We start from the raw sequence: 144,179 nt of genomic DNA on the forward strand, positions 1-144,179 counted from the left end.
AATTTACATGAGGTATGGATAATTTATTTAGGAGGCGCGATAGCTCAGTTGGTAGAGCATTGGTCTCGTAAAATCCGGTGACCCGGGTTCGAAACCACTTAAGTCGATTCCTCTAATCTTTGGTAAGGTATTAATCCTCATTACCAGGTCCCTCGGAGAGGATCTAAAGCCGTCGGCCGTCTGGTTGCTTACTTACAAGCCTTTATGCTTTCTTAGCAGTCAGGTAAAATAACCACCAAAAGCCAGCCAATAACCAATATTTGTTAGCTGTACATTTCGACACCGACACTTCTGCTGTGTTAAAGGAGGAACTTTTGCAGGAGTTAAAGTTTGAATTATAATTTCAAACCCAATTTATTACGAACATTGTTTGTGATATTGGCTATTCAAAATGGAATTTAATTCAAATTTTAAGGTTAGATTAGCTTGTGTTTATAGCTCATTGTCATATTCTAAAAGATATGATAATGATGATTTCACAAAAAGGGTATTTGTCGCAATTTGCATAATAGATTTACCTGTAAACCTACGCAAATTAAACAGGGAACGAATATGGAGAAAAAAAAACAGATTTTAGATTTATGGGCAATAATGTTCATTGAAAATATACATACATGTATTTGTTCTTTTGCTCTATAGCGATCGAGAAATTATAATTTATATTTTCAGTGAGTAATTTTCATTTTTGTTTCTTGTCGTCAGCACACAAGTCGGGCTAAAGCGAATTCATTTCGTTTAGTCGTCTGAGCTGGTCCTAGACCTAATCCATTTATCCGATCTAGGACTCAGTCCTGGTAAAATTAAATAAAACAACTGGTAGCAAATCGTCAGATTTCAGTCCACAAATCCGATTGAAGACACTCCGCACTTCATAATAGAACAAAGAAAGAAAAACTAAGTTCGGTATCAATAGCCGTCCAAAATCTTCAAATCTCATTATTTCTAAACAAGATCAAGTCTAAAGCTCTAACAATGCCTACATTTTGTGGGTTTTCACAAAGCAAGCTTTCTATTTTGTACCATAACGGCAAGCTAATAAGGTTCATCATCATTACAGGGGCTACCAGAGCGCTTTGGAACTTACGCTAAGACCTGGCATTTTAAGAAGAGATTTTCCTTTCAAGTTTGGCGCACGCTGCCATAAGGTGCTAGGTGGTTTTGTTGTTTCCTTGTATAAGTTGTAAGCCATCTTTCTTTAAGACAGGTAAATGAAAGCGAAAAGATTTACTTTTATTTTCGTTATATTGATTATCATTATATGCGCGAGCAGCGACGCTGATTTTGTCGTAAACCTTAAATTTGGCTTGCAAAGGATTGGTGAAATTATAAGCCCCCACAAAAAGCTGAAACGAGCTGGAAAAAGATCGATATCATCCATCGTTCAACAATACACTCTTCCCTTCAACTTTGAGGCACATGTAATTTGTAAGTGGCTTTTAAAATATATTATTGAATAACTGAAGAGCTTTATTAAAAAGAAATGATAGGGTAGGTAGAGAAATTGTTGGCTTGCTCCTTTGGCCTAAATTTAATTAAAAAAGTGATGAGTAAATAGATTGTTAGCCCTAAAGTATACTACTTAAGGTCAATTGGTCAGCTAAAACTCATATTTTCTGAAGTCATAAGTTTTCCCTTCTTATCTATATTTCGCACGCCTCTGAACTACTTATCATATAGTTTCTCCACACACCTCCAGAGTTTCCCTTTTCTTATCTAAGAAATCCTGATTGATTAACAAAAAGGGAACTTTTCATTCACAACAATTCCACTAATCATGTACCTCGAAGAAACACATTATTCCATTAAATCCCTTTAGACATTTTCCTACACGTCATTAAAAAAACTCTTCCTTTCCACGACTAAAGGTGCCCTTCAAACATTCTTCTTTTAGAGTATAAGACATAAAATGTCGTCTTTTCTGCTTTAAAAATGCCCCAATATGGCAAATTGGAGGTTTATATCTCATGGCCCAATATGAGCAAGGCGGTAGGGTGAAAGAGAGAGAGAGAGAGAGAGAGAGAGAGAGAGAAAGAGAGAGAGGGGATATATATATAGAGAGAGAGGGAGAGAGAGAGAAAGAGAGAGAGGGGGAGAGCGAGGGAGAGTTGCAATAAATAACATTCAATTTGATTCATTTTCCATTTGTCAAGTTTCAATACTTGTGAATTCCTAATGTAACTTGGTGAATGGCCAGGTTTTCTTGCTCAATTCAAACTCAGACTATCAAAGTATAACTCATTCTCTGATTGGCAAGACATAGATCTACAATGGCCACATTCGACCCAGGTGAGGTAAATGGGTACCTGGCATGAATTAATTCCTTGAAATGCTGGAGCGCTGTAATGGCAGCTAGGCTAAAGCCGGGGTAATAATAAATGTGCCTCGGAATAGAATTATCTAGATAGACGGCGCTTTAGAAATGCCTATTATTAGTATTTTTTATTATTGACTTTATATTTGTGTATCCCCACTTACGCTACCTAAAAATTTTTGACAGAAAGAGAGAGAGAGAGAGAGAGAGAGAGAGGGTGGGGGGGGGGGGCTACTGGCTATATCCCCCTCCGAAAGGAAGTTGAGTATACCAATCCTTTTATTTTCTTTCCTTTCATCTCTTTTCTTTTTTAAATGATGCTTCTTTTCTTCGAGTCAGTTAAAGGATTTGTACGACTTCACTTGGAATTGAAGAATGAGGAATTGATGCCTTTTGATTCTTTGATAAAGAGAGGGCGTTTTATCCACTTTTCAACGACAGGTCTATATCCCTAAATCTGATTGAAAGGAACGGGTGGGTTTGTTATGAAATTGTTTGAGCAGATTACATCTTCTGTTGAGAGAAGGCTGGGAGTACCCTTTCTGAGATTTTAAGAATAGTTTTGCGATGTGTCATCGTTATATCTGGAATTATATCCTAAATAATTGACGTGAATTCAAATGTTTTTGAAAAGTTCTCTTTTTTTTTTTTACACCATTTCCCCTCAGGAAGCGGTCGCTACTGTTTAAAGAGGGAGAGAGGGAGGGGGCTCTATAGTATGGAGAAGTGCAAAAAGAATATAATATAGAATATAAGGACAAAACACGTTATTTCTATACTATTTTAAATGCATGTACAAATCTCAATTTTTAGAAAAGTATACACCCGTTTTCATCTCTCACATGAAACTATGACGAAGCAAGGGGTTGTTACCTTCTTCACCATCGCCCCCCCCCCCCCAACAAAATAAATAAACATTCATTCGACAAATTTAACAATTTAACTTGTCGGATGTTTACCATTTTACCATCTTAACTGGGGCTCTCCATCCCCCTACAAAAAATAATAATAAAAATAAAATGAAAAGATTGCCCCGCTAAAGTGCCTTTTGGCTTACTCGCATGACGTAAAGGACTCATACCTACGCTGTGTGATCTATCCTTACAAAAAATGGCAAATCATCAGTTTCTGCTCGATTACATTACCATCGGAACGAGACTTCAAAAGATGCAAAAACCTATCGATCCTATTCAAATAATGTATTGTCTGCACATACGCCTTGTGCCCCCCCCCCCAAAAAAAAAAGGAAATTAAAATGCTGCTGCACGAAAATGCCTTTAACCTTGCTCGCATGCCTTTAAGTATTCTATCTTTCCCCTTCCTCGCTCTTTACACAGTAGCAACCGCACCCTGAGGGGAAATGTTGTAAAAGATTTAAGATCTAATGCTCGCATGCCCTTAAGTATTCTATGTAATCTATCTTTACAAACACACTTTGAGTTTAAATCTTCATCATCATCATTTTCTACTCGACTAGATCGATAGCCATCGGGACAATACTAAAGAGATGTGTAACGCCTTTCGGCGCATGCCTTTAATCTTGATTAAACTTGAAAGATTATCCTATCTTTAACACTATGCACGTGGCTTTAAGACTAATGGATTCGTCGGATTAGTATACGGATAAGCGGCTAATCTATCAAACCTGCGCGGCCAGATTTTGTTCTTCAAAGGTAGATTTTGGTTTGGATTTGGATAACGTTAACGTTAAGACTTTGATTTTGGCCGCCCCTTTCCGAATTTTTTCATTTGCACCACCATACATAGATTGCAAACGGGAGCACGTCAATGGATAAGTAACTTTCAGGGATTATTCTCGGCAATCTGATAATTCGTATAATACCTGTCCCCATTTCATTAAAGAAAAAGATAGAGAACAAACGGAGACAAGGGAGAAGAAGTGAAGGATAGATGGAAAGGGTGGGGAAGAGAAGCTACCCTGCAATTTTTTTCTTCCAAACAGATTATCCATTCTTTAGCACATTAAAAGTTCATTGCAATTTAGTCATTATAAGCAGAAATGTTAATCTTTACTAAAACTTTCCATTTAGAATCTTAAATAAAAGTGAACAAAATAAATAATAGAGTTGATACATTACATTTCCTCACACTTAACAGAGTGTCTAATTTGCGATTCTAGGGCATGAGCAAAGAGCATTGATATCATGATGATTTATATCATATTTTGATAATAGACTCATGATTTGAACTACTCATAGGTAGAAAAGCTGCAATTTCTAGCATTTTAGGATCCTAATACAAGGACTGCACAGGTAGTGTGAAGAAAAATGGGCACAAAACAATTTACCGATAGCATGAGCACAGTCACTCTCTCTGTAAGCACAGACGGGAAGGGGGGGGGGGGGGTCGAAGGGGCAGCCCCCTGCTTGCATAACATGTAAAATTATAATGTTATCTAATGTATCCAAGGAAGCCTCGTCAGCAACAGTCATGTTCTCCCTGAAAGTCCTGCAATCATTATTATCCCAGCAATTGCCAGGTACCCATTTACACATGGATGGAGAGTGGCAGATGTAGATCAGTGTCTTGCTAAAGGACATTATTCCCGGGCTATGATTCGAACCCTCAACCCTTTGATTGAGTTACAAGTGAATGAACTACGATACCACGACCCCTCACAAATCACTGACATTTGCTATATCATCAGGAAACCAGTAATTCTTTACTGGGGGGGGGGGGGGCGGAGAATAGAAGATCAGAACGAGGGCACACGCCCCTCTTATAGTAGTGTCGAGATAGATAATCCCTATAAATTATTTCCTTATGTAAAAGCTTTCGATGGACAGATTACAACAGAATGATTTTAATTCACTTGACGATCTGTCATTTGCGTATAGGCCTATATATTTGAGACGATAATAAGGACTGTATTGGTAGAGAAATGTGTCCGATTCCACCACATGAGAGAGAAAAAAAACTGTCAGCGTCTGAGGAAAATATTGCAAGCCACGTAATCATTGTATTTGCAAATTGATAGATATTCAAAAGATAGAAATACATCTGTAATTATTCGTTGTTTATTACTTTCGCTATTTGTGTTTACAATCTAAAAAGAAAATGTTGGATCACCTTTTAAAAGAGCAATCAATTTAGTCTGACTTTTTGAAAATGTGATCCATCCTCAGCCATTTTAAACTATAACGTAACGTTTTAGTTTTAAGGAATATGCATAAAGACATCGAATAAACAATGAACCCATTCTATTCACCATTTTCTCCCTTTTTAAAATAAATTATAATCATCTTCCCACTTTTATCACCTAAATGATATCCTGCATGTATGAAGTACGTGTTAAAACAATAAACCGACATGATGAAGGGTATGCTGTTCAAGCGTATTCATTTCGAAGGTTCTTCTGTAAGATGAACTTATGGATGGATATCACTTAGTGGATCACTGTCTTGTAACAAAGGCCCTACAGGGGTTAATTTGTACTACAAGTCCAACTTGGATAACACGCCAACTGGTACAAGCATTGAATTCTTACCGCAAGAGGTTTAGAGAGAAAACGAAAGGAAAATGTATACCATCTTACAAGGTGCACAATCTGATAACGGAAAAGAACCGAATTACAGAGTGTACAAGGACAGATTAAAGGCTTTCAATGAAAATAGGAACATTCCCTTGCAGGAGAATTAAAAAGGGACAAAGAGAATTCAAGAATAGAAGGAGATGTGAGTTTTGTTAAGGAACAAGAGGGGATTACCAGGGGTGCAAAGACAACTCTGGAGGGGTGTTAGATACCAATCGGCTACCAAGGTAGAGATGGTGACGTGATCAATTATTGATTGGCGTCGATTCAAGAAATGGGTCATTGAATATACCTGGTGTCAGAACTCTGATTATATATCTGAGCATGATTTAGGTAAACTGGTTAAAAGGCTAAGTGTAAATTAATTTAATGGTTGAATTTATTGCCCCCGGTAATTTCAGTGTTAACTTTATCTCTCTGAGGCTCTGTGTCTCCCTGTGTCTCTGCCTCTCTGTCTCTCCCTCTCTATGTTTTGGTAAGATACACTCAACTGCAGCAAGATTGGGGGGGGGGGGGGGCGATATATTGTTATGATTGATTTTAAGTTGATATATATATATATATATATATATGTTAATTTGTTTCAAATGGAAATCAATAAAATCCCTGTGGAGGGAAAAATATGGGAGAAAAAAATTAAGATGATGTTTACCTGGTGTCAGAACTCTGATTATATATCTGAGCATGATTTAGGTAAACTGGTTAAAAGGCTAAGTGTAAATTAATTTAATGGTTGAATTTATTGCCCCCCGGTAATTTCAGTGTTAACTTTATCTCTCTGAGGCTCTGTGTCTCCCTGTGTCTCTGCCTCTCTGTCTCTCCCTCTCTATGTTTTGGTAAGATACACTCAACTGCAGCAAGATTGGGGGGGGGGGGGGCGATATATTGTTATGATTGATTTTAAGTTGATATATATATATATATATATATATATATATATATGTTAATTTGTTTCAAATGGAAATCAATAAAATCCCTGTGGAGGGAAAAATATGGGAGAAAAAAATTAAGATGATGTTTATCTTGTTTGCCCTGGGCGGTATTTAAAGAATATGTTTTTTTTATGTTAAGATTTTCTACAAATGCAACAAACGAATTTAAAGACTAAAGAAACCAATTCAATTTTGATGACACATCGCTAAACTATGCCCCCTCCATTCGCGACAAGGATGCCCCTTCCTTTTGAGCTATTAAGAGACATCACATGAATTACTGTGCAGTTGTAAAGTACTGTGTAATCTGATAATCTTATCTACTTAGGTGATTTAATAATGAATTCACCACTTCACCTCAATCAGATTCTAAAAAGACAAATCTGCTTCAAAGCGGATAAACACGCGTGCGCTCAAAACCATAAATCAAAGAAAAGTAAATTCCTAGTTTCTCGAGCTTAACCAAAAAGTTCAGTCCACTTTCATCGGCACGAACTAGAATAATGCTATCCAAAAGTAAGAACATTCCGCAACTTTTCAAAAAAAGATTTACATTCTTTGAGTGGTACATTTCCTTAAACAATCTGCATATTTTCATAAAAAAGTCAGATTTTGTTGGATTTGTATCTTGGATGAAAGCCCCTTCCCTATCAATCGTTATCCTCTTTCTGGTATGCGCGTGGGGGAAATACTTTCGCCTAAGTTCCTAAGAAGTTTATTTTAAAGAGATAAGAAGTGGCGTGCGACGAGGAAAGAGAGGGGGAAACATGAACGACTAAAGGAGGGGGAAATCACGAAACAACGTCCCTAGATTCTTGGAATCCATACGAATGACAAACACTGATTAGAGGCTTGTGTTCAATCGCTTTCATCTGCTAGAAAGAAAGAAAAATCTCCCAATATAATAATTATAATGTATACAAAAGGGAAAAATGCGTTCCCTATATTTCAACAAGTTTTATTATCATTATTATTATTATTGCATATTTCTCCCTTTTTCGGTCTCCTTATGCTGTTATAGGTGATTAAATGTTATGAAAAACATTTAAATATTTCCTTATCCAGTATCATGATTGTCCATGCAAAAAGGATAAAGGTTGTGGATTCGATATACGTCTTTTTCCTTTTTAACTTAAATTTCCAAACGATCCGTTATAATTTATTTTCTCGGTACGTCATGAAACAGAAAATTAAAGGAATAATTTAACATTTTTTGTCAGTGTGTTCTGCAATCAACAATCTCCATTATCCCTGAAAATTATTTGAATTTATTTAGCTTCTTCATTGATCTATTTTCTATCATTAATTACTTATTTATCATTAATTACTTATTTATCATTAATTTCTTATTTATACCTTGTTAATTTGTACAAGAAAGGAAATAACGAAAATAGTAAAATCTAAAATCTCTGTTCTTTGTCATCGCAATCATCTTGTCAAGAGATGGCGACATTTGCGCCGAAGGAACAGCAATTTTTCCAAATGGTGTACTTATATAAAGTGAACCTTTTCAAGATGGAGAGAACAAAACAAACACTGAAGAAGGGAGAGTGAGAAAACGTGTTTGTGTCTGTGTATTAAAGAGAGAGAGAGATAGAGAATGAGAGAGAGAATGAGAGAGAGAGAGAGAATGAGAGAGAGAGAGAGAGAGAAAAGAGAGAGAGAGAGAGAGAGAGAGAGAAAGAGAGAGAGAGAAATGGGGTGGCGAGAGACAGAAAGAGAGTAACTGAAGATAGAGAGAAAAAATTGCAGAGAAGTAGATGGTAAAAAAGAGACAGAGTATGAAGACATGGAAAGGGGGAGAGAGCTTGAGCTATATAACAAAATAGGGGAGAGAGAGAGAGATCGAGAACAATAAAGAACAGAAGAATAGAGTCACAGAAATGTTGCAGGAAGAAGAGCTAAAGAGACTGAGAGAGGGAAAGAGAGAGAGAGAGAGAGAGAGAGAGAGAGAGAGAGAGCGAGGAAGAAAAACGAGAGAAAACCTGTCTTTCAAAACGATTCCCCCACTCTCGTTATTTGCTTTTTATACAATGATGTTAGTGTTACAATAAATCTGTTTAACTATGATGCTTTTCTTCCTTTGACCATTGACTGAAGAAAGAAAATCACCTTAAAAATCGAGACAAGAACAATTAAAAAACAGATTATCAGTGTTCCAATTCAGATAAACAACCGATTACAAGTTAATGCCCAGGATAATTCATTTGATCTGCAAACTAGAACAAAACAGATAAACAGATTGCGTTGGAAACCTATCTCATAGAGTGCAAAAGCATTAAGAGATTAACATGGTTTCAATTGTCCGACTCAATAATGTAGCTGTGGGACTATAAAGACTAAAAGAAAATAGGAGTTGTCTAAAGTATGCTTTGATGCGTTGGAATGAGGAAATGTGTGATCTGCTTTATTCAATACTGATGATTTGATTTAAAGATGGAAAGACAGAGAGAGAGAGAGAGAGAGAGAGAGAAGAAAGAGGAGGTAGAAGAAGAAGAAGAAGAGGAGGAAGATAAAGGAGAACAAAAGAAAAGAAGGGAAGGATGATAAGAACAAGGAGAACAAGAAAAAGAATGTAAGATTTAGAAAGTTTTCTGTCATGACGTCGGTTCAGATTAACCATAATTTCATTTGGTCGTAAGAGGGCGTTTGTAGTTCGCCAGCCTAAAAGTCACGAAATTTGAAATGTTTTGTGGACAGTGATTCCATCAGTAATCCCCGACAATCGAGACAAGCCCAATGTTGTAAGTACTATAAAGCTGTTATTTGTATAAATCAATCTTTAATTGTTTGTATGAGGCCAAAAATGGCACAAGATATAAATCTAGTTTTCTGTAATTTTAAGATGAAAAGTACGTTAAAATGTTGTCTGTGCATGTAGCACCACATATAGACAAACGTAGGATGACGTGTGTGAATGCACAATTTGTGCATATATCAGTTTGTGTTGAGGATAATCTAGATTTGTGTGTAATGAGTGATGATAATTGACATGAAACAAAGAGTATGAATTGTTTTCCTTGGTTATAAAGAATGTCAAGGGTGTAGAAGCAAATAGGAATTTAGTTCAGGAACCAAGTAAAGAGTGTAAGATAGAGGCAGGAAATAAAGCTGGTCGAGGGTTTATTTGCGTATGACGTTAACCTACAAGATAGTCTAGAGAGGTATGATTTGTAAGGGTTATATTTGTAAACAAAGGTAGAATTTGAGACAGTTCATTAGAATAAGATAAATGAGGCAGTTATACAGTTTGTGTTTGCACAAGTGAGCTTTACTCACATAGTTTATTCTTGAAGGTTTTCTTTACTCAGTTATGCATATTAAGGTCATTTATGGCAAGCTAGATGTGCGATACAATAGATGTTTGTTTATTCATGTGAATTTGTACACATGCTTATGATTGCTTGTTTGTTTATTGATATTACAGATGAACTGCATTTTATGCACGTATCTCAACTTGGATGTCGTCGTCCTTTCTTTAAGCCTACTGTTGGGGTCACTTCAGCAGAATTTAACGTCACACAAAGTTCATAACAGCTTTAGCATTCGTCACCATGAGTCAAGTAGGTGTTGATGATGTCAATCCAGAGGATTCTGCAAGTCAGGTTGGGAAGAGTTCCACCACGTCATCTGGACTTAGGACCAGGGCCAAGAGGGCTGCAATAGCAGCAGAATTAGCAGTTCTTCAGGAAGAACAAGAGATAGAACTCGAAGAAATACGCCTTAAGCAAAGGAAGGCTAAGTTACTCTTACGTGCCAAGCTCAGCGCAGCAGAGGCAGAAGAAGACGTGTATGAGCAACACAGGAGTGGCAGTAAGGTGTCGAGTATAGGGAATAGGAGTTCCAGTCAGCAGAATGTCAAGCAGGTGCATGAAAGTGCAGAGCATGCTACGGAACATCATCATCATGTCAGCAATCATGATGTCAAGGAACCTGCGCTCCTACAAGAGACTATTCCTTTTCCAGCTCAGCAAATGGCTTCATCTCCCATTTCAGGTCAAGCTTATCAACCACGAGACGACCGAGAATTTTATCTGCAGACCCAAGTTCAGCAACAACGATGGTTGGAAGCTATCAGTCTGGCTAATGTAGAGATGATGAAGTTTGATGGGAGTCCTTTGCACTTCCATGAATTTATGATGTCGTTCGACAACTTAATTGGTCGATCTTCACTCGATAGTGGGACAAAACTTATGAAGTTATATCATTGCTGTGAAGGAGAAGTTAAGGGCATCATACAGTGCTGTATGGTCATGGAACCACTGTATGGGTACCAACGAGCCAGAGAGCTGTTGGTGGAACGCTTTGGCAGCAAGTACAAGATAGGAGAAGCCTGGATCAAACGTATAACCACTGGTCCAATCTGCCATGCGAATGACCGGAAGGGGCTGCAGAAGTTTGCAGATGAGTTGAAGATCAGCATGGAAACTCTTCGAGCAATGGATCTACTGCAGGAAATTAGTAGTCAGAGAGAGTTGCTGAAGGTGGCTGAGAGACTTCCATATTACCTTAAAGGTAGATGGTTAAAGTTGGTGAGAGACATCAGACAGCAGGAGCGTTCTCCCGATATCTCGGACATGGCAAGGTTTGTCTCCAACGCTGCTGAGGAAGCCAATGATCCTGTCTTTGGAGATCTGACAGCAACAACAAAAAGAGTTGAAACTTCAAACCCAGCTTTCAACAAGAAGAGTACAAGAAGTAACTACATGTACGCTACAGAGGTAACAGAAGTAGCAGTCAACCTGAAGTGCCTGAAGTGTAGGCAAGAACATTCCTTGTTTGGGTGCGACAGTTTTAAATCCATGGCACCCGAGATGAGATTTCAGTTTGCTCAGGACAACAGACTATGTTTCAACTGCCTGCAATCTGGCCACACCAGTAGGTTTTGCAGATTGAATAGAAGATGCTCAGTACAAGGATGCCAGAGGAAACACACAAAATTTCTCCATTTTGCACAGGATGCATCTTCATCTGCAGGAAGGATGACAACGACACAGGCTCCAGTTGAAACCCAGAACAACGAAGTCCATCAAGTCCAGAATGGGTTCGTTAAGAAGTGTGTCACAGGGGCCGGAAGGTGTGTGCTTCCCATTGTTCCAGTGAGGGTTAGAGCTCAAGGAGAGAATGTATTTGTGAATACATATGCACTGTTGGATTCTGGTTCAACCAGTACATTTTGTACAGCCACTTTGGCCAGAGAACTCAATGCTACTGGAAGGAAGCAAAGTTTAAGCCTGACAACACTGGAGAAGCGTAATAGCCCCATAGAGACCTCAGTGATTAGTCTGATTGCAGACACGGGACCAGATACAGACTGTGTGAAGCTACCCTGTGTGTATACCAGAGACGCCATTAATATCAGAGACACACACATTGCCAATGTGGATGACATTTCAGGATATCATCACTTAGAAGGAATCAACCTCCCGATCATTGAACGACATGAAGTTGGACTGTTGATAGGGCAGGATTCACCTGAAGCCTTGATACCTATCGAGGTGAGACGAGGACAGCATGGCCCTTATGCTGTTAGGACCAAATTGGGTTGGTCAGTGAGTGGACCTGTAGGTTCCAGTTCAGATGGTGTACCCAAAGCTACATCTAGCTTCATTGACAGTAATGATAGACTGGAGGAACAAGTCAGCCAATTCTGGAAGATCGAAGCTACAGATGTGCTTAAGAAAGACAAGGCAGTGTCAGTCAATGACAAGAAGGTAATGGAAATATGGGAGAGGGACATCCAGCGGGAAGGTGCACATTTCCAACTACCGGTGCCCTTCAGAAGGAGACCACCTAACTTGCCTGATAACAAGTGGAGTGCAGAACAGCGTTTGAAATCGTTGGCAAGGAGATTGCAAAGAGATCAAGCAATGTATGTGAAATACAAACAGGGCATAGAGGATCTCCTCAGGAAAGGCTATGCAGAGGAAGTTAGTGAGGAGACTAGGCAACCCAAGGACACCCCTGTTTGGTATTTGCCCCACCATCCAGTCTTGAATCCCCAAAAACCAGACAAGATGCGAATCGTGTTCGATTGTGCGGCCAAGCACCAAGGGGTATCTTTGAATGATGCAGTGTTACAGGGGCCGGACCTTATCAACAATTTGATGGGAGTTTTGCTTAGATTCCGCCAGCAACCAGTAGCACTCATGTCAGATATAGAGGCAATGTTCCACCAAGTGAGGGTACCTCCAGAAGATCGAGACGTGTTGAGATTCTTGTGGTGGAAGGACGGAGACTTCAACAAGGAACCGCTGGTCTACCGGATGTGCGTCCACCTCTTCGGAGGTACGTGGAGCCCAAGTGTGTGCAGCCATGCACTTCGTCAGACAGCAAGAAACGGTGATGGTAATGGTAAAGTGGAAGCATCTAAGGCCATTCTCGAGAACTTCTATGTGGACGACTGCCTGGTGTCAGTTGAGAATGAAGAAACAGCGGTGAAACTTGCTGCGGACTTGATGGTCTTGCTCAGTGAAGGAGGCTTCAGATTAACCAAATGGGTCAGTAACAACCCATTTGTCCTGCAATCCATACCAGAAGAAGAGAGAGCTAAAGATGTGAGGGGTCTGGATCTCAATCATGATGCTCTTCCAGTCGAGAGAGCACTTGGAATCAGCTGGGATGTAGAAACTGATTGTTTGCTGTACAAATTTAGACCCAAGGACAAACCCCAAACCAGGAGGGGTATCTTGAGTGTTGTATCTTCCATCTACGACCCTCTCGGTTACGCCAGTCCTTTCATCCTAAAGGCTAAGATGATCTTGCAGGAACTAACCAGACTTAAACTTGCATGGGATGAGGAGATTCCAAGCAAGGAAATAGAGAGATGGAATGAATGGTTACAGGAACTACCCAAGATGACTGAATTCCAGGTCAACAGATGCATCAAACCACACGACTTTGGCAAGGTAGCAGAGTATAAGCTACATCACTTTGCAGATGCTTCAGAGAAAGCCTATGGAGTCGTTTCCTACCTGCGGATGAAGGATGTTGAGGGTCAGGTGCACTGCAGCATACTATTTGCAAGGTCACGTCTTGCACCCCTGAAGAGGATGACAATCCCACGGCTTGAACTGATGGCGGCTACACTCTCTGTCACTATAGACAGTATGATACAACGGGAATTGGATCTGCCGCTCCAAGAGTCAGTGTTTTGGACTGACAGTTCAATAGTACTTCATTATGTGAAGAATGAGGATAAACGTTTCCATACGTTTGTAGCAAACAGAATTACAACCATTCATGAGGGATCTGAACCAAGGCAGTGGCGACATGTTAACACTGATGTCAATCCAGCCGATGATGCCTCGCGTGGACTGACAGCTGAGGAATTGACTGGACGATGGAAAGAAGGGCCAAAATTTTTGTGGTCAGAAGAATGCGATTGGCCTAAAAGCTTGACAGTGAATGAGTCTAGCTTAGAGCATGACCCAGAGGTAAAGCAAGACAAGACTGGAGTGTTTGCTGCAGCCGAATCTGAAGTCAAGGCGACAGATAGACTCCTTGAAAGTTACTCGTCCTGGTTCCGGCTGAAGAAAGGTATTGCATGGATCCTGAAGGTCAAGGAGTGCTTGAGAAGAAAGGCACGCAAAGATATGAATTTACTGGATATGAAGCAGCCAGTAACAGTTGATGAGATGACTGTAGCTGAAGAAGCAATTGTCAGATACGTTCAGCAACAGACCTATGCTGAGGAGTACAGAGTCTTACAGCAAAATAAGACTGCACAACGGTCACCCACTCGAATAGCAAAATCCAGCCCACTATCTAAATTGAGCGTGAAACTCACAGACGAAGGATTGATATGTGTTGGAGGAAGACTACACAATGCACCACTAGAAGAGCAGACAAAACACCCAGTGATTTTGCCTTCCAAGCATCATGTAGTACAGCTTTTGGTGAGACATTACCACATTATGTGTGGTCACTCAGGGAAGGAGTATGTGCTATCCCTACTCAGACAACGATTTTGGATAATCAGAGGGAGGTTAGCAGTTCGTCATGTACTACACAAGTGTTTCACATGTAAACGTCAACGTGCAAAACCAGTGGAACAGAAGATGGCAGATTTGCCGGCAGATAGAGTGGTACCAGAAAAACCTCCATTCAGTAACGTGGGAGTTGACTGCTTTGGCCCATACATGGTGAGACAAGGAAGGAGCTCTGTGAAGAGATATGGATGTATATTCACTTGTCTGGTTATAAGAGCAATACACATAGAGGTACTGCATTCATTGGAGACGGATTCATTTCTGAATGCCCTTCAGAGATTTATTTCACGCAGAGGACAACCAGAGATTATCAGATCCGACAATGGTACAAATTTCATAGGTGCTGAACGTGAACTGAGGGAGGGATTGAAACGATGGAACCAGGAGAAGATCCACGATAATCTCCTTCAACAAGGAATTGATTGGAAATTCAATCCACCGAGAGCATCCCATATGGGTGGATCATGGGAAAGACAAATCAGAACTACGAGAAAGGTCTTGAATGCAGTCATGAAGCAGCAGGTTCTGAATGATGAGGGCTTAACGACTCTTATGTGTCTAGTAGAGGCAATTATCAATGGGCGTCCACTCACCATAACATCTGATGACGCAAGGGATGCAGAGCCTCTCACACCAAATCATCTGCTGCTCCTGAGGTCAAAAAATGCTCTACCACCTGATGTGTTCCAGAAACATGATCTGTATGGACGTCGACGCTGGCGGCAGATTCAATACCTGGCAGACTTATTTTGGCGCAGGTGGGTGAAGGAATACCTACCTTCCTTACAACAGCGGCAGAAGTGGCTGAAAGAGACGAGAAATCTGGAGGAAGGTGACATCGTGCTGATTATCGACAATCTGCCGAGGAACAAGTGGTTGACGGGAAGAGTAATCGAAACCTATCCTGGGAAGGACAAGCTCGTCCGATCGGTGAAGCTGAAACATAGCACCGGTATCCTAGTCAGGCCTGTGCAGAAACTATGTCTTTTGGAAGAAGCAGATAGCGTATTGGTGAACCACAGCGACTAATTGGAGCATTCATTTCTTATGTGAGATAATTATATTGATGCACGGTGAATTAAACGTGCGAGGTGAGAGCCTAGCGCCGCCTCTTGTGAATTTTGTGTCGCAATTTTCCTGATCCGTGACGAGCGTAAGATCCTGATCATCATGTTTCAGTTTTGGAAGAAGCAAAGAGCGTAAATTGGTGAACCGTGGAGAGCGATCTCAATTTAAATGGATCCACAGCGAAGAACGACTAAATTGGAGCATTAGTTTCTTATGTGAGATAATTATATTTGATGCACGATGAATTAAACGTGCGAGGTGAGAGCCTAGCGCCGCCTCTTGTGAATTTTTTATGTCGCGATTATCCTGATCCGTGACAAGCGAAAGATCCTGATCATCATATTCAAGTTAGACTGACGTCGACGCAAGACAGAACTCGTTTACAGCAACAAACTTGTTTAAGCGCAAGAAATTGATAAAAACAGTCCTCAGACTTTATACAAGACTATTTGCGGTAACATTGTGCCCTTGAGGTAAATCGGGCACGTTATATTTGAGGACAGTGGACTCTACTCTTGAAGAGTAATAAACATTTCAGCCTTGTTATAAACTATGTCATATTATGTTTATTAGTCAATACTTGAAGAAAGACTATAATGGACTTCAGAATACATGTATTCATTTCAGTATTGAACTGAGACTATTGCTGAAAGATTTTTTTTTGTTTTTTTTTGTTCGAACGATATTCATACGTAATTTCTTACATGTTTTTTCCTAAGAGCAGGAGTTAAATATTTGACCACTACAAATGAGAATCATTTGTCATGATAACATGTTATTTGGTCAATGCATGAGCATACAAATATGTAGTGTCTAGTTCAAGTTGAAACTGTAAAGAACCGAATTGTGTTGATATTTGATGCATAGACCCAAAAGAGGATATTTGATATGAAGGGGATAGTTGAACTAAAGTTTTGTATACCGGAAGTAAATTGACAATTTACTCAAGATTGCGAATGATGAGAAAGTTTAATCACAGAAGCACCATTTTCTGAATTTGAAAATCATTTTTTGTGTGTAACCCTGTTGTACTATAGTGGTGGGCTACTGAATTTTGCTTGAAAACTCACAAAAAAGGGGGTTTAGTTTCAAGAATCGAGTACTGAAATACACAGTTCTGAGTAGTTAGCAGCTCTAGTGCATAGAGGTACATGTAGAATCATTATGTTTGAGCTGATATATTTCGTATTTTCCTTTGGTAATTCACTAGATAACTCAAAGTGTGTAAGGAATGTCAAGGACTTTAACAATCCTTGTTATTGTTATTTGCTACAGAGTGTCAACAATTGTGTTGAGATTTAGTTAATGTGTACTCTATTAAGGCAACTGATCGTTTTGCCCAATGTTACTTTAATTGACCTGTCGGTATACATTTTTAGACGACAAGTGTTTGTTGTGTATAGGCTATAAATTCACCCTAAAGGCATTTACTGTAATGTACTACATTGTGTAAATGAAATTAATGGAATGTGCTATGCAGAGTTGAGTGTAAATTCTGAATGTTTAGTTGTGTTTTATTAACAGAAAAGTTAGACAATTTGAATGGAAGTTGAAGTTATTTGGATAAATGCTTTGCTGTGGCTACGCATTTAAGGGGCCGGGATGTAAGATTTAGAAAGTTTTCTGTCATGACGTCGGTTCAGATTAACCATAATTTCATTTGGTCGTAAGAGGGCGTTTGTAGTTCGCCAGCCTAAAAGTCACGAAATTTGAAATGTTTTGTGGACAGTGATTCCATCAGTAATCCCCGACAATCGAGACAAGCCCAATGTTGTAAGTACTATAAAGCTGTTATTTGTATAAATCAATCTTTAATTGTTTGTATGAGGCCAAAAATGGCACAAGATATAAATCTAGTTTTCTGTAATTTTAAGATGAAAAGTACGTTAAAATGTTGTCTGTGCATGTAGCACCACATATAGACAAACGTAGGATAACGTGTGTGAATGCACAATTTGTGCATATATCAGTTTGTGTTGAGGATAATCTAGATTTGTGTGTAATGAGTGATGATAATTGACATGAAACAAAGAGTATGAATTGTTTTCCTTGGTTATAAAGAATGTCAAGGGTGTAGAAGCAAATAGGAATTTAGTTCAGGAACCAAGTAAAGAGTGTAAGATAGAGGCAGGAAATAAAGCTGGTCGAGGGTTTATTTGCGTATGACGTTAACCTACAAGATAGAGAGGTATGATTTGTAAGGGTTATATTTGTAAACAAAGGTAGAATTTGAGACAGTTCATTAGAATAAGATAAATGAGGCAGTTATACAGTTTGTGTTTGCACAAGTGAGCTTTACTCACATAGTTTATTCTTGAAGGTTTTCTTTACTCAGTTATGCATATTAAGGTCATTTATGGCAAGCTAGATGTGCGATACAATAGATGTTTGTTTATTCATGTGAATTTGTACACATGCTTATGATTGCTTGTTTGTTTATTGATATTACAGATGAACTGCATTTTATGCACGTATCTCAACTTGGATGTCGTCGTCCTTTCTTTAAGCCTACTGTTGGGGTCACTTCAGCAGAATTTAACGTCACAAAGAAGAAGAATGAAGAGGAGAATAAGAGAGATTTAGGAAGAGAAAGTAAAGATAATTTAAGGAGGATAAAGTCGGAGAGCAGAGAGAGAAGGAAGGAAGTGAGGAAGAGAGAGAAAGAGAGAGAGAGAGAGAGAGAGAGAGAGAGGGGGGGGGGGGGGGGGGGAGGGAGATGATAGAAAAATGAAAGAGGCGGGAAACATGTTAAAATCAGTTATGAATTAACGTCAGTTTCTGTAAATAAGTCTTGTCCAGAATTACTTAGGTTCCTTGAGATGTGCATTGCAACACGGAACTGGTGATGTCTGTCATTGATGTCATACTGTTAATATGTTAATGTGTGCAAAAGTGTGGTAGAACAGTTAATGTAGCAAAAGGTAATACACATCACAGTTAGCCTAAATCAACATAACATCGCTAAAACACAATTTTCCTGTTTTAACTCAGAAGGATGCAGTTTATTGCATTTACAACCAAAAAAAGATCAATATACACTCCAGTTTCCTACTCTTTTGCTTTCTCTCTTGCTAACAGTCTCGTACATGTATGACATGAAAGAAAGGCAACACACATATTGTATAGTTTATAATGCAGAATACATTCCTGCATTTTAATGTCATTTTGAACAAGATCTTGTCAGCTGAGAGCCAGAAGGGCATTATTATTTATTAAAATACATTATGAGTTAACACCCTTCTCGCTCTCAAAGGAGGATATACACAGTTCGCTATAGAAAAAAGTATAGAGTTCTGCTCGGAGTACAAGAAAAAATACAATTGTCCTACTTATTAATATAGCTGTGGGACTACACGAATATAGGTGTTGTTTTTTACCTTATTTCTTGTATATTTATGTGAGGTTCACTATATACATGTATGGACAGTGATCAAGCCTATGTGAATCTGTATGTGAGAGGAATGCTACAAGTTAGCCTTAGGATAAACAGCCTCTAATAACAGGGGAAGATTTTATCAAGCAAACATAGAAGATTGACTAAGTGAACACATCCTTCTATTCAAAGCACATTTGGAATAATTAACCATCTTATTACTAGCCCCTTCACTAATATAATTTCATTTCAAATGTACTCAAAATGATTAATATGTCTACCCTTAATGCCTCAGTCACACCTTTGTGTATTTGGCTTGCATATTGCTTTGTAAATTTTATGGCAAGACGTTTTAACATTTATTCCTATTTCTTGATATCAAGAAATGATTTTCTGTTGGAAAGCAAAGGTAATTCTAGATATCAAGAAATAGGAATAAATGTTAAAATGGCTTGCCATAAATATGCAGCAATACGCAAGCCAAATACGCAAAGGTGTGACTGAGGATTTAGAACTACAGATTGCAATGATTCATGCATGAACAAGAGAGGGCCCCTTAGGTACAGTAGAAAAGGAATTCCCCTTTCCCTTGTATCATCGATGCTTTATTGCGCACATGTAATGCAACTGTTCTAATCATTACCATGAGATGACAAACATTCATTCATACACAATTTGAAAGTTGATTTCCACAATTGTACTGTCACACATATCTGTAAGGCACGCTAGATAATGATAGATATTGAATATACCAGTAAAGAAAATATACATCTTCTAGTTTTGAATAGCTCATATTTTTCATATTACATATGAACAATGTCTCTATTGCTTCCAAAATTGCTTTGAAAATCACTGTACCAGCTTTTGCTGAGCTTCTGTGATAACCAAGAAGAGAACCACTTCCTGTTTACTCCACCTAAACCTGGGTGCAGAGAGGCAAATGTGGATTAATGTCGTGTCTGAATGACATTAGTGCAAAGAAATTAAAATTGTGAGAATATGACCTTTCCTATACATTCCATAATAGATTAATTCATGTAAGACTATGTCTGGTTAATGAAATAATATGAATAATTCATTAATTTTCAAGACACAAAATTGTCTGATTTAACAGAATTTCACAAAGCCAAAGCTGCCCATTACAAAGCAGACAAAGACTGCTTTTTCATATCATTTTTTGTTCCTTCTATGATCTGCACAATAGCACACAGAATTGTGTTGTTAGAATGTTAGCCACATGCATAACATACATTTATGTGCATATTTTTTATTAGTCACACACACATATCAAAGTAATTAAATATCATTTTGTGTAAGTAGCCCTGTAAACTACGAGAAAAAAGTTTCCAGTAATGATTAAAGATAACCTTGAGTTCTTGTAAAAAAAATATTTTAACAAAATTCTCACAGAATCAAACGAAACTTACACTGTATGTTCAAGATTACACATAAATGTCATTTGCTGAACAATTTTGGTAGAAAATGTATACTGGCTGAGTAATGAGCATAGAAAGATAAGGAAATTAAGGTGAGTAGCCCCAACATCATTTGTGTAGTCCCATATACATCTTTCTGTGTAAAGTGCCTGTTACTTTACCAAGACTTTATCTTAAACCCTTGGACTACTGAATTCTCTCAGACCTATAGAGAAGCCTGTCAGTTCCAGGAGCCAATTGGGTTAATATTTGGTTAAGAAAAACCTTCATGTTTGATCATAGAAAGCAACTTTGTATTCCCTGCTCTTTCAATGAGACGGTTGTACCGAACGTGTGCATGCTGAATGAACTAATGTACTATGACTAGATTGACACGTCAAGAGTTACCGGTACTTAAAGTGTATGACTTGGTAACATTGTCTCAGATTCTGAAACAAAATCCTGGATGTACCTCATGCTGCAATCATAAGAATAAACTTTTAGGTCAATCAGGAATCCAATTACTTTTACAAGCCGATCGCCCGTCTGATTATCAAGATATTTATGATTGGAAATCAAAATTTCATTTTTTGTTTTCCTAACGGTTTTTATTACACTACAGTCTATTGGGGAAAATGAGTATGGTTAAACCGGGTCACTCAAAAGATTTTTAATTTTTGAGGCACTTTTCTTAGGTCTTCAATATTATAACATATCACAGACACTGATAACATGTAGGGCCAAGCATCTCAGATTTAACATTGTTAAACAATGCCTTTAAACAAAATTGTCTTTCTTAAGGACGATACTGTATTGGAGGTTGTCGATCACCAGATGGAGAGGGATGTATACACAAGTTTGAATATACTTTAAGTCACAGTTTATTCCTGTGGATATTGACAAGATTTAGAACAACTTGATAGCCTCTCTTCAACACGATACCCTGGTTGTATTCTTATCAAGGTCAACTATGTCCAATTTGAGCAGCTTGAGTAAAGCACGGTATTGAGTGATCACGCTTCTGTGTCTCTATGAGGCTCGTCCAAGCTGTCCAAGGTCACTTTGAGAAATCAAAAGCGGTTGCATATAACACATAACACCATGAAGAAATATGAGAGGGATTTAAATACAATGTATCCTCGGAATCTGTACTCCCCCTGGAAATTGTCAAGATTTAGTACAAATTGTCTTCTTTGACATGATACCATGGTTGATGGTGGTCGTCGATCACCATTTTCAGGAGGATTTATACAAGAGATTGAATATACTTTATCATCACAAAGTACTACCCCTATGAAACCTGTCAAGATCTAGTACAACATAATTGTCTTCTTTGACACGATACTGTAGTCGATGGTGGTCGTTGATCACCAGCATGGGTTACCAAACCTCTTGATGAGACCGTCTTGATCAGCAAGGTCCTTCTGTACTTTCTTACGCATGTAGAAGATGGGACAGTCACGACTGTGAGAGGTAAAAGAACACAAAATCATTTCTCAATCATACTTAAAATGTAAATTATGTCATAAATCAGGCAATACAGGTCATACTCAAAGAATAATTAATAAATGGGATAACTGACAACGCTTCATCATCATCAATCATCATTTTGTCTACAGTTAACAACTAAATTATTCATAACCCTCGTAATTTTGATGTTTTTTCTTCTTCCGTATCTCAAGAATGAAAGGTGAACTTGCTGAATCAGATCCTTTGTTGAATACTTTAAGATGAAAGCTTTGATTTTGTCACATTCTCAAGAAACATAAATCGGTTCAAATAAATTTTCACATACATAAAAACTTACCAAATTTGGTAAGGGTATAAATAATTTAATAACTGTATAAACTTCAAATTATAAATACAATCATAGTCAGATTAGCATTTGTGCACATAAGTAAAAGGGCTTTAATGTTGGTTTTTACACATAGTATGTAAATAAAAATGTAAAAGTCCCAAACTGTTATGTTTAAAACATTAAATCATATTCCCTTGCAGTGTAAGAATACTCTTTGGAATATAGGAATTGGGTGCCACAGGTAAGGTCTTACTATGAACTATATAGGAAAATAAAACTTCTTACAATTCTTAAAGAGCAGGGGCGTACGCAGGATTTTTTCGAGGGGGGGGGGGGGGGTTTAAAATTTGAAAATCACGTTGAAAATTTTGCAACGACTCAGCCAGCCGCTGAATAAGCGAGTGGGGGGGGGGGGGGGGGGGTGTAAGAGCAAATTTTTTTTTGTCCAGAAAATTTGGCCGACCCTCCCCCCCCCCCCCCCCCCTGCATACGCACCTGGCTTGTCCACAGTCAAACATAAAATAATCCTGTTCATTTTTTAATCAAGAATTTTATTGACAGGAACAAGTGAGCATCATAACACTTATATCAATGAAATTCACATGACTTTAATGATGAAACATATATCTACACAACTTTGAAAATGCAATATAACTGAATTCTATTTGTGGGCAGGTCCAAGCTATTTGGATTGTGACGTACGGGACATTTAGAGACTTTAAACAAGAAATAACAACAGATGAAATTATTTATATGGCTACAGGGTCCCGTACGTCACGCAGCACATTAATTACATTTTAAATTAATTAAAAAATTGGTCAGAACTAAAACTTTCTACGAATGAACTAGCCCATAATAGCCACAGACTCATACCAAAAGATAGCCATATAAATAATTTCATCTGTTGTTATTTCTTGTTTAAAGTCTCTAAATGTCCCGTACGTCACAATCCAAATAGCTTGGACCTGCCCTTGTATGAAGTTTTGAATTCTTATTTATATCATGTTAAAGTACCGATAACCTCAATTTTGTAACCTTGATTTTTTTTTTAAACACGCTTTTGAATTAGAACTGAATAAAGAACATGAAATGAAAAAACAACAATTGTCCAAGAAAGATATAATTGTTGCCAATTTGATCTACAAATGTCAATGATACGTTAACAAAGATCACACAGAGAGATAATAGCCCTTACCTGGTACATAGGATGTCTTCATGGAGACTGCCCTGGCATCGTTGACACTGGGTCCAGAGACGTCCAAACTTCTCCTCTAAAGCGGCTAGCTGGCTGATCTATGAACAGGACAGTATAGAAAGATAGAATGAATCCGACTGAGGACGTGAACCATATAAAGCCTGTGTTCCCTGTGGCGATGTAGAGTTGCCAATTTGAGGGTCTACTCATAAAAAATGCACTCCCCCTGGTTTGGATGCTGCAGCAGTTTTGATGTGTAACTGCCTGGTTTCAACCTCAATTATTAAAATAATTGTAAAACTTTTGAGGGTAAGTCCACTCTGATATTATCTGGATTTTTAATTAAAGCAGAAATATGTGAAACTTGTGAAAGTTTGAGCAATATCTGATTAAAAATAGGCAAGTTATGAATTTTTGAAGTTGTCATCAGTGTTTTCACCCAAACTTTCAGATTATCTTTAATTGTACATCTTTCATTGAGGTCACTACCTTGGCACTGTTTTCTCTCATCTGAACAATGTTACCAAGTCCCTTTAAAGCCCCACTGTTCTACTTGTAGCTACTTGCTCCCTCTATATAGAAAACAATGCCTAATCAGGGACCATGCATTGGTCCCCCATGATCCTCTTTGTCTTATGTTAATTGAGAGTTGAGTTGATTAGATAGCCATCTGTCATTGACCACGCTGTGTGGTCTAATCCCTCCCGGCCAAACTAGAACAGCCAGCCTTTAAGATCACAGTGAACCTGCAAGAAATCTTACCTCTTTCTGGTAGATGGACGATTCGTTGGGTTTGCAGAACTTGCAGAGAGCGACCCCATCCTTGTCCATCCCCATCTTACATCCCAGGCACTTGCTCCTCACCTTTGCGAACGCCATGAGACCGCCGATCTTGGAGGTTACCTGTGTCTTAGCTCGGGTGTGGTCCCCCTCTGTAAAGATCGGGTGATAATGAAAGATTAAATAATGGTCCAGGATATAAATGGTGGATCTCCAAAATAATCATCATTATTTCAACGTCACTATTGCTATCATCATCATCATTATTATCATCATCATCATCATCATCATCCTCATCATCATCCTCATCATCATCCTCATCATCGTCATCACCATCACCACCTCTGTAAAGGTTGGATGATAATGAGAGAGAGAAGGTAATGCAAAGTTTTGGTATGGGGTCATGAATTTGGTTATAGTGAAAGCATATGCGATTTTACAATATTCAATTGGCGAACGCCATGAGACCACCAATCTTGGAGGTTACCTGTGTCTTAGCTCGGGTGTGGTCCCCCTCTGTATTAGAAGATTGGATAGATATGAGAGAGATTAAAGAGTGTAATGATCGTGGATATAAATGTTGGATCTCCATAACCATTACCGTTACTACATCGTCACCATTACTATCATCATCATCATTGTCACCGTCATCACCGTCATAATCAACATCATTATCGCCATCATCATTTTCATTACCAGCACCATCATCATCATAACCATTATAGAAAGGTTTTATTGAACAAATTCCATTGGCGCTGTCTTACAACTGAATTGCCATTGGAATATAATTGAAAAGTATGTGTATTTACAAGTTAAAAGTACAATAGTCTTAGAACTATGACATAATATATATTAAAAATATCATATTAAAACTCTATATCAAAATTAAATGAGTATGGAAATAAAGAGGGGATGAATGAGGAATAGGAGCAAGGAGCAAGAATCAACAAAAGGTGAGAAAAGAATTGCCACCATCATCACCATCATCATCAACATCACCACCACCACCATCATCATCATCATCACCACCACCATCATTATCATCATCACCGCCACCACCACCATCACCACCACCACCACCACCACCGCCACCGCCACCACCACCACCTACCCCACTACCACCATCACCACCACCAACACCACCACCATCATCATCACCACCACCATCATCACCACCACCAACACCACCACCACCACCACCACCATCATCATCACCACCACCACCATCATAACCACCACCACCACCACCACCACCACCACCACCACCACCACCGCCACCATCACCACCATCATCATCTATTGATGAACTCACTCAGTAACACTTGTTCTACTTTGTTTTCCCCTACGACAGGCTCGAAGATCCGAAGCAGAGGCCCTTTCAGCTGATTCTCCAGGTAGTACGTGGTGTCAATTGGAATGTTGTTCTCAAGTACATAGATGGGATCCTTAGATGGATGAAAAAAAACAATATGATTTTGAACTCTCTAGTTACAGAAACCCATAGAAGTTGATGATGATGCATTCCATGGTATTTCATCACAATATCAGATATATCTAGACTTAATGGCCTGAAATCACAAAGGAGGTTTAAATTTAACCATTTAACCCATAGTTTTAACCCTCATTTACCTAATTAGCGCAAAATAAGCATGAAACAGTCAGATGTCCAATATTAGACGCGCGCAAGGCAAGCTCATTCTGCGCTAAATTTTAAACCATGGGTTATATTTATGAGGGTTTAAACCATGGGTTAAGCTAAACCTCCTTTGTGAATTTGGGCCAGTGGTGCTGGTTTTAACTCATTTTATATTCATAAAATATATAAGAGCATGTAGCAGAGAGAGTCAAATATTCTGTCTGTCTAATTGCAGATGAAATGCTGCAATCTTAATTCTAATTTTCAATTGTAAAAATATGCCTTGAATTAATTTACTCTTCAAGGCAATACAACACAATATTACCTTTCCATAAATAATATGAAATGTCAAGAAAAGGGTAGAATTTAATTCCATTTCTGTAACATCATCAAAGATAGTCCCTGCCATCTTGCAAGTCTTCTCCCTGTTTGGCCTGCGCTATACCTTACTCTGGACAAACACCCCCTCCCCTGGACAACTCCACCTTTGGATGAATATCCCCTGGACAAAAGTCCCTTACAAGCTTAAATGTAGTAAGACCCTTTTGAAGACTTGTGAAAACTCCATTAAATTTGGCAAGTATTTAAAATAGATTCTTCAGACATCGTGTGTACAATTTTACAATTATAGGTTCTGAAACTTTTTTTATAAGAAAGGAAAATCCAGGCTGCTTTCATACAGCTGCAGAGAGAGTTATTCTTAAAACAACAAATATAATAGGCTAACTCATTTTGGATTATATACAAATATTTCTTGAGTTTAGCAGATAAATATCAATAAGAAAATTATTTAAAAAAATAAAAATAAAAGTAAGTTACAATTTTTTTTCTTTTGGTGGGAGGTTCATAATAATAGACCTTTTAGATATACCACTGGATTCACGAAACTTCAGATTCTTAGACATGCAACAGGGACAAACCATCTTTGAAGCATGTGGTTATACAGAAATCTATTTATCCTAGAAATTAATTTCCACTTTGTCTACGGTGACATGTACCTCTGACTTTTCATATGCTGCAGCTCCTTTTGCCTTTGCGATGATGACGTAAGGAACACGGTCTCCTAGGGTTGGGGCACTTCCTGGGTCCCTCTTCTTCATCCTGTTTAAAAGCAAGCACATTTCATACTGGTCAAATAAATGCATTCATAATTTGACCCTACCGCTGGATGTTCACAGTTTATTGGTTTCAAAGCTACAATGGACTATTGGACTTTCCAGTTCTTGACTCAGATGCCAACCTCTTAACCCCGACTGAGTATCTCCAAAAATCAGATTTTGGAGAGAAAAATCAGATTTTCACGAAAACTTGACACTACCACTGGCCTGTCGGCCCCAGGTAAAAAGTTAGCTCTTTCATAAAAATTTGAGAAAATTGTAAAGCAAAGTTTTTGTTGGGGCTGCAGGGTTTTACTTGTTCATGTTTCAATGCGATTCCGCTGTTTTTATGGGTTTAAAAAAAGTTTGAGTACTGCCGCTGCACCAATGTTCTATGGCAAGACATTGATTTACATTTGCCACACTCAACCCAGGTGATGTAAATGGGTACCTGGCTAGAAATAATTCCTTGGAATGCTAGAGCGCCCTCACCACCTTCATCACTACCATCGCCACAACCACCACCACCCACACCACCACCACCACCGCCATCATCACCACCATCCTTCTCCTCCTCCTGATCTCCATCATCATGGTCACCACAACCATCACCACCACCACCACCATCATCATCATCATCACCACCATCACCACCACCATCATCATCATCATCATCATCATAGTCACCACCACTACCACCAGCACCACCACCACCAGCACCACCTCCACCACCACCACCACCACCACCACCACCACCACCACCACTACCACCACCACCCCCATCATCACAACCACCACCACCATCATCACCACCACCACCACCACCCCCATCATCACCACCACCACCACCACCACCTCCATCACCACTCGCCACCACCATCACCATCATCATCACCAGCATACCTTGCGGCTAGTTCAACATGAGCCTGTCTTCCAGCGTACTCCTCCCCTGTCTTAGTCAGCTCCTTGGTGATCACAAGCTGTGAGATGTCGATGCGGTTACATAGGAGATCAGAGATCGTCTGCTTGGTGTGGTCCAACGCTCCCGTCGGATCTCTACGAGAAAAAGTTAAAATAATTGATAAATTAAAAGCTCTTTTAAAGGGATTGGGTAACTTTGCCTCAGATTATGAAAAAAATCCTGGATTTAGCTCATGCCGCAATCATAATTATAAACCTTTAGGTCATACATGAATCCCATCACTTTACAAGCCAATCGCCTGTCTGTTTATCAAGATATCTATGATTGAAATTATACATTTCTGAATTTGTTTTCCTAACGGTTTCTATAACACTACAGTTATTTGGGAAAAACAGTCACTCAAAGATTTTTCTTTTTAGAGGCCCTTTATGATCATTTTGAATCGCAATTTTTTTAGGGCTTCAATATTACACCATATCACAGACACTGATTACATGTAGGGCCATGCATCTCAGATTTAACATTGTTAAACGTGCCTTTAAACTTGCCATGTCTGCTTAGCACAGAAAGGTGTGGCTGTAACCAAATACTTATTTTAAAGGTAGTCTCAGACCTTTGAAAACTATTCCCTGTCTTTCTCTATATCCGTCTGTCTCTGTCTCTCCATCTCTGTCTCTCTCCGTCTCTTTCTCTCTCTCTTACTCTCTCTACGACTCTTTATAGCTGGAAGCATGTACAGTCCATAAACTTAATGGTCGGTGTATAATAAAACCAAAGAGGATTAAAACCACGACCTCTGACCTTTCAATGAGGATCTTCTGAAGGACGTTATTCAAGACGTTGGACACGAGAGGGCAGCTGTCTCTGCGGACCGTCTCGATTCCCTTGCAGTCCATCTTGTCGTAGGTGTCTGGTTTGGTGAAGTAGAGACCTGCATAGCGCTTCTTGTTAATCAGTAGGTACGGAAAGTAGACCTGAAGAACAATAATTAATAATGATGGTGATAACATTGTGGTTTTGAGGATACATCACCGACTACACATCACAAGGTACAGGGTTCATTCTTATTTAGGGGTGATAGTGAGCACTCCAAAAAAAACACGCCCCCCTTGAGTAAAAAAAAAAAGAGAGGAATCGGGGGGGGGGGGGGGAGGCATACAACAACATTTTGAGTAAGAAAATTGGGGAAAAATTGGGGAAAATCAAGAAAATAAAGGAAAAATCTGGAGAAAAAAAAGGGGACAATTTTTTTCTTCTCCAAAATCAGGAAACCCATTCAAATTGGGTAATTATCAAGTCTGCTTATTGTGCAATCTATCTATCCGAGGCACGCAAGGAAAAATATAGATGATGCAAGAGTTTGAATTACTGTCATACTCCCATGCATTGCTATATAAAAAAAAAATTACTTTAAAAATGTTTTCACTTGGATTTGAAACCTTCTAATGGTGTTGTAGCTCTCAACCTAAAAAGTCATCCGTTTCATAGAAAGAATTACCATGTGCTTTGTAGATTTCCAAAAATTGAGTTTCATTGAAGAAGTTATAATGAAGTACTGTATGCTATACCCAAGGTGAGCTACAAATAGAAGGGAAAAAGTATACCGGTAGTCAAACCTGTCTACAGTGACCACCTGTCTACAAAGACCACATTTGTTGTTTCCCTTGGGTGGTCGCTATAGACAGGTTTGCCTGTATTAACAGGTTCATACGATCATGTTAATGGACATAAAAAGAAAATAAAAGGAGTCAAATTATCTGAAGAAAATAATAACAGCGGCAGAGAATGTTTACCTTTTCAAACTCTAGTTTGATGGGCGGTGGGAACTCGTCTGAGATCCATGCGGCAGCCTCTTTACCTAGCTCCATACTCTCTGCTACGGTCTTGACACCAAACTTCACCATTACCGAGTCAGTGTCTCCATAGATAACCTGTCAAGTCAAATCATATATCATTGTTTATTGTCCATGTATATGGAGTAATCTCATTTACAACATAATTACAATAACAATTTTCCGCTTTTATATAGCGCTTAATACATCAATGATATCTCTAAATGCTTAACAGATATATTATTACCCCGGTCATCAGATTCAAGCTTGCTCGTAAACAATGTATGCACATTCTCCACACCCTGGGGAGCATTCCAGTCAGGTGTAATTGTACAGAAGCTCACAATGCTGAGCAAACTACATTAACTTTCGCATCCTACCAGGTATCAATCAGATATGATTATTTACGTCTGAGGACCGACCTTTAAACGTCACCATCCGAAAGACGCGAATCAGTTTCAAACCGAGGTTACCAGAGCTGACCAAGTGAAACTGCCGCTGGACCAACTCACATCTACCTACCTTTGAAGTAGTCTTGTACCCGTTCTCCACTGTGTATCTAGTCTCCACCAGCTGTCTCGTCTTATCGATCATCATCCTCCCGAAGGCCGTCGTGCTCTGCGAGATCTCCAGACATGGCAGCTTGCCGACCTGCGCTCCGGTGAAACCGTAGACGGAGTTGGCGCTGACCTTGAGCGCCAACTGACGGCCATCCAACACTCTCTTGCGCAGTGGGTCGGTTTCTTTCTTCAGATCAGCCTTGGCTCTGTAAATAAGAAACATATCAAGGCGATGTTTCATTAACTCTTTCTTAGATTAATATCTTGCCAAAGGACATTAGTGGCTTGGCGGTACTGGAACCACAGACCATGTAATTCACAGTCCAGTGACGTATCCACTCGACTACGACACCTCTACATAGATAGGCCAATAGACCAAAGGAAAAATTACATCACACCGAACTGCTACAATTTCAATTTGTCTTTTACTTTGCTGTCATTCAGTTTGATGTCATTCCATTTGATGTTATTCAGTTTGATGTCATTCAGTTTGATGTCATTCGGTTTGATGTCATTTAGTTTGGTGTCATTCAGTTTGGCGTCATTCAGTTTGATGTCATTCAGTTTGATGTCATTCAATTTGGTGTCATTCAGTTGGATGTCATTCAGTTTGATGTCATTCAGTTTGGTGTCATTCAGTTTGATATCATTCAGTTTGATGTCATTCAGTTTGGTGTCATTCAGCAGTTTGATGTCATTCAGGTTGGTGTCATTCAGTTTGATGTCATTCAGTTTGGTGTCATTCAGTTGTAATGGCGGTGGCAGCTCAGCTATTGGCAGCTCAGCTATTAGAAGCCAAGATAATATATTTGGAGCTCTGCATATTCTTTCCACATTGTGCTCTCCTCACAATAATGACATAATCCTTACCTTTTTCTAGCTGTCAGTAGGTCTTCAAGAATCTCTGGCAGGATGCCTCGCCTTATCGACTTCTTGACGAAGTAGTTCCCTGTTGGCGTCTTGATGTACTGATCAGGTGCAAGGCTGTAACAGAAAAAAAATAACATTACAAAATAAATCAAAAGAGTTTAATTCTTTGCATGCTTTGAGTGATAAATGGAACAAGCAATGGATTACCAAATTCAACAATGTGTACACACTCTAAACAATGTGATAATCTGGGGTTTCAGTCCATGGCAATAAATTCAAAAGTCAAGGGAAGCAAGGTAGCAATGAAAGAAAGAACCTTATGGATTATGTCCCCTTAAAAAAAATAAACCCTACTAATTAATCAATCAATAAACAAAACTAGAAACAAAACAACTAATAGCAGATCAATCACCTATTGCCCAAAAAATTATTCAACTGCCAATCAAGAAACCAGCCAAAACATACATATTCATCCATCCATAGAAAATGATTTTGTCATTTCATTGATGTATGAGAAATAAATGTTTGTCTTAAGACATTAATTTGATTAGGATATCAAATGTAAAAGAAATCCATCCTCCTCATATCAATCTATCAATCAATCAATCTGTTAATCAATCAATCAGTCCATCAATCAATCAATCAATATGTCAATCAATCAATCTGTCAATCAATCAATCTGTCAATCAATCAATCAGTCCATCAATCAATCAATAATATATATACTTATTTCTCTTTCAAAGATGGTGATAAGAGTGTTGTATAGAGAGCAATCAATCAATCCATTAGTCAATTAATCAATCCATTAATCATCCATCAATCCATTAATCAATCAATCAATCCATTAATCATCCATCAATCCATTAATCAATCCATTAATCAATCAATCAATCCATTAGTCAATTAATCAATCCATTAATCATCCATCAATCCATTAATCAATCAATCAATCCATTAATCAATTAATCAATCCATTAATCATCCATCAATCCATTAATCAATCCATTAATCAATCAATCAATCCATTAGTCAATTAATCAATCCATTAATCATCCATCAATCCATTAATCAATCCATTAATCATCCAATCAATCAATCCATTAGTCAATTAATCAATCCATTATTCAACCAATCAATCAATCCATTAATCAATTAATCAATCCATTAATCATCCATCAATCCATTAATCAATCAATCAATCCATTAGTCAATTAATCAATCCATTAATCATCCATCAATACATTAATCAATCCATTAATCATCCATCAATACATTAATCAATTAATCAATCCATTAATCATCCATCAATCCATTAATCAATCCATTAATCATTTAATCATTTCATTAACTCTTTGCCCGCCACGTACACAATCCCCCCTGTGCCACATTGTTTTTAGGGTGCCACCTTAGGAGGGGTTCTGCATGGACTATGCTTATTCAACTCGCAATAACTTTTGATTGGTGTACTGTAATGAAAAACTTTGTGTAGCAATATTGTATAGAAATCAATAGTCTTGCCAATGGTATCATTTTTGTAATGTATATTATCATAAATTTTGAGATTATCAACTATACATTTTGTATCCAAGTTTTCGTTTAGTATCTAATACTTTGTTATGGAGGTTTATGTCCTGAGTTAGTTCATTGAAAAGATGTATTCATGAGCTTTCACTACATACCAAATTCATGTGTTGAAGGTCACAATGAGCCTGGTAATTTAGGATTGAATAAAGAGTAAGCCGACAATGAACTAATCTCCTATTGAAATTGACCCTGGGTACTTTTGAATAGACTTCCTGTCTCTTGATTGTACTTTGATGACCTTTATTGTGTCTGTAGGTAAGATGGTGTAACATTCTACTTGCAAGGCTGTGCAAGCTATTAGAATTGAAAGAAATGAATAGAAGAACTTATTGATTTTCTACACTAATAAGGCAAGCCATGAACATAATGTATGCTTGAAACATGTACTAAGTTATGAATTATAGAAAGCTGATGTATAATAAATAAGAATAAAATATATTCGTCTACATATGTAGTCTCATATTGACATGTTCATTATAACAAGAGGTAGACAGAGAGAGGGAGAGAGAAAGAAAGAGAATAAGAACGAAGAGACAGGCAGATTGGGAAAGAAATAAGAAGAGACAGGGAGAGATAGAGAGAGAGAGAGAGAAAGAAAGAGATATAATAGTGGGGTAGCTTAGTGAAAAAATCGTGACACGGTGGACAAAAGCATGATTTTTTCACCAAATTATCTTCACGATGTACCTTCTTAAAAAAGGCTATGCTCCAAGAAAATTGATGCTGGAAAGGTGGTGAAAATGACGTCATTATGACATCATCATTTATTCATTACATAATCACAGGAAAACCCCAAAAATAAAGCAACCGTGGTCCTACTTCTATAGTTTTGAAGCAAAAAAGAAATGAAACTTGGTGTATGTGATGACATTGAGGGGTAGATGTGCGAGACATGTTTTTTTGTGTTTGTCGGACAAAGCGTTGCCATGGTAACCACAATTTTACCAAACCTTATAGTGCAAATTACTTCCACAGAATTTAAGCAATTAATGTCAAATTTGGTATCTATAACGATCTATGAGTGTGGTTATAAAAAACACCCTTTGTGACTGTGCGCCACCTAGCGTTGCCATGGTAACCAGATATTTTTGCAAAACTCTTGCTGAGCGAACTACTTCCACAATATTGAAGCAATTGAAATCACATTTAGTGTTCATGACGGCACTGGGGTATAGATGTGCAAGACATACTCTTTTTGTTTTTCGGACAAAGCATTTCCATGGAAACTGTACTCGGATAAAGCGTTGTCCTGGTAAACACATATTTTTGCATTAACATGAAGCATTTAAGCTATTATGATCAAATTTGGTGTGTACGATGATCTATATGTGTAGTTGTGCAAAATGCCCTTTGCGTTTGCACCGGACAAAGCATTGTCATGGTAACCACAAACTTTTTGTAAAAATCTTGTTGAGCGAATTACTTAACTCAAAAAGAACTATGGTTTTTTTTACACACACACACACACACAACACATATACACAAATAATTTTTAACCCAAGTTACATTCTTTATGATCACATGAGTTGGATATACTGGATTAGGGGTATTAATCACCTTCAGTGATATTTCTAGTTTGCTCTGTTTTTAAATCTTCTTGGCATCAGAACTGATGGGTCATTACTATTATGGTACCACTTGGACTACATGTTATATATGGTCATTTTCACGGTAAAGGGTGTAACTTTTCTCAAACAGGGTCAAAATTTCAAAATATGTTTTCATAATCATTTTTACTAAATTATGGATTTTTTTTGGTTCTGGAGCTTAAACTACATGAGAAACCTGGACAAATAATGAAAAACTGTGACAAATATGATAAATTTGAACAAAAACAACATTTTAATTCTATCAACTTAAATGACAACATTTGTTCTCCAAACATAATTCAATTGCGATTTTTCATTTGCTATTCTAATGTACTTGAAGGCTTATAAAGCTTTTTTGGTCAAACTTATTTGGTCTTTAAAAAAATTCAATGCGTTTGTCAAATTCAAGACAAAATATGAATTTGACATTTAATTTGTCAAATTTACCTATCTTCCAAGAGGGGGAGCAAAATAAAAATTATTCTACAAATACCATTCAGTGAGGGCTAACTACAATGCAAATTCCAAAGAAATCGCATTTCAAATGAGGAAGTTGAAAATTTCATATGTGTGTGTTTCGGAGGCTTCAGGTTAACAATCTTGCCTGTTTTGGAGGCTTCAATTATGTTAACATAAAATTTTGTCCATTACTTAGGTAACATATTAAGAAAAATTCAACTTAAACTGTTAATGATATGTTAAATTACTAATATAACACCTAAAACATTTGTTTACAGAGTAAAAATACTTGTTAATATACAGTACGGTACATGTATGTTACAAATTATCTTTACTTAATACAATGAGCTTTTTGTTCAGTACGCAAACATTGCAAAGTCACTTAATAGAATCCATGAGGATTTCAAATCTGTGCTGATCTGGGCTGAAATATATTGTCCAGTATGTAATTTCAAGGGAAACCACTTTTCTCATATCAAAGTTGAAACATTCAGGGAACATTTACATGTATAGGATTAGTTCAAAGTAGTGTTTCGGAGACTTCACACATGTTAACACACTATATTGTCAACTACAAAGGCAATATACAAGGCAAAATTTAAACTTACTTTTGAAGTTTTGATAAAATGTTGAACTGAAAGTAAAGTACTTAAAATAATTGTTCACATAGAAACCATTTATGTTAATTCATAGCAATGTATCATTACCCTTCACTTGCGTCTTTGTCATCATTTATTCTTAGTGCAAAGAATTACATTTCTGCACAGTGGCTTCCACGAACTTGTTTGGTTTGTGTTATAACATTTACCCAGACATTCATATATTTGAAACCAATAGCATGGTAAGCATTTACAGGTTTTTGTCCTAGAACACAATTGTGTTCAACTTCTTATTTCAAAGAAATTTATCTGCCAACATGTCCAGTTCTCATTCTTAAAAATTATAAGCTAGGTAAGCTATGTCGGCTGGGGTCATGGTTAGTAGAGTCATCTTCTGTATTACATCTTTTTAGGCTGATGGGCTTCACAGTCCTCTGTAAATTCATACAGACCATTGCTGTTCCGGCGCATGAATTTGACTTTGACATTATCATCAATCACAGCTTTTACCTAGTAGCAAAATAAGAATATAGCAAATACAAACTTTCATTAAAACACAGAAAAAAAATAGCTTTCAGAATCCATTTCACTTCCTTGAAATATCTCACAGTCCGTTATTTTATTTTATTCACCCTGTTAACTTTGTTTAGTACCACAACACCTGCTCATATACATTTTAGAAAAATCTTTTTGTCTAAGTATTTCTCAAATAAAGAAAGTTGATCCTGTTAAATATTTTCTTAATAATCCGAGATCTAACATGGGTAATACTTACAAGAGCCATGAAAACCACCCCATTTGTAGTCCTGCTGCTAGATGAAGGTGCATCAAAATATATGGCCACATAATCGCTCACATTGATCCTGTAATTGGAGAAGAAAATAGGAAATTAGCGGTTTGTACTGGACAGAACAATGTTAATACATATATCTGAGCTTGGACACTAAAAACAATCATTTTTTTAAATTATTTTAGAAGTACATCTTGAATGCATATTTGCATGTGCATTACATAATATGTTATTATTTATCCATGTGTTGTTTAAGAAATAGTTCAGTAGTCTATATGGGCACCATCACTAAGGATGCTTTTATTGTACATTACACAAATCTTTAAGTACTAATTAATGACAGACTTGTTTTAATCTGTTCAAAATTGTAATATGTACAAGGATTCCATTCATTTTTACTGGTTTACCACTGTGCATAGCCATAGACCTGTACATGTATATGTACACCCATGTATATCAGGAGTCTAATTTAAACATCAGTACTGAGGCAAACCTTATGGGGTCAGGTGACATCCAAATATAAGTTGGTTTATGTTTATGTGCAGGGCTGCATACAACTCATAATTTGTTATAAATATATTTCATAGATTTTTAAATATTTTACAATAATTTGCTCAGACCTGCTAAGCTCCACCCTAAATAAATGCTCCAGATTTCATTCTTCTATCTGTTAATCATTAGTGAGCTAACAAGAGAAATTGTTATGTAACTTTCTCCAACTCAGCACATGCACACAAATACCTCCATGTTACTTTTCTTTTCCTGGTAATGCTACACCACTTCTGACATAGCAACTCATATGTTGGTATTTTATGGTATATTGTAAACAGGTGATCAGCTCTGGTTTAGCAATTATACATACAGATGTACATGTACCACTGTCTCTTGTTAGCTCACTAATGATTTACAGATGATGTCACAAGATGAATGAGATTTGGAGCATTTTTCTAGGCTGCACATCAACAGGAATCAAACTATATTTGGATGTCACCCGATCTTTAAAACCACAAACATTGATTATGATAAAGGTACATGTACAATGTACAATACAGATCGTAACTAGGCGTCACTATATTTTTAGTGACAAATCTAAACTTTAAAAACTTTCACACACCAGTTCCATTACAATAACCCATTAAAAAAAGTACAAGTTAAGTAATTTAAGGACAAAATATACAGTTCTTACCTCTATATTCTTGTGGATAACGGTAAGGAAATGAGAGAACTGTCTGCAGTGTTCATGCCTGTCTGGAAGAGATGCTATCTAGTATCAGATGTTGCTAGCACATGTTGCTGTAACCTTGTCAATATCTTAATGGTCTATTGTCGTGGACAAGATCCGCAGTTCGAGTCCTGCTGCGGCACTAATATCCTTTGGCAAGACATTTATCTACATTTGCCACACTCGACCCAGGTGAGGTAAAACTGGGTACCTGGCAGGAATTAATTCCTTGAAATGCTTAAGCGCTGTAATGGAAGCCATGCTAAAGCCGGGGTTATAATTTCCAAATTTGGAAGCGCAAAGAGACGTTCAATATGTGCTACACAAGAACCGAATGTTATTATTATTATTCCATTGTCTTAAAGGTACTATGTCCCTTTTGCAGCCAACCTCAAATTCTGTGGAACTTTGCATGAATTATGAATATGTCATGTATGTCCTATCTGTGAAATTTAAACGTTAGCAGTGTCCTCATATTCAAATTATGCAAGGAAACCCGTTCACTTGCTAGACTTCACTGTCAGACACTATTGAGTGACTGACTGGCTTTTTTTCTTCTTTGGTAATAACATACATGAAAAGAGTTGTAAAGGGTACATGAGCATTTGTCTACATCAATAACCCACTTCTTGTGATGGCCAAGATTAAACTGATTGAATCTTTGCGCAGCATAAAACGTATGACCATTCGGTACAATTGTCTGAAAATCAAGACTATTACTTTTGGGCTCTATAGCCCTAAAGTCGATTTGACAACTAATAGTCATTATTTTCTCACTTGAAGACATTTTCAAGCCCCACCTTTTTTAGGGAAGTTCTAAATAAGTATTATCTTTCAAATGATTTTGTCATGTCATGTCATGATTTTGTTCGTGATGTATCATTCTATAATGGATCTTTAATAGAGCTTAAATGAAAATATTGTAAGCAACTAAGTATGAATTACTATATCAGGAAAAAGCTTCCCACCAAACAAATGACATTTGAATAAATGAAAACCGCTTGTGTTCTCCCTAGAATGGTGTGACGTGTTTTGTTGAAAGACAGAGCAATTTCATGCTGAAGGCAAGCAAAAGCTAAGTTTGAGGACAAGCAAGGTTATTCATACAGATTTTAGGCAATTGCTTTTATGCTTGATCTTATGCTTGAAGTTGAACCAATGCTTACAAGCAGTTGCTACCTTTTATGTATACGGCCCAATGTACAGTATAAACTTCTTAGAATCAATAAAACATGAACCCGTAACTATACCAGTGTAGATAAATATGCTTGGTCCCCATTTACAGAGACATTCAGAGAGGCATCGGTCCAATTCTGATGTAAAGGCATAAACTTAAAAACCGCATTGCAGTAATGAATTTTCACCCAACTTTAAATTACCCAGGTCTGGCCTATGTGTAAAGTTATGCGGGCTTAAAGTTGATTGGTACACACTTCATCAAATTAGCTCTGATATATGACCATAACACACCCTAATACACCTATAATAATGCACACAAACACTCACTCGAATTAGATTTTGACCAACCTATGCCCCGTTCAAAGTTGTTAAGGTGTGTCTGGTGGTATAGACTAGCAGAGTATGGCACAATTCTACTTATCTTCCCCTTTGTTTTCAAAGTACAATTCATCTTGGAAGAGAAATGAATAGCACCAATTTCATGAAAGGTGATGCAAAGAAAAGAAAAATTATTTCTGACTAGTACTAAAAATCAGTTTTGTTCATCGTCTCTTGAAATTTTATTTTACTTCCTTTCCAACCCTTCATATATTTCATAACACAAATTTGCATGGGTGGGACTGACTCTTGGTTTGTTCTTAGCAAGTGTACATATCATCATTGAAATTACAATATGCCTAAATAGTTAAGAAGATGTTTATTACAGTAAAAACTGATTTACTTACGTTTGTAATGAGGGAAATGTCTGAAATAAATCAACTGGATCCGGAGAAGGATGAAAATAGCTTTCTCTGCAATCCCATTGCTTTCTAATTCTCTGAAACTACAGCTTGCAGTACAAACTCTTGACCAATCAGAAGCCAGCATTCATGGGAGTCAGGGGAATTCCCTGTTATGCTAGTCTATGAATGCAGACACATTGTCACACAGGTGGGACTTTTGAAATTATGTAAATTAAGGCTACTTACTCATGATTCGTGTCAGCAGATTTTTTGGAGCATAGCCTAATTTTGATCCTCATACATATACAAATGTCTGGTGAAAAAATTATGCTTTTGTCCGGCCTGTCATGATCAAAGGTATATTTGTCACTAAGCTACCCCACTATAAGCAGATACAGAAAATGAGAGTGAGAAGATAGAGATAGAGGGGGAGGGGAAGAAGAAAGAGACAGGCAGATAGGGATATAAATAAGAAGAGACACGGAGAGAGAAAGACAGATAGGCAGACAGAGAAAGACAGAGGCAGGTTGAGATAATGAGAGTGAGAACAAGATAGAGAGGCAGAGAGAGGGGAGGAAGAAAGAGACAGGCAGATAGGGAGAGAAATAACAAGAGACAGGGAGAGATAGAGAGAGAGAGAGAGAGAAAGAAAGAGATAAGCAGATACAGAAAGTGAGAGTGAGAAGATAGAGATAGAGGGGGAGGGGAAGAAGAAAGAGATAGGCAGATAGGGATATAAATAAGAAGAGACACGGAGAGAGAAAGACAGATAGGCAGACAGAGAAAGAAAGGCAGAAAGAGAAAGTGAGGATGAGAAGATACAGAGGGGCAGAGAGAAATAAGAAACAAGGAGAGTCTTATCCACTCCTCAGGCTCATCCTCTGCTGAAACCATCGACACATCATCCCTAATTTCCTCTTCAAACTCGCTGTCTGAATCGTGATTGATGTCCACGCCATTATCATGTTCTGTGGGATTACGCAAAAGTGTACGTGTGGGACCAGGCTCATCTTCCTCGTCAGAGTCAGTCTCGCTCTCCTCTGAATCAGAGTCGGCTGTTGGAACAGGGTCCATCACAAGTTCTCGTACCTGATCAGCAGTGAAGAAGTCCCGTCTCCTCCTAATAGGGGCCATCCTAGCTCATCAGAATATTTGCAAAAGCAGTTTCAAAAACTCAATTTTTCTCGGAAAATGTCAATGTAAACAATGTCTGCGAAAGCGGTGCAATGAAGTGTGATGTGTATACAATGCGAAGCACGCGTTACTATTGTGTGTGTGTGAGTACAATAGAATTAAATGCGTTCCGTGTGTATTGTGAATGAAATGTGACTTGAGTCGAAGTTGGCAGCCCGCTCTATGTTCCGCTAGCCGAACGTGGCGGGCAAAGAGTTAATCATCCATCAATCCATTAATCAATCAATCAATCAATCAATCAATCAATCCATTAATCATCCATCAATCCATTAATCATCCATCAATCCATTAATCAATCCATTAATCAATTAATCAATCCATTAATCATCCATCAATCCATTAATCATCCATCAATCCATTAATCAATCCATTAATCAATTAATCAATCCATTAATCATCCATCAATCCATTAATCATCCATCAATCCATTAATCAATCCATTAATCATCCAATCAATCAATCCATTAGTCAATTAATCAATCCATTAATCATCCATCAATCCATCAATCAATCAATCAATCCATTATTCAACCAATCAATCAATCCATTAATCAATTAATCAATCCATTAATCATCCATCAATCCATTAATCAATCAATCAATCCATTATTCAACCAATCAATCAATCCATTAGTCAATCAACCAATCAATCCATTAGTCAACCACCCAATCAATCAATCAATCAATCAATCAATCCATAAGATATATACTTACTTCTCTTTCATAGACGGTGATAAGAGCGTTGTATAGCAGAGGTTATGTGCCTGCATGATGGATGGGTATAGGGAAGAGAAATCCAGCGTAGCGATGGGACAGTCATAGTACCTGTAGAAGATCAAATAGTAAAATAAAAGAGCTTGCATTAAACTTGAAATCGAAACAATATAACATGGTTTAATACCTTGCAAAAAAATAATCTGCAAAACAAAACCTAATACAAGAAAAGAACCATGAAAACAGTTTTTAACAGTTTTAATTAATCAATCAACTCATATCAATGTAATTTAAAATCTCTTCTCCCTCTCCTTCTAGATTCTTACACCTCTGCCTTAATATCATTGTTTTTCTTTCTCTCCTTTATGTCTCATCTCTCCCTTTCTGTCTCTCCCTTCCTCTCTCTCTCTCTCTCTCTCTCTCTCACTCTATGTGCTTCTCTCCTTTTGTGGCTACAATATTTGTATAGATCTGTGAGAAATTTTGTTTTTGTGATTTGACTTTGTAAACTCCATGCAATGCAGCCCTTGGCTTGCCATTCAGATTTTTCAAATTAATACCATTTCAATTCAATTTAAAAGAAAACACACACATCAAGATATTTTTTTTCAATATAGAGCTACCCAGTGGTTTTCTGCAAGCCTGAAAAGGGAGAAAAATATAAATGTGAGCTCAATAAAAAACGTCTCAAACAAAGAAGTGACAAGGCACGATATGAGGCAACAGGCTGTGAAATACCATCCTTGTTTGGAAATGAAACTTTAGGACATAAATGCAATAGAAAGGGACATTTTGTAATGAGACTGCATGATCAGTTACAGATCGACCTATCGTTTTATTTTTATTTTTATTTGTTTCCTTCAAGGACACCTTCTTACCCTCTGATTGGATCCAAGACGTAACCTCCGACAAAGTCATCTCCCGTCTCTACTTTGTGGGCAGGCATCACCAGGTCCTGTTCCTTAGCCTGTAAACAATACACAAAGCGGAGTTTGTGGGACAATATAAATAACCCAATCAGGACACAAAACAGAGTTTGTGGGACAATATAAATGACCCAAATCAGGACACTGAAAGGAGTTTGTGGGACTATATGAAGATGACAAGCAGGACACATAGTAGACAGCAAGGGACTGCTGAACTACAGAGAAAGAAGGTAAATCAATAATCAATGACTATTAATTTGAATTTACTGCAAGATGTATTTTCGTGTTGTTTTTTTCCTCCCTTCTTGTGACTTTTAAAAGCATGTAACCAGCAAAAAGTCAGGGTACTGTTATGTATTAAAAAAAAAACCTGTTTCAATCCTTTTCTGATCGTTTAAATCATGTGTAACACTTCTAGTTTACTCATGTATAATAACATGCACATCATGTCAAACTCCAATTCTGCTTTAAATATCACTATCTTACCTTTCTTAGAAGCTGTGAGACAACCTTGATCTGCTGCCCTCTGGAGAGCAGATAGGTGAGAGGCACGCCCGTCACCCTCGCCATCTCCATGTAGTTGATGACGGACATGAGCTTGTCAAGGAGACGCAGAGGCAGCATGGCATCTTTCAAACAGTAGACGGCCAATCGCCTTCTCGTCTGTTCATTGCCATTCTAAAGAGTAGAGATGACATGGGTTCGTAGGTCAAAGGTTATACATGATAATTACATGTTGTGATTGATAGCAAGTGCAAATAAGTTGCAATTAATATCAACTTTTTATAAGACAGGCCAAGGTTGCCTTTTTACAAAGGTGGTCGCTCAAGCAAGTTTGAATGTATTTTCAAAAAGTTTACAGGGATGCTTTTATTATCTAAACAAAATTAGAAAGTACACTGAATGAGCATTATCAAAGCTAAAATATTGTAGAGGTGTTGTGGTTTAGGAGATAAGTCCCCCGACTGCAGATCACAAGGTACAGGGTTCAAATCCCAGCCTTGCACCAACGTCCTTTGGCAAGACGTTAACCCACATTTGACGTCATAGGCCACTCTCTACCCAGGTGTTAAACGGGTGCCTGGTAGGATGCGAAAGTTACTGTAGTTTGCCCAGCATTGTGAGCGTCTGTAAAATGGCGCCTGGCTAGAAGGCTCCCCAGGGAGTGGAGAATGTTCAAACATTGTGTGCAGGCAAGCCTGAATCCCATGACCGGGGTAATACTATATATGTAAAGTGCTTAGAGACATCGTTGATATATGAAGTGCTATATAAATGCGGAATATTATGATTTTATCATTCTCTACAGAAGTTTGAGCTTTACCTGAAGGTCTGTGATGATGGAATGTTGAACGTCTTCTTTCTGCTCTTGGAGGAAGTGGTAACTGACGGCGTTTAGACGATATGACCTCAGCTTGTAATCCCTCACAACCACCTGAGATGGGATGATGCACCAGTCTTCATTAAGTTTCAACTTTTTACAAAATTTACACACCAATTCAACTTTATAATTTTTTGAATGTTATTGAAATAATATTATGTACATGTAACTCCTTCAGTCGAAATTTTTATAATGATTTGCTTGTTGTAAAAAATAATGTATGATGTCATCCGTGATTTGTATCTGAATAAAGATTTTATAAAAAGAAAAACAACAAAACTTTATAATTTCAATAAAAGTGGTCATTCTGACCAATCTATGAACCCGTTTGTGAGTTTTGGCACTAATATGTACGAATACTACAAAGTTTCCTAAAAATATACACAAGTTAAATGAGCAAAAATGAGCAAAATTAATTACAGTAGTTTTTCACTGTAACATTTTTCATGCAGTACAGATTGCATTATCTCTAAAATCACAATTATTGAATGACAAACATTAATTTCTACAAAAAGGTACACCATTTTCATTACTAGTAAACAAAATCTTCCCTTCTAAAGAAAGAAAATCTAGAAGAATTTGTCAGAAGAATATAACAGTTGAATATAAAGTCGAGTTCTGGTCATGCGATTGCATTGTGAAAGAAATGTTGTGAAATCGATCAGAAAAGGTTGATCATCTAGCATATAAGTATTGGTGGGTAAGAAATTTGGCACAGTCTTGGTAAAGTTACAAGCACTGTCACAGAAAGATGTATATTGGACTACACAAACATGTGGCATAAAAATCTATCCTGATTTCTATGGTGTTACACATGCCATATGTAGAATATTAAGGCATTTGAAGAGCCATGCTTTTCAGGGAATATTTTTTATCAGATGTTCTTCCACACTTGCATAATACAATGAAAATGCTCACAAATTATTTTCACCTCTTCCCAGAACTCAACCTTCTCTTTAAAAGCCCAAATTAAAAGTTGCCAATTTGATCATGCATACCTGAAGAAGATCAAACTGCACACGACCTTCCATGTTGACGGACTTGTTCTCTCGCTTGCCGAGCTGCTTGGACTGGAACGAGACGTCCCTGATCACACTCTTGGTGTTCTTGAGACGTCCGAGGAACGGGAAGCGCGACAGTCTGAGGGCAGCAGCACGGTTGATCAGGTACGGGATATCAAAGTTTTGGATGTTGTAACCCGTCAGGATGTCGGGGTCTATCTCTCGGACAAAGTTGGCCCATGCCTAGGAGGAGAATGTTAAGTTTGGAATAGTTATTTGGTTTTGAAATTAAAGAATTGACACAATTTGAGATCTTTATATTTCTAATAGAGAAATACTTTATAGCAGTTCACTTAATTTCAAGAACATGTTTCAGAGACTTATCTAAAGCTATTTCAGTTTCATCATCATCATCATCAACATCCCTATTACAACTCTCTTCATCACCATTATTGACATTATCATTATCTATACAATCATCATCATCATCACCATCACCACCACCACCACCATCATCATCATCATCATCATCATCATCACCATCATCACCACCATCTACATCATCCCCACCACCATCATCATCATCATCATCAGCATCATCACCACCACTACTAGCACCACCACCACCACCACCACCACCATCACCATCACCATCATCACAATCATTACCTGAAGCATCTCGTGTTCCGTCTTGAAAGACATGACTTGGGAGCCGACAATGGGGGCGCACGTGTTGAGAGTAAAGATGTTTCTAATGAACGGATCTCTCTCTCCCTGCCGAATCACCATGTTGGCAATCTGGATGACGGGATCCTTCTCGGCTTCTGGGAAAATACCTGCAGATGTTGGTGGATACAGATAGTGAAATTACAATTTAACTAGATGGAATTCGACTGCGCGCAGTCGAAAATGATGCCTCCGTCATAGAGCAATTTTACAAACCAAAACAGAAGAAATTTTTCAAATTCAAGTTCAATTGTAATCCATTAACAGGTTCTCAGAATATCGTGATTACAAACAATTTCTCATATACATATATGACCCTTTGAACTTTGACCTCATGATCCTAATATCTACTCAGCTCATTGGCTCTGCAAGATATCCAGAGTTAAATAGTAATCCATCTGTCAGTTCTAATGAGAATGCGTTCACAAGCTATTTTTGCATACATAATGAGCCCATGACCTTGGACCTTATGAACCAAGAATCTACACAGTTCATTGGCTCTGCAAGATACATAAATGATCTAAGTTTGGCAGGAATCCATCAATCTGTTCTAATGATAACGCGATCACAAGCTGTTTTTGCATACATAATGGGCGCTGTGACCTTTGACCTTTGACCTCGTTACCCAAAATCTAATAAGTTCATCGGCTCTGCAAGTAACATACATGACCTAAGTTTGGCAGGAATCCATCAATCGGTTCTTGAGATAACGCGATCACAAGCTGTTTTTGCATACATAATGAGCCCTGTGACCTTTGACCTTTGACCTCGTGACCCCAAAATCTAATCAGTTCATTGGCTCTGCAAGATACATACATGACCAAAGTTTGGCAGGAATCCATCAATCGGTTCTTCAGATAACGCGATCACGAGCCGTTTTGCATACATAATGAGCCCTGTGACCTTTGACCTTTGACCTCGTGACCCCAAAATCTAATCAGTTCATCGACTCTACAAGATACATACATGACCAAAGTTTGGCAGGAATCCATCCATCGGTTCTTCAGATAACGCGATCACGAGCTGTTTTTGCATACATAATGAGCCCTGTGACCTTTGACCTTTGACCTCGTGACCCCAAAATCTAATCAGTTCATCGACTTTGCTAGATACATATATGACCAAAGTTTGGTAGGAATCCATTGATCCGTTCTTCAGATAACGTGATCACGAGAACGGGACGTACGTACAGACGTACGTACAGACGTACGGACGGACGGACGGACGGACGGACGGACGGACAACCCGAAAACATAATGCCTCCGGCTACTTCGTAACGGAGGCATAAAAAAGCTTGAAATCTTAAAGGGCGACAACCATACAGTGAAACCTGTGTATGAAGACCACTCAAGGAAGACAAGTAGTCTTTATAGGCAGGTGGTCTTTCTATACAGGTGGTCGCTAAATCAGGTATGGCTGTAGTTCTCTTCCCACATATAATCTCTCTGGGAGTTAACAATTTCAGTGCTCTACAAATTTTACCTTTGATCAGGCATGATTTTCAATGTGATTATTAACTCTAATCTTCTTAGCTATGGCTACAACTATTCCATGTGAATTACAGAACCGTTGAATAAAGAGAAATTTGACTTCTAAATAAGTACATTAAAGTTTGGTTCATGTTTGGGTAAAATGTGATGGTGGGTATTTCTTTCCAAGTTATAGGTCTCAGACACAAACAAGACACTTAGGAGAAGAAGATGGTGATCAATTAGACAGTCCTTTAAGAATGATATTTCTAAAGGAACCTTTTTCATGAGAAGAAAAACAAATCATAAACATATCAGAGATCAGAATTCAAGTATAAATTCTGGAGATGTGTTAAGAGTAATTTTGATAACTTCCCAAAGAAAATCTCCTCCTTTTATCCCTCTTCATTCTGCCTACCTTTCCGCCCCGCGCACTCGATATCAAAACTCAGAATCCTGAACGGTGCCACTTTCTCCCACTGGCCGTCGGGGGGATGACTGATGAAGCGATCCCAAGCAACGTCGATCTCGATCTGTGACACCGACGTGGGGGCATGACCGGAGGATGAGCGAACGCGGTAGGTTCCTGCAGGTACTTCGATCCAGTTGCAACCAACGACATCTGCGTCGACCATAAACCTGGTAAAATAAGTTTAAAGAGAAGGTTGAGTTCTGGGAAGAGGTGAAACATAATTTGTGAGTGTTATCATTGTTATTATGCAAGTGTGGAAGAACATCAGATAAAACCCTAGAAAGCATGGCTCTTCAAATGCCTTAATATTCTAAATATTGCATGTAGCAGCTTAAAAATTGGAATGGATTTTTATGCCACATGTTTGTTTAGTCCCATGTACATCTTTCTGTGTACAGTGCGTGTAACTTTACCAGGACTGGGCCAAATTTCTTAACATTTTGATGAGTCCAGAACCTTGCAGTACACACCAATACTTAAATGCTAGATGATCAACCTTTAATGGTCGATTCCACACCTTTTCTTTCACAATGCAATCGCATGACCAGAACTCAACTTTATCTTTAAGAAATGCTGCAATGAACTGTTTTTGAAAAAAGCTGTACCTCTATATTAAGACAATAACCCCTACAACATCAACAGCCCTTACTTTAAATTGCCAAAGAAATAGGTAGAATTGTTTTTTTAATTTCTATAATCCAAGTCAGGATAAGTATATTCTCAAGAATTCATTCACTAAAGAAATCATCAGTTCTTTTCATATTTATTTAAAATCATTGTCTACTATTTGTATTGTGATCGTGTTCTCCTATCTTTTTCATATAAAGTACTGTTTGTCCCGTTCTCGTCTATGTTGGCATCCCCCTTCTTTCCCCATTTTGTAGTTACGGTGCGAACTTGTTAATTGAATTACTCATTATTCCTAAGTATCATTTGAGGGGTCCACAATTGTACAAGCATTGCTTTAGCATTGCTTTTCAGTGGACCCCTCTGTTTCCAATAAGTATTCCTAAATTGTTGTAAAATTTTTATTATTGATTTGTAATGGAGACATAAATAAATTGAATTGAATCGAATCATGGAGCAGCCATAGACATTAATCAACATCAGACCTCCATCAAAACATAATTTATGCAGATGGCGTATAATGGAAAATAACCAGTGTGATATATGTAGAGAAACAGAAAACACTTTTCATGTCTTGTTAAAATGTAACAAGGTTAGAGTTTTTTGGAAAATTATTGAAAACTTTTATTATAATTACTTTCATGAACTAATAAAAATTAATGAAAAATCATTAGTTATAGGTTATTTTATTGAAAAAAAGGAAAAATTTGTGATAAACTTCTTGTTAATTTTAGGACAATACATAATATACATCTAATGTTTATTAAACTTCGGTGTGATGGAAAAGAGTACAATAGTAAAAGTCTGTTCATTAATTTCAAATTAAAACTAAGATATGACCTAGCATGAAACACAAAGAAATTTTTCAAGAAATGTTAATGTTATAACTATTTATTTAAATACTTTGTCTTTTTTTTAATTATTTTAAAATGTAAATTGATGTAAATATATATGAAATGTGAAATAAAACACCTCGGTAAGAGGACAAGAAAAAAAAACATCAGGCCTAAAGATGACTTTCTGAAATGGAATTCCCATTACCTGATCTCAAAGTCAATGTTACTCTCATAGGTCTGGTAGCCCCTGTGCGGGTACGGTGGGACCGATAGCCCCGCCTCTAGGAGTCTCCTAGCTGGGGCTATCAGCTTAGGGTATGCCATGGTGATCTTCAGGAAAGGCATCATCTTGTTTCCATGGAAACCATAGATATCTGGAAAGCAAGGAGATTACAAGAAGATGTGATACTTTTTATTGTGTTAGCAGTAATGTTTAATTGAAAAGATTCGATCTTTTTTTTTATCTCTCTCTACAATGGCAGATTAAGAGATATTTTTCTCGAGTTTGATATTATAATAAACTTGGCAAAGTGAGGATTAATGGCTGGCAATGAACATGGTGCTCTCTTGCCACAGGAATAGTTTGTGTAAGTTTATCATCAGCACACACAAGTTCCTGTATTTACCTTATACATGTACATGTAATTACACAACAAGCTGCTTTCATATCTAATTCAATCCACAGAACTGCTGTCTCAAACAGGCTGTGGTGACATACATGTAAAGAAAGAAATCTTCAGAATATGGACAATTTAGGAACAAAGGCATCTTAATAATAATTTCGTTTTTCAAAGAGGCCTCACCAGGCCTCACCAGCTTCAATGCTTTTTAGTGGATCCCCCATTTCCTCAGAAATTAAGAATTTCTCGTAATAATTTTATTAAGTGTATTTGTATAGTTAGCAGAAAAAATGAATTATGAAAAAAATGTAATACCTTTGTTTATTTTTCTGTTGGAAATGAAATAAATATGAATTGAATTAAATTGAATATTCTTCTTCCAAAGGGCCCTGAATTAACATTACCCCAGCAATTGCCTGGTACCCATTTACACCTAGGTAGAGAGTGGCAAACATAGATTAATGTCTTGCCAAAGGACGTTAGTGCCTGGCTGAGATTTGAACCCTCAACCTTTGGATTGAGAGTTAAGTGAATGAACCGCTATACTATGACACCTCCACACAATAAACCTAATAACCCATTTATAAACTGTTATATATCACAAAATTCATTATAAACCACTCTGTGCAAAGATGAACTATCTGAAGCAAAGTACTTACTTTCTTTCTGCATGACATCCACGGCCAAGACAGCCTGGGTCAAGTTGTCCTTGTTTGACCTCATGTCGGCTAGGACAGCATCGTTGACACACATCCTGAACTTGGAGCAGTGCTCGGGGACGAAGTTCTGCGGGGCGGGGATGTAGAAGTAGGGCGTGAACCCGTGGATGTGGCACAGGACACTGTTTCCCGCCTCGGTCACGCCGAACATTCGGATGATCGGCGTCGGGCCTGACGTAGCGCCGGGCATGCCCTGGATGTGAGATCCTGAAGAAATAGAAACAATGAGACTCCATGATAAGGCAGTACACCAAGTTCACGAACACATTAAAATTTATGGCTTTCCAAGTTTAATACATGTAAACATAACTTGTGAAACAGGAAAACTTTGGATGTGTTTCCAATCCATTTCCTTATCTTAGCTCAGTTGGAGCTGAGCGGAGAGTTCGCTACCTGACTAAGACGAGAGCCAGCGTCGAAGTGACGAAATCACCGTAAAACACCGCTATTTATAGTCTCTAAGAGCTGCTTTACGCATGGTGCGTCCGTAATCGCGCTCTGAGCTCTTACGCCCCAAAAGCTTACTGCGCCCTCTACGTTTTCTGCGAGATAACTAATAGTAACAGACTGGTTCGTTACAGTACACTCAGTTCACAAACAGATAACAATTTATGGCTTACCAAGTTTAATACATGCAATTAATAATTTTGTGAAACAGAAAAGGTTTGGATGTGAGTTCCTAATTTTTTTTTATATGGCACTTCATGATGAATCAGAACTATATAGTTCAGACAGATACAGATTAAAATTCATGGCTTTCCAAGTTTCAGCATGTGATATAGTAAACGCTTGTAAAACAAGAAACTTTAACAAATGTTGCAAGGAGTCAAAATTCACAAAAACTCATGCTGGATAATGAGAGAATCATAACATTTTGCTTTCCCCCCTCTATTTTCAAGATTTCTTATCACTTCAATTTACATTTGGGAATGTTTCTGGTTTTCTAGCATTGTTTTCTACTCATTTTAAAATATGGTAGGATGATGATGATGATGATAATGATGATGATGATGATATTGATGATGATATTGATGATGATGATGAAGAAGATGACTATAATGATCATGATGGTGATGATGATGATGGTATTTGTGGTGATGATGGTGATGATGATATTATTGATGATGATTTTAATGATGATGATGATGATGATGATTATGATGATGATGATGATGATGATGATGATGATGATATTGATGATGATGATGATAAAGAAGACGACTATAATGATGATGATGATGGTGATGATGATGGTATTTATGGTGATGATATTAATAATGATAATAATGATGGTGATGATGATGATGATGATGACGATATTGATGATGATGATGTTGATGATGATGATGACGATGATGATAATGATGGTGATGATGACTGCAGGTGTCAATGGTGAATTAATACTCAAGAAACTTGTCACATGGAAATAGTAACACCTACTTACCAATATAATGCTCGAGATCAATTTGCTGGAAAACAATGGAGTCCTTTGAGGGGTCGATAGGAGCCAACGGAGGACGAGGCCATTTAGGATGCTTACTCTGTGATTTAGGATCTATTTGTTGCAGAAAGAAAAGCAAAGAAGATCACATGAATTACTATTACAGTTGAAACTGCTTTAGTGACCACCTGTATAGAAAGACCACCTGTCTTCTAAGACCACATTTTTTTGTTTCCCTTGAAAATGGTTTCTCATTAAAACATGTACTAAAGGAACCTGTACATAAAGACCACCTGTACATAAAGACCACCTGTCTACAAAGGCCACTTTCGTGTTTCCCTTGGGCAGTCGCTATAGACAGGTTTGACTGTAGTACAGTTAAACCTGCTTAAGTGACCACCTGTCTACAAAGACCACATCTTTTCCCTTGAAAATGGTGTCTCATTGAAACATGTACTAAAGAAACCTGTACATAAAGACCTCCTACCTGTAAAGACCATTTTTCTTGTCTCCTGTGTGGTCTTTAAAGACAGGTTTGGCTGTATCTCACTTTGATCTTAATGAATACGATCATCATTAAAAAATCAAAAAATTGCTGTTTCTTCATCACTGTTAAAAGCAAATGCTGTCAAAACCATCAGTCAAACCTTCTAAATTGTTATCTCAAGCAAAATCAAACTAACTTCCTCTTGTCAAAAATCTTCAAAGAATGATGAGTAACCTCGATAGTTACTTTGAATTGTATCAAACAAGCGATTTATTTTGCTCTGCAAGGAAAGTATTATTTGCATGGTGTGATTTTTAGCTACATTTGGTGAGGATGATCAAATTCTAGTTTTAAGCATATCCTGCAAAAATTGAAAGCATTAATTAAGCAATCTAAAAGTGGTATGTTGGTAGTGTTTTCTTTCTGATCTTGAGCTTGTCTTAATACTTTTCATTTCTCTATTTTTTTATCTTGATAAGTTTTATTGGTCAGAAAACACAATGATTCACAAAATGTGTGTTAAATTTTTTTTGCAGAAAAATAAATGAATAGTGATATTGTTTGACATTTACAATCATGTTTTTTCACATTTCAGTGTTAAATAAAAAAACATAGCATGATACTTTTGTATATCTGAGAATAACAAATAACAACTTTCAGCTTTTTGTCTTCTGACATGTATTTACAGTCTGTACTTTTTTTACTTTGTGCACCAAACTTTAATTTCAAGTTAAATCTCCATTGAATAATCTTTTACTTTCTTTTGATTTATTGGTTTTACTATCCTAAGAAAAGAGAAAAAATCTTCACCACTGCTTGGCAACGGCGCTGATCCTTGGTCTGATCCGTTGGTCCCTTGGGACTCGGACTCGATCTGCTCCATCAAGGCCAGCTCTTCCTCAAATACCGACGGGTCCTGGTCCTCAAAGTCCTGGACCCTGGCCCTCTTTGCCTGAGACCCGCGAGGGGTGCCTCCTGGTTTGCGTTTAGAATCCATGGTAATTTCTACAGCATCCTACGGGGAAAGGGTATAGATCAAACAATCAATTAAACTTAAGTGAAATATTTAACCTTTTCATGGATGCTGAGAAAAAATTGTAACAAATCAAGATTTGACTAAAAAAAATATCATGATTTTGGTATCAAACAGAAAATCTCAAGCTTTCTCCTTGCACCAATATCTTATAACATTGGGTGAATGACAGCCAGTGATATAAGTATAAGTATAATAGTTTATTGTCCTTTTCAGGAAATTTGTTTTCCACTGGTTACAGAGTATTGCGATACAGATATATAAAGGGCCCTTGTCTGCGCCAATTTAGTAAAATGAGGCTTAGTGCAATTCGCTGAGATCGGATGAATGTTATGCCCATAGCCATAAGCCCATAGACTTTTAAATAGGGAGGCCAATGCCCGGGCGTAAGGCTTCTACGCCTACGATTTGTGCGCTCGTCGTCCAAGTCAGAAAATTACCAGAAGAAAAAAGGAAAAAAAGAAGAAAAAAAATATCTATGGAATAAAATGTATAACAAATACACAATTACACACTCAACAACATACCTATAATCACGAATCTGTAACGGTCTTTCACCATTTGTTGACGATCTTGCAGATTTTGACGTATTTCCATCCAATAATTGTTTTAGCAGACGAACTTATATGTAGCGCGCACACAACAGCAACGAGAGGGCGCAGAGGTTAGCTCACTAAAAACCTTCTCAATGGCAGAAGGTAGACCCTAAAAATATGGAACCAATTTAATATCAAAGAACTTTTGATAGAGATTAACATATCAGATGTGCACAAATGTCACTTTTAACAACTAGAAAATATAACGAAAAAAGATTATATCTTTTTAATTGCAGATTTTTACAAACTGCACATTCGAAGGTAGATAGAGTACGATGTTTTTGTCAATCTTGCGTTGGTTTGAGCCCCATAGCTAGAGCCATCTCAAATTGAGAAGGAAAATTGTGAACAGAGACCTCATTGTTTCAGCCCCAAATAGAAGTCTTGCGACATCATAATATGAATATTTATGAGCTCCGGTCTCATCGCGCGCAAAACAAATTTGACGTAGTCTCACAAATAGTACCTTTTTCTCAGCACTAGACACCAGTGTCGCGCAGTAATGTATGAGAAGTGTAAAAAAAGACATTTCAGTAAAAAAAAAAAAAGTCTACATGAGCAGTCTATACTCCAATTGAGAAGTGTAATGAATGCTATGATTTGAGCGTGTGTGTTTTAGTGTATGATATCATCATATGGTTAGTGAGAGAGAGAGAGAGAGAGAGAGGGAGAGAAATATCTCCGTAAGTAGTACACGTCTAGTCTATCAATGCGTGCACTCATGTTTGATTCCGTATTGTGATCGCTGCATGCAAGTGCAAGTTGGATTTATCGATCGATGATAATGCAGTGTCAGATCTTTACTCATGAGGAAATAGTAATTGGAATACATCGCAAAACTAAGGTAGGCCTATTTATTTATTTCAATTACTTTCTTAATTTACAATGAGTGGCTTTCGAGCTTTCTCTCCATTATGTTGACCCTCCATGCCATGGCTAGCATGGCTCGATCGCGGCTTGCATGCAATTACCGTACCTGGCCTGCAGTACTGTGTCGGTGTGTGCGACTAATTCAAGGCTAGCCGGTGATGCATGAATGTACTTTCGCGCGAAGTTTTGAACTTGTTGTCCGGGCAATGACCATGATGACACGCCCATTCCCTCGGGCCTGTCTAATTCTCAACGTAATTGAAATTGATTGTTTCAAGGCTCTTACGTACGGCCAGGCGTAGAAGGAACCTCATAGGAACTAGCTGGATATCTCCTATTTTATGGAACTTCTGGAGTCGGCAGATGGGTGAGTTATCTTAGTGAAAGAAAATGCTTTCTTTTAATGTTTGTTTTATTATAAACAAATTAGTAATTAAAAAGTTAGATTTGGGCATTGGCCTCCCTATTTTAAAGTTCTAAGCTATTAAAGCTAAGTTTTTTACGTGTTCTGCTCTCTTTTCATTCTTTCTAATCTTAGTCTCTCTCTCTCTCTCTCTCTTTCCTTGTCCGTTTGTCTTTCTCACTCTGCATCTGACAATGTTGAATGTCTTCATGGTCTTGTGCCCTTGACTCTTGTGAGTTGTGACTTAGACTAACTTGATCTGTCAAGTCAAGTGTCAGTCACTGCACTGCACTGTCTTCTCTGGCGCTGGCTCTCATACTACTACTACTACTAGCTCATTCATTGCATTGGCATTGCATTGTACAATAACAGATGTAGATGATTTGAAAGTTTGCCTGTTCTAACGCCAGCAGATCTCCCATAGGCCTATGCCATATTTGTTTCCATACTGCCGGTCTAGATCAACTTTTTTCATCTTCAAATTTTGTACAAACGCGAAATGCTAATTTCGCAGGACTGATAACTATGATAACATGTTTTTTAACGAGTGGGACCGATTACGAAAAAACGTATGACGTAAACAAAATTTTTACCTAAGTTGACACTTTAAAATCAATCAAATGAATTAAACTATGTCAGATATTATCTCCTCGTGTTTGAAAACAGCCGATGATCACAAAATATGAGAGACCTAACCATACTTACAAAATCACATCAATTTGGAAGCCTTCTTCCCTCTTTCAATGTCGCGCGGAATCTTCGAAATTCGGCGGGACGCGCGTTTCCGTTTTACACCCTGCCCTAGGCTTTTCTCCAATAAAATTTTACAAACCGACTGGTATTCGGAGTCTAGTCGTCCACATCTTGCCTCGGCGCTCTGCACACCACCAGAACTCTGAAAACGTCACGTAGCGCTAGCTAACTCTCTATACTAGTTGATCTTCCTAGTCGTATCATTTATTTTTATCCATTAATACGCAATACTCTAAGAGCGTGAGGATGCGTGATCAGCTCGCAAAATTTAGCCCAGCGATAACAAAACAATAATATATCGGGAAAACCGTCTTGAACAAGAAGACCCTCGCATCCCCAATTGAAATTGTACATAAGCTTTGGCTTCGCTATTCTTGACGTCGATATAAACAAACTTAGACTTCGGATACAGCATGTTTCGTGTAATTTCTTGCCGAAAAGCCTAGGGCAGGGTGTAAAACGGAAACGCGCCGGCGGGACAAGCCACTTCCTGTTTTGGACGCGACGACGGCGATCGGTATAGGCAGCGCAGCGCAGCGCAGCATGAACGATCGGAGAGAGTGTGGGGGTGGGGGGGGGGGGGGGGGGGGAGGGGGGAGGGGGGAGGGGGAGGGGAGGGAGTTCGATGGGCATGGGGATTTGGGGAGGGGGTTGATGGGCATTGGGATGGGGCGGGGGGAGGGCCATTTTTGTATCTCTCCTTTACCTCTCTCATACCAGCCTAATATATATCCCCCCTCCCTTTTGATCTTGTTTCCCCCTCAATAATGAATATAATAATAATATAGTATAGCATAGGCCCTTCCTTTTATCTGTTCCCTAGCTCATAGACCTACATCCTCGATCCTCCTCTTCCTCCTTCGACCTTCGTAATCTTCTTTACTTCAATCATTATTATTATCATCATCGTCATCAGCATCATCTGCATCATTACTCTTTAATATTTTTATTATCATCATATTCTCTTCTGTTGGGCTTTCTTTCACCCGCTTAAATATTCTTAATTATCATTAATATTCCATATCTAATCTGAATAGAAAAAACACAGCATAAATTAAAACAAAACAAACAAACCCACAAAAAGCAATCAGAAGCGACAGTAACTAAATTCAAATAATGATTAGCTTTATTATTTACTTTACATAATAAATGTTCATCACACAAGAATTTTGTACATATCATGCAAACCCTCGTTATCTCAAAATGCAATGAACAGGGAATATACATCATGTACAACACTGGATGAAAAATGAAAGTTTAGTTACATAATCGACGGTCCTATGTAGATACATGTAGATACCCAACACTCTCATCCAAAGACAAATTCAGTCATATTTTGTCCCGAGATTCAAGGAGTACAAAAGCGATCTGGAGCCTCATATTAACGTAAGGCTTAAAAAAAAGTTGTTGTATTGCCATTTGCGACCAACCCCAAAATCTTAAAATTCACGTTTTGCTTTTTATTAAAGTTTTTTTTCTTTTTTTCCCCGTTTTTCAGCCAAAAAATGGTTAATGAATAAAAAAATATGTATTAAAGCATTTAAAACTGAAAAATTATCAGCACAAAGAAAGAAAAAAACAAAACAAAGAAAAAAAGGGGGAAAAAATTGACCGACCTACCCAGGTGCTGGCACCTAAAGGGCAATACAACATCTTTTTTTGTTTTGCCTTGCCTTATAGAGAGAGGCACTTCATTAAAAACTGATGAAAAAAGTTTGAATGAAATGTGTACAACGCTGCAACGATATTTGCCTTCTTAATAGTATTTGTTTGCTTCAAAACTTGATGAATGATCGCATGAATGAGAGAAAGAAGAGGCTGTATATCAAATATATAAAAGGGGCAGGACATCTGAAACATATTTTGAAATATACACCTCAGCATAAAACAGAGATGTACATGAACCAGTAATACTTGTTCTCTTTTCAAAACCACTTGTTTCTTCCCTTTTTCTTCTTGCCTCATTTTGAATATAATACACACATTAATACAGGATGGAACACATACTGTTTAATAAATGAATGCAAAGCACAGAATATTACACAGAAAGATAGCTTGAAAAAGAAAAGGAACCGATCACTCCCCAGAAGGTTTGCCACATTCATAATACAACGATCATACTAATTAAATACATAAATAAATAGATTCAAATTCTCATTTGTCCACAACCATATCTTAGCATGGTATGACGGGAAAATTCTCAAAATCCATCGAAACAAAATCTGAATTAATCCAGAGGACAAAAAGTAATGACACTGGGTTTGAGAAGCAGTATTGAACTAAATATTATTAATAAAGTCAGTAATTATCTAATATTGTATTTGTATCATCTAAATATAATGTACATAAATAAGTAAAACTATAAAAACAAACAAAAAATAAGAAGGAAAAAAGAGGGAAAAAACAAACTCAAATGCAGTTTGAACTTTGAAGATAATGAAATACACAAAAAAGGATTTTTCTTCTTCATAGAATGCTGCCTGACACCTTTCTTTCCAATTAGAAATAAATATGTACATGTAATTAAAAAGAATATTAAAAACAAATGGATGTCTCCATATTTCATCACAGTATTGTAGTGCCATTTTCTTTGTTTTTCTTAGAAACTGAGGCGTTTCCAACTCATTTGATAGCAACAGAGAATTTCATAACCTCCAGTGGTTCTTTTTTTCTTTCTATCTCTCTCTTTTAATGTTTTTGTCCTGGTACTACAGTTCATTGTAAATAAGTCAGAGGATGACAGTCAAGATAATTGATAGTCTTAAAGCTTATCTGCCATAGTTTACAGGAGGGATTAGACCGCCCTACAAGGTCACTGGACAGGTGGTTATCTCATCAACTCAGCTCTCAGTTAACATAAGAAAAAGAGGATCATGGGGGACCAATGGTCACCGATTAGGCATTGTTTGTTGTATAGAGGGCGCAAGTAGCTACACGTAGTGCAGTGAGCCTTTAAGCCAAAATAAAATGCAATGCCTCCCGTCATTACTAAAGTAACTAAGCACTTGGTTCTTTTTCATTCATTTTTCAAACAAATGCTACATTCTGAGTATCACAAGCGATGCTTTAAAAAGTCAAAATGCAAAGTACACTATTCCACAGATTTGAAAAGGTCACTCAACTTAGTTACAAATGAGGACAGAACACTTTTCAATGAAATATAACAATATTAATAGTAAAGAATAGTACATTATACATCTGTAAATTATAAAGATTATGAATGATAGGAAAGCAAAATGAAAAATGTACATGTATTTCACTCACGAGTGAGGCTTAAATAATATCACATGATATGCTAATCTATCATATTGGTAGTAAAGCTTAAGATTCATATTGCTGGCATTTTTAATTTGATTAAAGCCTACCTGAACTAGTTTGTGGTCACTGGCAGGTGGTTATCTCATCAAATCAGCTCTCAATTAACATTAAAAAAGGGGACCATGGGGGTCCAACGGGTTCCGCTTTAATAGGCATTGATTGCTATGCAGAGGGCCCAAGTAGCTACAAGTAGTGCAGTCCTGCTTTAATTTGATTAAATTATTCATGGATGGACTGCAAAATGAAAATCCTAATTGGTCTATTTGCTAGGATGCTTGAAGATAGAATACGATATTGTACAAACATTTAAAAAAAATTATTAATAGATAGATAGAGGCCTCTAAATCAATGTCTTTTGTATTTTTATTTTTTTGGTTTTTGGTTAGGAATGTAGCATTACAACAAAGCAGAAACAAATTCAACTGTTGATGATTGAATACTTGACCTTCTTTTAACCTCTAACCTTCTCCATTTTCACTCTTACATGAAGATATCATACAGTTATAATTTTACATTGTATAAACAATTTCTGAGTTACTCACAAAGACGCAATACCAAAAGTCACTACAAAATATAATAAAATACTAGAATTTAGATAAAAGAAACATGTTGATATATTTACAGGAATCAATTTTTTTTTTACACAAGGTTGTGAAATAATTAAATTTAAACGGGTTGAATTATACCACCACTTCAATTAAGAAGTTTATTTCACTGAAGATTTTTTTATTTCATGCTCCAAGGCATTAATCCTCATTACCAAATCCCTCGGATAGGACTTAAAGCAAGTCCCCTAGTAGACCGAAAGCTTCAGTCTCTGATATCGACGGTTGTTCCGCTGAGATTGCATCTGGCTCCTCTGACCGCCTCTATACATGTCAACATGTGTCAGTTTTGTTAAAGAAATGACCCATATCAGACAGTTATTTCTGTCTAGTCCCCTAGTTGCTCTCTTACAAGCAGATTATTTTAGCAGTCAGTTAAAAAAAAAGAATATCACACCATCAAACAAAAGTTGTTAATCAAACAAGAAGTTGGGGGAAGGAATGGAAGGATTAAATACTCAACAAAATTTAAAGCTATTTATTTGCTATGGTTTATCGTTTGTTCATCCCCTCTCCTAAATTCTCATACAAGAATCGGCATGGTTCGATAAACATAACATATTTTTCTTTTTTGGAACAAAATTATGCATTTGCCTACATTCAATGTGAAATTTGTTCCGATTCAAAATATTTTCAGGGCAATCTTATAACAAAACAACTGATAAAATCTCACAATCTCATTCTTGAATTTCATTTAGATTTGTTTGTTAGCTTAATAGCACAGAAATAAACGTAAATATCATGAAAGTACCATTTGAACTCTCTTGATAATACAGGGGGGGGGGGGGGGGTTTCACAAAGAGTAAGATCAACTTTAAGTTGGACTTAACTATGGCAGGCGTTTATGCCTCTAGTTCCTCTAACCATTCCTGGCATTGGTTTCTCAAGGGACGTATAAATCATGGTCACAAATCTACAGAATCTACATTTTTTGATAGTTCATTATTGACAGAAAAAATATTATCTAAAGATCATAATTGAGAGACCAATAGTGAGAGCAACCAGTGGCATGAACGGCCTGCCATAGTTTAGTCCAACTTAAAGTCGATCTAAGTCTTTGAGAAACACTCCCCAGGAAGGATGAGCTACTCAAATGATACTTCAGGCTCTTGGTAACAAAGAAATCACCTGTATTAATCTGACTTGCCCAAAAGTTGCAGGCATGGTAATATAAATGCTGGTATAATGATATCATTGCTCTTTGATGACTACACGCATGTACCAGCGTAATCAGGCAATGCACCCATATCTTTAATCAGTGATCGAGCCATTCATAATGATTCAAGTATTTCATGGTGTGGTACGCATTATATTGGATTGCCAGTGTGACGTCACAATGATTATCAGTAAAGTATTTTACCTTAAAATCGGCTTATTAAAGTAACAATCTCAGATGTGAACTGAATACAAGTAAAGAACTTACTACTTAGCCAAGTAAAATGTTAAGTCAAATACAGACTTAATCCACGAGCTGAATTGAATACGGCTCCTAGTAATTCAGACCCTAGTGCACACCAATCACTGTTCAAAAGATCATATATAGAAAAAAGGCAAATGTTGATTGGATAGATGAATTTCTCTCTTTAAAGATGTTTTTTCCTTTCGCAGACCTTAAAACGTGACTCTCCTTGAATCGGGTGGTACACGTATATGGAAGAGGTTTATTTATAAGAACCCTCCCGCTAAATTTAAAAAAATGGAAACTGGCTTTCAACTCATACATTTTCAATGTTTAATTACAATTATTTATTTTCTAGACTCAAAAAATGTTTGTACATAATTCAAAATGTATTCAACCGTTAGTGATTTGAGAATAGCTCCCTCTACGACAATATGAAAACAGCGCTAGATTGTCTTTTCTCATAAAGAACTAGGTGTCAAAACCTGTGACTGTCAAATGCCACACACGGTATCTGAAGGATATATTTTAAACACTCGCAAAGTTTCATGGAGTTTGCACAAGTCTGTAAAGGGGATTTTAAATCTTCTTTTCTCTCACGACAGAAATCTCTCTCCCTCCGCCTCTAATCTTTCTTTCTCTCTTCAATGGCCGTGTAAGAAGTGGTGGTATAATTCGTCATCGTCGATGAAGCCTCCGGAGAGAAAATAAGGGGCTGTGGGGGAAGGGAGGGAGGGGGCAGCGGTGGCAGCCTGTGTTATGAAGATGACTTCAACTCTTTTACAAGCCTGGAGTGAGAGATAGCAAAAAGGAGAAAACATGGGGATAAAGTCAATTCAATGCAATTCAATAATGATAACATTTTTCCCCTCCATAACATGATTTACAAAGCTTGCTTTAGTAAGTTGCGCAGGTTCACAATAATCTTTGGATCGCAACATACCCCTGTAGATTGCGTCAATGAATTCACATTCATCCTTTCATATGTAACACATTGATTGTCAAGTGTCTGCTAAAATAGTTTACCTAACTGGATATTCTACTCCTTTTTTATATACAGCTGTAGTTGTTTACGACAGATGTCATAAGTCAGGTGGTTCAATCATGTGACTGTGAATGCAAGAGTTCATTCATTTACAAGCCAGGGGGTGTTTCACAAAGATTCTAAGTTGAACTTATCTCTAAGTTGGACTTAACAATTATGGAAAGCCGTTAGCATCATTGAAAATGTTTTGTAAATATCATTTTAAAAGGCATAAAATGTTGATTCAAATCATTCATTTTTTCTATTATCTTGGGACATTTGATGTTCTTGATGTGGAATTTATGACAAGTCTAAAATACTTGATTTTTTGCTTTTGAACATATTTTATTTTAAGGCTACAAATGGCTCTCCATAATGTTCAAGTCCAACTTAGATATAAGTTCAACTTAGGATCTTTGTGAAACACCCACCTGGGGTGAGAGGATACGAGATGACATTGAGATAGAGGAGAGACAGAAGAAACAAACATAGATGGAGCAAAACGAGCGACAGAAGGATAAAACAAGATGATAATTATACTTAAATTGAAATCTTCACTTCAATAAGGCCTAAAAAAAAAAATTGATGACTTGGCGTAACGGGTCACTGAAAATTAGGGTAGGTAGGGCGATTTTTTTGGTTTTTGTTGTTGTTGTTGTTGTTGTTGTTGCTTATATTTGCATACATGAAATTAGCCATTCATACACATACATACATACAGTGGCGTAGATAGGTCCTCAGACCTTGGGGATGATCTGATGAGAGGGGTAGACCACAATATGTTCAAATAACTCCACGCACACACACACACACATATATGGACACACACACTGTGTGAGCAAAGTGAGCAAGAAATTGTTGAAATCTTGATCACCTTGGGACCTGGGGGATGCATACATACACCTGCCCCCCCCCCCCCCCCTGCATACATACATGTACAGTACATGTACATACACCCTCATGCACATAAAATGCAAACATACGAACGTATTAATAGGTTTCCAACAGACCCCAGCCTGAGATATCTCAGACACTGTCTTCAACATAATAAACAGGTGAATATGTAGGTTTAGAAGGGGCTGTTCACAAATATTAGTATTTTCACAATGTATTGACTAGCATTTTTATAACTTGTCTAGAGGTTAACATGTTAACATGTATCCAAAATCTTGAAGAATGAGAGTTGAAAAGAGTAGCCAATTACAACTTGTGAAAATATTTACAATTGTGAATGACTCTGTAATAACAAACAGTTAAAAAATGTCTCCAGTATTTCAGAATCCTTTTTCAAAAAAAAAAAAAAAAAAAAAAAAAAAAAAGCGTAGGGTCGGCGATAAAAATAGGGTCGGGCGGGTTACGCCAAGTCATCAATTTTTTTTTTAGGCCTAATGGCTTTCAAATAAAGAATTATATAGAACAAATAGCCAAATCATGCATGTTTCAAGTGACATAGTCTCGAGGGTGCAACAAAGCTGGTTTTTGTGAACTTTTTTTCATCCTTTTAAAGCAGGACTGCACTACCAGACCTGCCGACCTCTGGGGTTCAAAAACTGTTTTCTTTAATCCCAAAAGTTATATCTTACTGATAAAAGTTGTATTCTTATAAATAAACACGGACTGTTACGAGGATCAATGCCTCTGGCAGTTTTTACATACAGGAAGAATTTTTTGTATGGATCATTGGTTGAATATGCATGATTTTGTCACGACTGTTGTGTTCGATGAAACAATGAACATCCCCCAATTGCTGATGTGAGATGCTTGTAGGATAGTTTACAGGATAGAATGGGCATTTCGTTTTTTGTTGTTGTTGAAAATCGTATTTTACTGAGGAAAATCATACTGTCGTGTTTGCTTCTAAAAATTGTACAAAATACAACTAAATCGTACTGGTTGGCAGGTCTGCACTACTGATAACCAATAAGAAGCAAGGATTTCAGTAGCTTGTAACAAAAATTGTCATTTGTCACTGATGACAAGTTTTGTGAAACGCCTCCCTGGTGAGGCGCTGTATGAAAGACTAAAACTCACCACTGCATTGCTTCATCCAAGCCCTCTCCTTTGAGAGCTGACGTCTTGAAGATCTGATACTTCCTACTCCTGAGGGCGGGTAGTCCGAGGGCGGTGGCCACCTCAGAGGGCGACATTGCACCGTCCATGTCCTGTTTGTTCGCAAAGACGAGCAGCATTGCCTTCTTCAGCTCCTCCTCCTGAAGACAAAAAATACAAGATAGTTTAGGAAACTTTTCATTCATACATATAATTATTGCGAATATGCTTCTATTCCGTCATCAATAATATAATAATAATATTCAGTTCATGTATCTATAGCGCATATCACATCATATAACGTCCCAATGCATTTCCAAAGAGCATTGGAACTTATTACCCTAGCATTAGCTCCGGCAGCCGTTATCAGCGCAAAGTGCATTACAAGGAATAATCCTACCAGGTACCCATTTACCTCACCTGGGTTGAGTGTGGCAAATGTAGATTAATGTCTTCCTAAAGGACATTAGTGCCACGGCGGGACTTGAACCATGGACCTTGTGATCCACAGTCCGGCGACGTATCCACTCTACCATGACACAAGCTACATCAGTAACTAAGAAAGTGAAAGTTTATAAAACTTCTGTACAGAGCGAATTGAAGAGGAGCTCCCAAGATTTCTTATTTTTAATGGGCTTGTGTTAAAAATTTCACTGACCCGTTCCTCTCATTTCGCTGCTTCTATTAATACCAACTTAATATCAGGGTGGACTTCCCCTTTAAAACCGACGATATGGGATACATACCTCTAACATGGTGACCAGTTCTGACTTTGAGATGCCTATCCTGTCTCGGTCACAGCTGTCTACTACATAGATGATAGCATCCGTATTGGAGTAGTAACATCTCCAATATGGCCTGGTGGTATGAGGAAGAGAAAGAGAGAGAGAGAGAGAGCAAGAGTGGGGAGGGGGTTGAGAGTGAGAGGGAGGGAGGGAGAGAGAGCGAGCGAGAGGGAGTGGTGAGGGGGTTGAGAGTGAGAGAGAGAGAGAGAGAGAGAGAGAGAGATTGAGATTGAATGGGGAGGGGGTTGAGAGAGTGAGAAAAAGAACGGGGGGGGGGGGGGGGTTGAGAGAGAGAGAGAGAGAGAGAGAGAGAGGGGAGAGAGAGGGGGAGAGAGAGAAATCCATCATTCAATCTAATATTTTCTTCATCACACATACCGGTACTGATACCGGTTGTCAAAATTAAGTTATATGATGTCAAATCTACTTCAGAATTACTGATAACCTTACTTATATTGATATAAACAAAAACAAGAAATTACTAATAATAACAACAAAAACAATTGTCATCATTATAATCATAACAACAACAAAAATAGTGAAAGTAATATTAACAAAATGCGCTCTAGATCCAATGGGTAAAGTGTGCATTGAATGCAACAGATTTATGAAGAGTCAAGCATTGCCATCTCCATCCGTTTACAAGTTCAATCATGTTACCTTGAAGTTCTTACTCAATGGTAAGACCTTTAAAAAAAAAATATGCTTCAGATACTAAATTGGTAATATATCAGAAATAAGAAGATTGGAACTGAGTACCAATACTCCATAAAATCAGTGGTTAAGGTGAAGCCAGACTTTTTGAGGTCTGCTTTTACTTCATATCAGCTATAGGTCGACATGTATTATGTAAGATACATGTAGCCTAAGTTGTACCTGTATTCATATATATATATATATATATATACACAAATTGTTAAATGTTAAGATACTGTATTTTAAAGGTACCAGACACGATTAGCATTTAATGCTATTTTCTGGTCCCTATTTGTCATTTGAGATATTTGTTAAACATACATTTTTTATTGTTGTTATTGTTATGTATTTGAGCATTTGGATAATAAAACCTCAACTCAACCTGAAGGAGAGAGAAATAAAGAAATCCTCCTACTTACCTAATACTCGTTTGACCACCAAGATCCCAGACCTGGAACTTGAGATTTTGGTATGTGACTGTTTCAACATTGAATCCAATAGCTGCCACAGAGAGAGAGGTGAAAAAGTGTAATTTAATGCAAAAACTTCAAACACAAATTAATACAAAGTTAAATTTAATACTGTCACAACCTGGACTATTGCTGAATAAACCATACTCATATAAACATATGCTAAGGTTTTACAGAAAAAGCGTGACATAAAATTGTTAGATCTGGACATTGGATACTGGGAGAAGGTAGCGGATGGTAATTGGATGGGCCTTCTTCAACATCAACTCAGTAAGGCGAGGAAAAGACCAGAAAAAAAGCCAGGAGAAACTGAGGCCCATAACTGAGGCAAATAATACTTATTGTCGGTTGGTTGACAAAACCTCGTACATCAATTTTTTGAGATTTTGATTTTTTTGCATAATTTTGTACCTAATGGCCTACAACACCACCTGATAAATCCATGGAACGCCTCCTTCTCGGTTTTTTCACAAATTCCACACAAACACCCTTAAACTAAACCTTGTAACTTTAACCCCCTTTGAAGCTGCACTGTCAAAACCTCCTAACATAAGATACGTAATTCCTTTTCCTCGTAACTCACACACGGCCTATCAGTACCGAAGTTAGTGTATTCAAATCCTCGTAACTTATTCAACCAAATCCTCGTAACTCATTCAGAGTTGAAAGTAAGAACTCGTATCTCAATTTGAATACAAACTAAAAACTTGTATCTCAATGTAGATAAACGCAAAAACCTTGTAACTCACTTTCAAATATAAAAACAATTATTTTACTGTATTTGAACAATGACATTAAAAATTGTATAAATATTCCAGTTTTAAGAAGAAAGGATGGTGTCACAGCACTAAATTTGTTGAGACAGGAAAGTTTTTTCGCTCTCCTGAAAATTCATGATTTTTGAGATACCAGGTTTTGTCACCCCACCGACGTTATATATGTGGCCGGTGCAAAACGCCATTGAACTAGCAACAGAACATTTACTAGAATGCCCTATCCATGGTCTACTCTCACTGACAGAGGCCTTCTATAAAACTATGAACTTAAAACATGGGTGCATGCATTTCAATCTGGCCACCTAATCTGGCTCACCTTGACAAACACGCTGTATTAACACTTAGATAAGGCAAGGTGCTATGCCAGAGCAACTTTCATCGACTTCTCATCGGCATTTAACACTATAGAACCCCTCATCCTACTACAGAAACTTCGACATCTACAAGTTCAGCCATCTCTTAGACCGAAAGCATGTACAGCAAGAGTAAGACCTATTCATTTACTTATTTGAATTACGATGACTTACTTGGAATGGTTGTGACTACTTCTCCAACTTGTAATCTGTAGAGGATAGTTGTCTTCCCCGCACCATCCAAACCGAGGATCAGAATACGTAGCTCCTTCGCGCCAAACAGGCTACCAAATAAAGTTGAAAAGAAACTCCCTGTTGACACAAAAGAGAAACACAATTTATATTGGAGAATTCAACCTGAAAGTTTACACCAAACTTGTAAACTTTTAATGAAAGAAATGGAAGATAGATGAACTACATGTACATGTATGCAAGGGTTTAGAAAGTTGGTCAAATCTTCTGTCAAATGTCCCCCCTAGGAAGACCCATCCATTCAGAAAGTGTCTCTAAACTGCAAATGAAATACGTTTCTAATTTGAAGTTTGAAGGTGAAACTACGGTACATGTAAAGGGTGTTTCTAAACTGAAATTTAAAGTTGTTTCTAAACTGTGTTTATATTTGTTACTAAACTGTAACTGTAAGTTTTTCCTAAACTGAAGCTTCAGGTTATTTCTAACTGAAGCTCGAAGGTGTTACTAAACTGAAGTTGAAAGTTCTTTCAATATACTGAAGCTTAAAGTTGTTTCTAAACTGAAGTTTAAAGTCAGTTCTTATTATTTTTATTAAAAATGTCCAAAGTATGCACTACATGTAGATGAAACTAATGCCGTTAATGTTATTAGTTTTATCTATTGCATCAGTAATGACCGTCACGCAAGGCAACAACAAAGATGAAAAATGTGATGAATTTGGAATTTTTTGTGACATATTTATCATTGACATCATCTGATAGGGGCATGTCCCCTACATGTATATAACGATGAAAGGGAAAACTTCATCATGAGCCTATCAACTCGCACTCGATCAATTACAATTAGTTCCTCCTCATCTCGTGGCCGTCATCATCACAAATCTCATCCTCCTTGGAGTTAACGACGACCCACCCATAACTGCCCAGGCCCTGGATTATCATGCTGCATCCCTAACATTCATCTTAGATATGCACATTAAACGTTCTGTTGTGAACAAAGCAGCTCCTGCATAAGCTATCTTCACGTCTTGCGATCTTTGATATTATATACCCAGTTTTGACCCAGTTTTGTATTGTCTCTACTATCTATTTACTCAATCTGCGAAGGATACACTCCGCAGTTCTCCAAACCTGGATGAAACCAAGAAGAAGAAGAAGAAGAAGAAGAAGACATTGTCTTGACAGTAGGGGCACTGGTCCGAGAATAAGGACCGTCCGCATAAACAAGGATCCTCTTCGTAAACGCAGACTGACGCGTCCGCATTTTCGCAGACGTTTCACATTTCCGACAGTTCACGATTTTTCTTAATGCATTTTACATTGATTTTGTACAGAGACTTTCACATTATGAGCAATAAATCCTTGGAAAGACGGACAACCTATAAAATTTCATTGAATTGAATTCAATTTCAATTTATTGTCCAATATTGGAAATTTGTTTTGCTTACGGTTTAAAAACGTACAAAGAATCAAATAAGTTTACATAGATCTAGACTACATAAATTATATCATATACTTTTTAATCAAAAATCCTTCAGAATATTGCTAGAGGTCTATACAGAAATTGTCTAGATCTATGTTATTATAAACAAAATACGTGAATTATTTTATACATTCGAGGGAACGGGATGGCCCGGAAAGGTGACAACGAATGCGAGCAAAAATAGTTCAGGCTCATTTTTGAACGAAGCATCACTCAATGAAACGACCGGAAGTTTCAACAGGATCACCTCACACTTCCGTATACTGATGCTGATGCTGAACAATAACATTACAGAAATAAAGAAGAACGTAAAACATTTCAGGTAGCATTTTGATTGTATTTAGTCTACGGATAAAGAAAGGAACAAAGGAATTTAAAAAAACGTTGAGCGCAAAAGTAGACGGTGAACTGGGGTTATTATGCAAAATCTGCTATTCAGATCCCCAGCACGCGGTTTGGAAACCCAGAACCAAGAGCCTGCAGAGCACCGATGAAACTGAAAGAAAACGTCCGTGAATTGCGGACAATCCTCATTCTTGGACCAGCCCACGCCGCCCGGCCCCGACTTTGCTTTGTCAAAGATAACGATTGTTTAATAGACCTAGATTCTAGGTCTAATAATATTAATAATAGCAATAAAGAAAACAAAGAATTTAACATAGCATACATAAACTCAAAAGTTCATAAAAGTACAAGCAAGACTTGACGGTCAATTGTGATCATTGTCACATGATCAGATCATACTCAGCTCAGCTCAGTCACAGAATATATCGAAGATATCTTGCGACACAATTTTTAACGTGTGGGACCAGAGGGATAATTTGTAAGAGAGACACCTTCCGAATCCACGACGGGTATTCCTTTCATTGCTCAAATATTTGTTAATATTACATGTCAAGTACACAATTAAATACATACATTCAGCCAAAAAGTGATAAAAAGCAGGTTTTAAAGTCTTACCCATATTTTATGCCGGTGATGGACTCGGCATACGCGTAAACTTCAACGTGTACAATTTCTATTTTCTTTTCGACCAAACGTATGACGTCACGTGACCCCAGATGACCTCGGCCTCCTATTAATGATATGTATATGTACACGCAATCAAAGTTAGCTTAATCATCTTACAAAAATGGTTTTCATTATAATTTTTTGCTGTTAAGGTGTTTGCCATTTGGCTATCGATGTCATGAACAAAATGGAAAGAAAAAGAATATTATACTACTTGATCATCATGCACATTACTTTACTTTAGTTTTATAGCAGAAGCCAAAACAAAAAACCGCATTGCAATCTAGATCTAAATATTTCTCTACTTTTACAATCATTAAATGTAAATCGTTTCTTTTAAAATAATAATAAAATAATATACTTAGTAATTTCTTTATATTTTTAACCACGAATAATCTCATTCGAATAATAAAAAAGGAATATAAAAGAATAGACTGCGATTGTCTATACTTTGGGGGAAATCCCATATGTGGCGTGGCACTTGATGGTTGGTAGCTGCATACAGTTTTGCATGTAATGAACGTACGCACGCAGTATATTGAATTAGAAAGCGCGCGCTTGGCAGAAGTACATAAACAAACGTGCATAAACGTGCAGATGCATGCATCTTTACCACTGCACCGTACTGTTGTAGAACTAGTGCCAGTGCAGTGGATGGATGAACCCGGACTGTGACTGATGTAAATGCGACTTCTTTTCTTAAACTCGTAGTTTCGAAAGTTCCATTCCACTACCAGCATCATGACTGCTCAGCTTTTTATCGGGAGACTGAGCAAGAATACACGACAGAGAGATGTCGAGGACATGTTTGATTATTATGGCAAAATGTCCAGATGCGAGCTGAAATTTGGTAAGGATTGAATGAATAGTAAACTCTAACTTACTCCTGTCATGTACTGAGTGACAGATGAGATGTTGTTGTCTATGTGATGAGTTAACTGCCTGACTGTGAATGTGTGAGATCATGAGTGAGACTTGATTGCAGATTATGGTTAATAAAAAGTAAACAACACTCAACACTACAACAGTAGACCTAAGTTTATTATTAAAACAATAAAAGGAGCAAGACTAGATCCTCTAGGCCTAGATCTAGACCCTCTAGATTTCTATTGTAATATTAACTAATAAGTTTTAAGATGAACATTTTCAGATCTTTGTGTTTCTGTTTTTGAGGGGTCGGGGTATTAATTGCTTGTAAGTTTAATTTACAATTAATAGAAATAGAATACGATTACAAGGCTAAACATTGGCCTAGCCTAGTATTGCCACTATTGGTTTCATTTTAATGCAATGGGACCTTTTAATTTGATTCAATTCTGATGTTATTTAGATCTAGTCTATGCCAATTAATTGAGTTAAATTTGCATTCTCGCGAAATAAGCCAGTAGTGCTCATTCACTTTGGTCGTAGCTTTTCGTTGCTACTCCCCTACTCCTAGGCTTTACAGACAATTGTGTGTCTATGCACTCGATGATCAGTGGCATATTTCAAGAGAAGGCCGTTAAATCACTGTCTAAACACTGCAGACTTCTGTTGTCATTTGCATTGAACTTCAGAATGTACCCTACCAATAGGGTTTATCTTTATGAACGTCCAACACCTAAGGTTCAATAGAGTTAGGATTAGATTTAGGGTTAGTGTCACCTTAGAAACTTTAGTCTTTAGATTTAGCTTAATTGGTGGAGCGTTGATTTGCCTAAGAACGACTAGTCATTTTTTGTGGTGGGGTATTCTAGAGTTCCGTAATTTGTTTATTCATGTTAATTAAAGATAAACTTTAGTACTGGTAATGCGATTGCATTGTGAAAGAAAAGGTTTGGAAAGGATCAGAAACAGTTGATCATGTAGCATGTAAGTATTGGTGTGCACTGCAAGGTTCTGGAGTCACCAAAATCATAATAAATTTGACCGAGTCTTGGTAAAGTAACAAGCACTCACATAGAAAGCTATATATGGGACAACACACATGGTGTCGGGGCTAGTACTACCTTGATTTCCTTGTCTTTCTATGCTCATTACTCAGCCAGTATACATTTTCTTCCAAAATTGTTTGGCACATGTCATTTTTTTGTAATCTTGAACATTCAATGTAAGTTTCGTTTGATTCTGTGGGAATTTTTTTTTTTTTTTACCAGTACTGGAGTTTATCTTTAAATTATAGCATACTGCTCAGTACTCTCACCTCTAATCTGATGAAAGAAAACTTTGATCTTGTCACAAGAATGTCATTCATTTAATCATTTGATATTACTTACTAAATTGTCTCAATTTCAAAGTCAAAGATTTGTATCAGTCAGAAAAAAAGCTCAGGACCTCTTGGTTATTAAAGAGACCATTGCTCTACCACTGAGCCATGTGCCCTCCTCTTTTGCATTTTGCACTGACCCAAATTACATTAATTTTATTGGCCTTTGATTTTTCTTCAAAAGGCTATCAGTATGGACAGTTCAAGTTGTACATGTATGTAGACTTGCCCTTGAAAGGTGGAAGACTGTTGTTGTGTTTCAAGATTGAACTGAAACTAAATCAATGTTAAAGGCATATTGTATCTATTGTACACTTGTAGCATGAGAATGGGGAAGAGTGGCAGAGAAACAATTCACTGCACTTTGATATTTTAGCACTTCTTGAATCAATTAATTGTCTGAAAATAGTTGCTCTCTTCTGCTTTATAATGGTGTTTTTCATATGTTCCTTAGTGTATACAGTTTAGGAAGACATAGGGCAGGTTAAGTAAATTATATGTTTGTATATTATATACCCAAACAAAATGGGGGAAAAATCAAGTTGTTGTACTTGTTGTGAAGGATTTGTAATGTGTAAACTACACACAGTCGCTCACTTCATTTTGATCATTCTTAGTCAGGAATTTATTTTTAGGGCTACATTGCTCACAATCATCACATGGTGTTCTTCAAACTGGAAACAGTCATATTTATCTTTTATTGCTATATCATTAGAATATAACATAACATACCGGTAATGTCTGTCAACAATGTACATGGGTATATTGTCAAGAAATATTTGATATATTTGATAGAAAAACAATCATGTTGAATCTATGAACGTGTTGCCAACTTAAGGATCATAATGCTTTTTTTCCCTTTTTAAAATTCCTTGCCTCAAACGCAATATAGCCATGAAACAAAAATAAAAACAGTGGGTGCAGAAATTTTTGGTATTTCTACTCATGTAACCGGCAGTTTTTTTTAGGCTCGGAATCAAAATGTATTGAGCCAAACCACAACATGTGGAAATGGAATAATTGTGGCAAAAGGGTTGATGAGAGAAGATATTGATAAACAAAGGAGAAAAAAAACGTATGTCCTTGATTATAAATGTAGTTGTACATGTACAGGTAGCTGGTTTATGTGTAAACAATACTCAGTCCCTCACTTCATTGGCTGCTGATACCTGTTTGAGTTTTAACCAAAGAAAATCTACTTTCATATTGGTTATTTGTTATGCTTACTTGCTTATTAATAAAGCTTGACTACTGCACTTTTTAAATTTTGTATTCATTGATAGTTAATATGGGTAAGCAAACCCAAGAAGATCCATATATCAGACAGTACATGAACACATTTTTAATAAATGCTCCTATTCAAGCTGATGAAATTGATAGATAATAATAATAATAATAGCCTAATAGTCCACTCCAAATTTTATTAAACCGAAAAGCAAATTCTTTTTGCCCAATTGATCGTGAGCCCGGCAGCCACTGAGCAGCGCCAGATCGACGTTGCTCTATCCCTTATTGTTGAACGCCAAACAAGGTAGCAACAACTCCCATCTTTTAACATCTTTTGGTATGATGCGGCCGGGTTCGAACCCACGACCTCCCGGTTGTGAGGCGGACGCTCTACTGACTGAGCGAACACACACGTCTATAGATCTATATTCATCCATGTAAAATATCAAATATTGTGATACTTTTTATGTCAGGTACAGTCAAAAGCTGTCTATAGCAACCACCCATGGGTAACCCAAAAAGTGGCCGTTAGTACATGTTTCAATGAGAAACCATTTTCAAGGGAAACATATTGTGATGCTTTTTATGTCTGGTATTTGTATGTGACCATGTGACATAACAAATTGATGTTCATGCTTTATTTTACGTAGTTTTACATCAAAATGTTATATTTGTCAAATGTATTATTTTTAATTCAGTGTTTTTGATTTTCTTTTCCTCTTTTTCTTTGATGTCATAGGTTCTGGCATGGGTAAGTACAATATACGATTTATGTGTACATTGCAGATCAATATCTCATAAAACATCTGATTAAGAAATGTAAAAGGTTAATGGAAGTAAAATGTTCATGTAACTAATGTGCAATGTGGGGGGGGGGGGGAGCTCACTGTCAAGCATTTAAAATATAGAAATATATCCCATATTTTGTGTTTTTCAAATTACATGTACTTTTAAATAAAAAGAACCACTTTTGTTGTGGCAATTTTTGTCTAAACTCTTTTTACGGGAAGAGTTAATGGCAATCTGATTTGTTTTGTTTGGGGAGGGAGGGGGCATTTGTTTCAATTTATTCATATACTTGCTGTCCTTGAAGAAAAAAAAACCTACCTGATTAAAATGTTGAAAATATGAGAAAGATTAAAAAAGGCTGTGTTTTCAGAAGTCGTTGGATATCATTTCCTCTTTGTGTTTTTCTTTACAGCATATGCCTTTGTGGATTATGTCGACAAACGTGATGCAGAGGTACGTCTGAGATTTTTCTTTTTCTTTTTTAAAGATAATATTTTTTGTACAATATTGGGTATTTTGCCAGTTTATCTGCTTTGAGACATTGTTCAAGTTAAATGTCAATATTACAGTTATGATGTTATTAGAGTTGATGAACAGACCGTATAACATTATTTCTGCCCCACCAATTCTCTGGTAATTAGATGCCAGTGGACTCTGGCCTCAGCCCTTCAGATCAACCTCAGTTCCTGAAAACTGTTTAGTGCGACAGTACATTGTATGTGTCGATAAGTGCCTACATGTTTTTATATTTATTGTGTGATCATTTTTTCCTTCCCATATGCCATGTTGTTCCAACTCTGCGTCTCGTTAAGATTCCGTATAATGAAATTCTAATTCTTGGTATTTTGGACATGATATTCATCTTAAAGGGATCGTTTAACAATGTTAAATCTGAGATACACGGTTCTACATGTTACCAGTGTCTGTCATATGGTGTAATATTGAAGCCCTAAAAAAAATCGCGCTTCAAAATGATCAAGAAGTGCCTCAAAAAATGTACAAATCTTTGAGTGACCGGTTTTACCAGACTTGTTTTCCCCAATAGACTGTAGTGTTATGAAAACCGTTCAGCGAACGGTTTTCAAAATTTGTAATTCCAATCATTAATATCTTGATAATCAGACAGGCGATCGGCTTGTAAAAGTTATGGAGTTCCTGACTGACTTAAAGGTTTATAATTATCGTTGCAGCATGAGCTAAATCAAGGATTATTTCTAAAGGATCTCAGACAAAGTTACCGGATCCCTTTAAGTGAAAATGACATCCGTTCGAAATAAATACCCATCTAAATTTTTTTTAAAAAATTTCCCTCAGGTAGTCATGCCGAAAACACTGTGCTAAGCCTCGTTCCCTTTTAAACCCTGACATCAGTTTTTTTTTAAAATCAAACCACAGCAATCCAATATATTTTTACTTGAGTTACATTAGCCAAAGAACAAAATACACACCTTGATAAAGGTACGTACATGTACAAGTATGATCGACAAACATGGAACGTGAAAAACAGCCGTGGTTCAGGAAGATCAATTCATTTGTTGGTATCTTGGCGTGATGCCATTGGGAAGTACAATTAAATCACATGTTTGGTAACCTTGGGGGTTTTCCATTTTTTTAAACACTATTCCATGACATTCTGTTGGAATTTTAGGCAGGTTTGAAAAGAGATCAACTTTTTCAGCAAGTTGATTGTTGCAAAGACCTATTAAGTCCATGCTTGGTATGTTTGGTAACTTTGAGGTTTCCTTTTTTTTAAACACTATTCCTTGACATTCTGTTGGAATTTTAGGCAGGGTTGAAAAGAGATTCACATTTTTAGCAAGTTGATTATTGCAAGGTTCTACTGGTTCCATGGTTGTTATTTGCAGGCAAACCAAGCCTTCAGGATAATTCTTTTCCTGAACCTCACCACAATTAATTTCAAAACATGCACATTTTAAAATGTCCCACACAAATCTTGCCCTGTTGGTAGATGGTATTCGAGTGTACCAATCACTTATTTTCTGTATAAAGTCAATCTCAAAATATGTACCTGGCATTCTAAAGGTTAACATTTAATACAGAGTTTGAAGAAAAGGATAACATACACATTGCGTAATAAAACTTAAATCCGTCTTGGGTTCCACTCGCTCCCTATTGTATGCGAGCATGTTTATGTGCGTCAACTAGATTTTGAATACAGTATAGTAACACCATAGGGGTGTTATACAAAGATCCTAAGTCGAACTTAACTCTAATTTGGAATTAAACATTATGGAGAGCCATTTGTAGCCTTAAAATGAAATGACAATAAATTCAAAGTATTTTAGACTCATCATAAATTCCACATCAAAAACATGAAATCTCCTTGAATATAAAATATGAATGACTTGAATCAACATTTTATGCCTTTTAAAATACCTTGTACAAAATATTTTCAAAGATGCTAAATGGCTTTTCATAATTTTTAAGTCCAACTTAGAGATAAGTTCAACTTAGGATCTTTGCGAAACACCCCCATGTTTTACTGAATGATACACTTAATGCAATCATTAACTATCTCAGATGTTTACAAATATGCATTCCTTTAATTGAGCGGGAGTCTTCAATATTTATTCATTAATAATTGATGATGATAATGTATGAGATATGTAGGGCCCCCAATCCACTTGAAATCAATGCACAATTAAGGTGCACTTGTGATAAAAAAGGAAAAAAAGAAGTTAGACAGTTTCACACGAGGGGGCAAAGTCTAATCTCATATCTCGTATCCGATGCTGCTCATTAGGCCTGTCCTCATCAGCTCGAGATTGCCAAATATCACGTTATTTGAACTATCCCGATCGCAAATCATCCAGTTAATTTTCGTCTTCATGAGCCCGAAGTTGCAATTAGCGGGTAATTTGGTCGAGATAATCATCTCAAGATATCTTGGGCTAGTTTGCAAAATATCCCGCTATTTGGCAAAATATCCTGCTATTTGTCCGGTGCGTTTTCACCAGCCCGAGCCCAACACTAAGCAAACTATCTTGAGCTAATTTCTCGAACTTGAGTTTCAAGGTCAAATCTCGAGCTGATGAAGACGCGATTTGTACCTTCAGAATTATTTCCCAAATCAGAAATAGCGGGCTATTTGGCAATCTCGAGCTGATGATGACAGACCTTTTTTAGACTCCTCTCTTCTGAGTTTGCTTTGAATTCATGAGCAAAAAAAAACCACCTTTCAGTGTAAAGCATCTATAGACAATTAACAACATCACACATAGGGATCGTGTTTTCAATTAATGTTCATGTGCACTGCAGTTAATAGCCGTATGGTAGAAGTGCTCATACTTCTGTATTGATTTATGAGCAACACCTTTCTATCACATTTGAGTGGATCATAAATCATTGTCATCGCCATCTGAGCAATTAAATGTAGTGTATTCGATTAAAAGGAAAGTGAATCCATAGTTAAGTTCATTCGACAGTCTGTTAACACTGAGTTTAGGTTAAAGTTTTAAACTTTGAAGTTATCTTGTAGTTGGGGACCGTGAGGACACACTCGTTATAATGAAACTTTGGGTTAATGCGAAGTTACAAACCATAACTGGCGGGGTGTTTCACAAAGACTAAGATCGACTTTAAGTTTGACTTAACTATGGCAGGCCATTCATGCCACTGTTTTCTCTCACCATTTACTGGCATTGGTCTCTCAAGGGACGTACAATTACAAATCATGGTCACATATGTACAGAACTTACAGTTTTTGATAATTCATTATTGAAGGAAAAGCTATTATCTAAAGATCATAATGGTGAGAGCAACCAGTGGCATGAACGGCCTGCCATATTCAAGTGATTAAGCCCAACTTAAATTTGATCTTAGTCTTTGTGAAACACCACCTAGATCTTTGAGGTTAGTGCCATGATTATGAACAGCGGTGGGGGAGGGGGGAGGGGGAGGGGGATCCTCATTCAAAGTAAAAAGTTATCCTGTGTGGACCCAATCAAATTGAGGTTACCTAAGCTTGTAGTTATAACTTCAGATACTTTTTTTTTCAGTCCCTTGTGGACCCTTGTCATTGTAAGTGGATCGTTGTTTATTACTTCTAGGTTTTGCAAACTGAAATTTAAAACTTTGATGACTCCAAGTGAATATGTTTTCAAAACAAACTAATCTCTTAAAAGGTATGGAATTTTTTTAATAGATTATGATTTGATTGGTAGTAGTCATGTACAGTACATGTACTTCTACATTTAACAATATTCACTTTTTGATCAATTTTATGGGAAATTTATGAGGTGACCCAAAACCTTGAACTTGCTCTTTGATTGATTATCATAGATCATACAGTCAGACCTGCCTTTAATACTGGCCACCTGTCTTTAGTGGTCCACTATTTTGTCTCCCTTGAGAAAGAAATGTGTGTTTTTACTATCTTAGCACCTGACTACATGTAGAAACTAAAAGGCTACCTGTCTACTGTAGCCACTTTTTTTGTTTGGCCTTTATAGACAAGTTAGTATATAAATAATACACAGCAGTGAGGGCATTAGTAAGAATTACCCACACAAGGTACCTTCGGGAAAGTCTAACACGCCCAAGGCGATAGCCGAGGGCGTGTTAGACTTTTTCAAAGGTACCGAGTGTGGGTAATTATACTAATGCCCGAACAAAATGATGTGTATTATTTGTTTTATAAAATTATAACGTGGATCCTTGCTATTTGATCAATCGCCCTTATCTCAAACTCAAAGGCCCGATTTCACAAAGGAGATTTAAATCTAACTCATGGTTTAAATTCTCATTTACATAACCCATGGTTTAAAATAAGCGCAATTGAGGCGTACCTTGCCTTGCGCGCGTCTAATATTAGTTAGACCTCTGACTTGTGTCGCGTTTATTTTGCGCTAATTTTTAGCTACATGTGTAGATGTGGTAATGACCGGTCATTACCACTGGGTAATGACCGGTCATTACGCGTTAGCATTACGCGTTAGGCAAAATAAATGCCTGGTCACGTGTACGCTCTCAACCAATCATTTGATTAGGATCTACGCCATCATCTTACATGTAGCTTTCCTGTTATTGCTGTATATCTCTTTTGGAGCAACAGTTTTATCCACTTCAGTACAGTTCTCTACTTCCTCGTACACATAGTTTTCTCTACAGTAGCTTCCATGATCTTGTATTAAATAATAAAATTAAAAGAATCTATTTTCAGTTTCACAGGCTGATTGTGAGATAATGAACAGCTTCCTCCATTTTCCTTGTTTTGTGCCAAAAAAATCGGCTGTCTCTTTCACTTTTGATAGAATTCTCCCAGATAGCAGACAACAAACATGTTTTGAAGTACAGCAAAAACCGTAACCGCCTCTTGCATTTCTTTTGTTAGATTCCCTTTTGAAATTGTAACCAATTTCATGGAGCACTTGGCTCAGCCTTTAAGCAAATCAATCTTGAAAAAGTAGTTTCATGTTTACTTGAATACAAAACTTTTTTTTAGAAATACCATATTTCGATGGGGGCGGGGGGGGGGGGGGGGGGGGGGGGGTTGAGGGGAAAAGGGTGTTATTGTTTAATTCTATATATGTCCTTGCTAGTGCTTTCCAAATAAGAACGAACAATGTTTTTTCTGGATAATTATACTGATGCTGAGTACAGACTGCACACATGTTCACACATTCACAGTGCATTGTCATGTCTTTATCACATCATTATCACAAGCCGTAAAATTTGCAGCCCTATACAACTTTTTTTTAATGCTTTTAAACTGAAAAAACAAACTTGTGATAGTAATAGCTTATAAAGCACATTTACACAGTACCAAAGCTACATCTACATGTACATGTAGAATTTGACACTGTATTATTGATATCTTGATTTCTTTCTTCTACATACATACAATGTATCTTATCCACAGTACACATATGTGCAAGTGTATACTAGGGCCAGTTTTTCAATTCAATACTAAGTTATCTCAAAGTTGCGAGTATTTTAGCCAGTTTTTAGCTTAGATAAAATACTCACTATCAGCCAACTGCGATATTCAGTTTAAGCTTTTGCGGGCTGAGTATTTTGCCGAAAGCTTGAGACAGCTTCCAAACTGATTTATGCCAACTGTTCGAAGACCTTGATTGGCAGGCATGTATTTTCATGTTTAGTCAAACCTGTCTATTGAGACCGCTCAAGGGAAACACAAAAAGTGGTCTTTGTAGACAGGTAGTCACTTAAGCAGACCGTAGTTGATTATAAGCTACCCGGTATGCACAATTATATCAGCATCACATTGGCTGTCGGTAAAGTATCTTGCCTTAAATTTGGCTTTATTTAAATGAAAATGATTCGTAGATCTGATCTGAAAATGAATTGAGCCATTTTATGAAGCTAAGCTGAAAGCTAAATGCAAAGTTAAATACTAACATCGATGAAGTATTGATAAGATTATGCGCCCCAGGGAACTCTAATCTTGAGTCCCCTGGCTACATTATGGAGCATTCATGCTATAGAGTACTCAAATACTTCAATACATGAAGTAGGTACTTGTACACGTGTCAGTACTGTACATGAACAGATATTGAAGACTCTATTTCCTTGTGTTTTGGAGCGACCCAAGATAGTGTATGAACCATGGCATTTATACAAAGTTCCAAACAATGGTCTGTATTAAATATTGGTTCCATGAAATCAGCTGTTCAGAGCCAAGAGGGTGCTAAATCTTTGTTAAAGTATATCCGAGTTAGGGCCCTTCTGGCCCCAAACAGACATTTATGATTGCTCAAACAGAAAAACCACAACAAAGGATGTTTGGGAAATATTTTTCTCATTGTCTGCAAGTTGTTTTGCAGAAAGACATTTGCTATAAATAGCCTCATAGTAGTATATGTATCATGTACGGTTAATGGATTCATGTGTTAAAGGTATAGACCAGTTTTGGAAAGGCCCCCCTCTCAAAAAAATAAATGGAAGCTTTTATTAACAATCATGTGAAATAATATGTTTTGACTAATACGTAATGATACAAATTTTGCAGAGAAACCGCCTACTAATTGATATATTTGGTAAAATATTATATCTATTTGGACCTGATAGATATAACGCATGTGTCACATAGTCCCATATACATCTTTCTGTGTACAGTGCTTGTAACTTTACGAAGACTGAGCCAAATTTCTTAGCATTTTGATGATTCCATTTTTCTATGCAGAATCCTACTGCAGCGTAATAACATTATCATGGTAGCCCTAGAACGGATACTATAGCGCATTGAAAACGGACAGGCGGTTTAGTTGGTAATCGGTTAAAGGATATTAGCCTGGCCCAGTACCTAGTGCTTTTTATTTCATCTTTTTTAACTTGACATGACACGCCTCCACTTGAACAGAAATTGCTCTCAGATAATCTATTTGTGAAATACTGGTAGGTGACATATATATTGATTATTATCTTTCACAATAACAATGTTTGACAATGCATTAAAATAATAAACAGTACACAGTATATAATTACGCATCAGATTAGCACGAACAAGAATATAATCGTACATTAAAGCCCCACTGCACTACTTCTAGCTACTAACTTGCGCCCTCTACAGGGCAAACTATCCCTTATTGGTGCCTATTGGTCCCCCATGATCCTCTTTTTCTTATGTTAATTGAGAGCTGATTTGATGAGATAACCCACCTGTCAGTGACCGTGCAGGTAGGTCTAATCCCACCTGGCCAAACTAGTACAGATGGGCTTTAAGTTTAAGAGTTAAAGATACTGAAGGGCTTTTTAAGCACGTTTAGCTTGATATGCTTGCAGCCAAGAGACATTGAGTTTTTAACAAACTAGTAAAAGGTATTATAAGAGTTTTATTAAAAGACTTTCCAGTTTTCCGTCTCAAACATGTTTGTGTGAATATCACTGTGGCCCCCATGTGCAGCTAAGTTTTTACGACATGATCTCTTTCTGCACTAACAGGCAACTTTTCTTGGTAGGGTCAGAGTAGTGAATTATATCCCAAAAAAATTGATTTGTTGAAATATTATTGTTGCCAATTTGAAGATTGTTGTTCAAAATTTAACCCGAAAAATATATCCTGTCTGGAAAGGGTTTAAAAAAAGTTTGGAACCGAGGCCTTTTTCACAAAGCCCTTTGTCAATGACAAATTATGAATATCAGTGACAAATCTGCTGATAAGCAATCAGAAGCAAGGATTTAAGTAGCTATATATTAAACAAAAACTGTCATTTGGCACTGAATAAAAGTTTTGTGAAATGGGTTTCTACATGTGACATCATTTTGAAAGAAACTGTCTCGAATTGGTAAATGTTGATTGCAAGTGTCCTTACAGTAGTAAATATGAATCGATGTATAGTGTGAGGTTTTGGACTGATAAAAATGGAAAGAAGACGACCCAATCATGCTGAAGATGTAACATGATTTGTTGCAAAATCGCATGGAAGGCCTTTTTATTACTTTGTTAATGGCTCAACAATTTGACATTTCAATTAGAATTGTACAATTGATTTATACCTGTGTGGTGATAACTGTTTGGATCATTTCTTAATTTCATTTTTTTTTTTTTTCATTTATTCATTTATTCATATTTTTGAAATGCATTTATTTATTTATTCATATTTTTTTACATTTATTTATTCATTTATTAATTTTTTGAATTACAGGTTGAAAGAGTCGATTTACCAAGAATTACCCAAATATTTAGAAAGCTGTATTAACATTAACATGAGAAATATTATGAAAAATGCAATACCTGAGAAACATGGTATACAAATATATAATGATCAATGCAAACTAATTACCTTCAATAAATTCAAATAATTGTTGTCTCAATTTCTATTTTTCATCTCCGGCTGGCCTTAGCTTTCTGAACCTCTTCTTCTCCTCCTCTTTGGGAAGCGGAATGAATGAAACTCTACCCCAAGTTCTACCAAAAGTTTGACGATTTAGAAAAGAATTGGGTCATCCCATCCATGACTTGAGCCACAAGGGGTCAAGGTTGAACTACCGGGCAGGCAGGCAGGGCAGTTTGTCGGCTTGACCGTTGACCGTTTGCTCGGCTCTGAATTCCAAAATGACGATTCTGAGCAGAGTATGTGTGATTTACGTTTAAAAAGAAAAGAAAGAAGGTGTCGTTGTCGTGTCTGTTTCATGTATGGTACCGGTATGTCATGAAGGGGGTGCAATTAACCCCCTTTTTTGTTTGCTCTTCCAGGGAATAATTGATTAACCCTGAATGTAAGATGTAAAAATAATGATTTTTTTTTTTGTACATGCACAAAACAGGAGCCAAAATACATTATGCTTACCGTTAACTTCAGAATATGTTTTTGGAAATACATTTGGTATTAAATCAAGATTAAATCTTGAATCTTAAGTTTTTTTTTCAGTATCTAATATTATTACTCTATAAGTGACATTTATAAAATTCTACTCAGCTATATACATGTATACAGGAACCTAAAAGACATTGTGATAAGGGGGGAAAATTCCCTTTATTTTTCCCTCATTTTTTTTATTTTGATAGACTACCTGGATTTTTTTTTAAAAATAAAGAATTTAAAAAATGTTAGAACAAATGTGGCTCTCTATTTTTATACATTTTTTGTTTACAGCAGTTGCAAAATCATACTGTTGTGGGGTTTATAATTGTAGTTTAAAGTTTTCAATGCAAAGTATACTTCCATATGCATATGTGGATACATAAACCCCAAAGTCTAACATTTGAAATAGCAGGATAGTTATTTTTGTTTACAACCACCCTCCCCCTCCCTTTGTTATTGTTCTGCCATTCATTCAAACCTGTCTATCATCTTGATAGTACTATCTTTCTAGTCTTCATTCTTTTTCTCTCTGCTCGTATATTCTCTCCACCCCCCCCCCCACCCCGGATTGCTGTGCTGCATGAATGCTGGAAAATCATGTGACTCCCTTTCCCTATCTCTGTCTTTGTCTCTGTCTCTCCCCATCTCCGGCTCTCCCTCTCTTTTCCCCCTATCTCCCTCTCTTCTCCCCTATCTCCCTCCTCTCTTTCTCTCCTCCTCTCTTTCTCTCTTTCTCTCACACTCTTGAGCTCCCATTCTCTCTCTTTCTCTCTCTCCCCCTCTCTCTCCCTTTCTCTCCCTTTCTCTCTCTCTCTCTCTCTCTCTCCCCTCCCCCCCCCACAATACACACACATTACACCTCTCTCCCGTAGTTCAGCCATGCTTCATATTAAACTACCGACTGCCACCCCTCTGCCTCTCCCCCCCCCCCAATATATATATACTTAAACTAAATTCTTTAATGTATTATGACAATTGTTTTTCTCTTTCACGTTGTTTGTAGGATGCGATCAAGCATGAGAACGGCAAGGAACTCAATGGCCAGAGCATCGTGGTAGAGTGGGCCCGAGGACCAAAGAGGGGTTTCGTGAGTATTTCTTCTCATAATTAAAATTGTATTGACTATAATCCAAACAAAGAGGATCATTCTCAATTTTTTTTTTAAATCAAGGGATAAGTTGAGTTGAGTTGAGTTGAGTTTGAAGTTTTTTATTATTCAAACAAAAATTACATCAATATAACCAAAGAGATACTACGTGTTTAACATTGAAAGGATAAATGGGACCAGAAAATAGCATTTCTATAACAAAAGTCTAAATTATAATGCAACAAAGAGAATTGAGTGCAAATATTTAAATTACAATAAATAAGAATGGCAAAAATTAACATGTCATTTTGAATCTACGTACTCCGCACAAGATGATGTCACCAATTCAATGGCTAGGTTTTAGGTCCACAAGCACCAATTTTCAAAGCTTTAGACACTGACAGACACTTAAATAGCATTATAATAGATATTATTGTAAACTACGGCTCATAAATTTTCCATTGATATAATTATAATTGTTCTATTTTTAGCTTTCACTTCAGACAATCTTTAAGGACAAAAAGGCCTTGTGGGGATATAAAATCACACCATTTGTACATTCGCATATATACAGCCAAATCGGTCTATAGCAACCACCCAAGGGAAACACAAAAAGTGGTCTTTCTAGACAGGTTCCTTTAGTACATAACATGTTTCAATGAGAAACCATTTTCACGGGAAACAAAAATATGGTCTTTGTAGACAGGTTGTCACTAAAGCAGGTTTGACTGTATCTCTCTCTAGTCAAGTGTTTTAACCGCTCTCTTTCCTCTCCCATTCTCTCAGGAGGACGATGAGTGCTATCGATGCGGGCGCAGGGGCCATTTTGCTCGTGATTGCCGAGATGGAGGAGGAGACTACGGGGGTGGCAGGAGACGAGGCGGTGGTGGTGGATTCGGAAGAGGCGGAGGAGGTGGAAGATGTGAGTGTACTAGCCCACTTGCCCCCCTGGTAGCCCGAGGGATTATCAAAACATAACAATGCACCAGGGACTGTATAAACAATATAAACAAATAACCAGTTTTTAAATGTTTTTTAGGCCCCCAGGAAAGAAACATTCATAAATCTTTGCTATTGTTATTGTTATTTGTTATTATGTTTGACATTGAAGTTAACATTTTAATCGTATCTCAAGGACGAGGTCAAAGGTCACAGGGCTCATTATATATGCAAAAACAGCTCGTGATCGCGTTATCTCAAGAACCGATTGATGGAATCCTGCCAAACTTAGGTCATGTATGTATCTTGCAGAGCCGATGAATTGATTAGATTTTGGGGTCACGAGGTCCAAGGTCACAGTGCTCATTATGTATGCAAAAATAGCTTGTGATCGCGTTATCTCAAGAACCGATTGATGGATTCCTGCCAAACTTAGGTCATGTATGTATCTTGCAGAGCCAATTAATTGATTAGATTTTGGGGTCATGAGGTTTGAAAAATGACGTACAATATTGGGCAGCAACATGATTGGGACTCTTTTTCAAGCTAATATTCCTAAAGTAAACTACACAGGTACACTAGAAAGGGCAAATATCCTTGTCATTGAAAAGTTATCTAAAATATAGAAATATATATACATTTGATATAGATTTGACCATTAGTTCACCCGTATTATATAAAGTGCTAATTGTCACTTTCTCCATTTCATACAAATTCTTTTTTGTGCTGATTCATCACAGCTATTTAACAAACATATTCATCAGCTTTCAGTTGCATTATTTTAGATCCTGAGATTAAATGTTTCTCTCATTTTTCCTCCCTTTGCTTTTGATTTGCAGCTTTCGGATACTCGAGGTGAGTCTCAATCATTATTCATGTAATATTTCTTTCGTAATTAAAGATAAAGTTGAGTTCTGGTCATGCGATTGCATTGTGAAAGGAACGGTGTGGAATCGATCAGAAAAAGTTGATCAGGTAGGATATAAGTATTCATCAAATATAAGGAGTCATCAAAATGATAAGAAATTTGGCCCAGTCTTCGTAAAGTAACAAGCACTGTACACAGAAAGATGTGTATGGGACTACACAAACATGTGGCATAAAAATCGGGCCTAGTTTGGCCAGGGGAATTAGACCTCCCTTCAAGGTCACTGACAGGTGGTTATATCATCAAATCAGCTCTCAATTTAACATAAGAAAAAGAGGATCATGGGGAACCAACAGGCACCGATTAGGCATTATTTGCTATATAGAGGGCGCAAGTAGCTATAAGTAGTGCAGTGGGCTTTAAGTGATGTTTTCAATGTGTTTCTGTCATCCCTTTCTCTTCTTCCGTGGTTGCAGTAGACGTCGTAGCCGTAGCCGAAGTCGAGACCGCGACAGGAGTCGCAGCCGTAGCCCTGACCGTCGAAGACGCTCTCCGTCGCGCTCCCGGAGCAGAAGTCCAAGAAAATACAGCCGATCCCCATTGTCCCCAAGGTCCCCCAGACGATCAAACGGTCAAGATCGTACCCATTCCAGGACCCCGGATAGAGGCAGATCACCATAGTAACGATCACAAGTAGTGGCAGATCTAGCTAAGAAAGTGTATTTTCATCTGCCTTTCGTTGTTTGAGGAATTTCTCCTTCTCATTTTTTGGCCATATGAGGCATTTTGTATCCTCATGTAAAATTGAAACCTTTTCCTTCTATGTTATCAATGCATTGTGTAACCAGTTTTATATTACTGATTGATGATTTGTAGAAGCAATACTAATGTTTTTTCTAGATCTCCCACAACTTCTTTATTTCGTAGGTCGACAATTTAGCACCTTAAACTAGGTTATTGTTCTGAAATTAGACTTTCAGAGAACATTTGTTATGAACAGTACTGTGCGTTTTTTTATTTTTATGATTGAATGGGACCCAAGTTGAAAGTTCATCAATGCTTTAATTACCATCTGCTGTTAGATTTGTCATTACTTCAAGCAATTTTGAATAAAAATATAATGGTTTGTGACTTTATGATATTGTCTAGTATATGGAAAACATTGTATTATGAATAATTGAAGTTAAATCTTTGAAAATGTGAATTTATTGTAACAAATTTTGTATGAGCTAAAAGATAAGAGAATTTAGTTGCCTGATTGAGTTTGCCAAATAAATAAGAGTCAATCGTATCACATATATTAAAGAGACAAATTATATTTTACCAAGAAAAAGAAGATTATAATTATAAAATCCTTTTAAGCTCTTCAGTTTCGGTACCAAGTGCACAGTTTGCAAAACATTTTTTCATCTGTGATATTACGGTATTTCTAGTAATCAGTGAGAACTGTACTTAGGTTTTGCAAGTTTTTTTTCCCAGATGATCCTACATATTCAAATTCTTGTGGTGGGTATCTTTAGGATGAATTAGCTAGAATTGACAAGTATTGTTTCAAAGACAACGAAAGGGTACATGGTATTGATGCTGCCAAAAGTTAAGCTTTAGTGTTACTTACAATTTTTCTTGTTCCTAATTTCCATCTCATTTTATACTTGGCAGCTTACCCAAATATGCTGCAAAAACAATTTAAGAATTGTCCTCTTTTTGTGTGTGTCTTTGCTGATATTTGAACCGAACTTGGATTTTCACAAGCTACTATGGCCCTACATATTCAGATTAATGTGGTGTGTAAATAACTTTGCACTGTGGTCCCACATGTTTAAATTTTTGTCTTGTTCATGAAACAAAGTATTTCCATTAGGTATTCACAAATGTATGTGTCAGAATTTAAATTGTTTGCATTCAAAGTGGGGATATAGAGGATAAAAGCGAACCATTCTTGTGTGAATTGTTGTAAATAGATTTGATAAATGTACTCAGATTTGTTGAAGTACCTGTAAGTGTATTTTGCCAAATGAGAGGATTTGTAAATATTCCAAAAGTTTTCATTTTTTTTTGTATGCGACGAAAGAGTCGCAAATAGTATAAGGTCTGTTCATACTTGTGGGTTAATCGGTTTGAAAAAATGCTGCAGCAACTTAAAAACTCATGTCGTTTAAAAGAATAGTTTTAACCTAATGTTATGAGTTTAAAACATAGCTTTCTTCAACAGTATATTTATCCATACAATAGCAGATATAGAGGAATGAAGTGTAGTATACTTAATTTTCCAAGGCAGTTTTGGAGGAAGGGGTTTTGAAACTGACTTTGTATGAATGGACATACACTGTGGTGATAATGACAATAACTTTCTGTTGTTAAAAAAAAACTTTTGTAGAGATGCTATATGAGGTAGGCCTCTTGTTTGTCAAGAAAAAAATTTCATGTTGCGTTTAGATAAATTAGATTTTAGAGTAGTAATATTAATTTTGTTTTTTTGCGTTACTTGCAAGGGAATAAAGTGTTTCTATTTTTACATTGCATGAACATTAAACATTTATTTTCTTTCAATTTAAATGATTTAACATTGTCAGTTTGATGATGGCCATTTGTAATCCTGATGAGAAATAATAACGTGCTTCTATACATATATTAGTAACCACCCTTCTGCTTACATTAAGTTAAAGATAAAGTTGAGTTCTGGTCATGAGATTGCATTGTGAAAGAAACGGTGTGGAATCGATCATAAAAGTTTGAACATCTTTATAAGTATTGTTGTGTATTGCAAAGTTCTGGAATCATCAAAATGATAAGAAATTTGGCCAAGTCTTGGTAAAGTTACAAGCACTGTACACAAAAGGATGTATATGGCACTACACAAAGACGTGGCGTAAACATCTGTAGCGATCTTTATGATGTTACGTACCATATTTAGAATATGAAAGCAATTGAAGAGCCATGCTTTTCGGGGAACATGTTTTATCTGATCTTCTTCCACCCTTGCATAATAACAATAATAACGCTCATTAATTATTTTTCACCTCTTCCCAGAACTCAACCTTATCTTTAAAACCATTTTAAGATTTTGTTAAAGGGAAAGAAAGCAAATACACAAAATGCAGTGCCATGCTTTTATTTTAACCCGGGTTTGGTTTTCATATCTCAAATGCTAGTGTGTCACAATATGGATAACTGACTTTTGCTTCTATACCATTTGCACTTTGCACGATTGCGTTGCTTTTTCTTTATTGGCTAAAAAAAAATTAATCATGTTTTCATAAAAAAAAATCTGCAAATCTCATTTTGTTCCTAGCTTCAATTGGGACAGTTATGTACTGTATAAAGAAAGGGGGGATTATTCAAAGCATTTGAAGATGGATTGAAAATTGGAGTAAAAATTATTGGAAAATGATCTCTACAAATCATACAGTTGGTTTACGAAAGATAAGCATACATGAATATGTACTTAGTTCAATCTTGATTTCAATACATTTTAAATACATGTAATAATTTTACCCTGGTTTGTTGTTATAGAACTGAGTAGTCAATAAATTGATCGTTTTTATATTTTTATCTTACTCTACTTGGCTGATTTAGAAAAAAAAGAGTTAATTTTAAAAAAAAATGGCTTCTTAACTTGGAAATTGTAAGCTTGGTTGGAATTTGGTTTAATGCTTTTATTTGACCGGTGTTTTGTTACGAAGATACATAAGGACACTAGAAAAAATAAAAAATGGAGTTTTCTACAGTTGAGTCAGAATACATTTTGGTCCATTACCTGACAAATAAAACTAATCTTAAGGGTCCGCACAAGGATGCTAATGTGCACAATAAGATATATGAACGATGTCTCTTTCATGAACTTTTTTCCTAGCTTTACAGCAGCATAATTTGAATATCTCAATACACACAATTGACACTTACATTCAATGAATGAGGTTACAATGATGGTATATCTGTATGTAACAAGTTTAATACATTTTGTAGAACTTCGAAGCACGATCTGATATTTCACGATGTAATGCTATATGAAAATAATAATTGATATGTATCATACAGTTCTATTTTTGATTACTCTCATTGGCAGCCCTATTGTGCTGCAGTGTTTGTTCCTTCTGTGGAAGTAAAATGGTATTATATCTCTTTTGACAGATAATTACAGTGCTGTTTTTTGAGGAAGCATTATTTTGAGTTTTTGAGTGTTTCCCTAATGAAAGATGGACGGTTGTTATAGGATCTGGTGACTGAGTTGATAGGGACTTTTAGATTTGCACGACGAGACCGTGGCCTGCTATGTGTGACATCCTTTTAACGTGATGTCCTTTTAAGGCACTGTCGGGCACTGTGCCTTAAAAGGACGTCACATTGCCTTAAAATGATGTCACACGTGGCAGTCCACATTCTCGTCGTGCGAATCTAAAAGTCCCTAATGTCGGAGGGATAGAGTGAAAGAGAAAGAGGAAGAGTAGAAGTGTCATGGCATACTGGTGTATTCACTCTATTCAAGGATTGGGGTATTGAATCCCAGCCCGGCACTAACATTCTTTGGCAAGACATCAATCCTCATTTTCCATCCTCCACCCAGATGTAAATTGGTACGGGCAATGCTTTGGGTAATGGTAATAACAGGGCCCACAGGAAGGGCACTATAAATACTCTATTATTTAAGACTCGATTAATTTATTTTAGAGAGAGATATAAGAGTGAAAGACAGACAGAGAACCGAAGAGAGAATGTATATACCTAGAATTGGGGTTTGGGCGATCATCAACGAAAGCATACTTTTTGTCCACCCAATATGAGGGAGAGAGGTATAGAATGCGGTGGACGGTGATAAACAGTGAATGGTAGAATGTTGAGTTTTTAACATAGATATTGTAATTAGAGCTCAAGGGGGGGGGGGGGTGCAAATTTTCAAATTTTCGAGGACCATTTTTCGGGAGCAAAAAAAAAAATTAAAAATTGGGCCCCCTCCCCTGAGAAATCCTGGATCCGCGCCGGGGTCAACATCCAACCCAAGACGAAAATCCCATTGAAACCAATTGAACACCAATTGAAATTTCAATTGGTTTCAATTGGTTCCAATTGGTAGGTTTTAACAGGTTTCAATGGGACTTTAATAGGACTTCAGATGGTTTCAATTGGTCCATGCAGATTGGCCCCATTGGCCCCATTGGCCTAGGCCCCATTAGACTTTAATGGGTCCCCAATTGGTTTCAATTGGTCCAGATTGGCCCCATTGGACAAATTGGACCCATTGGCCCCATTAGACTTTAATGGGTCCCCAATTGGTTTCAATTGGACCAATTGGCCTTAGTTTGGACTTCAATTGGTCCAATTGAAACCAATTGAAATTCCATTAAAGTCTAATAGGGCCAATTGAAATCAATAGAAATCAATAGGACCAATGCTAAATAGAAACCATGGCAATTAGACCAATATAGAAACCATTAGGACCAATAAGACCAATAAAAAACAATAGGGACCAATATATAGGACCAATAGAAACCAACAAATCTAGGCATCTCATGAATATTCATTATCACTTTACACGTGTCACAGAAAAATAAATTTATCATGATTTGTTAAAGGAAACCAAAACCTTCATACTAAGTTACTTTTATTGTAAAGTTTAAAAGATTTGAATAAAATCAGTGAAAATTTGAACAAAATCGGGCAAGGAATAAGAAAGTTAGCGTGTGTGTGTGTGTGTATTTGGTTTTTTACAGACGTGTATCAATCAGATATGATTATTTACGTCTGGGGACCGACCTTTAACGTCACCATCCGAAAGACGTGACTCAGTTTCGAACCTGCGTCCTCGGCTGAATCAGTTTGTAACTTCCACTGTTAGCTGGATTACAGGCGCACGCCACAACGCCTAGTTGTGGTTAGCGCTTTTTGAAATGACTAGTCACTAGAGGGCGGTATTCAATTTGACATCATCTGTGAACAACTCTCCATGCCTTTTGTACATAAAATTTCACAATTTTGTTGTTTTCTTCGGTATTTATTTGTGTTCTTGATCCGACTTCATAACATGTGAAGTAGAATATCATTATGCATTCTATATCTTGCTTTCAGGGGAGTACATTATCTCAATCACAAGAAAGAAGGAAAAACATGAAATTTGATGTTAAGGCATGCATGGAGAGTTGTCCACAGATGATGTCATCAAATTGAATACCGCCCTCTAGTGACTAGTAATTTCAAAAAGCTCTTACTTCCTTATTCCTTGCCCGATTTTGTTCAAATTTTCACTGATATTTTTCAAATATCTTAAACTTTACAATAAAAGTAACTTAGTATGAAGGTTTTGGTTTCCTTTTAGCAAATAGTATGACAATGCACATCAATTTTGTGATTTCTATTTTCCTTCGGCAATTATTAACCAATAGATTATTTTGTCTGATCATGTTACAATTACATTCACGTTTTAGCAATAGATATATTGATTATATGATTACTAACCAATAAACAACATGCATATTTAGTATATATGTGTACGACCTAGCTAGCCTGTGTCACTGTAAATGTAACTCTTGAATTCACTTCAAATGATCTATGTGATGAAGTTAATGCAAATGAGATTGGAATATACCTAATTGGTGGACAGTACAGTTGCCAATATCGATTATGAAGTATCAGTAATTTATCACGGGTTCTAATTCTAACTGGATCGATTTACCGATTGAATCCCCATTGAATGCCCCCATTGAATCCCAATTCAATACCAATAGGCAATTTTGAGTACATGGAAAGTGAAACAATGGGTACCCATTGGAACCAACCCATAGGAAAGAAATGAGCCTGCCGCATACTCCTGCGGCAAACTTGCCGCAGATCTGCAGCAGACCTGCCGCAGACAGTCATCTTTTTCACATGCAAATTAGTTTTGCCGCAGACTTGCCGCATACTCTTTCAGTATGATGAAGAGTCTGCGGCAGGTCTGCCGCAGACTTGCTGCAGACCTGCCGCATATCAGCTTTCAGCATGATGAAGAGTCTGTGGCAGGTCTGCCGCAGACTTGCCGCATACTCTTTCAGTATGATGAAGAGTCTGCGGCAGGTCTGCCGTAGACTTAATTGCTGCAGACCTGCCGCAGACTCTTCGTCATGAATATTCATATCTCATATAGACCTGCTGCAGACCTGCCGCATACTCTTTCATATCCAGTACGTGGCAATAAAGTATGCATGTAGAAGAACCAGTGATAAACTGATTGATACTTCATAATCGATATTGGCAATATCGATATTACCAATTAGGTAATACCAATATGTATGTAGGCCTAAATATTACCAATTAGGTATATTCTATTTTCAATTGTATTAACTTCATCACATTGATCATTTGAAGTGTATTCAAGAGTAACATTTAAAGTGACACAGGCTCGTACACATATATATATACTAAATATGTATATTGTTTCTTGGTTAGTAATCATAGTTTCTTGGTTAGTAATCAATATATCTATTGCTTAAACGTGAATGTAATTGTAACATGATCAGACAAAATAATCTATTGGTTAATAATGGCAAAAGGAAAATAGAAATCACAAAAATCATGTGCATTGTCTTAATTTGCTTAACAAATCATGATAAATGTATTTTTCTGTCACACGTGTAAAGTAATAATAAATATGCATGAGATGATTGGTTTCAATTGGCCCTATTAGACTTTAATGGGATTTCCTGCGGCAGACCTGCCGCAGACTGTTCCTGTGGCGTACTGGTATGCGGCAAGTCTGGAGCAAAGTTTCGCCCTGCCGCAGATCTGCCGCAGACTGTTCCTGTGGCATACTAGTATGCGGCAAGTCTGGAGCAAAGTTTCATCCTGCCGCAGATCTGCCGCAGACTGTTCCTGTGGCATACTAGTATGCGGCAAGTCTGCAGCAAAATTTCATCCTGCCGCAGATCTGCCGCAGACTGTTCCTGTGGCATACTAGTATGCGGCAAGTCTGCAGCAAAGTTTCATCCTGCCGCAGATCTGCCGCAGATCTGCCGCAGACTGTTCCTGTGGCATACTAGTATGCGGCAAGTCTGCAGCAAAATTTCATCCTGCCGCAGATCTGCCGCAGACTGTTCCTGTGGCATACTAGTATGCGGCAAGTCTGCAGCAAAATTTCATCCTGCCGCAGATCTGCCGCAGACTGTTCCTGTGGCATACTAGTATGCGGCAAGTCTGCAGCAAAATTTCATCCTGCCACAGATCTGCCGCAGACTGTTCCTGTGGCATACTGGTATGCGGCAAGTCTGCAGCAAAATTTCTCTCTGCCGCATACTTCGGCATACTCTTCAGACTAAAAGTCTGCGGCAGGTCTGCGGCATACTTTTCACTTTCCTATGGGAATTGGCAATTGGTCCCCATTAAAACCAATTGCCAGTTGGTTTCAATGGGTATACCCATTGTTTCACTTTCCATTTACTCCAACTTGCCAATTGGGATTCAATGGGGACATTCAATGGGGATTAAATCGGATTAATTTCGTCTTGGGAAGCGTGAACCCAGCGGTATACTTGATCTTCCGTGCACTCGAAAAAATAAGACGCATACGGGCAACAACAAAAAATGGACGGGTTCCCCTTTGCAACGGAGCCAATTTGTCTATGCGATGCGGGGGTACAAATTATAAATAGCAATAAACCATGTTTACATTGATATCGAGTTTGGTTTGCACGCAACGCATACATTAAGTATTAACCCGGAAATAGTCAAACGTGACGCTTATGCGGGGAATACCACGTTGACTGGAGTGTAGCTAGCCGTCTGGTATTTTACAGCAAGTTAGCTGGTTTTCGGAATAATATTACCAGTTAACACAATGTATTATTGCTATAGTGATACCTACCAAAAGTTGACATTGGCGTTGACGGTGAGTGTTTTGTCTTGCGTTATTCAAGCAAATACGTTTAGGAGAATGATATTACTTTACTTCTAATTTGATTATCATTTTTGGTAGACTATAACGTGTACAAGTTCGTGATGGGGTAACTCTAAGAAGCTCCGGCGCCGATGCCGAAGGCGACGCATTCGATCGGCATCGGCGTTCGGAGCTTCCTGGAGTTAGGGATGGGTAAGAGTATATGCAACAAGTACCGTATGTATACTGGGTCGGGGGCCGCGGGTGGTAAAACTAAAAGTAAGGCTTCTCGATCTATTCTAATGTTTGTTTGATTTTTCAATTTTTGATTGTGTTATCAAGATTCGCTGCAAAGCAAAGTATCTTGTTTTGTGGTGCTTTATATTGTTCTTTCATGCCTGAGTGAGCTGAGTTGATTTGTTTTTATGTTTGTTGTTTCTTTTCTGATTTTGTTCGGGGGGGGGGGGGTCTAAATATGGATGCATCCATTTCAAACACTTTTCAAACACATGTGTTAACCCTTACTGTACTCGGCTATTTTGAGCACCTCGTGGGGGGGGGGGGGGGGGGGGGGGCCTGGGAGGCTCCCCCCCCCTATGATCTCGGCCGTCAAAAGTCCGATGAACGCGAAAATTTGCATGTTTGTAGATATTTAAGTAGGGAACAAGATGGTATAAATAGTTTTTTCCTAGTATGCAAATTTTTGTCGTTATAGCCTAATTAATTATGCAAAATGCTAATTTTATGCATTTTACAGAAAACTTTTCATATTTGTCTGTAGACTTGTGAAGAATGTTGAAAATGTATTGAATAAATGTTTCCTTCATCTCAAATTCATGAGGTTACATTATTTTTATGATATTTGAAAATACATAGGTTAATTTGCATAAATTATGAATACGCATTCATGAATATCAAATCTAGAAATATACAGGGAACTAGAATCATTACAAAAATTGTCAGACTCCACTTTTTGAATGTAAATTGAAACCCAATATTCATATGAAACTTCTTTTCTAACACAAAATAGTTATTTTGATGTAATTATAAATGATAATTTATGCAAATTTGATGCGATTTTCAAATATTTATTTTCTTTTGTATTTTATTGTTTTTATTTCTTATTATATCTATTATTTTATTTCTAATGTATTCTTTTGTTCTGGAATACATCAAGTTACTTTGAGAAACATATAAGGCCATGTAAAATTGATTTCATGTTGATCGTCCCCGCCCGCTTCCTTTTTTCCGCCCGCCTCCTTATATTTGATATTTGATATTTTTTTTTTTTTTTAATTTTTTTTTTAATTTTTTTTTTATTGGGTACTCAAAAATAACATAAAAGCCAACTGGCTAATTACAATCATGTACAGGAATGTGAAATGACAAAAACATCATATAGTCCAGTAAAATGGAGGCTTAACTTGCCATATTTGGCTGCAATTACATATTCAGATTTAGACTTAATTTTTATCAAAGATATAAGACCATGGAAATTTGGCTTCTCTTTCTTAAATTTGCAGCAGTGAATGTAGAACCTGGTACACAAAAGAAAGAAATTTATACATATCGAATTTTGATAGTCCTTGGGACAACCAAACATTCTTTCAAAATCCGAGAAAATAACTTCTTTTTTAAGTTTTAAAGATAGATAATTTTCTAGGGCAGTCCAAAGTGGCCTTACAACTTCACAATATATTAAAAAATGTTCAATTGAGTCTGGTAATCGCTCACACAGATTGCATAGTTCAGTGTCAGACCTTTTTATCTTATATAAAAAATCATTTGTGGCAATAGCTCTGTGAAATGATTTAAAATAAAAGGAACGCAACTGCGTTTCAATGGTGCATTTAAAATTTACCTTATGAACCAAAGACCAATCCTCATTATCCTTTTCTATATTGAAAATATCATTCCATTTATCCGATCTCTTTTGGGGAAAGACAGATTCCTTAAAAATTGAATATGAGAATTTAGATCTCTATTATCTTTAGACCATAATCTATATATAGGAATTGCCTTAGTATTAATGGACAAATATTTTCTTTTATCACCAATTGGTATGTCAAACTCTAATACTAACTCAAAAAATTCTTTGAAACGTGTTCCATCATAGATCAAATCCTGTATTGTTTTAATTCCCCTTTCATACCAAGTAGGGTAGTAAAACACAGAATACTTACCATATGCATCTTTTCCACCTTTTCTTCAAATACGCTGTTCAAATATTCTTGTACAAACATACTAAGACTCTAGAAAAAATTGTATTGAAATGTAGAGTGGTTGATATGCTATATGATCGGCGATATGCTGAAGTGAAGCTGCGCTAAAAAATGATGCGATGATGCATGCGCTGCGCATGCATATATCGCATGTATATGCTTGAGTCGAGGAGCTAGCTAGAGATGAGTCGATCGAGTCGACTGATCATCGCATCGCAGATACCTCACGATAGCGCGGCCGCGCTCTAGCGCTGGATTTCAGACAGCATGCATGCGCGTAAATGCATGCGCATGCAACAACTTGCATACCTTGCCGACGATATATCTACCCATATGGCCAAAGCTGAGATGACTTTTCAGCCAGCTAGCTAGTTAAGTGTTGCCAGGTCGTGATAGGCGCAAATCGCCAAAAAGTTGACGGAAAATGTATACCTATACTATCTATAGCAAAAAAGAAATATATTTATGTTTGGATTTTATTTTATTCACCATATCATTTTTTATTTTATTTTTGCTCACCAAAAGTCACCAAATAAATATCCAGATCGGCAATAGGCAACGTTGCTAGCTAGCCCCGGTACCTTTCGCCGCGCGCGCGCCTAGCTCACCTACGTTAGGCGCGGTGGACGTGCGCGTTTGTGTATATATTTTGTGCATGTGGTCCATAAAATGTTAAATATCATGTCATTCATGTAGATCTACATAAATGTTAAAACAACAATTACAAAATCAAAACAAAAATGACAATATATTTACAAATTACATATTTAAAATAAAGGCAACATTTAATATTTAAAAATATACAAAAAGAAACCTGTTGAAGAAAGCCAAAATTGATATTTTAGGGCAAATCAAACTCACTACAGCAACGTTGGTTGATGTACATATTCAATTATACACTATTTGTACACGCGGCAGCCATCTTGGGAAAAATATCAAATATCAAATAACATGGTACACCCTCCTCCTCTTTTTCAAAAAATCCGGACGATCAACATGTAATCAATTTTACATGGCCTAAAAGCAATTTGATATCAATTCATACTACTCACATTTCTGCTTGTACATGAATATATGCAATTATAGCATATTTTTGATGACATGCGCATACTAATTGTTATGTAACACCTTACAGGTATATCCGATTTCGACGAAAATGGTATCAAAATGTGCGTAAGACTCGAGGGAAAAAAGTCGTGAAACGACAATTCAAAATTCCAAGCGGTTGCGGCGCAATCTCCAAAAATGTCGAGGGGGGCCTCCCAGGCCCCCCCCCCCCAGTACAGTAAGGGTTAAGGGATTCTTTTATACCTTCACCCACAGAAGGTGGTGCCAGATGCATTATGTGTTGTATTTATGTTTGTGTATCACCATATACATGCATGTATAGACTCCCTGCATGGAGTTAATTAGCCATAGGAAGACAATTTTTTTGGATTTTTGTGGGATATGTAGGTCCAAGGTCACAGGGGTCAATCTCTGAAACAGGTTTTTATCTTTATCACAATATCTCAAGAACTTCAAACTTGATGACAGTATAAACTATAACGTAGGAACAATCTGGTAGATTCTGGGGCATATAGGTCAAAGTCAAAGCTAGGTCATAGAAGTTATTTCTTAAATTATAGGTACATATATATAGCCTTGATAATTATTGAGATCCACTTGAGGTACCAATTTCAAACTTTGTGACAGTGTGTATTATGATAGGAAAACAACCTGGTTAAAGTTTCTGGGGCAGGTCATAGGGCCTAGGGGCCAATCTCTGTAATATACTTGTTATTACGATATCTCAAGAACCACTCAAGGTATGATCTTCAAACTTGGTGACAATATGTACGTAGGTCATACATAATTATGAACTTCTGAAATTACAAATTCGAGCCCCTTAGATAATTACCTCTTCCCCCCCCCCCCCCCCCCCGAAAAATACCCCCCCTGTTCATTATAGGGGAAGTCCTCCGTGATAATTATTATAAGAAGTTGGAATTTGTCTTGGGGGGGGGGGTAATTGTATTAAGGTGGAAATTTTCAGGGGGGAATTCCCAGGGGTAACTTTCCAGGGGGGGGGGGGGGCCAGTAATTGGGCCGGGGAACGGTAGTCTAGGAGGTATTGTCCTAGAACCAAGTTAAGGGGTAAGTATACGAAAATAAAGAACATCTTTAGGTAGGTGCTTCAAACATGGTGATAGTATTGCCTCAGGGAGATAATCCAATTTTCAGCTTACCTGAGTCAAATTTTTAAGGAAGCTATTGTGATCGCGTTTTGCATCTATAAACTTTTACAATTTCAAGTTCTTCTGAAAATGCATGGCTAGAATTTGATGAAACTTGGTAGGTATTCTCCTTGGGCACTAGAGAAGTTGTTCAAATAGGTTATATGCCCCCAAGCGGGTTTGGGAGAAGCATCCAACCCCCCCCCCCCCCAACAAAAAACAAAAAACAAAAAACACAAATATCAATCAATCAATCAATCAATGAATAAAAATGCCCACTGGTTTACATTTTTGACTTCAGAAAAAGAAATGTTTGGCCAGATTTCAACCAAAATTGATGGGAATCATCCTTCGGCAAGGGAGATCTAAGATTCTTTATTAAACTGGGGTAAATACCTTTAAGGGGGGCCTGGGGGCAGCGCAGCCCTTCCGAAAGGTCCTCATTGGAAGTAATTGCACATTTTCTATATCTTCTTGAAACACATTGCTGGATTCCATCCAAAATTTTGTAGGAATTACCTGCAGGAAAGGGATATCTAAAGTTAGTCAAATGGGGTGTACATGTGCCCCCAAGAGCTAGGCTTGGGAGCAGCCTTAAATATCCATCATGCAAACAGCAATGCAAGCAAAAAATAAGTGCATGCACAAATCTTGAAAATTGTCAAAAAGTGGCAGAAATTGTCTCATTTTAATGAAGGATATCTCTTCAAAATGCCTGTTTACCCTCATTTTTTATTTCATATTCTGATAGATCTTGAAGTGTAGATTTGACTTATACCAAAATGTTGGAATGGATTCTGGCCACATCGTAGGATTCATTTTCATATGAAGAAGACCCACCTTCATACATGCTCCTGAAGGGTACCTGGGAGCAGCACTCTTAAATTGCTCTACTGTTTCAATAAATGTTATGTCGCTGGTGCCAAGGGGATGGGAGTTAGGTCCCTTATTGTGAGCCCCCTACTGAGAGTAGCACCCCTTCCCCACCCCTTCCCCACCTTTTCCCCACCCCCCCCTCTGGTTAACATATTTGACTTCATCTAAAAAAAAATGCATGGCCAGACTTTCACCAAACTTGGAAGGAATCATCCTTAGGCAAGGGAGATCTCAGGTTGGTCAAATAGTATACTACGTATCCTCTTCCTCAGTGGCAATAATTCCATGTTTACTTTTTCTTGAAAACCCATGGCTGGATTCTAAACAAAATTATTAGGAATCACCTACAAGACAGGGAGATCTAGAGTTGTTCAAATGGGGTATATGCCCTCCAGGGGGCTTGGGGAAGGCCCTCAGTATCCACCATCCAAACAGCAGTGCGAGCATGGCAAAATTAACTACTACTACTACTACAACAACTACTAACTAGTTACTTCTACTATAAATACTACTACTACTACTACTATTTACAGTCATTACTTATGCAGAATAAAACATACTAGATAGTTTTAAGAATAAAACTATGTGGGTTATTTAGATTGAATATTCTCTTATTCTTGTTATTTAATTGCACTTTCAGTTGGCATTTTTCTATAAAAATATGTTACTGCATGTACATGTATACATGTAAGTGTGGACATTACCAATGCTATTTTTCAATACTTAATATATGCCCCCCACTATTATTTTCTTCCAGATCGTGGCTTGTTCCTATGACTGACTGAGTCAATTGATTTGCCAAGATGCCTGTATCACTAAGTGAGTGGAGGGTCCGAATCGGAACATTCGTCCATTGGATTAGGGAGTATGAGGTTAAGGAGAGGAGAGAAAGATTGCTTAAAGAAAGGATTCGAAGACTGAAGGTTCTTTGCAAGAGACTTGAAGAGAAAATGGGTGATTCTGGAGAGGAGTCCGAAGATGACAAAAGCAGACAAGATGGCCCTGATTCCAAGGGATGTCCTCATAAAACTGCGAACATTCGGTCGTCAGGAAACTCATCAGATATCAAGGACTTATTAACTTCATGTGATCAGTGCATACAGGAATTATTAACAGCAAGTGATTCTCATATCAAGGAGATACTCACCCCTTCTGATACATGTATTAAACAATTGCTGACACCAAGGAGAGAGAGTTTGGAAAGGATTCGAAGGCTGAAGGTTCTTTGCGAGAGACTTGAAGCGAAAATGGGTGATTCTGGAGAGGATTCCGAAGATGACAACAGCAGACAAGATGGCTCTGATCCCAAGGGATGTCCTCATAAAACTGCGAACACTCGGTCTTCAGGAAACTCATCAGATATCAAGGATTTACTATCTTTATGTGATCTGTGCATACAAGATTTATTAACAGCAAGAGATTCTCATATCAAGGAGATACTCACTCCTTCTTGTTGTAGCATCAAAGAACTCATTACCCCAAATGACTGTAGCATCAAAGAACTCATTACCCCAAATGACTGTAGCATCAAAAGTCCAAACACGTTGAATGGTTCGACTATCAAAGATGTAATCACAGCAAACGATTCTGGTATCAAAGAGCTACTTACGACAAATGATTCAGAAATTCAAATTCTGGTCGGGGCAAATGATGCCTCTAGAATTCAAGATCTAGTCAAGTCAAATGATGATTCTAGAATCCAAGAGCTACTCAAGACAAATTATTCCAGTATCAGGGATCCAATTACACCTAAATACTGTAGTATAAAAGAGGTAATCGTATCCAAGAATGATAGCACTAAACCGCTTGATATCCCAAATGCTTCCAGTATCAAAGATCTCATTACACCAAATGATTCTAGCATCATTGGTCTAATCACGTCAGAATATTATAATGTCAAGGATCTCATCACATCAAATGATTCAAAAGTTAACAGTCTACTAACTCCTAATGAGACCAACATTAAATGGCTAATAATGCCGGACGATGACTACATTGAAGAGCAGCTTGCACAAGATTATGATTATGTCAAAACATGTACATCAGATGATGAAAGCATAGAACAGGATCGCCAAGTTGGTGATTTGGAAGAACAGCAGATGTCTGATTTTTCAATTTCACCGCGTCATAGTTTGTCAGACGCTTCCTTGAGGGAGCTACTTACATCCTATCCGTCAACGAAAGGCCTTCGGACTCCAACTGATTATTCAAACACTGATCTACTCATACAGACTTCTTACATCAAAGACCATGAAACCCAATCAGATGGCTCTGTGAAAGAGCTATTGTCACAAGGTTCACGAACCACAGTTTGCCAACCATTTGCACCATGTGATGATTTCCTGGTGGAGCTCCTAAAACCAACTGTGTATGCAAGCAAAGATGTTCCTTCAATTGACCTTTGTTGCCATGAACCTGACAGACAAAATGAGCCATTTTCTGAAGAGAGTGGCGAACTACCTCATTTCGTGGGCAAAGAGCAACATCCTCAACCTGATACTATCACCAAGGAAGCAACTGATGATGAACTCCTCAAGAAGCATCGTACATGTACATCATCAGGGAGCTGCAAGAAGTCACAGACTGAAACCAGTATTCTCATGGCAGTCAAACGCAGTCCTGTGGTTCCATTCGTCTCAAGTAAAAACTGCATCTGCGACAGATATGGAGAGGTGGGTATACATACTATTTCAATCATCCCTTTTTGTTAATTCATTGTTTACTGGATCCAGATGGCTCCTATATTAAAGCCTATGGAAATGAAAAAATATCAGTAGTCAGTGGGTTAAGTAATTGTAAAATTACGAATAATAATGTGAAGGAAAAAAATGTAAGCAAGAAAGAGAGGAGCATCAGGTTGATGCCATCAACAAAACACATTTTCGCAGAAAGGGCACCTTATTCAAAGATTTTGTACTTAAGGTTTGAGGGTTTCAATCCTTGCAGGACAAGAATTTTTCAAGGGCTCAATTAGTTTCAGTTTTAGTTTTATTTTCATTTCCAATAGAACAAGCAATATAAACAATTATAACAAGAAGTCAATATACATTAATATAATGCATTTTGAAAATCATTAATTAGATTACAAAAGAGAATGTGTGCAAGTTAAAAGTAAAAACTGGAAATGGAGCGCTTCACTGAGAAGCATGTTGTTCTGCAACTTCGCAAGAAAAATATTATTCTTTCATTGCTACATTGTTTTGATATAATTCTATGTTTCTCAAAACAATATACATTCAAAAGTACTTTGTCTGGAAGTTGGAAACCGGCAATATTTGATAGAAAAATAGCGATTTTGAACCTCTAACATGTTGCCAATTTGATTATTTGAATAATTATTTTCCTTTAAAAAAAACTTTTCAAACGTGTGTGTGTGTGTGTGTATTGGGTTTTTACAGACGTGTATAAATCAGAAATGATTATTTACGTCTGGGGACCGACCTTCAAACGTCACCATCCAAAAGACGTGACTCAGTTTTGAACCTGCGTCCTCGGCTGAATCAGTTTGTAACTTCCACTGTTAGCTGAGTTACAGGCGCACGCCACAACGCCTAGTTTGGTCATGCAAGGTGGACACAGTACGTGTGTTTATAATTTTTTCCTTTTTTCAGACATGCATCTGGCATAATATTTAGGTACTGGGTCAAAGGATATCGAGTCACACCACAAAATGTGGAATGACTGTCTCAAAAGATATTATGACCCTTGTCCTAGAGTGATTAAGCTATGGTCATTTTGCCCAGGCCCCTCTTGTTTTTTAGGGCATCGCTCAGTCGCCGCTGAGATTTAGCGCGGAGTTAAAATTTGGGTGGCGTCTGCTCAATTTTCACTCGCCGCCAGAAATACGGTCGCTGCCCACGCACTGATCTAATTGAGCGTTAGCCGTCCAGCGATTAGGTAAAAAATCAGTGGGTCATCATCGGCCACCGCCCGGGCATCACATGGGCTCTACAGCCCGCTCAACTTCTCCAAAAATCGTTGGGCGATGCTTAAATTCCAGCGGCGACTGAGCAGGCTACAAATCGGGCGGCCGCCCCTCTGAGTTGTGACCATAGCTTTAGTGATGAATGAAATGGAAGAATTATACACAAACAAATAAATATATTCTTTTGATTAGGGAATAACAAGCATTTCCTCGTTAGATAATGTGCTGATGAAGTGAAATATGCTCATTTATAAATTATTTCACTGTCTTGTCTCTCTTTTTGTTATAGAAACAGATGAGAGAATCTGCATCATCTTGTCATGGACTGTCCTTGAAGTCAAAGACAGATTTGATCTGTGGACAGATTCCTCCTCTCTCCGAACTGCTCCTCTTGAAATCTGGTGATGTAGAGCTCAACCCAGGCCCTCGTGAAGCGTAAGTCTCTAATATTTCTTCAGCTAAATTGACATATGAATGTTCACTTTCAACAAACTCTACACCCACTTTTATCAAAATTTACTATTTTTTGCAATATAAATTATGTACTATTCTTTTTAGTAGACCCGCATACATTCAAAAGGTTGAATTTTATACGAAAATGTAAATAAACACTTCTGGTCTGTTTCTAGCATGTTAAAGATACTATGTCCCTTTTGCAGCCAACATCAAATTCTGAAGAACTTTGCAAGAACTATGAATGTGTCATGTATGTCCTTTCTGTGATATTTAAATGTTAGCAGTGTCCTAATATTCAAAATATGCAAGGAAACCTGATTACTTGTTAGACTTCACTGTCAGACACTATTGATAGACTGACTGGCTTTTTTTCTTCTTTGGTAATAACATACATAAAATGAGCATTTGTCTTCATTAATAACCCACTACTTGTAATGGCCAAAATTAACGTGATTGAATCGTTGTGCAACACAAAACATACGACCATTCGGTAAAAGGGTCTGAAAATCAGACTATTACTTAGATGGCATTTTGAAAAGGGTGGGGGTGAGTGCGAAGTACACATGTGCATACAGAGGTGATAATTAAATGCGCATGTGCGCGTAAACACAAGTACATACAACTTGCTAGGCCGTCGTCTCTTTCCAAAATTAGTAATTTATTGAATTTTCTCTAAAAAAAAAAGAAAAAAAAGGTATAGGGTCTAAAAAGAAAATAAGAGGAAGGAAAGGAGATGGAAAGAGAAAGAATCCTAAAAATAGTCATTTATGACATGAAATTGTACATATGTATATATATATATATATATATATATATATATATATATAATTCATAAAATAGTGTGTGGCAAAAATAGTCAACTGTGACTAATTGCCAAACAAAATCAAATCAAGAAGAAGAAGAAGAAGCAATCACTTAAGTCGATTTGACAACTAATGGTCGTTATTTTCCCACTAAAAGCCATTTTCAAGCCCTTTTGTTTTAAAGGATGTTCTAAATTAGTGTTGTCTTTCAAATGCTGTTGTAATTAAATCTTTTCATTTTTGTTGGCCTGTGAATGGAACATAGTACCTTTAAGTTCCAAAACATGCTACATCCACTTCAGTATGGTTCCAGAACTTGATACATTCATTACACAATGGTCTGCTCCAGGAGCTAATCCATTCTCAGAGTTTTAAAAGAAGTCGATTAATTACAAGAAAAAGACTGACACCTGGGTTTATTTAGGGAGTGATTGTGTTGTCCCAATACGTAATATATATATATATAAATTTCAAATTTAAAAGGCAAAATAGGAGTATTAAAAAACTTGCTTTTCTCAGAACTTTGCTTTGCGGATGTAGCATGTTTTGGAACATAGGCGTAATCTGTTGCTGATATTTCAGTGAAGTAGATTAAGGGGGGCTAAACATGAACGTAATGTGACACTCGGCCTATTTTAAATGATAATTGAAACTTTATATGATGTACTTCATATCATTTGTTTCTTCTTTAAATTTTATTTTGTTCTGTTCTTCGATAATTCTAGATATATTTAACTAGACCAATAGCCAAATACATTGAATATATTACCATGGACCCTCCCACAATGATTAACATGGACCCTCCAACAAACTAACCCAAATGATATCTGTTGCATTGAAGTGAAAATGAGGCATATACTTTGGTGTCTCACCGCTCCAACCGATTTACATAAATATATATTAAAAGACAATAATTAAAGCAAACTATCACTCCGTCCAAATGCAATTGATTTATTCAACGTGAACTCCTTTATAGAATACCGAAGTGTGATGTCATATACTGGCCAAATTGTCAAGGTTGCTTTCTGGTTCCAAACAATGTTGTACTATATAATGGTGTGGTGATCACACCAGCTCCAAACATTGAATTTGCCCTGCTCCAGCGCGTTGCTTAAATGATTTGCGGTAAACCTCATGCACAGCTATGTTTTTTACAACCAGTAACCTGGACGACGAGCGAATATGACGTTTGCACTTCGGTACTTTATTATTTTGATGTATGATTTAGTTTATTAATTTTCTTCTGAGAGAAGAAATGGTATGCGATACAATCATAGCCATATAGCACCAAACTGATCCTATTTTGCTCATGCAGTAGGAAGTGTGACCTATCCTTTCTTTCTCATCAATTTTTCTGTTAGAGCTGGGTGGAGCTTGGATTTGGAGAGAGAGGTGCTGTCATTGGTAAAAGACGTTTCTCCGGTACACTACTACGACTTGTGTAATGCTCTAGATTTCTCTCACGCACAAAGTCAAGTGATTTTAACAAAAAACCTCTTAGATGTGTCCAATGCACTGTCTGAAGTTATCTGCAGCTGGGGAGTCAAGCAGAGGGATGGCAGTAATTACAAGAGACTTCTAGCTGAAAAACTCAAGAGTGTAAATTTAGATGCGCTGGCAACAAAACTAGGTGAAGGTGAGGAAACTGTCAAGATGAACATTTGATAAAATTCTTTGTGCCTCTGCAAAGAAGTACCTGGAGGCATTATGTTTTCGGGTTGTCCATCCATCCGAACGTCCGTCTGTACGTACTACTCTCGTGATCGCGTTATCTCAAAAAGCGATCGATGGATTTCCGCAAAACTTAGGTCATGTATGTATCTTGCAAAGCCAATTAAATGATTAGATTTTGGGGTCATGAGGTCAAAGGTCACAGGTCATGGGTCTCATTATGTATGCAAAAGTAGCTTGTGGTCGCATTATCATTAGAACGATGGACAGATTACCATCAAACTCTTTTTTGGGGAAATTTAAACACATTCACACAGGCATTAATTAGTGTACTGTTGGGACCATGGGAAGGGGCACAATTAATTGTCATGCTTAGTAGTAGATTTTCTTTTTTACATTTGTCCAAAAGAATTTTGTGAAAACAGGTACTCCCTCTTCGTCAAGTTAAAACTTATGAGCTGTTCATTTGTAATTATGATTTCAGCATATTTCCTGTAAATATTGATCAACAATTACGTATTTATTTTAAAGAGCATTCAATTTAAATGGAGTTGTCTCATTTTAACTTATAGGTGGATACGCGACACAAGACACCCCAACTCAGGGTGAGTATACATGATCAAGTCCCGCAAATAGTTACAGTGTGAAATGCTGTTCTATTTTAGAAGCAGTATGGAACTAAGAAATCTAATGATATCAATTATATTTGAAAAAAATTAGATGTCAAGTCAAATATTAAAGGGCCAGGAGTGAGGCCAACATTTCCCAAAACATCAAAGCATGCATGTACATTACTAAAACCATACGTTGACAATTAACATATCTAACGTTTCAAAATTTGTTCATGAAATCTAGATTGTTCAAAAACCTGTTCAAAAATTGGTTGGGTTACTTGTGGGGAAGGTGTGAATAGCTTCATAACTACAGTTAGGATAGAGACATGGTTAAAGTTTAATTTGTCTCCGGTCATATGATGGTGAGTATATGCATGTGTGCGTGTGCATGATATGCGTCATTCATAGGTGGATATCTGGGTTGGATTTTTAGTTCATTCCTTGAAATTCCACCCATCCAACCTATAACATTCATTTTTACGAACAACTGGAACAGCCTATCTGGCCTTAGTTCTTCTATAAAGCGCTTAGAGACATTTGTATTAAGAACTATATAAAAATTAAATATTATTTATTATTATTATTATTATATAAACTGTCCTTTGCTTTTTATTTGTGACCGAATGAAAAGAGCAAGCGCAAACTTTGTTATTTTAGTGGCAGGTTCAGCTTCCTTATGAACATACATTATATGGCTACTAATAAGACATTTTTGTTCATGTGACTCTCCTCGCTTTTGTGCTAACGCATGCAGGGCACCGATGAGTGGTATATGCGCACTACTCATCAAAATATTGGTATGATCAAACTTTTATGTTTTTCTAGTAGTGTGAATGGTAGTCCAATGAAATCTTTCAAGTGTATACAAATTCTTTACTTTGTCCCCAGAACAAACAGTCCCAACTCGAAATCTAATCTAATAGCAATTTTAACCCTAACCTGATATCTTTGACAAAATGAAGCCCGGACCAAACATTGGATCCTCATTTTTGTCCAATTTAATTTCCATGATGAGCTTCCCTCTTACTTCCCAACAGGTATTTATCTCTTAAACATTCTACTCCATATCTCACTATATGGTCTGTTGATATAATTTCTCTGTATTTCATACAGGGGCTAAAGACAGACGGGATACACCCCAGCCAGTCGTAGACATGTCAGAGGATGAGGTTATCCAATGTAGTGAAGACTTAAAGACTTTCTATCGCGAACATCTATGCAAAATCAAACCGGATCCGTTTGATTTCCAATCTTTGAGGGAATTCGAACAAATCTACACCAACTTAGTATTGCAAAGGAGAGGTATGACTAAAACCAAATTGGACTATTCTGCTCTCCTTACTACAACGGTCAATGGAGTACTTCCTAAACGTTTTCTGATTGAAGGTGAAGGCGGTGTTGGTAAAACGACCTTCTGTTCTAAGATCGCATGGGATTGGATCAAAGGATCTCCTGAGTTTCGGCGCTTCAGTTGGGTTCTTGTTATACCCCTGCGCGAGGTTGACAAGGGTCAGACCATTGGTGATATTATGAAAGACTATCTCTCCGAAAATAACATTGTAAGCCCTAAACAGATCGATAATTACATATTATCTCAACCCACAAAGGTTCTGATTGTACTTGATGGACTCGATGAGTATGATGAAGAACTCTCTGCCAAAGAAAGCTCAGATATTTCTCAGATTCTGCGATTAGAGAAATTCAAGCAATGCATAGTTCTGGTAACAACAAGACCGTGGAGGGCGGATCAGATCAAATCCAATATCGTATTGAGTAGGTCTTATGCTTTCATAACAGTAGAAGGATTTGATGATAAAAATGTCTCGACATACATCAGCAAGTACTTTGTGGACGATAAAAAGGCGGGATCTGAGCTGATTCGGTTTATTGAAGCGAATGATGTAATCAAAGAGAACATGGCTCCCTTCCCAATTTTCGTAGCAATGCTATGCATCTTATGGGAAAATTGTGACAGTGATAATCGAGAACAAATACGCAAACTGAAGACATTTTTTCAGTTATTTGATAAAATGATCATGTTTCTTGGAGACCATCATGTGTCAAAGGTCACCAAAGTGTTACATGTAGCCCATCTGGACAAGGAAATGGAAAATATCAAGCTTTGTTTGCAAAGAATTGGATCGATTGCCTTCTCAGGACTCCTGAAAAAGAAATTAGTTTTTAATGAGGAGGACTTCAGCACGTGTAAGGAAGCCATGGAAACATGTTGCAGAATCGGAGTTCTAAGTCGAGAAAATCAAAATGTATCTAGATGGAAAAGAACTATGACTGCTTCACAGCCTATAACCACTAGCGTGTTCTTTCCTCACAAATTATTTCAAGAATATGTTGCGTCTGTTTATCTTGCCTCTATATATGACACGAATCGCAGTAGGTACAGTACAACAATGGGTAAAGTATTGAAGCCTAACCCACAAGAATTCCGTTACCTCTTGTATTTCACCGCTGCCATGGGAAAGAAGATTGGTCTGGATATTGTCATGCAAATATCAAAGGATGTAGACAGAAGTACGAGTCATTTTTATAGTACCAGTCTGATAACAGATGACTTTCTTCAGCAACATAAAAGAAATTTTAATTTTCTTGTAGATGTCACTTTTGAAGCGTATAACAAAGACACAGCGAAAGTAGTAGGTCAACGGATATATGCAAACGAGAGAAAACTGACTATCGATAAAGGCATGCCTGCTCACACAATTTCTGGTTATTTATTCATCATGGAACAGCATGGAATGGTTTGTTACAGTTTTATTTATATTCCGCATACAAAGATTTTAAGTCTCTGATTGGTCTAAATTGCAGGCTTGAAATTCACTACCGTCCGCTGGGCATTAAAACACAGACAAATATTGTGTTTACAACAAAAGTCAATGAATATGCGCAGTCAGAGACGGATGTAAATTTCCTTACAAATAATTACACTTTGATATGCCTATTTTGTTGAAATGCGTGTATCCCTTTTTTGAGAATTGACACGAGGGATGTGATATAGGCCTACAGGGGCAGCGATTTCTTGTCATGTCCAGGGGGGGGGGGGGGAGAAATGCGAGGGAAAATATGTATTCCGTTCGTATCACAATGATACTAACAGAATACCTATTTTTTTTTTAAAATATAGCGACCGAGCTAGAAGATTTTTGCATTTTTAATAGTCTCAAAGCTGCTCTCTTGGGCCCTCCAGAGCCTAAAAGTGTGTTGCAGTCTTTAGTCACTATTTGCCATACATTTTTTGTTTGCACTTTTTCAAATTTTCTGGGGGATGTGCCTCCCCCTCCCCCCGGGATCGCCCTAGCGGTATTTAAAACAAATACTGCATTTGGGGGGGTCATGCCTATTTCAGTGGGGGGGAGGGGGGAGGGGGGAGGGGGGTGTAGAGGCCAACGATTACCAACAAAACTAGCCACCAATTACCAACAAAATTAAATGTCTAAATATCTACAAATTTAACCCTATAACCCCGGGGCCGAAGGCTAAATTGTTTTTCCTATTGACTATCTAAAGTACTTGCGTATGCGCAAATGGTCATTTTCCTCGACGACATAAATATACGAATTAGTTCATCAACTTAGTCGGCATCATAGCTATACATTTTAATGCAGGCGCGGAGCTAGGATCTTATTTTAGGGAGGGGCGGTAGTGAGCAAGCTAATCACTTAAAGAGCGCGCAGAGCGCACTCATTAGGGGGGTGGGTGATAGGCCTCCCGCGTGATGCGCGGAAGCTTTGACGTTTCTTTAAATTATTAGGAAAAGAAGACAATATTTTGAACCATTCTTGACTGTTAATTCTTGACTGAATAAAGTTTCCCCCCCTCCCACGCGAAGCACGGAAGTCTTGGCGTTTCATTAAATTATTAGAGAATGTAGACGATTCGTTAAACCGTGCTCGACTCTTAACCCTTGTCTGAATTAAGTTTCTTCCCCTCCCGCGCAAAGTACGGAAGCTTTGACGTTCCATTAAATTATAAGAAAAAGCAGACGATTCGGTGTATTGTTCTCGACTCTCAATCCTTGTCTGAATAAAGTTTCCCCAAGTTTTGACGTTTCATTAAATTATTAGAGAAAGAAGACCGTATTCGTTGTACCATTTTCAACTCTTAATAAGCCCTAATTGTCTGAATTCAGTTTCCCCCTTTAGCGCGAAGCGCGGAAGCTTTGACATTTCCTTAAATTATTAGAGAAAGCACACGATTTGCTGTACAGTTTTCGACTCTATTAATCCTTGTCTGAATTCAGTTTCCCCCTTCCCGCGCAAAGCGCGAAAAGCTTAGAACTTTGATTTAATTATAATAGAAAGAAGACAATTCGTTGCACTGTTTTGGACTCTTATTATTCCGCTATTTATCTGAATTCAGTTTCCCCTTCTCGCGCGAAGTGCGGAAGCTTTGACGCTTCCTTAAATTATTAGAGAAAGCAGACGATTCGTTGTACCGTTTTCAACTCTTAATCCTTGTCTAAATTCAGTTTCCCCCTTCCCGTGCAAAGCACGAAAAGCTTAGATGTTTGATTTAATTATCATAAAAAGAAGACAATTAGTTGCGCCGTTTTAGACTCTTATTAAGCCCTATTTATCTGAATAGAGTTTCCCCCTCTCGCATGAAGCACGGAAGCTTTGACGTTTCCTTAAATTATTAGAGAAAGCAGACGAGTCGTTGCACCGTTCGCGACTCTAAACCCTAATTTGTCTGAATTCAGTTTCCCTCTGCGCGGAAGCTTTGACGTTTCCTTAAATTATTAGAGGAAGAAGATGATTCGTTGTACCGTTCACGACTCTTAACCCTAATTTGTCTAAATTCAGTTTCCCTCCTCCCGCGCGAAGCACGGAAGCTTCAACGTTTCCTTAAATTATTAGAGAAAGAAGACGATTCATTGTACTTTTTCGACTCTTAATGAGCCCTAATTATCTGAATTCAGTATCTCCCTTGCGACGAAGCGCAGAAGCTTCGACATTTCCTTAAATTATTAGAGGAAGAAGATGATTTGTTGTACCATTCGCGACTCTTAACCCTAATTTGTCTAAATTCAGTTTCCTTCCTCCCGCGCGAAGCGCGGAAGCTTCGACGTTTCCTTAAATTGTTAGAGAAAGCAGACGAGTCGTTGTACCGTTCGAGACTCTTAACCCTAATTTGTCTGAATTCAGTTTCCCTCCACGCGGAAGCTTTGACGTTTCCTTAAATTATGAGAGAAAGCAACGATTCGTTGTACTGTTCTCGACTCTTAATCCTTATCTGAATTCAGTCCCCCCCTCCCGCGCGAATCGCGGAAGCTTAGACGTTTCCTTTAATTATTAGAGAAAGATGACGTTTCGTTGTCCCGTTCTCGACTCGTCTAAATGAAGTTTCCCCTTCCGCGCGAAGCGCTGAATTTTGGCGTTTTATCAAAATATAGAGAAAGGGAGACGATTCGTTGTACCGTTGTTGACTCTGAATCCTTGTTCGAATTCAGTTTCCCCAAAAATTTTAAACCTCTGATTTCTTAAGCTGATATTATAGGAAAGTGAAACTTCGAGAAAATACAAGTATTGTAATTGTAGTCATTCTCGAAGTCGTTACAGCGGATAAAAAGTCACAGTTCGTAGGGAAAAAAACTTGTCGGCCAACCGACAATATACATCTCACCGACTTCAAACTTCTGCATTGATATAGTACACGAGGATAGAGTAAAACACCGACACAGCAACATATTTACCCGTGTCTTTCTTGCTCCATCGATGAGACGACTCCCAACAACCCCTCTCTCTTTTACTCCCACTCCTCCTCAGACTCTTACCTCCCCTCTCTCTCCTCTCTTTCATGCCCCTTTTTTTTTTTTTCCCTTTTCTCTTTTTCCCGACGGCAGCGCAATTTTACTGACAATATCCTGACAAGTGGGGGGGGGGGGGGAGGTGTCGCACCCCCACACCCCTTCCCCCCCCCCCCCCCCCCCCCCCTTTGGAGACGCCCCTGCGTGAGCACCATATTTTTTTCGAGATCACTTTTAGTCCAGAATCTGGCCGATTAAATTTTGATCTCCACGGCCACCACACCAACCCAATGTGACCGCCTCCTACTTACTCACTGCCAGCCGAAGATGGCGTGATCATTAAATTAGGGTGGCCGGTGAAAAAATCTTAGGCTGGGGCATATGGCTGGGCGTACGATTTCGTTGGAAGCGCCATCTTCGGCGGCTTGAAGCAAGTGTAGGGAATATAGACTTATAATTATTTAAAAAACGGCCAGATTCTGGACTATATATCCTTGTGCAATAGTTATAACCATGTCCCTCAAAGCAATCAATACTTGTATATTATTGAATATAGGACAAATATTTATAAAAGTATGTGTATCTAAAACAGTGTGTAATAAGAATTGTATAGTAATTATAACATGTTTATGTCTATTTCAGGAGACTTTAGTATTCAGAGACAGATCATGCAGCCCGACTGTATCACGTGACCTAGCAGACGTCCTATTCACATTGAACTCATTGTCAAGATTAGAGTTCTATTGTACAACGTTGGATCGTGACTTCTACAAGTTAATGCATACACAATCTTCTACAATGGTGGTAAATATATATTATTATTTAAACAGAATACTAACGATTACAATTCGTCGTTATCAGTAAAATTTTAGATTAAGGTACTATTACTACTAATCGAGCGTACTCGCACTGATTTGACAAGCTTTTTCCATTCAGTTCTATTCTCCATGATCTTTGGGAGCTCCTGCCTTGGTAGACAGGTGTCTTTTTCGTACTGGTCAATGTAAGTAATTGCTGGGCGCCCTCTGGTGCGTTTGCCCCTTGAGGGCTCCCAAAAGAGCATTTGTCAAATGATTTCACTCTTGCTCCTCCAGCAGTGCCCACTGAGACGGAGGCGGGGGTCTCTCAGTCTGGCTGAGATCGGTGTAATGTCCCAATACAATTCTATATTGGTCATATGGTCCCTCCAGTTGACATTTAGTGCTGCTCTCAAGAGTCTTGTATAGCAACCATCCAGTTGTTTTTCAAGGCTACTCGTCAATGTCCAGGCTTCTGATCCATAGAGCAGTACAGTTTCCACTGAAGCCCTAAAGCAGCGGACTTTCAGTTTTCTACCAAGGTTTGATTTCCAAATGGCTGTCAGCTTGTTCAAAGCCGTCCAGGCTTTCGCCTTATGGATATTCAGATCTTGTTTTGACTGATCAACCCACGAGCCAACCCAAGGTACCGAAAGTTTTGGACCTGCTTCAACTTTGTCCTGTCAGCAGTACAAATCTCGCCTTCATGAAGGTTGTACGTCATGAATTGTGTCTTAGTAGTGTTTAATTGTAGACCGACTTGGCTTGCTGCAGACTCTACTTGTTCTAGGAGCTTCTGTGCCTTTTTTTCCAGATTGTCTGAAATTAGTGCAATATCATCAGCAAAGTCGGTATATGTGATCATTACAGCAGGATATCTGTTACTTTTCCTTTCTTGTAGGGTGAATGCCTAGATCCTCAAACCCTTCAGTAGCTATCCTTGGAGCATAATCCAATGCTATATTGAATAGGTATGGTGCTAAGGTATCTCCTTGAAGTAGTCCTGCTAAGATGGTAAAGGAGTCAGTCTCTCCATCTGGTGAATGTACTTGAGATGTGGTATCTTTTGTACATCACCCCTACTGCTGTATATGTGTGGTATTCCGTAGACTCTTAAGATCTCTAACATCTTCTTCCTATTGATTGAATCAAAGGCCTTTTTAAATCCGCAAACGTAAGCACTGCTGTGAGATGCTTTGCTTTAATACCTTACACAAGTCTTCGCAACTGTAGATCTTCCTGGACGGAATCCATAATAGGTACAGTGTAAATTATACTTCCATTTTGTGTTTAAAAACATTCCTGGGACGAGGTGCGCCGGAACCATTTCATAGATATTATAAAAATATACGAAGCTGTGAGAAAGAATAGTGGAAATTATTGATCTGAGGAGGGACTGGCATATACTTTTTATTATGAGGGGCAAAGCCCTGAGGAAAAACTGGTAACTATTGCCAGTCCCTCCGAAGATATATAATTTCCACTATTCTTACAAACTAAATGCTTGGTATATTTGTTTTATATCCCTTCTTTACGATCCGTACTGATTTGACACCAATGTCGAAAAATTCCAGTGTACGGTCAACGTTTGACTTAAAGATCAGCTGGCATATGGTTTATCATGGTATTGGAGAAGTTTGAACTTGTCAATTTAACCTGGGCACAATTATATTAACGCGCATTTAATTTAAAACACGCTAATTAGGTGGTCTGTCAACGACAGATCACCTATTGATTTCGTTAGAATTTTCTTTCTTTATTTATTCTTCATTCTTTATCAGGTGGGCTGTATATCGTACAGACCACCTTATAATTTCGTTAAAATTGCCTTTATTAGGTGGGCTGTATCTAATACAGACCACCTTATAATTTTGTTAAAATTGCCTTTATTATTATTTATCAGGTGGGCTGTATATCGTACAGACCACCTTATAATTTCGTTAGAATTGCCTTTATTTATTCTTTATTTTTCTTATTTCTAACCACTATTTTGTAGACAAGATAACTTGGAAATGGCTCAATCAAATACCTTGAAATTTGGCACACATATGTATAGGCATTAGAACAAAACACAGAATTTTTGACCTTGACCTTGACCTTGACTGATGACGTCATCTAAGCACCATTTTGTGAAATTTTCTGAAAATCAACTCATGATCATATCTTCATAACCAAAAGGTATTTCTCATTCATATTTATCATGATCAAGGTCAATATCAGTCCAGTTAATTTCAGGTCAAAAAACGCGCGTGTGCGCGTACGTCCGCGCGCAAAAATTTTAAATGCTCAAAATCGTCTCAAATTTATTTCGCATACGTTTTAGGTCATTTTAAGCATTTTATAAAAAAATCGCGCACACGCACATGCGTGCGCGTTTTTGCGCGTAACAACATTACAAAATGTAGAATCGCTATTTTTTTTTTCTTTCATGATGTTTCACATATTTTTACAAACAAATTGATATCATGTTTTTCTCTTTATGACTGTTAATAACGGAATGAGCGTCCGTTTAACATAAATTTCCGTGCGCGCGAGCTCTTGTAATACATAGCATATATGGGCTAAAACATGCCTACCGGGTATACAAAATCTGTTATAGGCCTTTAGGATGTAAGGCGACCCCAATTTTTTTTCATATTTTGATAGAGTATGAATCGAAAATATGATTTCATCTCTCAATTGACCTTAATTAACTCATGACGTCGTCATAATGGCCTCCGAACTCGAAATTTCAATTTGCATATTATGACGTAAGCATATTTTTATAAAAATTGATTGTATCTCTGTGATAATTTGATTGATTTTTTTCCAAATTTTGATATGTTCTAGCTGAGACAATTTTCCACAAATGCAGTGTCCATTATTCTTCATTTTGACAAAAGAATCATGGCATATTTTTGCGATTAAAAGAGGCATGTCAATTTTTCACTTTTTGCGTGTATTCTCTATGGGACATGATTTTTTCTCAAAACTGGATTCTACCGTCTTTCACAAGTAATATCTTGTGTTCCAAACAAGTATTACAAATCTAGTTTAATTTTTATTTCTTCCGTACACTTTTTTGTGCACACGTTTACTCGAAATCGACAACGTCAATTTCCTTTGAATTTCTGTCAGTCATCAGGCCCTATAATGTCAAGTCTAATCAACTTTTTCAAGGTCATTAGGTCATCGTGACGTCATCCAGGCGCCATTTTGTAAAAATCAGGTCATTATCATATCTCGATAACGAGTGATCAAAAATCATAAGACTTGAAGACAGACCACCTTATTCGTCCTTGTGACGAATTAAATTCTAGTTATTACCCTATTATCACTTGATCCAAATTTTTGCGTGTAGTCCCTATGGGAGATGACTTTTTCTCAAACCTGGATTCTACATTCCTGTCTTTTGCGAGCAATATCGCCGTTATTTCCCCTTGGTTTTTGTTGATTTTGGAGTATGTTGTAGCTGAGACTATATGCTATCTAAATGTCCCCTCATTTTTTTCAATCAGATGTCATCATGGTCTGTTGATGATGATCATCAACATCATCATGGTCATCATCATCGTCATCACCATTGCTATCAAGATCATCATCATGATCATCATTGTTTACATGTCTATATAACTTCTCCCTTTTTCAATATAGTAAATATTATAATCTATCATAAGACTTGAAGACAGACCACCTTATCGTCCTTGTGACAAATTAAATTCTAGTTTATTTTTAGCTCATCCGGCCTGAAGGGCCTCATGAGCTAATGCCATGCCGTGGCGTCCGTCGTCCGTCCGTCCGTCGTACCGTCCTGGCGTCCACAGTTTTCAAAATGCTTCTTCTTCGTTATTTTTCAACCGATTTTGATTCTGATTGTTTCATATGTTAGGGCTAGGAGGGGGATTTAAAACTTCTACACAGAATCGTGAAAGTCATTATCTATGCTAATTTATGCAAATTTATTCAAAATCACAAAAAATACTTCTTCTCCTTCATTTCTCGACCGATTTTGATTTGGTTTGTTTTATCTGGTAGAGCTAACTTTGGTACACTAAACTTCTACATAGAATTTGAAATTGTTCTCCATTAATTAATTATGGTAATTTATGCAAATTTATTCCAAACATAATTTAAAAATCACAAAAAATGCTTCTTCTCCTTCATATTTCGACCGATTTTGATTTGGTTTGCTTTATTTCGTAGAGCTTACTTTGGTTCACTAAACTTCTACACAGAATTTTGAAATTGTTCTCCATTAATTAATTATGGTAATTTATGCAAATTTATTCCAAAAATAGTTTAAAAATCACAAAAAATGCTTCTTCTCCTTCATAATTCAACCAATTTTGATTTGGTTTGCTTCATACCGTAGAGCTAAATTTATTCAAAAAATAACAAAAATTCCATTTCCTTTAGTTGGGTGATACGTTCAAAGTCTATGTATCACCTATTGATTTCTTTTTTCTTTTTTTTTATTATTCTTCCTCGAATTTGTTCGCAGGATATCTCAAGACTGAATAGCGCCATTGTCATGAATTTTTCAACAATGATAGATCTTAGTCTAAGGCTGCGTTCATGCTTAAATTTTGAAGGCAGAATGAGCGATCTGAAACGCTCATCGTAAACGCTCATCGTGATCGCAGTTCCACGATGTAGTGTTCATGCTTACTTCTCTGGCTCCCCCAGGCAATTCTCAGTGTGTGGCCTTAATTGGTCTTCCAGCTGGATTCGCAAACCTTCACTGTGCATGCTACGTAGACCCACTAGAGGTCAGTGCGTTGACCCCATTTAAACGCGTTTACAAATTGTAAACGCATCTTTTTGTGAGTTTACGATCGGCGATCGTGATCGCCGTTTTTCGGTGATTCTACAAAAGTGAGCTAAGACGCAACCGTGTTTTAAACTAAACGCGTAACAGATGCCTGATTCTGGCCGTCAAAATCAAGCATGAACGCGCCCTAACTTAGACCTGGGTGCCTTTTCAAAGACTCAAAGTTATCGTGACGTCTTCCAGACGCCATTTTGTGAAAATCAACTTATCATATCTTCATAACAGAAAGCCATTTCTCATTCATATTTGTCATGATCAAGGTCAATTTTTGTCGGGTCAATTTTAGGTCAATAAATGCGCGCAAATATGCGCATATGTGTAGGTGCGCGCGTTAATGCGCGCGTAAAATTATAAATTGCTCAAAATCGTCTTAAATTTTTTTTGCATCCGTTTCATGCTATTATAAGCATTTCTAAAAAATTGCGCAAAACACGCATTTTTGCACATTTTCGTTCGTCACGGCGGAACGAAAAATAATTCCTCAGCAAAAACTTTTGACAGAATATTTCTCATATTTTTCCGAACAATTTGATACCATGTTTAGCTCTTTATCACTTTTAAATACGGAATGAGCGTCCGTTCAAGATAACCGTCCGCACGCGCGATTTTTGTAATACATGGCATATATGGGCAAAAACATGCCTATAAAAAGTCCATTGGGATGAATAAGGACTGCCAATTTTGTTTTCATATTTAAATAGAGTATGAGTCGGAGGTATGATTTCATATCTCATTTGGCCATTAAGTACATCTTGACGTCATCATAATGGCCTTGGAAGTCAAAAATACAAAAATGCATATTATGACGTCATTATGTTTATGGAAAATTTAGTGTATTTCTCTCAATATTCATCAATTCTCTTCTAGATTTTAATATGTTGTAGTCGAGGCAATCGTCTACGAGATCAGTCTACACTAATTTTCATTTAAATGATGTCATCATAGTAAAAAATGCAATTAAAAGCCACATGTCAGAATTTTCGTCATTTGCGTGTTATGTGTATGGAAGGTGAATTTTGTTCACATCATGATTCTACATGACATTCATCTCTGAGCACTATCTCGCTCATTTGTGCTCTGTTTTCTCCCAAATTTGGGTATGTTATAGCTGAGACCATGGACTTTTTTAATCAGATGTTGGGATCATGTCGAAATTTTCGACCGAAAGTTGAAATTGCAAATTTTGAAGGAAGTCTACTTATCACCTATTGATTTTTTCAAGATTTTCTTTTTTTTAGGTGATACGTATGAAATATACGTATCGCCTTTTGATTTCGTCAAGATTTTTCTTTATTAGGTGATACGTACAAAGTCTACGTATCACCTATTGATTTCGTCAAGATTTTTATTTATTATTATTTATTTATTCTTCCTCGAATTTGTTCGCAGGATATCTCAAGACTGAATAAAGCCATTGTCATGAATTTTTCAATGCTGATAGATCTTAGTCTAACTTAGAACTGCGTGACTTTTCAAAGACTCAAAGTCATCGTGACGTCATCCAGACGCCATTTTGTGAAAATCAACTCATGATCACATCTTCATAACAGAAAGCCATTTCTCATTCATATTTGTCATGATCAAGGTCAATATTTGTCGGGTCAATTTCAGGTCAATAAATGTGCACAAAAATGCGCGCGTATTTTTTCAAATTGCTCAAAATCGTCTTAAATTTTTTTGGCATACGTTTCAGGCCATTATGTGCATTTCTTAAAAAATCGCGCAAAACGCGCATTTATGCGCGTTTTCGTTTGTCACGGCCGAACAAAAAATAATTCTTTTGCAAAATCTTTTAACATAATATTCCTCATATTTTTCCAAACAATTTGATACCATGTTTATGTCTTCATCACTATTAATAACGAAATGAGACGCCATTTTGTGAAAATCAACTTATGATCATATCTTCATAACGGAAATCCATTTCTCATTCATATTCATCATGATCAAGGTCAATATCTGTCCGGTCAATGTCAGGTCAATAAATGCGCGCAAAAATGCGCGTACGCGTTTGTGCGCGCGTAAAATTTTTAATTGCTCAAAAACGTCTTAAACTGTTTTTGCATACGTTTCAGGCCATTATAAGCATTTCATAAAAAATCACGCAAAACACGCATTTTTGCACGTTTTCGTTCGTCACGGCCGAACGAAAAATAATTCCTCAATTCCATATACCATGTATATTTCTCATATTTTTACGGAAAATTTGATACCATGTTTAGCTCTTTATCACTATTAATAACGGAATGAGCGTCTGTTCAAGATAACCGTCCGCACGTGCGATTTTTGCAATACATAGCATATAAGGGCAAAAACATGCCTATAAAAAGTCCATTGGGATGAATAAGGACTGCCAATTTTTTCTTCATATTTAGACAGAGTTTGAGTCGGAGGTATGACTTCATATCTCATTTGGTCATTGAGTACATCTTGACGTCATCATAATGGCCTTGGAAGTCAAAATACAAAAATGCATATTATGACGTCATTATATTTATGGAAAAATAAGTGTATTTCTCTCAAAATTCATCGATTTCCTTCTAGATTTTAATATGTTGTAGTCGAGGCAATCGTCTACAATATCAGTTGAAACCAATTTTCATTTAAATAATGTCATCATAGTACAAAATTCAATTAAAAGCCACGTGTCGGAATGTTCTTAATTTGCGTGTTATGTCTATGGAAGGTGAATTTCGTTCACATCATGAATCTACATGACATTCATCTTTGGGCACTATCTTATTTTTGTTCGCAGGATATCTCAAGACTGAATAAAGTCATTGTCATGAAACTTTCAATGATGATAGATCTTAGTCTAACTTAGAACTGTGTCACTTTTCAAAGACTCAAAATTATTGTGACGTCATCCAGGCGCCATTTTGTGAAAATCAACTTATGTTCATATCTTTATAACGGAAAGTAATTTTTCATTTGTATTTGTTATGAATAAGATCAATATCCGTCTGGTCAATTTGAGGTAAAAAAACGTGCGCAAATGCGCGTACACGTTGGTCCGCGCGTTTACGTGCGCGCAAAATTTAAAATGCTCTAAATCTCCCCAAATTTTTAAGCCATAAGGAGCATTTGACAAAAAATCACTGAAACGCGTATTTGCGCGCATTTTTAGCGCGTTCTGGCATTTTGCAACATATAATCGCCCAATTTTCTCTGTCATCATGTTTGACACATTTTTCCAAGCATTTTGATACCATGTTCATCTCTTTATCACTATTAATAACGGAATGAGCGTCCGTTCAAGTTAAATATCCGTGCGCGCGAGCTCGTGTATTAAATAGCATATATGGGCAAAAACATGCCTATAAAAAGTCCATTGGGATGAATAAGGACTGCAAAGCTTTTTTCATATTTAGATAAAGTATAAGTCGGAGATATGATTTTGTATCTCATTTGGCCATTAAATGCATCTTGACGTCATCATAATGGCCTTGGAAGTCAAAATACAAAATTGCATATTATGACGTCATTATATTTATGGAAAATGTAGTGTATTTCTCTCAATATTCATCGATTTTCTTTGAAATGTTGATATGTTGTAGATAAGGCAATTCTCTACAAGATCACTTTTCACTAAGTTTCATTTTAATGAGGTCATCATAGTACAAAATTCAATTAAAGGCCACATGTCAGAATTTTCTTAATTTGCGTGTTATGTCTATGGAAGGTGAATTTCGTTCACATCATGAATCTACATGACATTCATCTTTGAGTACTATCTATCTTATGTGTGCTCTGTTTTCTCCCAAATTTGGGTATGTTATAGCTGAGACCATGGGCTATAAAAACTGCTTTTAGATTTTTGATCAGATGATGAGATCATGTCACAATTTTCAGTTGAATGTTTAAATGATGAATATGTCACGTATGTCCTATTTGTGAAACTTAAATGTTAGCAGTGTCCTCGTATTCAATTTATGTAAGGAAACCCTTTTACTTTCTAGACTTAAAATACATACAATGAGCGTTATAGGGAACATGAGCATTTTTCTACATTAATAACCCACTCTGTAATCATTCTTCATTTCCTTTTCAAGACTTGAATAATGACGAACGTCATTCAATATGTGGTAGTAATACTACAGATGCTCAAACTGATATCAATGATTTAAACTATTTATCCGAAAAAGAAGATGAGTTTCATTTCAGTAGGTTTCTGAACTGTAAATATTATTTGATGAGGATTTTACGACTGAATTCAGTAACATTGACTCTCATTTGAGTATTTTACATTTTAATTCCCATAGTTTAAACATAAATTTTAATGCTATATCCAATTTCATCTGTACTTTATGTACAGATTTCTCTGAATCTTGGATTAATGACATTACGCAACTATTATTCAATGTGTCTGGTTACTCATTTATACATTCTAATCGCCAAGTAGGATAGGGTGGAGGTGTTGGTCCATTGGTCGCTGACAATTTTGAATATGAAATACAAAATTATATATTTATATTATACCCATCATACAATTATGAATCACTGTTTATTGAAAGCAACTTGCCGAGACATAAGAATATTAATGTAGGTGTGATATATAGGAAACCTCAATCAAATATCAATGATTTAATCCCTGTCTTTGAAAATGTTTTACACAAAACTTATACTGAACATAAACAGGTTTATATAATGGGAAAATTTTAACATTGATCTCGTAAAATTGACTGGCAATGCTGTATGTAAGTTCTTGAGTGCAATACATTCAACAAAAATTATTCCTTTAATTGATATAAGCCTTCGAGAAAGACTGACAGATCAATATCCCTCATTGATAATATATTTACAAATAATTTTGATCTGTATGATTCTTCTGGTTTGTTTTACAATGATATATTTGGTAATTTCCCAATATTTCAAATAACACAAAAACAGTTTTCTATTTATAACACTTCTGTATATAATACTTGTATTATCAATGATGTATCTCTTAATGTTTTTAAAAAGGATTTGTTACGTAATGACTGGATAATCGTGTTGCCAATACCAAGTTCTTGTCTATTCTTATTGACGAAAACTTATCCTGGAAAACACATATCTCATATTAAAAAGACAGGGTCTAGGAATACTGGTGTCATCACCAAACTCCGCCATACTTTGCCTCAATCTGTTCTCCTTATGTTATACAATACACTTATATTACCGTTTCTTAGTTATTGCAACATTGTTTGGGCAAATGGATGGGTTATGGATGGGTAAAATATTAATATCTTACTCATATTTTATATTAAATCAGAACTAAATAAATCACTATGTACATTTTGTAATATTGATAAAAAGAAGTGTTTTGAGCTTGTTAAGTATAGGTAAACAGTTTTATCCTCTATCGAAAACCTGAAGGGGGCGCTGTGCCACTTTCAATCATGGTCATCATTCTAATATCATCACATGAGCATACGTATCACCTAATTCGTCTAAGTGACAAATTAAAGTCTAGTTAGGTGGTCTGTCGTTTTCGACAGATCACCTATTGTTTTCAGAATTTTCTTTCTTCTTTATTATTTATTTATTTATTTATTTATTCTTTATTTTTATTTCTCCCCCATTTTTGTTCATAGGATAACTCAAGATTGGTTGTGTTAATTTCTTTCAATTTTGACACAGTTATAGGTCATTGTCATGAGACGTGACAGGAACATTTTCAAGGTCATCAGATCATCGTGACGTCATCCAGGCGCCATTTTGTGAAATGACATGCATCATATCTTCATGATGCATCAGCAAAGGTCATTTATATTCATATCACATATACTTTAGGTCAAGGGTCAACAGGTCATGTCATCAAAGGTCACATAAAGGTCATGACTTTACTTTACTTTACTTTACTTTATTATTACCCTATTATCACTTGATCTATTACTTTTTGCGTGTAATCCTTATGGGAGATGACTTTTTCTCAATCTGGATTCTACATTCATGTCTTTTGCGAGCAATATCGCCGTTATTTCAGCTCAATTTTTGTCGATTTTTGAGTATGTTGTAGCTGAGACTATATACTATATAAATGTCTCCTCATTTTTTCAATCGGAAGTCATCATGGTCTGTTGATGATGATCATCAACATCACCATGATCATCATCATCACCATTACTATCAAGATCATCATCATCATGATCATCATGATCATCATTGTTTACATGTCTATATAACTTCTACCTTTTTCAATATAGTACATATTATAATCTATCATAAGACTTGAAGACAGACCACCTTATTCGTCCTCGTGACGAATTAAATTCTAGTATTTATTTTGTGTCTGTATAGAAGAAAATATTATTATTCTTTCTCAAATTTGTTCGCAGGATATCTCAAGAATGGTTGAAGCCATTGTCATGAAACTTTCACTGATGATAGATCTTAGTCCAACTTAGAACTGCCTGACTTTTCAGCGACGCCCGGGCATCGTGACGTCTTCATGACGTCATTATGTAAAGTGTCATTAATGGGTGTATCTCAGCCATGCAATACCAATTTCAATTCAAATTTAGCAACAATCATGCTTAGGTCATGGGTCAGAAATTTAGCCCACGCAAATGCGCCTGCCCCTTATAACTTGCGCGTACACGTGCGTCAAAAAGAAATTAGAAAACAAATTGCTCAAACCTCCAAACTAAGTAATTTTGCATACGTTTCAGACATTTTTAAGCGTTTCAAAAATTTCTGCGCGTGTGAGTCAGCGCACGTGCATTTACGTTTGTAACGCACGTGGATCGAATTTCTTCCTTTTTTTGCTCGTTTTGAAATAATGATACTCTCAGTAACAATCCCTGTAAATTTCAGTCATTTTTGACTCAAATTGATGTCACATGCGCGCGTCAAGTGATAAAATCACGTGCATGCGCACCTTTCCCAGGTTTAAAAAAAAACATGACTATGTTTAATTGACCATAACTTCTTTAAATGATCGGATACCCCAATTGTTTTATGATATGTGGATAGAGTATGAGTTGTAGATATTATTTCCTACATCTTTTTGGCTAATCGGATTTCTCGACATCATCATATTGCCCGTTAAAATTAATATATTTAATTTCAATCAATTTTAATTGATTTCGTTATCAACGACAATGCACTTTCAACCATATATCGTTTATATTTATACTAATCTCTCCGATATTCGAATATGTAGTAGCTGAGGTTATGATCTGAAGTTCCAAATACAACTTACTTCTTTCTTGATGACGGGATCATGAAGAAATTTGTAGTCAAAGACAAATAATATCTTCAGCTATCTACATTTCCATGCATTACTTGAAGAAAAAAAATCAACACTCCCTGCCTCTCATTCTTTCTCTATCCTACATTATTTCCTGTTAATTCAACTCTGGTCTAATCAACATTCCTTATACAGTGACAGTATATATCCATCCGATATTTAAAGATTTTATTATCAAGCAACTAGCGAATCTCACGTCGACAACTAAAAATGATCGCTAATGTATTCCCACATTTATTTTGACTTTTAATTTTCGCCGGGACATTGTGACGTCATACACTATTCACTTTGTCTTATTCAGGCATAAGCTCTTATTTATCAATTACATTTTCATTTTTTTGAAAATGCGTTTCTCATGATGTAAATTCAGGGTTCTTGTTAATTTTTCTGATAGCAGGCTATTTATGATTTACAGGAGGCTACTAAAATTGCAAAAGAAAAATCTCTGTGCGCGTAGCGCACATCACCATGTGCGCAAAGCGCACATCACGAGCGCGAAGCGCGAAGTCCCTTGCGGCCGGGGTCCAGGGCCCACCCAAGGGCCCTGGAAGCTTTAGGGTTTTAGATGCTCTCTGGTGCTATCTTAGCCTTATTTTTGAAGATATGACCACACTGTATGAGCCATAGTTTAATGATAAAGATCATGAATATTTTGGCTGAATAACTTACTTTTCATATGATATACAATATGAAATGAAAATGCTCCATTATTGTTTCTGATAAATCAATCATATTTGTGATGAATCTACAATTTTGAATTACATGATAATGATACAAGGTAGTCCTGGGCAAAAACGGTTAAAGATAAACTTTAGTACTGGTAATGCGATTGCATTGTGAAAGAAAAGGTGTGAAAGGATCAGAAACAGTTGATCATGGAGCATGTAAGTATTGGTGTGCACTGCAAGGTTCTGGAGTCATCAAAATCATAATAAATTTGACCGAGTCTTGGTAAAGTAACAAACACTCACATAGAAAGCTATATATGGGACAACACACATGTGTCGGGGATGGTACTACCTTGGTTTCCTTGTCTTTCTATGCTCATTACTCAGCCAGTATACATTTTCTTCCAAAATTGTTTGTCACATGTCATTTATTTGTAATCTTGAACATTCAGTGTAAGTTTCGTTTGATTCTGTGAGAATTAATTTCTTTTTTTTTACCAGTACTGGAGTTTATCTTTAACTGACGTTTACAGGACCTTGTCAGTGAAGAAAATCGTTTGCGATAAAAAAATTAAAAAATTGGAACACACATAAAAAAAATATGACAAAATTGGATTGGTAAATGGTTTGCAGGTATGTGACAGCTGTCACAGGGGTCTGGGGGTGTTACGAATACGTTATCGAATCGTGCATCGCCAAATCAATCACAGTTTCACACTCATTATTACTACCGGTATTATTTATAATTTAGCCTACATTATTATTTACATTTCAAATAAAAAACTTACCTGTACGTTGCTTCTTACTCTTAATAGTAACAGGGTTCGTACGGGTCAGGGAATTTCTGGAAAGTCAGGGAATTTAAAAATGTTTTTTCCAGAAGTAAAAAGTCAGGGAAAGTCAGGGAATTCATCCATTTCTTCTGGAAAGTCAGGGAAAATCTTTTTTTTTTCAGGATGTTTGTTAAAATGGCATTTAATTTGTCTTGTGAACAAAGGAAAAAACATTTGGTAAAATCTGTGGTTCACAGGACCTTTTTCGTAACACGCAATATCTTTAGGACCTACTGGTACCGTGTCTATTGTGTCTTTCATACTGTATGCAAGATGTTTGTGCGCCTGAATGACTTGCAGTTACAGGTGCGGTGCGTGGTGCCGGTGTGTGTACATACAAGAATGCTGCATGCACGCTGTACGAATTACTTTTTGATCGAGCTTGTGCTTTGATTTTGATTAAAAGTTTGAATGAAGGTGTTTTACCCTGGGGTTTTACCACAGAATATTCATGAAACAATAATTTAAATGTAAATAACTATGTATCATGAGCCACTCGTGTTTTCTTAAGAACCCCTTTAAAAATTGTGTTGCTCTTTACTCGAATATCGCAACCCTGAATCGCATTTGATATACATTTGGCGTCCATTGTGCGAGCGCGAGCATACAGCCAGTAGTTAGCTAGCCTAGCCTCGTGGTTGCTGCTTTCCCCAACGTCCGCAATGAAGGCACACTTTTTTTCCCTCAGCAAAATATCCAAAGTCGGGGATGGGCCTTATATAGTCAGGTACAGGATATTTGAGTCCTCAAATGCTACTTTTTAGTGGTTTCAAAAATCTCTGTGTCTCAACATGAATTACATAATGCAAATAAAGAATAGGATCTACTATTTGAAGTTAAACTACGTTCCAAATTTGAAAGGAAGAGAGTTTTTTTTCCAGTTTTTTTTCTTCAGTCTCGATAAATTATGCCCTTCTTCTTATCGAGTCACTACACAAGTCCCGTCCAGTGGTCCACACAGGCTTTAGCACGGCAATTAACGGCTTCCAGGTCATCTTGGGTGCATGGCACTGGCAGGAGTGGGCAGACTAGCAGGTGTTCCATTGTCTGTTCCTGGCCGCATTCACATGCCGTTTGTTCGTCTCCTAGACCCCACCTCTGCATTAGGACTCTGCATCGACCGTAGCCAGTTCTTAGGCGGTTGAGGCTAAGCCAGGTAGGCCAAGTCTCACTGGAGCCGGTTGCGAGGGATTCCTTCGGGCTGAGGGAGAGTTTATGTGGAGTGGTCTGAAGGTGGTTAGACCACAAAGTCATCCTTTGGTTGTGAGGGCTAGTATTAAGAGGCTCTACCGAGTGCAGAAAGCTGTGTCTGGATTTGAGCCGCTTGCCCACTGGCTGTTGTTCGAAGAGTGGGTGGAGTGGATTGTTTTCTTGTTTGTCCTTTTCTTTCTGGGACAAGACCAACCTTCTGACGTGTGGAGGGGCAATACCGCAGAGCAGGTAGATGTCTTCTACTTTAGTTGGCCTTAGGCATCCAGTGATCGCTCTGCAAGATGAATTTAGAGCTGGGTCAATCTTGGGTGCATGGGCCGACCTACTCCATACTGGTGATGCATACTCCGCAGCAGAGAAGCAAAGCGCGAGGGCTGTCGTCCGGATTGTTCTGGCATCAGTCCCCCAGTTGGTGTTGGCTAGCTTCTTGAGGATGCTGTTGCGGGCTCCAACTTTTGCCTTTGTGTTGGCAATGTGGTTCTTGTAGGTAAGGGAGCGATCGAGTGTGACGCCTAAGTAGACTGGGTTGGGAGTGTGCTTCAGCCTTTTCCCATACCAGCTGATCCTTAGTTGATGGTTGGCATCCCTGTTCTTGAGGTGGAATGCGCTTATCTGAGTTTTATCAGGGTTAGCTCTCAGGTGGTTGGTCGCATAGTATGGGATGAGACCGGCCAGGGCATCACTGAGGGACTCCTCCAACTTCACAAAAGACTGGTTCTGGGTGGCGATGCAGAGATCATCGGCGTAGAGGAAGCTCCTGGTGTTTGGGTGGATCGGTTGGTCATTCGTGTACACGTTAAAGAGTAACGGTGCGAGCACACTTCCTTGTGGTAGGCCATTTTTCTGTCTGCCCTGTCACAAGGACTTTGCCGGCCGAAGCTCTCCCGTGTCTCCAGCTCACTCACCTGTATGATGCAAGCTCACTTACACAGGGGATAACGAATCACCACGTGAAAACTAGCCTGTCCACATTTCTGTTTGGACTCGGAGGAAAATTCTGTCATCTTTAGTTTTAAAAACAACATTGTTAAATGGGTCTAACTTAGTTCACAAGCACTTCAACTGTGCCTCGTAATAAAATGAAAGTATTTTCGAACGCTGTCACTAAAATAAGAGCCGATCTGATGTTAACAAAATGACCAATGTTGGCTTTTTTTTGGTGGCTTTTTGTTAACCAGATCAGATCACGTCTTATTTCAGTGTTCGAAAAATACTTTTACTTTTCATTATACAAGGCACAGTTGAAGTGCTTGTGAACTAAGTTAGACCTAGGTCTAGTAACAATGTTCTTGTTTTTTCCAGATTTTTTTTCAGATTTTTTTTTAGATTTTTTTGTTTTTATCTTCGAAATAGGGGTGCGCCTTACAGTTTTGTAATTTGCTTCCTAGTATTGCGATGATGTATAGTTGTACGCTTTAGATTAAGACATGGTCATCATTGAAAATGGTCATGGAAATTTACATTATCCTGCTCTGGAAAGTCATGGAAAGTCATGGAATTTTTAAAATGTGTAAGTGTACGAACCCTGTAGTAAGGAAGGAAGACATCGATGTCTGCCGTTTCGATTCCATTTTAATTCGACTGGCGTGCGATCTCGGAGATAAATTCACTCAGCTAGCTCAGCTCGGCTCACAACGCGCGCTTTTCTTGCGTAAGCTAGCTTGCCGGCCTGCGCTTGGCTCTGGCGCACTGGGCATATATAGATAGCTCTGCCCCCGCGTGCGCCGCGCCGCAAGTCCATATTTTAATAGGGTTTTATTTTACGATCGTTTCGGAGACGTTTCATCTCATTTCTTTACGACCGTTTTCACAACCCCGCGCTATGAAAGCGTGTCTTCGTGAAGCTTGTGATAATTACAGAAATTTGAGATAGCGACTTGACCGAATATGATGTGATTTTTGTATTATTATTATTTTTTTTTGGAGAGGCTTACAGCCGGCTACGATTGCCGTTACAGCCGGAAAAAATAGCCGGTTGCCGGCTATTAACAAGAACCCTGAAATTAGAGTCAAAGGTGTAATTGGTTACTGCACAGGGTCAATGGTCATATATCGTCTCAATCTATCTTCCCTAGATCCATGATGATCAAGGAGACACAATTTAATCTTGACATATGGATAGACCATAATGGGAGAAGCATTTTATAAAATAATATGATTTCGTGTAATGCATTCTTCGTTATGTAAACCAAAATCATACGTATCACCTAATTCGTCTAAGTGACGAATTAAAGTCTAGTTTCTATTTAATCTTGTACAGCTAAATGAAATTATTTCCCTTTCAGGGCATCAAATTTTTATTTTTTGACCAGTTCGAAAAGTGTACCATATAAAATTTACGATATTTGTTGTTGTGAGATGCGGATGAGCGCTACGTCATTGATGTTCTGGTTATTTCTTCCGTACACTTTTTTGTGCACACGTTTACTCGAAATCGACTTGGTCAATTTCCTTCGAATTTCTGTCAGTCATCAGGCCCTATGATTTCAATTCTAATCGACTTTTTCAAGGTCATTAGGTCATCGTGACGTCATCCAGGCGCCATTTTGTAAAAATCAGATCATTATCATATCTCGATAACGAGTCGTCAAAAATCAACCATATTTGGTATACATCAACTTCAGGTCAAAGGTCAACTAAAAAAGTCAACAAATTTTGCGCGCGTACCTCGACGCGCACGTACGCGTGCATCAAAAATTTAAAATTCTCCAATTCGTCCCAAATTTTTTTTGCACACGTTTCAGGCCATTTGAAGCATTTTCAAAATTTGCGCGCGCAAAATAATGGGTACCGGGTATACAAAATCTGTTATAGGCCTTTAGGATGTAAGGCGACCCCATTTCTCTGTCATCATATTTACCACGTTTTTCCAAGCAATTTGATATCTTGTTCACCGTTTTCTGACCAGTAATAACGCAATTACCAGCCGTTTAAGATACATGCCCGTGCGAGCTCTTGTAATACATATCATATATGGGCAAAAACATGCCTATACAAAATTCGATGTAACTCTTCAGAATGGATGGATACCCCCAATTTTTTTTAATATTTAGATAGATTATGAGTCGGAGATATGATTTCATGTCTCATTTGACCCTCAATTTACTCATGACGTCATCATAATGCCCTCCGAACTCAAAATTTCAATTTGGATATTATGACGTCAGCAGATTTTTGGAAAATTGGTTGTATCTCTGTAAATATTGATCAATTTTCTTTCAAATTTTCATTAGTGATATGTTCTAGCTGAGACAATTCTCCACAAATGCAATTCCCACGATATTTCATTTTGACAAAGGCATCATGGCGTATTTTTGCGATTAAAGGAGGCATGTCAATTTTTCACATTTTGCGTGTATTCTCTATGGGACATGACTTTTTCTCAAAACTGGATTCTACATTTTTGTCTTTCGCGAGCAATATCTCCATCGTTTTATCTTCGTTTACGCTGAGCTTTGAGTATGTGGTAGCTGAGACAATAAGCTATCATAAGTTTGCCCCTTTATTTTTCGATCAGATACTGGTATCATGCTCATATTTCACTTGCAAAGTGGGATTTGAGAATTCCATTTTCCGTTTACGTGTAATCTCTATAGGAAATGTTTTGGTATATCGATAACGCACTTGACTTCCGACCTCGAGACCCCTGGTTCGAGTCCCGGCGTCTCCAACAATTTTTTTGTTCACTTTTTTTTTCTTTTTGACCTTTCACTCTACCATCTCCCTTGCTTATTAAAACATGTGGAATCGCAAATAATGTAATAAACAACTATATTTACTTTATTATTACCCTATTATCACTTGATCCATTACTTTTTGCATGTAATCCTTATGGGAGATGACTTTTTCTCAAATCTGGATTCTACATTCATGTCTTTTGCGAGCAATATCCCCGTTATTTCAGCTTGATTTTTGTTGATTTTTTAGTATGTTGTAGCTGAGACTATATGCTATCTAAATGTTCTCTCATTTTTTTCAATCTGATGTCGTCATGGTCTGTTGATGATGATCGTCAACATCATCATGATCATGATCATCATCATCATCGTCATCACCATTACTATCAAGATCATCATTGTTTACATGTCTATAAAACTTAGGGGGGGGGGGGGATCAAATAGCATGGATTTTCAACAATCCCCCTCCTAAATGTATCTACGCAGACTACCTGCACATACCCCCAAATAAGCATGTTTTCTTCTTACAAGAAAGTAAAGAAAATATGCACACTCCATCCGTTGTTTGGCCTCATCTCTGTTAAGGTCTGATATGAAGTATTGTCTAAGCTGATACTAGCAGGACATTATTGGGTAGAGAGTGAGCACTAGCTAGAAAACGGAATACAACTTTCATTATGGTTTCTGTACTATTGGAATAAGTCTTGAAAATGCTTTAAACAAAAGAGAAGTTTAGAGTATACATGTATTCAGAATCAGAATCATAACTTCAATCTAACTTACTTTATAACTAGGTGAGGCAGTGAAGTGAATTCAGACAATGATTAAGAGTGGAGAACGGTACAATGAATCGACTTCTTAATTGTGTGCCGGTGGGGTACTTTGGATTCAGCAGCGTTATGCCGTCGTGTCCACCGCGTCACATTCCTTTGGTCGACTTCAAGAAAATTAGCTTTAGAAAGTTTGCTGTAGCCAACATGAGATATTGGACCAGAACAGTTGATAAATCTCACCATTTTGTTCTGTATAATCTTCAACTTCTTTTGATCTGTCTTGTATATGTTACTATACCATGCAGGGTTAGCATAGTCAAATAAACATTGAATAAGAGCAAAACAGAGTATACGTATTGCTTTTAAATCTATACAACTTTGATATCAGTTTCTGTACACACATTTCAGTGTAAAGAAAGCTTATTATCAGGCATCCAATCGACACAGTCACGTTGACAGTTATTCACTGAGCTTTTCCTCAATATATTTAGGATCAGGATTTGAATAGAGTAGTACGCTGTCATCTGCGTACAATAATAGTTAAAAGTCTTTTATACAAATTTATAATTTATATAACTTGAAAATAGAATTGGGCCTAAAATGCTTCCCTGAGGAACACCGCATGTTATAGGCATTAGTTTGGAATGAATATCATGAATGGCCACTACTTGGTGTGGATTAGATAAGTAGGATCTGAACCACTATAAACTTGCCTTACTAAAACCCATTAGTTGTAACTTCTTCAATAAGACGCAATGATTAACTGTATCAAAAGCTTTTTGCAGATCAAGGAGCACCATACCAACAAAGCGCCCTTGGGAAGTTTCTGTCCTCAAATAATCAGGCAAATGAATGAGACATGTTTCAGTCGAATAATCATGTCGAAAACAAGATTGAAATTCATGTATCTTTCAATTTGAACACAAACCGATTTTTTTTTAGAATCGTTGATGCTACGCTTAAAACATCAATAGGTCAATAGTTGCTAACATCAGTTTTATCTTTCTTTTTATAAAGTGGAGTCACTTTTGCGATTTTCATATCCTCTGGAAAAGTACTCGTCAAGATAGACAGGTTCATTAAAGGGACTTGGTAACATTGTTCAGGTGAGAGATATTGGTTCTAAGGTAGTGACTTCAATGCTAGATGAACAATTAAAGATAATCTGAAAATTTGAGTAAAAACGGACCATTATTCATGGTACAAATTGGGAAAAACTGATCTGATCGATTCCTTAATTCTCCCAACTAGGTCTAGATCTAGATCTGTAGAACAATGTAGTTACACTTTAGGTGAATGGAAATCTCACAAAGCAATAAAACTGGCTCTACATTCCATTCTAGACATTTAAGTGTTTACAGATTTTTTATAGCCTGTTTTATGTCTTTTTTTCATGGAAAAACGGTTGGGAAAATTCAAAAATGGTTGGGAAAATTTACTGTTAAAGGGTGCCTCACATCGACGCCTTCAAAGAAAACCATAGATATCTTCGTGGTTTGAGAATTTTTTCAGGATTTTTTGCCTGTCAGAGGGTTAGTACAGTAGAAGGAATATAGTAAGTAACATTTTATACAAAAATTAAGCAATTTTTTTCATCAACCTTCAACAATGTTACCAAGTCACTTTAAGTAACTTAGAGGCTTAAATAAAACCTTCGCACCATTTTTTAGAAATTTAGCTGGAATCATGTCTAACAGTAACCAGTACGTTTTGATACATTCAACTTACGTAACTCTTTGAAAAAAAATTGTTCACTGATTGTTAACAACTCGAAGCTGTTTTCACGTTCACCTTTTCTTTTGTAAAGCTCACAAATACAATCATTGTGTGCGCTGAAAAAGTCTTTGGAAGGGGGGGAGTTTGACTACTAATTTGGCAGGCAAATTTGTGAAATGAGAATTGAATTCATTAGCAATGGCCATCTTAAAGAGAAGGTTGAGTTCTGGGAAGAGGTGAAAAATAATTTGTGAGCATTACTCATTCTTATTATGCAAGTGTGGAAGAAAATCAGATAAGACATGTTCCCTGAAAAGCATGGCTCTTCAAATGCCTTCATATTCTAAATATGCATGTAACATCGTAAAAATCGGGGGGGGGGGGCGGCTTTTTTACGCCACATGTTCGTGTAGTCCCATATACATCTTTCTGTGTACAGTGTTTGTAACTTTTACCAAGACTTGGCCAAATTTCTTATCATTTTGATGATTCCAGAACCTTGCAATACACACAAATTCTTATATGCTAGATGATCAACCTTTTCTGGTCGGTTCAAAACCATTTCTTTCACAATGCAATCGCATGACCAGAACTCAACTTCATCTTTAATAATAATAATAATAATAATAGGCATTTCTATAGCGCCATCTATCTAGATAATTCTATTCCGAGGCACATTTATTATTACCCGGCTTTAGCCTAGCAGCCGTTTATACAGCGCTCCAGCATTTCAAGGAATTAATTCCTGCCAGGTACCCATTTACATCACCTGGGTTGAGTGTGGCAAATGTAGATCAATGTCTTGCCAAAGGACATTAATTCCCCATCAATTGTAATGACAGATTCTTGTTCTTTTTGCTTCTTATTTTTTAATCCTAAGCTTTTTAGATTCTGCCAAAGCCTTTTTGAATTTTGTTTATTTTCTTCTATCTTGTTTTGTATGTAATCGACTTAAGCCTTTTCACCTCTCTTTAGACCATATTTCTGAATACTCTGTATCTTTTATAGAGCGTCTCATCTTTTGCTCTTTTCCTCAATTTTGTATATACTATATTTTTCTCTTGAATTAGGGAAAGAATATCTTTAGTCACCCAAGTTTCTGATCTTTGTTTCATTCTAATCCGTTTCAGTGGTGCTATCATATTCAAATTTAAGATAAAAACATTTTGAAATATTGACCATGCCTCATTTAAATCTGTACATTCAGTTATTCCTGACCAATCATCAACAGATAGTTGAAGATTGAAAGTCTCTTCTGCATATTTTTTCATGGATCTGATATCATTAGTCCTGTGTTGACCCATAGCCAGTCTAATATTTTTCCATGTACAGAAAGTAAAGAATGGTCGCTAATACCTAGATCAATGACACCACTTTGACTTATTATCCCCTCGCCGACGAAGTCGGAGGGGATATAGAAATGCTGCCGTCCGTCCTTCCTTCCGTTCGTGCGTCCGTTCGTAACAAATTTGGTTTCCGATCGATAACTTCAGTAATGTTTGACGGATTTTAATGAAATTTGATATGAAGTTACATGATATCAAACTCAGGCTAAGTTCGATTAATGAGTATGTAGGTCAAAGGTCTAAGGTCATAGCTCATTAAATATGCGAAAAAAACCCATCTGGTTTCCGATCGATAACTTTAGTAAGGAATTTAATGAAATTTGATATGAAGGTACATGGTACCAAAACACAGCCTAAGTTCAATTTCAGAGCAGTAGGTCAAAGGTCATAGCTCATTAAATATGCGAATCTGGTTTCTGATCCATAATTTTAGTATTGTTTGACGGATTTTAATGAAATTAGATATGAAGGTACATGGTATCAAAGCACAGCCTAAGTTCGATTTCGGAGTATGTAAGTCAAAGGTCATAGCTTATTGAATATGCGAATCCACCCCCACAGACACCCGTACATCAACCACCGCCTCCCGCCGAACCCTCAAAGCAGCCGCCAGCCTCACAGCTACAGTTCACAGCAGAGGCAGCAGACTACAACGCCGCCTACGTCGGGGACACACACCGTCTTGCCGACAGCACACCCCACTCATGGATTTGAAACTCTCCCAAGTCCGCAACTCCAGCCCAGACGGACAGTCAGACGGACGCGCAGACCATCCATTTCCACTCCCCGATGACTCAAACCCACAAAGTCATGTATTTTTCCCCGACGTCCGCAACCCGGTAACTTAAGCTCAGGCACGCCAGCTATTCTCCACTCCTGACGACCGATAGTCGACCTGTTCGAAACGTCGAGCCACTCCCGCCACTCATCCTCTCCAAGCGCTATAGTTCTCCTTAGAACTATAAGCTAAGAAAGATAACCAACAGTCTTTTTCAAGACTACACAAACAGTCCTTTTCAGGACTACACACCCTCAAGAAAGATTATCGAGAGTCCTTTTCAGGACTCCTCAACCCTCTCTCTTACATGGTGCACCCGCAAGCCTACTGTGTATCATTATTATTATCATTATTATTATTATTATTGTTACTATTATTATTATTATTATTATCATTATCATCATTATCAACAGTATTTATTACATGTATCATTCTTTATCACGGTTATATAGCTGAATTCTTTCCTGTTTCCTTCATAAATTAAACGATATATAACTAAAACTTGGAATAACATATATCATAGGGTATTATTAATTTCTATGCTCGTGATACTGGTACATTTAGTTGGAAAGGAAAAGGAAAGGGTACAATGCAATTGACGATTAGCGAAGTGGCAAGGTACAGGTTTATTCAAATTGACTGGAGTTGTTCATTGTATTTACGAATGGAAAGCGGGACTAAGGAATTTTCGCCCCACTACCGTCCTTTTTGCCCTTGCAATTTTGTAAGCGTATTCTGGCTGGCCAAACGCAGGGCCTCATGAAGCCGGATTTTTAAAAATTGTCAAGGGAGCCAAATAGACGCCATATTATACTCTGCATGAATGTGTTAGTATGGGCGGCCGTTTGTGCCAAAGCACGCGTCGCAACATGTTCATCATGCACCGAATCCCATTGGTTTTTGCACTTCCTCTAATTCCCTTCAAAATTCGTAGGCGTAGTCTCTAGCGTTCCTTTGAGGTCACTAAATTTTTTGTTTTCCGGAAACCCTCATCCGTGACCGTCCAGGCGCCATTTTGTCTTTCTCGGGCCGTTTTGGTGACCTTTCTTTCGCCCTACCTATCACCACTATCACAGAAGCTACAGACTTCTTACACATTGCTCTGGATAGTCCGAGAGAAGCTCCTTCGTTTGACACGTAGAAACATGGCTTCATTGCACGCATAGTTACAATGACGACCTTCGTCATTGCCTTGTTTTCATTCACATTCTGTCCCATTAATATTCTCCTAAGTATATTCCTTATCGTCAGGAAATCACATTCGTTTTGCACATAGTGCTAGTTAGGTGCTTTCCTCATGTCCTTCTCCTTTCAAATTTCATAGACATAGTCTTTAACATCTTATCAAGGGGTCACTACATTCTTCGATTTTCGAAATCGCTCATGCATAACCGTCCAGGCACCATTTTGTCCATTTCTGGTCCATTTTTTTTAAATCTTACAGTATCTAATAACTATACATAGCCATGCCAAATTTCACGGTCCAATAGCTCTGCAAAACATAAAAATTGGCTTTCTTTCTGTGGCCGTATCTCCATTATGGCTTGGCAAACCCTTACCCTTTTTTGGATTTAGATACTTGAAGATATGCCCTTTTCAGCCATATACAAAATTATATACCCTAACTCTGAACAAATTTTTAAAAATTGCCCTCCAAATTCTCCATTTTCAAGAAAATTCCGAAATGACTTCAACTTGCTCTAAAATTACGATCTTTATACCTACGTCAATGAAACTTGGCAGACACATGTATCCATATACGTGACAACTGTCTGCTAAGTTTGATAAAATTCGATTTTGTCAGCGCAAAGTTATCGTCCAAAATGATGAATTTACTATGCATTACGTAACAGCGCGTTTAATGCGTGCAGTACACTGCGCGCAGATGACAATAGTGTCAAACTGACCGCAATGAAGTGCCCTTTCGAATGATACCAAGTATGGTATATGTTCACACAGAACATTGTGAGTAAATCGCATTTGAACAAGGGTCACTATACAAATTCCGCTGAGTTTCCTTCCGATTATAACACTTATCGGCAATGACGTCATTTTTTTTCGCCCCCTAAACATCCCTTTTTTTCCTTGAAAATTTGCAGTGACATTCCGAGTTGCAATACGCAGGGCACCTGCAAAATTGGTCAAGGGGGCCATTGAAGACGCCATTTTGTCCTATAAATCTATTTTACATCACATGTTTCGATAGGATTATCATAGAAAAAAGAGAGTGGTGTACAATAACAACCATGAAATTCTCTTTCTAATGATATCAATTACAGCCCATAAAGAGACATAAAGAGAGAGAGAAAAAGACAACTTAACTCCATTCATAATACAGATCCTGTACATTTTCCGCCCATGCATTACACGCATTGTCTATGGGGCATATCGGGTTCACGCTTTTGGCCCCCAATGCCGAACATGCACCACATCCCCCCCCCCCCACTCAGTGTTATTTAGGGTACGCATATGCTTGTTCCCTCTTTTTGAAAGCACCCCCTATCTGAGGACTGCCAACATTTCCGAACCCCTCCTTTCTTGGGCTTTTCTTGGGCTTTTCCTGCCTTGGAGACCCCCCTAAATCATGAAAAATGCTCAATGTACCCCCCTAAATTCGGAATAATTTCTCAGGAGTCCAAAGAGATGAGAGAAAAAAAGAAAAAACACCCCCTTTTTAAAGAAATCTCCGGGTGAAAAGTTAATACACCCCTTTTTTTTAGAATTCTCGGGCCGGACTTTGTCGCACGAAAAGTACCCCTTTACCATACATTTTGGTAACACGCATGGGGTCCGTCCGTTTTCGGAGTGGGGGGGGGGGGGTGGACCAAATCCCATTGGTTTTTGCACGCAGTGCTTGCAAGCCCTTTCTAGGTTCTTTCCCCTATCCCAATTTCTTTCGAACTTCGTAGGCGTAGTCACTACCATCCCATCAAGGTCACTGTTGAGGCCTTTCTTTCGCCCTACCTATCTCCAGTATCACAGAAGCTACAGACTTCGTACAAATCGCTCTGTATAGTCCGAGAGAAGCTCTTTCGTTTGACACGTAGAAACATGGCGTCATTGCACGCACATCGTTGTGACTCGATTGCATTTCTAGTGTTTTTGTTCTTCTTCCTCCAAGTTCATATTCGTTATGCACGTAGTGCTTGTTATTCCTATTTTGGTCCTTTTCTCTGGCCCAATTTCTCTGAAATTTCGTAGGCGTGATCTTTGATATCTAATCTAGGTCACCTTACTCTTCATTTTTCGAAATCACTCATGCGTAACCGTCCAGGCGCCATTTTGTCCATTTCTGGTCTGTTTTGAGGCCTTTCTTTTTTCCTTCCTATCTTCACTACCCTAGAAGTTACAGACTTCTAACAAATTCCTCTAGATAGTCTAAGAGATGTTCTTTCATCTGCCATGAATAACTTGACCTTCAAAATGCAATCTTAATTCAAATCCGAAAACGACTCCGTCAAACATCGGTAAAATTGCCATAACTGTCTCATAACAATTCTGTTTTGTCTCATTTTCTCACAGTATCTTTATATTTCAAATAACAATGCCGAATTCCACGCTCTGATGACCATGCAGAAAATAAATAGCGCCCTCTAAAGTTATAAAAATGGGTTTTCTTTCTGTGGCCGTAGATCCATCATGCCTTCCCAAATCCGTGCCCTTTTTTGGATTTAGATACTTGAAGATATGCCCTTTCCAGCCGAGTAAAAAATTATATACCCTATCACTGACGGAATTTGCGAAAATTGCCCTCCAAATTCCCATTTTTGAAGAAAATTCTGAAAAAGCTTCAACTTGCTCTTTAACAGTGTTTTTTTATACCCAAGTATGGCAGAACAGTGTATGATCAATATTTGCAACTGTCTGTCAAATCTGGTAAAATTTGATGACGTCATCACAAAGTTATCGCCAAAAGAGTTGAATGCATTACGTAACAGCCAGTTGAATGCCTGCAGTGCATTGCGCACAGATGACATGCATGTCAAACTGACTGCAATGAAATTCCCTTTCGAATGATACCAATACCAAACACAATATATGTTTACATTAATTTTTTTTTTTTCAAACAAGGGTCACTATATGACATCTGCTGAGTTTGTTCCAACTATAACACGTAACAGCTATGACGTCATTTTCCAGAATGCTTTTCGACCCTTTCCTGTCATTTTTTTTTCTTGAAATGTTGCAAGCGTAGTCTGAGCAGTCATACGCAAAGTATCCTGAAGCCGGATTTTTAAAATCGGTCAAGCATGATATTTTAGTCGCCATTTTGCCCTATAAATTTATTTTACATCACATGTTTCGATAGGATTATCATAGAAAAAAAAGGGGTTTACAATAACAACCATGAAATTCTCTTTCCAATGATACCAAATACGGCCCATAAAGAGACATAAAGAGAGAGAAGAAAAAACGCAATTTAAGTCCGGTCATAATACAGATCCTGTACGTTTTCTGCCCATGCATTACACGCATTGTCTATGGGGCAAAACAGTTAACGCTTTTGGCCCCCAGAACGTTCTTTATTTTTCTTGAAATTTTACAGGCACATTCTAAGTGGCCAAATGCAGAGCATCTCAAAGCCGGATTTTTGAAATCGGTCAAGCATGATATTTCAGTTGCCATTTTGTCCTATAAATCTATTTTACATCACGTGTTTCGATAGGATTATCATATAAAAAAAGAGAATGGTTTACAAAATTCTTGAAATCTTGCAAGCGTAGTCTGAGTGGCCATACGCAGAGCATCTTAAGGCCGGATTTTTAAAATCTGTCAAGAGGGCTATTTTAAATGCTATTTCATACTCTGCATACCTATGTTTATGGACAGCCGTCACAGCCATCATCACATATTCACTTTCACCACAATCCAATTGGTTTTGCATGATTGAAGTGCTTGTGAGTCCTTTTAAGTTCCTTCCTCTATCTCAATTTCTTTTAAAGTTTGAACGCTTACTCTTTAAATTCCCATTAATGTCACTGAACTCTAGATTATCTAAAATCATTCATGCTGACCCCCTAAGCGCCATTGTAACCTTATCGTGCCATTTATGAAGCCTACCTTTCAACCTACTGATTTCCACTTTCTGAGATCGTACAGACTTCTAACAAATTGCTCAAGATAGTCCGAAAGAGGTTTTTTATTGTCTGCCACAAGAAAAGACTTTCGTCAATGCATGCACATCGTTCTGACACGATTGCAGTTCCAGCTTTTTTTCTTAATATGGAAATTGTACAAATCATATTATATAGTTTAATATAATATGAAAAGATTTATTGACAGGGGCGGTGATCCCGGGGAACGGGGAACACGTCCTCCCCCATCCCCAACTGTTTTTTTTTTTGGGGGGGGGGATTTGAAAAAGAGCAAAAAAATATGTATAGTAAGTACTGTAATGGCCCTCCATCTTAGAATGGGTCCTTGATGCTGGAGGGCTAGCCTGTCCCTTACCTCTATCACCGTCATCTGACGAAGAGTTTGCCATCCTGACTGATGCGAGCGATTTCTATTTGGCTTGTAGTTTAGAGTCCCGGACGTGGCTCCATTTTCCCAAAGTATATGAGTGTGGAGATGAGAGGTGTTTTGGATAGCTGGACGTGTATTCTCTGTGAGAGGATTACATTACGTCAGTCTATGGGGACTCAACTAATTACACGTTATGAAACGATGGATTGTTTAACTGTATGTGATTTCCATACTTTAATAACAAAGAAACATAAGTCAACATCTCAAACACGCTATCATAATTAACACCAACACCGATTACCTGAAACAATCTTTACGCTCTACCTGATCGTAAATACTTTAGCCCCCCCCCCCTACTTCAATTTTTTTTCTTCCGCGGGTCCTGCATGTATAGTGATGCAGATTTTTTCCTCCGCCCCCCCCCACCCCTCAACCCTTCTGCTCATTACGCCACTGACCGTGATACCAACGGCATACAGATTTTCCCTCGCATTTCGCACCCCGGTCATGAAAAGAAATCGCTGCCCCTGCTTATGGATAATACTCTATTTGATTGTCATTTCGTATACAGGGAGATAAATCCTCAATCAAAGAGCTGGTTGTAGATCACCAATTCCTTAATGGTCTACAGAAGTTCAATAACGGTGACATCAATGTGTCCATTGGGGACCTATTCCCGAGCTTGACACAACTGACCTATACCACTACTCAAACTGTTTCACCAGGAGATGTTGAACGGTTGGCAGATTCCAGCCTAGCAGTGTTGTCTATTGAGCATGGTGAGGAAGTGGGAAAATTAGTTCCTCTCATTGGAGAACCTGCTACACTGGGACAACTTTTCTCTAGTTCATTCCCACAACTCACCCGTCTGACCTTCCGAGAGCTAGTTATGGGCAACATACGCAGTGAAGCAATACTACGTAATCTAAAGAACCATCTGCATTTGAAATCAATAAGGTACGTTAATCAGGGCCGTGTTTGCAGAAATTGTCATTATTTCCAATGATAGTAATGCTAATAAAAAATAATAATGATAATAATGATAATAATAATTATCATAATGAAGATATTAATAATACAGAGTAAGAAATAAATGAATAAATAAATGAATTGACAATTGAATGAGTAAAGTAACAAAA

At 37.4% G+C, this 144,179-nt stretch overlaps 6 protein-coding genes and 1 long non-coding RNA gene across 10 annotated transcripts; 4 read left to right on the plus strand and 3 right to left on the minus strand.

Annotated features, from left to right (window-relative positions):
- The first annotated feature begins 9,375 nt into the window (after nt 1-9,375).
- Nucleotides 9,376-17,962, plus strand: LOC115925437. The gene is made up of 2 exons (XM_030989249.1): nt 9,376-9,540; nt 10,224-17,962. The coding sequence occupies exon 2, from the start codon at nt 10,351-10,353 to the stop codon at nt 15,814-15,816; it is 5,466 nt and encodes a 1,821-aa protein (XP_030845109.1). The 5' UTR covers nt 9,376-9,540; nt 10,224-10,350; the 3' UTR covers nt 15,817-17,962.
- Nucleotides 17,963-21,253: 3,291 nt separating this feature from the next.
- Nucleotides 21,254-55,768, minus strand: LOC100893055 (DNA polymerase delta catalytic subunit). 3 transcript variants are annotated; one of them, XM_030989250.1, is made up of 22 exons: nt 55,698-55,768; nt 52,901-53,105; nt 51,607-51,717; nt 50,103-50,369; nt 49,029-49,197; nt 47,307-47,527; nt 45,363-45,529; nt 44,691-44,936; nt 43,636-43,746; nt 42,798-42,989; nt 42,264-42,352; nt 41,386-41,496; nt 31,334-31,447; nt 30,426-30,669; nt 29,865-30,002; nt 28,873-29,045; nt 28,053-28,205; nt 27,051-27,153; nt 25,729-25,861; nt 24,399-24,568; nt 23,637-23,734; nt 21,254-22,107 (listed from the first exon to the last, which is right to left on the minus strand). In XM_030989250.1, exons 2-22 carry the CDS (start codon nt 53,085-53,087, stop codon nt 22,011-22,013), a joined length of 3,294 nt encoding a protein of 1,097 aa, XP_030845110.1. In that variant the 5' UTR covers nt 53,088-53,105; nt 55,698-55,768; the 3' UTR covers nt 21,254-22,010. The 3 variants fall into 3 exon arrangements, with proteins under 3 accessions (XP_030845110.1, XP_030845111.1, XP_030845112.1); XM_030989251.1 differs by lacking the exon at nt 55,698-55,768 and having other exon boundaries at nt 52,901-53,200; XM_030989252.1 differs by lacking the exons at nt 21,254-22,107; nt 23,637-23,734; nt 24,399-24,568; nt 55,698-55,768 and adding an exon at nt 24,826-24,932 and having other exon boundaries at nt 52,901-53,087.
- LOC115925439 lies at nt 35,971-37,528 on the minus strand. Its single transcript, XR_004064719.1, has 2 exons — nt 36,340-37,528; nt 35,971-36,074 (listed from the first exon to the last, which is right to left on the minus strand). It is a non-coding gene; the product is annotated as an uncharacterized LOC115925439 (long non-coding RNA).
- Nucleotides 55,769-61,208: 5,440 nt separating the features above from the next.
- LOC575289 (ADP-ribosylation factor-like protein 1) lies at nt 61,209-69,983 on the minus strand. Its single transcript, XM_775701.5, has 6 exons — nt 69,855-69,983; nt 67,395-67,532; nt 66,041-66,122; nt 64,887-64,998; nt 64,123-64,301; nt 61,209-61,855 (listed from the first exon to the last, which is right to left on the minus strand). The coding sequence occupies exons 1-6, from the start codon at nt 69,856-69,858 to the stop codon at nt 61,825-61,827; spliced, it is 546 nt and encodes a 181-aa protein (XP_780794.3). The 5' UTR covers nt 69,859-69,983; the 3' UTR covers nt 61,209-61,824.
- A 413-nt stretch (nt 69,984-70,396) lies between these two features.
- LOC575368 (probable splicing factor, arginine/serine-rich 3) lies at nt 70,397-88,903 on the plus strand. Of its 2 annotated transcripts, none has more exons than XM_011671095.2 (7): nt 70,397-70,755; nt 74,117-74,128; nt 74,579-74,619; nt 84,457-84,540; nt 85,327-85,462; nt 86,319-86,334; nt 86,824-88,903. In XM_011671095.2, exons 1-7 carry the CDS (start codon nt 70,647-70,649, stop codon nt 87,026-87,028), a joined length of 603 nt encoding a protein of 200 aa, XP_011669397.2. In that variant the 5' UTR covers nt 70,397-70,646; the 3' UTR covers nt 87,029-88,903. The 2 variants fall into 2 exon arrangements, with proteins under 2 accessions (XP_011669397.2, XP_011669398.2); XM_011671096.2 differs by having other exon boundaries at nt 70,572-70,755; nt 86,827-88,903.
- Nucleotides 88,904-101,266: 12,363 nt separating this feature from the next.
- LOC105440667 lies at nt 101,267-107,352 on the plus strand. The gene is made up of 4 exons (XM_030989628.1): nt 101,267-101,985; nt 102,019-103,175; nt 104,718-104,863; nt 107,049-107,352. The coding sequence occupies exons 1-4, from the start codon at nt 101,307-101,309 to the stop codon at nt 107,350-107,352; spliced, it is 2,286 nt and encodes a 761-aa protein (XP_030845488.1). The 5' UTR covers nt 101,267-101,306.
- A 42-nt stretch (nt 107,353-107,394) lies between these two features.
- Nucleotides 107,395-114,959, plus strand: LOC105442829 (NACHT, LRR and PYD domains-containing protein 3-like). The gene is made up of 4 exons (XM_030989632.1): nt 107,395-107,431; nt 107,931-107,963; nt 109,086-110,728; nt 114,924-114,959. Exons 1-4 carry the CDS (start codon nt 107,395-107,397, stop codon nt 114,957-114,959), a joined length of 1,749 nt encoding a protein of 582 aa, XP_030845492.1.
- Nucleotides 114,960-144,179: the final 29,220 nt, after the last annotated feature.

This window comes from Strongylocentrotus purpuratus, unplaced genomic scaffold (genome assembly GCF_000002235.5).
Source record: "Strongylocentrotus purpuratus isolate Spur 01 unplaced genomic scaffold, Spur_5.0 spur5_scaffold_18, whole genome shotgun sequence".
Taxonomy (NCBI): Eukaryota; Metazoa; Echinodermata; class Echinoidea; order Camarodonta; family Strongylocentrotidae; genus Strongylocentrotus; species Strongylocentrotus purpuratus.

Coding starts and splice junctions, on each gene's coding strand:
- LOC115925437 (XM_030989249.1), top strand. CDS start 10,351: ATGAGTCAAGTAGGTGTTGATGATGTCAATCCAGAGGATTCTGCAAGT.
- LOC100893055 (XM_030989250.1), bottom strand. CDS start 53,087: ATGGATTCTAAACGCAAACCAGGAGGCACCCCTCGCGGGTCTCAGGCA. Junction 31,448..41,385: donor TCACCGTCTATGAAAGAGAA/GTAAGTATATAT, acceptor TTTCTGTTACAG/CCTTGCACCTGATCAGTACA. Junction 23,735..24,398: donor CGTCCATCTACCAGAAAGAG/GTAAGATTTCTT, acceptor TCCTGTTCATAG/ATCAGCCAGCTAGCCGCTTT.
- LOC105440667 (XM_030989628.1), top strand. CDS start 101,307: ATGCCTGTATCACTAAGTGAGTGGAGGGTCCGAATCGGAACATTCGTC. Junction 103,176..104,717: donor TCTGCGACAGATATGGAGAG/GTGGGTATACAT, acceptor TTTTTGTTATAG/AAACAGATGAGAGAATCTGC. Junction 104,864..107,048: donor AACCCAGGCCCTCGTGAAGC/GTAAGTCTCTAA, acceptor TTTTTCTGTTAG/AGCTGGGTGGAGCTTGGATT.
- LOC575289 (XM_775701.5), bottom strand. Junction 66,123..67,394: donor AGTAGTCACAACCATTCCAA/GTAAGTCATCGT, acceptor TCTCTGTGGCAG/CTATTGGATTCAATGTTGAA. Junction 64,999..66,040: donor GGTGGTCAAACGAGTATTAG/GTAAGTAGGAGG, acceptor TCATACCACCAG/GCCATATTGGAGATGTTACT.
- LOC105442829 (XM_030989632.1), top strand. CDS start 107,395: ATGTTTTCGGGTTGTCCATCCATCCGAACGTCCGTCT. Junction 107,964..109,085: donor ACAAGACACCCCAACTCAGG/GTGAGTATACAT, acceptor TATTTCATACAG/GGGCTAAAGACAGACGGGAT. Junction 110,729..114,923: donor TCATGGAACAGCATGGAATG/GTTTGTTACAGT, acceptor TGGTCCCTCCAG/TTGACATTTAGTGCTGCTCT.
- LOC575368 (XM_011671095.2), top strand. CDS start 70,647: ATGACTGCTCAGCTTTTTATCGGGAGACTGAGCAAGAATACACGACAG. Junction 74,620..84,456: donor TCGACAAACGTGATGCAGAG/GTACGTCTGAGA, acceptor CGTTGTTTGTAG/GATGCGATCAAGCATGAGAA. Junction 84,541..85,326: donor GAGGACCAAAGAGGGGTTTC/GTGAGTATTTCT, acceptor CCATTCTCTCAG/GAGGACGATGAGTGCTATCG.